Genomic DNA, 119,421 nt, shown 5'->3' with positions numbered 1-119,421 from the left:
TATGGGAAAATTCAGTGTAGGGGTAAAATAATAATTTTAAAACTTTTTTAAAATTATGATTTTACAGTGAAAAAATATTAATTAATCTAATTAATTAACATGAATTTATCCTACACTAGGATCTAAATATGATATATAGCATGTATTCATTTAAATTTGAATTTCAAATTCAAACAGTAAACACTTTACTGTAATGTGTTCAGAACACAAAACCTTTGTGTGGGTAGTAGATCGCTGCAATCTGATCACCGTCGGGAGAGTCTGATCATCACGACGCAGTCACATAGTATGTCTGACCTCTGCGGATCATCCACATGAAGCTTCCAATCTGATCGACTCTTCACGAGTGCTAGCTCGTTGTAGAGCTCTTTTGACGGCCGATGCTGATCGAACTCCTTCGATCGATGTCTGTCGATTTTTCGGATGCTCTGGATCATCAACAGACATGCTTGAGAGGATGTTGAAGATCTTTCTTAGATTTTGTGGGCTCACGACACTCGTAGCTCACTTTCTCTCTTCCCGAACCCCAGGCTAAAACTCTAGGGAATTTACCAAAAACCTTGCACCCACTTTTTTTTCTTTTCTTTCTTTTTCTCTTGGAAGGATATGGACTTCCTTCTCATGCACAAGACTTCTCACATCCCAAAATTTTTCTCCAAAAATCTTCTTCTTGCACGCCCCACTCTTCTCCTCCTTTTATAACAACGTCAAACGTCTTATCCAAAAGAAAGGATAAAGATGAGTAATTGCACATTTGAATTCAAATCAAATTTTGAATTCAAATGGACACCAACTCATCCCTTATCCACTAAAGGCATGAGGGGTGGCTTAAATTGTGCATGGAGTGATTTCATGAGAAATCTTTTCTCATGTAATAAATGGAGCGTAAAAAAAGGGATAAGGTGCAAAGATTGATTGCCCATTCAAATTCAAACTTTATTTTAAATTTGAATGGCCAACCAATCATCCTTATCCATTCATATGGCACATTAAAGTGGGACATGGAGAGGGCTTGACGTGAGAAAAAAATTCATGAGAAATTTCTTCTCATGAATTCAAATGGGTGCAATGGAAGTGAGGTAGTGCATGGAGATTGGGTCAAGGTGGTTTAATTATTTAAACCAACCTAATTGAACCAAATAATTTAGGTCCAATTAGACTAATTTAAATTTAACTAAATTAAGCTTAATTAGGCTCAATAAAATTCTAATCAAACAGTAATTGACTAAACCCAATCCCTGATCAAATCAGGGACCAAACCATCTCGACGATTAGGTCAACTCTTAACCTAATCGGATCAAACCCAACTGAATCCAATTCAATTGGACTTGATCCAAAAATAATTACTCAATCAAATTGAGTTAATTAGTGATCAAATCACTAATTAAACCTCTCATAAATACTGAATCTAAATTCGATGGGCAATCAGACATCAGAATTCATCGATATGTAATCCTGATCGAAAAGTCCCAACCAGTGAGACTCTTGACCCCGGTACCCATAATGTGTGGAACTCATGATCAGAGAATCTAGATTCTCGATCACTGAGTCCCAAATATGTAGGATTCTACATCAGCCATCAGATCAGATAGGAACCTCTAATGTGTGTGACCCCACCATTAAGGGTAAAAATAAATCCCGACACACTTTTGCTGTCATCGTGATCAGACTGAAAACTAGAGTCGGTAAACCCTATAAGTCTCAAGTCTGATTCACCATAAACAAGCCACTGGTCCTTAGTATTTTTTAAATACTTCAGGATGGTTTTAACAACCTTCCAGTGATTCTCCCCTGGATCAGAGTGGTATCTACTCACTACCCCTAGTGAGTATGCCACATCTGGTCGTGTACATGTCATGGCGTATATGATAGATCCCACTGTCGAAGCATATAAAATTCTACCCATACGCTCTATCTCTTGAGGTGTTGTCGGACAATCCCTCTTCGAGAGAGAAATTCCATGGCCTATCGGAAGATAGCCTTTCTTGGAATTCTTCATGCTGAACCTCTTCAGCATAGTATCAATGTACGTGGACTGAGATAAACCAAACAACCTTTTAGATCTATCCCTATAGATCCTCATCCCTAAGATGTAGGAAGCTTCTCCCAGATCCTTCATGGAGAACTGTGACGACAGCCAAATCTTTATTTCCTGTAATGCAGGGACATCATTTTCGATTAAGAGAATGTCATCCACATACAATACAAGAAATACTACTACTGGACCATTATCCCACTTATAAATGCATGGCTCTTCTCTATTCTTAATGAAGCCATACGTCTTGATCGTCTTATCAAAACATATGTTCCAACTCCGTGATGCCTATTTAAGTCCATAAATAGACCTCTGTAGCCTGCACACCTTAGACTCATCTGTGGATGTGAATCCTTCAGGTTGTATCATATACACCTCTTCATCCAGCTCTCCATTTAGGAAAGCTGTCTTCACATCCATCTACCAGATTTCATAGTCCAGATGGGTAGCTATCGCAAGCATAATCCGAATAGATTTGAGCATTGCCACAGGAGAAAATATCTCGTCATAGTCTATACCATAATGTTGACGATATCCCTTAGCAACCAGACGGACTTTATAGGTTTCTATCTTTCCGTCTGCGCCTCTCTTCCTCTTGAAGACCCATTTACACCCTATGGGTTTTACTCCTTCGGATGGGTCAACCAATGTCCACACATCATTGACCTTCATGGACTCCATTTCAGATTTCATGGCCTCCAGCCATTTCTCAGAGTCGGATCTATGCATTGCATCCATGTAGGTGATCGGATCCTCATCATTTTCATCAAGTTCGATAGGATCGCCGTCCCGGACTAAGAAACCATAGTATCTGTCTGGTTGACGTGGTACTCTACCAGATCGCCTTAAGGGTGCTTGAACAATGGACTCCAAATCTGATCTAACCAAATTCGGTTCAGGTTCAGCAACTTGTGTCGATTTTTCTACCTGTCGAACTTTGTCAAGTTCGACCTTAGAGGCAACAGTTCCTTCACCAAGGAACTCCTTTTTCAAAAAGATTGCCTTAAGGCTGACAAACACTTTTTGCTCATCAGCTAGGTAGAAGTAATACCCTTTGGTCTCTTTTGGGTACCCTATAAAATTACACTTGTCAGACCTAGGTCCTAGCTTGTCCGTAATTAAACGTTTAACATAAGTCGGACACCCCCAAACCCTAAGGTGCGAGAGTACTGGCTTACGTCCTATCCATATCTCATATGGCGTTTTGGTTACAGACTTACTCGAAACTCTATTTAGAAGGTGTTGGGTATAAAATACCCCCCAGCCGAAGTTCGTGATGGGAGTGACCCTCCGGGGACCCAACTGACTCTCGACCTCCAGCAACATCTCTTCCAACCTCCTGGGCGGCCGAGCCTCTGCCACACTCCCAAGTTTTGCTGACGGACAGGACCCCGCCAGCATCGATCGGATTCTTCGCGACGTCCGGACTCCTACGGGAGCCGGACCTCACCCATGACTTCACCCGCAGGCTCCTCCCGGGCTCCTACAGGAGCCGGACTCCACCCACGACTCTAGCTGCAGGTAAACTTCGTCCGGACTCCTACGGGAGCCGGACTTTGTCCCTGACTCCAATTGCAGGTAGGCTTCATCCAGACTCCTACGGGAGCCGGACCTCGCCCACGACTTCATCCGCAGGCTCCTCCCAGGCTCCTACGGGAGCCGAACTCCGCCCACGACTCTAGCTGCAGGTAAATTTCATCCGGACTCCTACGGGAGTCAGACTTCATCCCTGACTCCAATTGCAGGTAGGCTTTGTTCGGACTCCTACAGGAGCCGGACCTCGCCCACGACTTCACCCGCAGGCTCCTCCCGGGCTTCTACGGGAGCCGGACTCCGCCCACGACTCCAGCTGTAGGTAAACTTTGTCCGGACTCCTACGGAAGCCGGACTTCGTCCCTGACTCTAATTGCAGGTAAACTTCATTCGGACTCCTACGAAAGCCGGATCTCACCCGCGACTTCACCCGCAGGCTCCTCCCGGGCTCCTACGGGAGCCGGACTCCGCCCACGACTCCAGCTGCAGGTAAATTTTGTCCGGACTCCTACGGGAGCCGGACTTCGTCCTTGACTCCAATTGTAGGTGGGCTTCATCCGGACTCCTACGGGAGCCAGACCTCGCCCACGACTTCACCCGCAGGCTCCTCCCGGGCTCCTACGGGAGCCAGACTCTGCCCACGACTCCAGCTGCAGGTAAACTTCGTCCGGACTCCTACGGGAGCCGGACTTCGTCCCTGACTCTAATTGCAGGTAAACTTCGTCCGGACTTCTACGGGAGCCGGACCTCGCCTGCGACTTCACCCGCAGGCTCCTCCCGGGCTCCTACGGGAGCCAGACTCCGCCCATGACTCCAGCTGCAGGTAAACTTCGTCCGGACTCCTACGGGAGCCGGACTTCGTCCCTGACTCCAATTGCAGGTAGACTTCGTCCGGACTCCTACGGGAGCCGGACTTCACTACCAATTCCAATTGCAGGTAGACTTTGCCCGAACTCCTACGGGAGCCAGACCTCAACTCCAGCCCCAGCTGTGGGAAGACTCTGTCCGGGCTTTTGCGAGAGCCAGACTCCAGGCTCCTCTCAGACGGATAGTTAGCCACCTCTCTCCAGCTACAGACTTCAACCGAACTTCAGCCGACAAGTCTAGACTCCTCGGCAGGCCGTAGTAACGGCCGCGATTCTGCTCCACTCCCTTCGGCGAATCCTACGCGGCTCCATTACTCCCTACGGTGGATCCTATGCGGCTCCATTACTCCCTACGGTGGATCCTACGCGGCTCCATTACTCCCTGGCAGGCCGCAGTAACGGCCACAGCACTGCTCCACTTCCTGCGATGGATACTACGCGATTCTTCCACCCCCTGGCAAGTCGCGACAACGGACGCCGCTCCACTCCCTGCGGCAGACTCCATGTGGCGCGCTTCAGTGATAGCCACGGGTTTACTCCACTACTCTTCGCAACAAACTCCGCCTGACCCTGGACAGCCCATGACCAGATGGTTACAGATGTCGCTATCAGCTTACAGCCCCCTACGCCTATAAAAGGGGACCCCAGATACGTTATTCTATAAGCTCTTATTTTTATCTAGAAACTCTACTAAAATTTTCGTTCGAGCACTCCATTCTTGTTGAGGTAGAGAACTGACTTGAGCGTCGGAGGGTCTTGCCGAAGCAACCCCACCTCCGGTTTAGACTTCTTTTGCAGGTCCCGACGGCGACCGCGACTCCAGCTTCTCCGGCGCAAGCAGATTTTCGCACCAACAGGATTGACGCTAGAGGAAGGGCCTGTGTCTTCGCAGTATCTTTGTTCTTAAAGGAGCGCTCAACGGGACCGCCCCCGGGCATCTTTTCCGACGTCCTCTCCTCCTTCCTCCACTTGATCTTTGCTCGATGCCTCCCCGTAAGGCGTCCACGCGACGATCCACGACCTCCGCGGCCAGATCTCAGGCTCCGGCCTCACCTCCAGTTTTCCAGCCTCCTCCTCCGACGACGACGGCGGTCGGCGTGGAGCAATTTGATCTGCAGGCGCAGCAGGTCAGAGGCCTCATTGAAGCTGTACAGGCCATACAGCAGCAGCAGCAGCCGCAGGCATCAGTGCGCCTGGAAAGGGTGTCACCGGAACGCCAGAATCCGACAGTAGGGCGGGCCACTTGGGCCAGCTGCCCCGTCTTTCCCGGGAAGACGAACCCAAGGGTGGAGAGCCCTTAATCGGATCATGACTCCACCCTTGGAAGATCCCTGCCCCCATTCTGCCAGAGGACCCTCGAGACCCGGAGTCGAGAGAATTTCCTGGACTGGAGACTCCAGGAGATGAACCGGTGGATCGAAGAACTCCACCATGCTCCCCCCACTTACGGTGAGGATATTTGCACTGATCCTCCCTTTTCTCAAATGATCATGCAGGAACCGATCCCGCCAAACTTCAAACTCCCCCAGTTCGAAAGCTACGACGGGACTTCAGACCCAGTTGATCATCTGGAAGCCTTCCGGATGATGATGCTGCTTCATGACGCACCTGACGCCATCCTGTGCCGAGCCTTCCCCTCCACCTTGAAGGGAGCGGCGAGAAATTGGTACTCGGTGCTGAAGCCGGGTACCATCTTTTTCTTCGATCAGATGAGCCACCAATTTGTGGCCCATTTTGTCAGCAGCCGATGCCCCCGGAAGGGGTCGGAGTCCCTCATTAATATCAGGCAGAGGGAGGGGGAGTCCATTCGGGCCTACATCAACCGTTTCAATGTCGCAGCGCTAGAGGTCCGGAATTTGGACTAATCAGTCGCAATGGCCGCTCTGAAGGGCGGCCTTCAGAAGAATGACCTTTTGTTCTCCCTGGAGAAGAAGTACCCCAGGGATTTTGCTGATTTATTGGCTCGAGCTGAAGGGTACGTCCGAGCGGAAGAAGCCTTCAAAATGAAGGATGAGGAGACCGTGAGAGAGCGGCAGGCGGGAGACTCGAGTAAGTCCGCAGTCGAAAAAAGGTCGAGAGAAGCTCGACCGCGTTCTCAATCCCCTCCTGGGCACAAGCGTGCCCATACTCCTCCCCGGGTATGTAGGTAGAGAAGTTTGGATCACGGGGTTCGGCGGGATTCTCCATCGGGAAGATTTCGCATCTACGCCCCCCTCAATGCCTCGAAGACCCAGGTACTGATGGAGGTCAGGGAGTAGCTCCCTAGGCCAGAGAGGATGCGCACACACCCCGAAAAGTGCAACCCCAACAAGTTCTGTCTCTACCACCGCGACCACGGCCACGACACGGAGGAATGCATCCAACTCTGAGACTAGATCGAGGAGCTCATCCGACGAGGTCGACTCAACAGGTTCATCCGACGCCGGTCTGAGGGTAGAGAAGATCGGCCAAGGACCCTGCCGCAACCTGAACCACCAAGGAGGGAGGAGCAGCTCGGGGATCGGCCTCCAATTGGGACCATCGACTCCATCACCGGAGGACCTCAAGGAGGAGCAGACCTTCCACGACCATGGAACTTGGGGAACCTGTAAATGTATCGCTTACGACTTTATCCTGAATCTAAATTCCTTTCGACTTTGCATGTTCTTCCCATTTGGCATGGATTCGTTACGACTGGGGATAACCCCTTCAAACAGTTAAAACAAGGTTATGTTAGGAACAGGAGGAGAACCTCATTCTAACATAAATAAAATGAAGGTCCGGTTCTTTTAGACCGGATGGGGGAGAGGCCTTACAACGCCCGAATGCGCCCCCACAGCCATGTCAGGAACAGGAGGAGAACCTCGTCCTGGCATGAGCAAAGTCAAAGGCCCGGTTCTTTTAGACCGGATGGGGGGAGAGGCCTTACAACGCCCGAATGCGCCCCCACAGTCATGTCAGGAACAGGAGGAGAACCTCATCCTGGCATGAGCAAAGTTGAAGGCTCGGTTCTTTTAGATCGGATGGGGGGAGAGGCCTTACAACACCCTAATGCGCCCCCACAGCCATGTCAGGAACAGGAGGAGAACCTCGTCCTGACATGAGCAAAGTCGAAGGCCCGGTTCTCTTTAGACCGGATGGAGGGAGAGGCCCTGCAACGCCCATATGCGCCCCCACAGCCCTGTTAGGGACAGGAGGAGAACCTCGCTCTAACTTGAGCAAAGTCGAAGGTCCGGTTCCCTTTAGATCGGATGGGGGGAGGGGCCCAGCGACGCCCATGTGTGCCCCTACAGCCGTGTTAGGGATAAGAGGCGAACCTCACCCTAACCAGAGCTGAACCTCGTTACGACAGAAATAGGAAAAGAATCTCGCCCCGACATCAATTAAGGTCTGGTCATTCAAGACCAGATAAGAAAAAGGGAGACCTTCCCCAGCGGCCCCTTCGTGATAAAACTCCGTCCGGACTCCTGCGGGAGCCGGACTTCGCCCTCGACTCTGATCATAAGAAGACTCCATCCGGACTCCTACGAGAATCGAACTCCATCTTCGACCTCAACTGCAGGCAAGCTCCGTCCGGGCTCTTACGGGAGCCGGACTCCGCCCACAACTCCAACTGCCGGTAGACTCCGCCCGGACTCCTACGGGAGCCGGGCTCCGTCACCAACTTCAATTGCTGGTAAGCTTCGTCCGGACTCCTATGGGAGCCGAATTTTGCCCCTGACTTTAATTGCAGGAAGACTCCGCCCGGACTCCTACGGGAGCCGGGCCTCGTCCCCAACTCCGACTGCAGACAGACCTCGGCCGGACTCCTACGGGAGCCGGACTCCGCCCACAAGTCCAACTGCCGGTAGACTCCGCCCGGACTCCTACGGGAGCCGGGCTCCGTCGCCAACTTCAATTGTTGGCAAGCTTCATCCAGACTACTACGGGAGCCGGATTTCGCCCCTGAGTTTAATTGCAGGAAGACTCCGCCCGGACCCCTACGGGAGCCGGGCCTCGTCCCGACTCCGACTGCAGACAGACCTCGCTCGGACTCCTACGGGAGTCGGACTCCGCCCACAACTCCGACCGCAAGCAGACTCCGCCCGGACTCCTACGGGAGCCGGGCTCCATCACCAACTTCAACTGCTGGTAAGCTTCGTCCGGACTCCTACGGGAGCCGGACTTCATCCCTGACTCCAATTGCAAGTGGACTTCGTCCAGACTCCTACGGGAGCCGGACCTCGCCCATGACTTCACCTGCAGGCTCCTCCCGGGCTCCTACGGGAGCCGGACTCCGCCCATGACTCCAGCTGTAGATAAACTTCATCCGGACTCCTACGGAAGCCGGACTTCGTCCTTGACTCCAATTACAGGTAGGCTTCATCCAGACTCCTACAGGAGCCGGACCTCGCCCACGACTTCACCCACAGGCTCCTCCCGGGCTCCTACGGGAGCCGGACTCCGCCCACGACTCCAGCTGTAGGTAAACTTCGTCCGGACTCCTACGGGAGCCAGACTTCGTCCCTGACTCTAATTTCAGGTAGGCTTCGTCCAGACTCCTACGGGAGCCAGACCTCGCCCACGACTTCACCCGCAGGCTCCTCCCGGGCTCCTACAGGAGCCGGACTCTGCCCACGACTCCAGCTGCAGGTAAACTTCGTCCGGACTCCTACGGGAGCCAAACTTCGTCCTTGACTCTAATTGCAGGTAAACTTCGTCCGGACTCCTACGGGAGCCGGACCTCGCCCATGACTTCACCCGCAGGCTCCTCCCGGGCTCCTACGGGAGTCGGACTCCATCATGGATCGAACCATGTCCAACAAGGTCCGATTCCTCCTTTCAGATACACCATTATGTTGTGGTATTCCAGGAGGAGTCCACTGAGAGAGAATCCTATTCTCCCCAAGATATGTCAGAAAATTATTGGAAAGGTATTCACCTCCTCGATCAGATCGAAGAGTTTTAATACACTTTTCAATTTATTTTTCTACCTCATTTCGGAATAGTTTGAACATTTCAAACGACTCTGACTTATGCTTTATTTAATAGACATACCCATACCTTGATAGGTCATCTGTGAAGGTTATGAAGTAGAAATATCTACCTCTTGCACTTGAGCTCATGGGTCCATATACATCAGAATGTACCAGAGCCAAGAGTTCACTGGCTCGCTCAGCTTTTCCAGTGAAAGGTGATTTGATCATTTTACCAAGAAGACAGGACTCACAGGTTGGAAGTGATTCACAATCACCTACTTCAAGAATTCCTTCTTGAACCAACCTATTTATCCTGTTCTTATTGATATGACCTAGCCTACAGTGCCAAAGGTAGACTTCTGACACATTATCTATTCTAGGACGTTTACCGGAGGTTTGAACCACATTAACAGGTTGTGATAGAAAGTAAATTCCATTATTAAGTTGTCCAATAAACATTGTAACACCATTCAAAATGATATTGCAACCGTTTCCTTTTATTAAAAATTGATAACCGTTCATAGCCAAAAGGCCTACAGAAATAATATTTAATAAAAAGCTTAAACAATAGTGACATTCACTCAGAATTATATTTCGAGAATTGATTACAAGGTTCATGATTCCTAATGCTAAAATTGAAACTTTGCTTCCATCTCCAACGTTCAGGAATCTCTCACCTTCACCAAATCTCCTACTGACCTGCAGACCCTGCATCGAATTGCAAATATGATAAGAGCTTCCGGTATCCAATACCTAGGCAGTAGTATCACAAATGAAAAAGTTGCAAGGTGTTATCATATAAATACCTTGCTTCTTCTTCGGCCTATTCGGGTCCAGGGAAGCAACATATAGAGGACAGTTCCTCTTCCAGTACCCCTGCTTCTTACAAAAAAAGCACTCCGCCTGGCTCTGGTCGGGCTTGCGCTTCTTGGTCTGATCCTGTGCAGACGTCCCAGCATGCAGCTGCACCTTCTTATTCTTCTTCTTCTTGTTCTTTTTCTTCCCTTTCTTAAAGGGTCGACGATCAGAAGAAGACCCTCCCACAACATTCACCGACTCCTTATGGAACTGGTGATCCTTCTCAAAGTTCTGCAGCAACTTCAACAAGCCGTGGTAGTTCACTGCAGGCTTTGTCATCCGAAAATAAGTAAGGAAGGGGAGGAAGGACTTGGGCAATGAATTAAGGATCGCATCCTTACCGAGCTGCTCGTGCAAGAGAAAGCCCAGTTTACTTAGGCGCTCAATCATTTCGATCATGTACAGTACATGATCAGTGACTGAGGCTCCATCCCTCATCCGAGCATTAAAAATGGCACAACTAGTTTTGTGCCTTTCAACGTCGTCAGACGTGCCAAAGGAGTCGTTCAACATTTGAAGCATCTCCTGTGGCTGGGTGTTCTCGAACCTGCGGCTGAACTCATCATTCATTGCCGCCAGCATAATGCACTGAATGGTGGTGCGGTCATTGAGCCACTTCTGATAAGTATCTCGAACCATCCCTCTAATGTTCGGGGCTGGCTCCTCAGGTGCCAGATCCGTTACTACATAAAGGATCCGCTCATGCTCAAGGATGATTTTTAATTTTCGATACCAGCTATCGAAATTAGATCCCATGAGCTTGTCATTATCTAATAATGACCGGAGGGACAGGGTAGTGGCCATAGCTGCATAAAAAAAAATTAGACCTCTATTAGTATATAAATTATAAATACTAAAGACTTGGACTTTAGTCTAAAGTTTCTCCCAGTATTTTTACGAACTGGTAGCCTCAACCTCCAATTCAAGGAATTACTTTAATTCCTTAGTGGGTACTAGAATCCACACAGACTACACACAAGCCCAACTTTGGTTGGTCAACCCATGTGCATCTATGTGTAGGTTCATAACCAGTTGTTTCTCTAAACAACTTCTAGTAATTGATTTTGCCCCAGAACCTAATCAGTAGGCTTTGGCCTCCACTGAAAAGATCTGGTTAGGTCCAACCATTAACATGATTTGATTTGGTGAATCAGACCAATAAATGATCAGGCCCGACTTTGGCCGGCCAACCTGATCACCATCAGAAAGACTCAAACCAAAATTTCATATTATGAATGATAATTCCATTAGTCAATAAGCACCAGGCCTTTGGGCCTCTAATGATTATTAAACTAATAGAATCATTATCACTCACTTAATGGGAGGCTATGACTTAGTTATCAATATAACTTAATCATTTTTAGGGATCTAATAATTTTTGAGGATTTTATTAAAGGATAGATGAGAAGAAAATATCCAGCCAATTTCAATCCTCCCACTGACTTCACCAAGTCAGATTAAAAAGGATTTACTTAAAGCTGGCATTAGGAGCACCTAAATCAGTCAAATTGATTTACCTAATGACATGGGTGAGCCCTAATCACCAAGTGATCTAATCAAAGCCTAATTCACCAGGTTGGCCAGGTAAGTGAGATCAGTGGTGGGGATAAGCCATTAACTCATCTGAGATCAAATCACTGCGAGTGGCTCCCACTTAAAAACCATTGGTCAAACTGCCAAACTTACCTTAGACACCAACCGGTTCATTAGTTTTAATTTGATCAACTTAGTAAATTGGGTTCCATCGCGTAGCCATGAATTAAGTCCATCTTGGTCTAGTTAAAGACATGGACCCATTCAACTACAACTATTGGAGTTGAGTCTAGAGTATCCTTGACCTAATCTAATTCAACTTTTGATTAGATTTGACCAACTACTCTAATTTAATCCATTTCTTTAAGCTAACCTTAGGTTTAACCCAATTATGGACCTAATCCATCTAACCCATTGACCCACAAGTTTATGCAATTGTCTTAGGTCTTAATTCACAATTCTAGACCTACTAGACAACACTTAATTCTTTTAATTAAGTATTTGGGCTGATGGGTCAGGGTTTGGCATTTCGAAAATAATTTTCAAATTTGAAATGTTTTATTTTCTGTTCACTAAATATGTTGACTCATTTCACAAATAGATCAGCATATTTCATAAATAGCAATCCTATTGCTAATTACATAACAGAAAATAACTCAATCAAAATAAATCATGAATATTCCTTTAGATCTAATCTAACACATTCATGATAAATTTCACAATTAAACCTTTACAATTAATTTCTTTCGCTGCTTCATCTGCATGGGATATAATTACAGCGGCACCTCTACCGCCATAGGAGACCCCATCGAATGGGAGGAGAGGGCCTTTAAACCCTGCTTTTCTCCTATGACCGGACGACCATGGCAACCAATCCAATTTGATTACTTGCTACTTGGATCAAGTATATCTAAATATACCAATTTCAAAATTTAAATTTCAAATTTTAAATTTTAAATTTTAAAATTTGAATTTCAAATTTCAAGCAAATTTCAAATTTTCAAATTTTTGAATTTCAAACTTTGAATTTTAAATTTTGAATTTTGAATTTTGAATTTTAAATTTGAAATTTCAACCAAATTTTAAATTTCAAATTTTGAATTTCAAATTTTTGAATTTTGAATTTCAAATTTTAAATTTTAAAATTTAAATTTTAAATTTCAAAATTTTGAATTTTGAATTTCGAACAACTTTCAAAATTTAAATTTCAAATTTCAAATTTCAAATTTCAAATTTGAACTTTTAGATTATAACTTAATCTATGCATGCAAATATATATATCATATCTAAGAACCCGCTCTGATACCATTTGTGAGAAAATTCAGTGCGGGGGTAAAATGATAATTTTAAAATTTTTTCAAAATTATGATTTTATAGCTGAAAAATATTAATTAATCTAATTAATTAACATGAATTTATCTTACACTAGGATCTAAATATGATATATAGCATGTATTTATTTAAATTTAAATTTTAAATTCAAACAGTAAACACTTTATTGTAATGTGTTCAGAACACAAAACCTTTGTGCGGGTAGTAGATCACTGCAATCTGATCACCATCGGGAGAGTCTGATCATCACGACGTAGTCACACAGTGTGTCTGACCTCTGTGGATCATCCACATGAAGCTTCCAGTCTGATTGACTCCTCACGAGTGCTAGCTCGTTGTAGAGCTCTTTTGACGGTTGATGCTGATCGAACTCCTTCGATCGATGTCTGTCGATTCTTCGGATGCTTTGGATCATCAACAGACATACTTGAGAGGATGTTGAAGATTTTTTTAAGATTTTGTGGGCTCACGACACTCGTAGCTCACTTTCTCTCTTCCCGAACCCCAGGCTAAAACTCTAGGGAAGTCACCAGAAACCTTGCACCCACTTTTCTTTTTTTTCTTTCTTTTTCTCTTGGAAGGATATGGACTTTCTTCTCATGCACAAAACTTCTCACACCCCAAAATTTTTCTCCAAAAATCTTCTTCTTGCACGCCCCACTCTTCTCCTCCTTTTATAACAACGTCAAACGTCTTATCCAAAAGAAAGGATAAAGATGAGTAATTGCACATTTGAATTCAAATCAAATTTTGAATTCAAATGGACACCAACTCATCCCTTATCCACTAAAGGTATGAGGCATGGCTTAAATTGTGCATGGAGTGATTTCATGAGAAATCTTTTCTCATGTAATAAATGGAACGTAAAAAAGGGGATAAGGTGCAAAGATTAATTGCCCATTCAAATTCAAACTTTATTTTAAATTTGAATGGCCAACCAATCATCCTTATCCATTCATATGGCATATTAAAGTGGGGCGTGGAGAGGGCTTGGCATGAGGAAAAAAATCATGAGAAGTTCCTTCTCATAAATTCAAATGGGTGCAATGGAAGTGAGGTGGTGCATGGAGATTGGGTCAAGGTGGTTTAATTATTTAAACCAACCTAATTGAACCAAATAATTTAGGTCCAATTAGACTAATTTAAACTCAACTAAATTAGGCTTAATTAGGCTCAATAAAATCTTAATCAAATCAAAAATTGACTAAGCCCAACCCCTGATCAAATCAGGGATCAAACCATCTCGACGATTAGGTCAACTCTTAACCTAATCGGGTCAAACCCAACTGAATCCAATTCAATTGGACTTGATCCAAAAATAATTACTCAATCAAATTAAGTTAATTAGTGATCAAATCACTAATTAAACCTCTCATAAATACTGAGTCCAAATTCGATGGGCAATCGGACATCAGAATTCATCGATATGTAACCTTGATCGAAAAGTCCCAACTAGTGGGACTCTTGACCCCGGTATCCATAATGTGTGGAACTCATGATCAGAGAATCCTGATTCTCGATCACTGAGTCTCAAACATGTAGGATTCTGCACCAGCTATCAGATCAGATAGGAACCTCTAATGTGTGTGACCCCACTGGTTTGAACCTAAGCTGGTCGCACAGGAACCAATTTCTGTACTAATCAAAGTGACCATCTAGCAATGGTACCCGATATTTGGATAGGTCAAAGAGTCACAATCGCAACACTCAGAACCTACATGAATATGGTTACTGTATAATTCATCCTTTTTGACCCCTGTGTTTAGGACGACTCAGGGTTAAACTGTCAACCCTGATCAGATCATCCGAATCATGCTCAACTCAAACAGTCTATGACTACTCACAAGGACTATCCTGATCAAGATTTTGCTAAATTGAAATATGACTGTACACAGCTCCTAAACTGGAGTGGTCAATCCCATCTTGACACATGCACCGACAAGTCAAGTACTTGACTACACCCAGCAGCCTTCCGTCACTGAATTAGAAATTCAGGTAGTCCAGTGCCTAAGTGCAGTGAGTTGCTTGCAAGTCACCGTGGCGGTCTCAGATCGGAGGGACATTTATACCCATATTCCATCGGAGTAAATCTTGACAGCAGAAATAGCTCTAGAGTCGGTCACGTTCAGTGTAGATGTACCCTTACATCTTACCTGTATGCCATACCAGTGTCTTCACACTCATTGGTTAAGAGGACAACCAACCTATATGGCACACAACGACCTATGCTTGATAAACGTTATCGTCCTTGGTAACAACGTATCATTTGATCGCGAACAGATTTAAGGACTAAATGACAAACCCTCCTTTGTCGAGTCTAAATAGTCCTAAGGACTTCACCACAACATAGGAGTTCATTAGAAGATGAAACTTTTTGTGATGAAAAATACCAAAATATTTTTTATTAATTCATAATTCATGTACATATACAAAAATGAGCACAACCGTCAACAGGCTGACGATTGGCTTTGGGACACTATTTTCAATAAATATAGCATTGATAACATCAAAAAATTAGAGAATAAATTAGATCTAATTTATATTTTAATCACATTAAAACATAAAACTTCAAGACTATTCATGGTTTAAACTATTCCTAATCCAGTCATACATCTCATACATGTTAGATCTACTTAGATTTAATTTTAAATTTTTTGATTTCAGATCCAATCATATCTGATGTGATATCTAAAATTCATTAATATAAAATAAATAAAAATAAAAATTAGATCTAAATTAGATATGAAATAGAGTCATTAACCTGGCTCTGATACCAGTTGAAGGAAAAATCACCTTTTTCCTTGTAGGATCTTTCAGATCTAATGAGATCTGAGGTGGAATATTCAAAAAAAAATTATCTTATAATATTTTAGATCTAAGATCTGTTAGATCTGATTCTTATTATCTGATATTTAATCTAAAATTAAATCTAAAACTTGAGGATTAGAGAAATACCTCTAGGGTAACTAGATTACCCTGTAGATGATCACAGCAATGCCCGAGGTTCAAAAATAGCCATGCAGTCGTCTGGCCTCTATCGATATTTACTCAAGTAGGATCTAGATCATCTTCTCCTTGTGAATCTCTGCTCCAAAAATCAGATCTGGATCTAATCTAGAAGATCTTCAAAAGATCTTCTTAAGTTGGAGCAGCAGCTTCTCGACAAATCCCTGCAGCCTTCCGATCAGGTAGCCACCACACCTTGGACAAGCACCAGATGGATGCTCAACTCCTTGGACATGAAGAGGGGAGGGAGAGGAGCAAAGGAGATATGGAGAAGTGGAGGGGAATCTCATTTTTGCTGGGTATTGAGCAGAATCACACAACTAGGCGCAGACAGGGTTTAAATAGACCCTGCTGCGCCATGCAGTGCCACATCATTCGACCAATCAAAAAATTTCAATTAATTCTAAAAAAAATTTGATTGATGGAGTGATGTCATCTGATTATATCAGATAAGAATCTCCTCAATTTTCACCACTGTTGGTGCCATCACTGGATAAGCACAATGAGATTGATGCCCCACAGTCCAAGTCGATCAAGGGATCAGAGTCCTCATCTCATGGGACTCTATTCTTATCCACTTGGGGTGCACGCCTAATTTGATCATGGCACTCACTTTGAGGCCCAATTTAGCAGATGGACACTCCATAAAAACTCTCCAATAATCTCTTGCCAAGTGGCCTTCAGTTTAAGATCCATAAGTCAATGTTTGATCGATGTCCTAAAATAGAAATGGCAGGTGACAGAAATTAGCAGGTGTTGTCTTAAATTCATCTCATGAATTAAGACAAGACTTTTCTGAGCTGGACTGACTCCAGTCAGACTGAGAGAAACCTTCTCAAGATTTTTTGAGTGAGTCAAATCTCATTTGGCTCAGTCGAGATGAAAAAGATTGTACGAGGAGAAAGTTAGGCTCAATCGTGTGCTAGCACGATTTCTTTGAACCTAATTGGATCTAATCCAAATCAATCGAACTGGGCTAGCTCAATTGATGACATCTAAATCCTAACTCTTGTTTGTGTGATCCAGTTAGGTTCATTTCTGTATGGTAATGAGACATGTCATGATCTCATCATCGACATCATCGAAACTCCTTTCGATGGACCAGAACTCTTCTGATTCAGACAATTAGAATGATTGATCATCAAGATCATTCTAATTGCTCTCAAAATCTACCAGTGACATCTAGCAGTATATGGTGACAATCCATCAGAAATGAAGACGAACCTCTTGATGCAGCTACCTGTGTGATTGAGTTCTTCTATCATGAGTCCTGACTAAATTAGGGTTAAGGTGAACTCGTCAAACCCAACATCAGTCATATGAATCAATCGATCGATCCAAGTCTGATGTGAAACCTTAATGAAAATTTTTTTTCCATTATTTCACTCTGCCATGGCCATGGACTTAAGGACTCGATCTTTCGATCATCATAGGACTACTCTTCTCATCTACCGAGGTTGATAGATCCCATCTTAATGCGATCTGGTTCCTACAATGAATATGCTACAGCCAACATATACCTCAAGATTTTGAATGGCTAGGAGACCGACTTATGGTGTAGTCAAACTATAGCACACTCAAGGTAAACTGTCGATGCACCTCAGGTCAAAGAACTAGACACACAGCTGCAGCATCGAGCTAGTCATCGACGAGAAGGTAGACTTCCTTATGACTACTTGAGGTGGTCACGCTCAGTACTCTCATTCTCAATGAATACCTGTACTCTCACTCCGATGTCTCAACACTGTAGACTCAAGACTCATCTATCCTAAGATAGCGATCGTACACCAACTTTTCGGATTGATCACCATCCTCGTGATGATCCTATGGTCAGGAGCTGTTTATGAGTTAGTTATGTAAATTCATGCCTTAAATTTTCAACTCTTGAAAATATGAATTAACATTCCTACTAACTCAAAGGATGTATCACAGACATAATGTACACAATGTGATAGTAGAATAATCTTTTTATTCATTTATAGTCAAAATTATAAATTTGTCTTTATATTTGTATAGAAATGTGTCAGCCAATCTGGCATCTAGGGTACACATCTAACACCATCACCAACCCTAACACTAACCTTCAATCAAATCTAACCCCAAACCCAATACCGACCTAACCCAACCTAGAATTATAAAATGGGGCTTATAAGTTTACTAACTCTGTTAACCCACCATCCGAAACCACCAACCCAACAACCCAAAACCCAATAAACCGTATCTATTATCCTACTTACCCATTAATCCACAATCCAGTAAACCACAATCCAAAACCCATACCCGATAAACAACTAACCCAAATCCTTTTAGGATTTGATCTTTAAACCACTAACTTGAATTTGGAACCTATCTTCCTGAATCCATTAATATACTAACCCGAACCAAACCATATTAACTTTTTCTCCTCTTATAATTTGGCAACCTACCGCCGAATTAGCTGACCCCTTGTTTTTTCTCCTTTCGATTTACGACAATATTCTTTTTCTATTTTTTTTCCCTCTTCCATCTACCCTCCATCTCTCCAACCCTCCACCATGCATCCATTACACCAAGCCTTATTTTCTAGAGCAGACAGCTACTACATCCGTATTAGCAACACTCTTAATCTTAACCTTGACCCTCGCCCTTATTTCTTTTTTGGTGATGAACAAAATGGAGATGGAAGGTTGCTGGATCTACAGCAGCAACCCTCCTAACCAATTCCCTCACATGATGCCTCTACTCATCAATAAGAATTTTTTTCTCACATCATATTCTGAAGGATTGAAAGGCTACCGGATATTCGTCAGCAACCTTTTAATATGCTGATGAGGGAACAAAATAACCAAAAAAAAAAAATCCAACCTCTTTAACAGAATGTCCCCAATCTGGTGAGATTGATTTACTTCACCAGTTCCTATATATTGGGTAATGATTAGACTATTCCATTTGGTCCACCCCTTCTCCATTCATTTAGACTTTCTCCATCCTCTGATGTCCTATCAATGTGAAATATCTTGGCTTCAATTAAGGCCAAATCTCTCATCTCTTAAAGAGGTAAGGCAAGGTTTTGTTTAATCTTGTTTTTTCTTAGATAAAACCTTTCCTTTTTCTTCCATCTTGATGTGACAACTAGCTGATGTGGATGATAACTCAGCATAGGAGAGAATAGATGACTGTGATGGTGCATGTCTTCAACTGCCAACTCACCATCCATGTTGATTTAGCAACATCAGCAGAAGCAGTAGTAGTGCAGCAAGGAGAATTGAAAATCTATTCTCTCCCATTAAATAAATGGGCTATGTACTTTTATTCTTTTCCCTTTCGTCTGCATGCACTGGGGCACAAAAGCCCCTCCAATCAAATGTTTTTTCTCCTCCCTCCGTACATTGTGAGATGTCAAAGCAATGATATTTTTTTCTTCTTCCCATCGACTACACCCCTCTTACACGGGATAGTTCAGAGCCCCTCTAAAAGCCCGACACTTGTCAGGGACACATGGCGCTATGAAGAGGCTCTGAACTCCCCTTCTATGTATAACTAGCAAAGGACCTGCGTTATGCAGCGGGTTTCAGTAAAAATCATAGTTTTAGTTGGAGCAGAAATATACAATTCCAGTTGTAAAAGATAGAACATATAATTTTATCCAGAAAGTCATAGAGAAACCAGAGCTCTTTCAATTTTTTTCTTCAGTTGTCCTACAAAAAAAAAGTTCTATCAGTATTCTAAAAAAATCTTCCTATGGTATGGTAAAATGTAGTGGAAAATATAGACAAGACAAATTAGTCAGACAACATTACATTACCCGATGTGAAGTTTTTTCTTGGGTGGCAGTGTTGCCGGTTTTCTGCAGAACAGAAAACAATTTTCATATGAAAAAATTAGTTCTAAATAATTGGCCAGAAAGTTTATTATCTGATTGCAAGGGAAGATGTTTTTTCAGTAGTAGTTTGTCGAAAGATTTCTAAATGCAAAGGTTTTTTAGGAGTAGTATTTACTATTTCTTTCGAAAATTATAGTGAAGAAGATTCGATATCGGAAGCTTCATATAAGTTGTCGATAAAAAGAACGCTATTCTACAAAATCTTTATTACTCAAAAATTATGATTAGCATCTTCAGCGTATTACTGACCAAACATAAATTGAAAGGTATAGAAGCTGCCAAGGATTTTTTCTATGACATTTGGAAGAACAAATTTATTTGATCTTGGGTCCATGGCAAGATTGAATACTGGTATATCAATTAATTACTGAGTCAATTTTCGAATATAATGAAATTGGTATCAGTAGTGTCATCCTCGACCACTGCATTCAATTTGTACCTAAAAAATTAAAAGAATAAAGAAGTATATTCATTCGGAAGAACAATTAATTTTATAATTTCTCATAAATTTTTAATATAATTCAGAAGAAATTTTAGTTTGTTTACCATGGCCTGGAGGTTGATCGTTTTTGTTGCATTGGTTGCACCAAAAGTTATCACCATATATTTTGATCACGGATCTGTAGTTGTAACATGCTTTATACTACCAACTATAGGAGATATCAATCGCTTTTAATTTTGCTCGACACATAAATTTCATGCCCTATAAAGAAAAAGTAAGTTGTTATAGGACAATGTATACAGAATTGCACTGTTAGATCGCTTGCTTATATCGAGCATTGTACTTGAGCGATTTACAGATCCATCTCTAATAATTTTTTAAATATTTTTTATTTGTTGTTGCTTCATATATAGGATCAACAGGTGAAGCTTGTTTTTCTTCAATAAATGTGATCCCAGCTATCGCTCTATTGAGCCTGTATATCATAAAATTGATTTATAAGTTTTAATATATATAAACTCTATTTTCTCAATGTATAAGATAACATGCTATATATCTTAACCTTGTTCGATAATTTTGTATTTCAGGAATCGGTGCATCTATATAATATCTAGATGCCGAAGAATTGAATAGGCAAATTTTATCTGTATATATAAAATATCACCAATATTCTATAATTATTATTTAAAATTTATGAGAATAAATTTCTTGTATAGAAAAGAATGAACCTCTATATGTTCTAACAGTCATGCCTGTCAAAATAATTATCACCGGATCAGTTTGTTCCATTGTCCGAATAAGTTGTCTGTCAAGCTCTTTAGAAATTGTTTTTCAAAGCATGATCGATATCTTCTGTATACTGTATTATTATTGATGGATGGTGTTTTTAACATGTCGAAATATATTAAGGAGAGAAAAAATCTAAATTATCAGTACAGTTTGACTTATTACGAAAGTATAAGTTTAGGTTCATTACTCTAAATCTTCAATTTTCATATTCTTTTTTTTTTGATAGCTTTTTGTCTGATATTTATTTCTTCAATATTTTTGTTGACCCAAGGAATAATTTTGATGATTATATAATATTGAAATATAAAAGGGGACTAATGTCTTTGAAGCTTGGTTAAAAATATTTTTGCAGGAAGCAAACTCATATGATATGCTTTGAAGTCATTTAGAAATATTTAGGAAGCTTTGAAATCAAGAAAAATCAAATTTAGATGAAAATTGAATGAGAAAGGCTGAATGGAAGAATTCGAATCGACTCCAGCATGTTTCGAGTCGACTCTGGTACAAACAAGTTGTGACACATAGGGGTGGCACGCTTTTGAGCTGACTCCAAAATATTTCGAGCAGACTCGATTCACAAGATAGAGTTATTTTTTTGCACATTGAGATTGAGCTGACTTTAAAATATTTCGAATTGACTCATGCTGAATCCCAGCCGACTCATAGACTGCTCGAGTCGAGTCAACTATTTCTGATACTCATAACAGAATGCACAGAATCTATTGGAAAAGCATCCAAAAGTCATTCAAACGGTTGGAATCCATCCCCAATGTTCAAAAATGGCTAGTTTTTGAATTTAAATTATTTTAAATGGAAAGGAGAGTTATTTTAATGAAAGAAAAGCCTAATTGACTATGAAGAATAGTCTATTGAAAGAAAATAGCTTATTTTCAGTCTCTAGTACTTTGAAGAGTATTTTCTACCTCCAAATCTGAGCAGTTTTGAATCTTTGAGAGGCTAATCATCAAGAGAAGAGAGAGCATTTTCGTGCCAAGCATTCAAGCGATCTTCAAGCTGCATTCAAAGTATTTATTTACTCTTTTGAGGAGCTTTGTGTGTTGTAATTTTTGTTCTTATTGAAATATGCTGTAACAAGTTTCAAGGGGTTGAAACTTAGGGAATAGATGTAATCTAAGCTAGAAAATTAGATTGTGAGCCTAGAGAAAGGCTTGTAAAGTTATAGTTGGTGGGCTCAAAAAATTTACTAGATTTGTTTATGATCCTGATTGAAACAAATGCACTATAATCAGTAGACTATAGTAAAAATTTTCATATGGAGCTTGAAAAGTGGACGTGGGTACTAGGAATGCACCGAACCACTATAAAATCTCTTGTTATTGTATGGCTTGCATATCTTTACTTGCTTTACTTATCGTATAGCATTTACTGATTTATTTTTGCTGCTATTCACTGCATTTTTGCACATTTACTGCATCTTCTTAGGTTATTTTGAAAAACGAGCACATACTTGCTTAAATATTTGAAAACCTAATTCACCCTCTCCCTTCTTGGATTGTTTAACTAAGCAATAAGTGATATCAGAGCTTGATTCTCAATTAGTTTTGATTTAAAGATTAATGACAACGTTAGATGTATGCTCTAGAAGTCAATTTTGACTGATGCATATCATGATTTTAGGATATATTTTTGTACTTGACGGATAGTTTTTATAATCATTTATGTTATATGTGTCCATGAATTATCCTAAAAATTAATAAAGATGATTTTGTATATTCTCAAAGTATTAAAAATTTGAGACATACATTATTAGTGGTTAATTTCTAAATGCTCTCGATCGTAAGATCATCATGAAGGACAGTGATCGATCTCGTTAAGATTAGTGCGCAGATCACTTCCTTTTCAGATGATGAATCTCGAGTCTATAGTATGAGAACACTGAGATGAGAGTGCAGATGGTTGTTAGATAATAACTTATACTGAGTGTGACTAACATATGAAATCACTTAAATATCTACTCACTCGTCAGTAATTTTCTCAATGCTGCAGTGGTATGACTGGTCCTTTGACTTGCGGTGTGTTGACTATTCACAGTAAGACTATTTAGTTTGACTGCATATTCTCTTGATTACTATCCATTCGGATCCTTGCTGTGTATGTTAGCTATAGTATATTTAGATTCATTGTTTGGAGTAGGATGCACCTAGATGGAATCTATAGATCTTAGTAGAAAATGTGTAGTTTTATATAATTTGTGAGACTGAGTTCAGAAAATCTTTGACTAAATTAAGTGTGAATATTGAAATTTTTTTTTTATGAGATTCACAAATGATCTCTGTCTATGATGATGGCGTTTGACGAGTTTTTCATGACCTCCATCTAGTCGGAACTCACGATAGAAGGATTGTATCATATGATAACTTCACCTAGGAATTCATTCTTCTATTCTATTAGATTGCCACTACATACTGTTAGACGTCACTGATGGATTGTAAAAACTTATTAGGATCATTTTCGAACCAATGATCCTTGTTGAGGTGAGTTGGAATCGTTCCAGCACATCGAAAGGAGTTTCGATGATAACATGATGGAGATCATGATATTTCTTACTATCAGACAGAATAAAATCTGAAGGATCACACACAAAAAGAGTATGACCTAATCAACGGCTTAGATCATGTTCAAATTATCAATTGGCTTGATAGTTTGAATCTGAAAATTGCTAATTTGTAAGTGTTACAGATGTGACAACTGCTAATTGTTAGTAAAGAAACTTAACTGTAAGTGTTGCAATTTAATTAGACCTGATTAAATTATGAATCAAGTTTTAATTAATTTAAATCAAATTTAATTAGTTTTAATTAAATTTAAGGTTAATTGGATTTAATTATCCAAGTTAGACTTAGATTTCAATCATGATTGGATCAGGGTTGACAGCTTTTCGAATTTGATTAGAACCAGGCTTAAATTGGACTCAATTTGAACCCAGATTGAACCCAATTGGACCTAACCACCTAGCCCACTTGTACCTAGGCTTCTCTCTCTACTTTGGCTGAACAAGAAGGATAGGGCATTGAAAAACTCATGCATATTTCTTTTTGTGTGTGTGAGTGGATATGGAGGCATGTTTGGCGCCCACCTTCTTAGTTGGCTAGGAGTCTTCTTGATAGGTTTTAATCCTAACTAAATCCTAATTTAAATTTGAAGTTAGTTGTTGATTAATCCTTGTCATGAGTTGGAGTAGGAGGGGTTTGTTTTGTGTGATAAAATATGAGAAAAAGAAAAGGTGGGCGTGCGATATGTTTTTCTACGGGTGTTTACTTTGCCACAGGTCATATGTTCATGCCCCTCCTCTCCTTCATCCATCACCACACCACATCATCAGATTACATCTGATCCTTATCTAGTTGAGGTGTGGAATTGGTTGGGAGTTAGATTTTGTGCGGCAAAATAAAAGGAGGGGAATTGGGGCGTGCGGTGTTAAGAAGGTTCCTCTTCCTTCTTGCCAGAAGCCAATGTTCCACACCCTCTACTCCTTTTTCCTTCCATCTCCACACCCCTGTTCCACCTCCAGATAGAGATCTGAGAGAGAGGCTTTAGAGAGAAAAAGAAAATCAAGAAGAGATTCTTAATTTTTCTTGGTGATTAGAATCAATCCCTAGATCCTATAACAGGGCTGCTTCAAGTAATATAAGGAAAAAGGCCCTGATCTAAGCTGAGGAACGAAGCCTGCAAGGATGCTAGCACATCGATGGCTTTGGAGTTCTAATCAGGATTATCTTTATGTGAATACTAGTAGAGGTTGGACACTTGTGCGGCTCAGATGCGAACCCGGATCATCTGCAGGATCGAAGCAATCAGGTATGAAGATCAGATTTCTTGTTTATCTGTTGATATTTTTTTTTCTATTTCAGATTTCAGATTTATGGTGACATATTCATTCGAAGATCCTCAATATGATTTTTAGATGTGATCTGGTATGATTTAAATTAAAAATAATTTAATTTAATTTTATTTTCATTGTACATAAATCTGTTATGTTTAAAAGTTTTAAAACTATACATACAAAATTATCGCTCATTCTAATAGTGGTATCAGAGCTAGGCTTTGATATGAATATGTATTATTTCAGATCTAAATTTAATTTACAAAAATCAGATTTGAAGATTAATTAATGGTTGACATCGTTCTGACAAATCGATGTCTGAGAATGATGTAGAATATTAAGTAATGGTAGATCTGAAAATTTTTGCATGTTGTAATGTGATTATAAAATTATTTCAAATTTGAAATTATTTTAGATCTGAAATAAATCATGAGTGATTCAGATCTGAATATGTTAATTAGGGTTTGGATTGGATCTAAGTTTTATGGCATAATAGAATTTTGGTTTGAAATTAGTTTGTATAGATTTGGGTTTTATTCATATATATGATATGTGATTGTTTATTTATATCTAAAATTAATTTCTATGATCTAAATTTAATTCATATATGTGATACATTAAGCATGCATAGATCTGAATTATTCTTCAAATGTGAAAGATAATTAGATCTGAAATTTAGTCTTTACATATGTGATATGTTAGATTAAAATATCTTAGTAGCCTAGTACTCGGATTGAATTAATCATCATGGCTGTCCGATCATAATAGGAAGCGGGGATTTAAGTTTCTCTTTTATCCATTCGATGGATTCTCTTATGATGTGTAGGGGTGCCACTATGATCATATCTCATGAAGAAAAATAACGAACAGAAAATTATATAAGATACATATTTTTGATCTGATTATGCATGTGTTTTTATTAGTTTTAGATTAGTAAATGATATATGTGATATATAGTTTTTGATAAATGATCTGAAACTTAGTTTCTATAAAATCCTAGATCCAAAAATCTTAGGATCTATTTGCATGAAACCTTGAAACTATGGCTGGCACGTCTGATGAGTCGACTCGTATTTGTTGGAGTCGACTCAAGACCCCGATGAGTCGGTTCGTTTGTAGATGAGCTGACTCAATTTTGCAGGCGTGGCTTATAGTTTTCTATTCTCACAGGCGAGTCAACTCGATCTCAGAGATAAATCGATCATTGTGATGAGTCAGCTCGAGTTTCAAGATGGGTCGACTCGATTCTAAGACAGCAAAATTGGATAAGATATAATATAAATTGACTTAGATTAAAAATTATTTTGATATCTAAACTAAATCTATTTACATAATGCACTTAATTAAGAATTAAGATTTAAAATTAAAAGATCTAAAATTATGAATTTAAGATCCAAAATTTTATTGCATAATACATGAGATTTTGGATATGGGTTGAACAATTAGATCTAGTGATTGACTATAATTAGGATCATTGATTAGATCAAGTTAGAATCCTTTTTTAATTTTGAGCATTGATCAAATTTAATTAAAAGTTGGTTGGGATTAGGTCAAAGGGGCTTAAAATTGAGTTTAGTTGTAGTTGATCAAATTGATTCACATATGATGTAAATTGAATAAATCAAGATGAATTTGGCTCCGTAGTTTAAGCTTGAGTAACTAGGCTGACCTATTGATTTTGATTGATCGATTGGTATCTAAGGTAAGTTTGACAGCTTGACTGATGTTTTTAATTGGGAGCATACTTATCTGACTATTTTGATAGGTCTAAGGCAAACATCGATATATCCTCCCATCGATCTCATTTATCTGGTCAATTTGGTCGATTATAAATTGAATAAGGTTGCTTGGTAATTCATGTTCACCCATGCCGACTAGGTTAGTCAGACATTAGATTGTGCTGACCTGGACCTCATCAGTCAGACATCAGATGTACTGACTTAGAAGAGATCTGAACCTAAATCTCCTCATTAAATATTAAGTTTAGTGGTCTTCCACCGTTGTAGAGTTGCAGGTGCCTTTTTTGACATTGATCGTTCTCGGTTGGTCACAGTGGTTCGATTGCATTGGAAGGCATAACCACTCTATTGGCATTAGATGCTCAGAGTAAAGATGGAGTTGGGCCCAATAATTATTAGGTGAGGATCCAATGATGGCTTTGCACCCGTTGATGAACGGTGGATTGGACTTAACTAAGAAGTATGGTCAATAACTTTTGGTGAGCCCATATGACTTAGAAATCAAATTACTGTAATATGCTTAGAGAAGCATCTGAATAAAGAGTTTTCATGCATTGGTGTCCATATTACAATAACTGTTAGGTGAGGTGCATGGCATCGTGGGACCGCAGCATCCACTAGAAGCTCAATTATCGCGTTAGGATTTCTATTTTTCACCTGAGGAGTGTGAGAGACTCAAAAATTATGAGACTTTATTTATTTTTAAAATCTCTAGAATAAATATTTACAAGTATAATCATCTAATTAAAATTTTACTCTCTATGGTTTATTGTGTCAACTTTCAATCCTCTAACTCGAATCTAGATATCAACCGCTTAACTGAAACTAATTACATACTCTGGCCCAGAAACCTAAGAATATTCTTAATTTTTGAAAAATTAAGCCATATTTTTGATCAGATTATCCTTATGTTATCATCCTGTCCAATCCATAGTCAACGAGCTATACTTGACAAATGGTTGGACAATGATAATGAAGTTAAGTGCTATAAATTGAAGTCTATATTTGATGAACTCCAATGCATGCATAAGGACATATAGACTGCCAAAGATATACTGATTCATCTGCATTAGTTGTGAGATGATCAGAGTCGCACGATGCATGAGATGCATGATGGGCATTTTATCCATGATCATTGTTTGACAATGATCTAGAATACTGAGGAGCTTGAGAAGCTCGATATGACCATGCATAAGAAATTGCCAGTTGATTTGATCCTGCAATTCTTTTTTATGTTATATAGATAGTTTATGAAACTATTATATGAATAAACATTATAGCACCTTAACTGAATTGGTCAACATGTTGGTAACTAAGGGGCCTTGAAAAGTTCAAGGTACATATCTAGAGAGCTTAAAGAAACAAGGACACACCTTTGAAAGGCATGTCAAAATTGTTCAAAATTGATCTTATAGTTTTTTTTCTTCCAATTGAGTATTAGACTCTAGTATATATTTATGCATTTTTGTATAGGATCTAAGGAAATGTAGAGGGCTGAGGGAAGGTGAAATAATCCTTTGAGTCGGCAATGGAGTAAGAGCTGTACTATTGTCATGGACACTTAACCTCTACAATTATCATTTGAATTTAGTTTTCTATCATTTGCATGGTGATGTATTTGTGAACTTATTTGAGCAAACAGTAAATGCCATTGGGTCTGAGAGATTCAGAAATTAAATAAACATGAAGTATATATGTGTGGTACCTTAGGCTAGATCATATAGAAGAAGAAATGATTTATTGACTGGACAAACATGAACTTTCAGGCTCATTGATTGTTGAGTCATATCCCGTATGTGAATCACCTCTTTGAGGATAAATGACCAAGCTGTCCTTTATGATACAAGGGGAAAGGACCACTAAGATAGTTACTTTGGTATACATTTGATATGTATAGCCCATTTGATGAGTCAGACAAGGGAGGTTATATCTACTTCATTATTTTTACTAATGATCAGTCATGATATGGGTATGTGTATGAGATATAAATCTGAAGCCTTTGAAATATTCAAAATAATCAGATGTGAAGTGGAGAAGTAAACTGAAAAAATTCTAAAGATACTTTGATGAAATCGAGGATGCAATACCAAATTGAAATTTTTTTTAAGAAAAATGATATAGTTTCATGATGGAACCCTCCTTGTACACCTCAGCTTAATGGGATATCTAAAAAGAGGAATGGTACTGTATGAGATATGATCCGATCCATTATGAACTTCACTGATTTAATCTTTATTTTTTTAGAGACAAACTTTAATTTTTAAAATTTAAATTAATTTTTTTTAAATTTATTCCTACCATACCATATGAGATATGATATGGTAGACAAGTTAGAGGCATTGGTCTATAGAACTCATTATTATGGGGTATTCTAAAGAGTTTGGGATGCTACTTTTTCCACCAAATGGATCATAATATGATTGTGAGGTATTATGTTGTCTTCATGGAAAGTAGTTTATCCAGGATAGAGACAGTGGGAGGATAAGCTCGAAGAGAGAGTCTCTGAAGAGCAACGAGTCATAGGATCTGTAGAACTATTCATGATGAACCAGTTCATGTAATATCTCTTCCACCTCGTACATCTAATAGGATCTCCCATCCTTCTGAAAGGTACTTAATATTCTTATAGAGGATCCAGAGAAAGTATTTCTCATAGGAGATGGAGAACATAGAGATGATCCCAAAATTTACAACAAGACGATGTTGGACATCGACTCTGAGAGATGGATGTGCAGATAGCCCTCCTAAATAGATGTCTTAGAAAGATATCTATATGGAGTGGCCTATAGATTTTACTTCCAATGATGGAGATCACACTGCAAAGATCCATTCATGGATTTAAGCAAAAATCTTGGAGTTAGAATAGCTATTTTAATGATATGATTAAATTATTTGATTTCATCAAAAATGAGGAGGAATCATGTGTTTATATAAAAGTCAATGAGAGTGTCCTATGCTGACGTTAATTAAAATATGATTGCATATAGAATTTTCATCAAAGATCAAGGCAAGCATCCTATATTCTAGAAATAAAGGTCTATAAAGATAGATCTTAAAGGATGCTTGAATTTTCACAGAAAAATACATAGAAGAGATACTAAAAGGATTTAGTATAGAAACCTCCTAAAGGAGTCTACTATCCTCTTGGGCATAAGTGTATGCCATGCTGTATACTCGACTTGATTTTTACTGTGAGAGTCACAAGCAGATATCAGTCGAATTCAGGCTACGAGCCTTGGATTACTGTGAAAATATCCTAAGTACTTGAGAAGCCCCAAGGGTTTATTCCCGATCTTTGGAGAAAGGTTAGAGCTAAGAGTAGGAGGATATACTGATACTGATGGTAGAATATCTACATTAGTATGTATTCTTAAGTTATATTATTGGAAGGTTCCAAGCAACTGATCAATGGAAGTTGAGTATACTATAGATGTATAGGATGCATTTTGGTTCTTATGATAGTTGCGAAACTAGATGTCGTACCATCGGATGCAATGATACTTACTGCAAAATGATGGCCCCATAGCCCTCGCTAAGGAGCCAAGATCTCACCAAAAGTTCAAGCAAATAGAGCAGGATATACGCGATTACATCGAGTAGAAATACATAGAAGTGTAGAGAGTAGACTTCTCATGGATGTGGTAGGCCCAAGTCACTTAGCCAGTCAAAGATCGAAGCCTGTCTTCAGAAAATGGGGCTTAGGTATATGGTAGATTAGCTTTAGTATAAGTAAAGATTGTTAGATGTATATCCTAAAAGTCAATCTTGACTGATGCATACCATGATTCTAGGATATATTTTTATACTTGACGGATGTTTTTATAACCATTCATGTTGTATGTGTCCATGAATTATTCTAAAAATTAACAAAGATGATTTTGTATATTTTTAAGGTGTTGAGAATTTGAGACATATATTATTAGTGATTAATTTCTAAATGCTCCCGATCATAAATCATCATGAAGGATAGTGATCGATCTCGTTAAGATCGATGCATGGATCACCTTCTTTTGGAAAGATGAGTCTCGAGTCTATAGTGTGGGGATATTAGAGTGAGAGTGTCGGTGGTTGTTAGAGAACAACTTGCACTGAGCGTGACCAACACAAAAAATCACTTGGATGTCTACTCACTCATCAGTGATTTTCTCGATGCTGCAATGGTGTGATTGATCTTTTGACCTGTGGTGTGTTGACTATTCACAGCGAGGCTATTTTATTTGACTACATATTTTCTTGATCCCTAGCCATTCGGATCCTTACTGTGTATGTTGGCTATAGTAGGTTTAGGTTTGCTGTTTGGAGTCGGATGCACCTAGACAAAATCTATCAATTTTAGTAGAAAAGGAGTAGTCCTATATGATTCACGAGATTGAGTTCAAAAAATCTCTAGCCAGAGTAAGTATGAATATTGAAAAGAAATTTTCATAAGATTTACAAATGAACTTGAGTCGAGCCAATCTGGTATATGACTGACGATGAGATTTAATGAGTTTTCAATGATCTTCATCTAGTCAGAACTCATGATAGAAGGATTGTATTATACGGTAACTCACCTAGAAGTTTATTCTTCTATTTGCTAGATTGCCACTATATGCTGCTAGACGTCACTGATAAATCGTGAGAACTCACTACGATCATTTTTGGATCAACAATCCTTGTTGGGATGAGTTGAAATATTTCAGTCCATCAAAAAATTTTTGATGATATTGTGATGGAGATCATGGTATATCTCACTACCAGATAAAATAGAATTTGAGGGTCACACACAAAAGAGCATGATCTGATCAATGACTTGAATTATATTCAAATTATCAATTGGATTGATGGTTTGAATCTGAAAACTGTTAATTTGTAAGTGTTACAAACATAGCTACTGCTAATTGTTAGCAGAGAGACTTAATTGCAAGTATTATAATTTAATTGGACCTAATTAAATTATGAATCAAGTCTAAATTTAATTGATCTTGATTTAATTTAAGACTAATTGGGTTTAATTATCCAAGTTAGACTTGATTTTAATTTGATTGATCAGGATTGACGGCCTTTCGAATTTGATTTGAATTGGATTCAAATTGGACTCAATTTGAACCTAAATTGAATCCAATTGGATCAACCACCTAGCCCACTAGTACTTGGGCTTCTCTCTCTACTTTGGCCAAACACGAAGAATAGGGCATTGAAAAACTCACGCAATTTCTTTTTGCATGCATGAGTGGATATGGAGGCATGTTGGTGCCCACCTTCTTGATTGGCTAGGAGTCTTCTTGATAGGTTTTAATCCTAACTAAATCTTGATTTAAATTTGAAGTTAGTTGTGGATTAATCCTTATCATGAGTTGGCATAGGAGGGGTTTGTTTTGTGCGACAAAACATGAGAAAAAAAGGTGGATGTGCGATATGTTTTTCTACAGGTGTTTGCTTTGTCGCAAGTCATATGTTCATGCCCCCTCCTCTCCTTCATCCATCACCATGCCACATCATCAGATTAGATCTGATCCTTATCTGGTTGAGGTGTGGAATTGGTTGGGAGTTGGATTTTGTATGATAAAATAAAAGGAGGGGAATTGGGGCATGCGGTGTCAAGAAGGTTCCTCTTCCTTCTATCCACAAGCCAATGTTCCATGCCCTCTACTCCTTTTTCCCTCTATCTCCATGCCCCTGTTCCATCTCCAGATAGAGATCTAAGAGAGAGGCTTTAGAGAGAAAAAAAAAATCAAGAACGGATTCTGGATTTTTCTTGGTGGTTAGGATCAATCTCTAGAATCCTATAACAGGGCTGCTTCGAGTAATATAAGGAAAATGATCCTGATCCAAGCCGAGAAACGAAGCCTGCAAGGATGCTAGCACACCGATGGCTTTGGAGTTCTGATCAAGATCATCTCCGTGTAGATACCAGCAGAGGTCGGACACTTACACGGTTCAGATTCGAACCCTAGACATCCATAGGATTCGACTCAATCAGGTATGGAGATCAGATCTCCTGTTCACCTGTTTACATTTTTTCTTTTCTGTTTCAGATTTCAGATTTGTGGTGACATGTTCATACAAAGATCCTCAGTATGATTTTCAAATGTGATCTGATATGATTTAAAAAAATAATTTAATTTTATTTTTGCTGCATATAAATCTGTTATGTTTAAAAGTTTTAAACCTACACGTATGAAACCACCGCTCATTCTAATAGACAACTCATTTAGGAGTTTCACTTATTGAGGGCCTTCCACTAGTAGACCACCTCTTTTCAATGGTGTAACTATACCTATTAGAAAGCACGCATGTAGATCTTTATCCAAGACTTAATTATATTCTGTGGAGCATCACAATCAATGGCCCTCATACACCCTCGTCATTGTCAATGGTATTGCTTCTCTCAGTCGGAGAGTGATTGGGATGAAGTGGATAAAAGATTGGTCGAATTAAATATCAAGGCAATGAATGTCTTGTATTATGCTTTAGATGCGAATGAGTTTAACCGTATCTCTACTTGCAACTCAGCAAAAGAGATGTGAGATAGACTCGAAATAATATATGAAGGTACAAACCAAGTCAAAGAATCCAAAATTAACATGCTTGTACACAAATATGAGTTATTTATAATGGAATGAATGAATTTATTGCTGATATGTTTACTCATTTTATGGATATTATAAATAGTCTCAAAAGTCTTGAAAAATCATATTCTAACAATGAGCTTGTGAGAAAAATTCTTAGACGTTTGCCAAGATTATGGAAAGCTAAGATGACCGCCATATAAGAAGCAAAAGATCTCAACGTCCTACCCCTAGAAGAGCTACTTGGATCATTGATGACTCATGAGCTTGCAATGAAGCAACACAATGATGATGAAGTCAAAAAGAAGAAGACTATTGCCCTCAAATCTATGGTAAAAAAAGAGGAGGATGATGACTCATCGAAAGAAGATATTGATGATGAGAATATGGCATTAATTACTAAAAAATTCAAAATATTTTTGAGGAGAGAAAGATAAAGCTATAAGAAGAAATCAATGGCAAGGGAGAATCGAGCAAGGATGAGGAAAAGAAAGAGAGAATCAGCCCATTTATTATGAATGTAAGAAAATCAGACATTTTAAAGCCGATTATCCAAACCTTAAGAAGAACCCCACAAAGACAAAGAAAAAGTTATGGTTGCAACATGGAGTGATAGTGATGACTCTAGCACCGACGATGAAAATCAGAATTTTGCTAACTTGTGTCTTATGACACAAGAGGATGAGGTACAATCTGAACATGTGCTGGACTTTACTTTTGATGAACTTCAAGATGCATTCCATGAGTTGCTTGATGAATTTAAGAAAGTTAGTTTGAAAAGTAAATATTTAAAACTGAAAAATCAAGCTTTGTTGAAAGAAAAAGAAGAGATTTTACAAAACAATAAGGCTTTAGTAGAAAAATGAATCACTAAAGAAAAAATTAGAAAATGTTAAACTTTGGGTTGAAAAGTTTACTTGTAGTTCTGAAAAACTTCACATGATTTTAAGTAATCGAAAGGCAATTTTTGATAGAGTCAGTCTTGGTTTTAATCCAAACAACAAACAAAAATTTTTGAAAAATTTCTTTATAAGTTCATCTTCAAATGCTACTACAAATGTTATATGTTTCTACTATGACAGAGTTGGACATAAAGCTTATTCTTGTAATTTTAGAAAATTAAATGGTCGATTTGTTAGAAAAATTGGGTTCCAAAGGAAATCTTGGTTACTAACCCCAAAAGACACATGAAAGCTTGGGTACCTAAATCTGCTATTTGACTATTTTGTAGGAGTGTTTTGCAGTCTATGGATTGAAAAGAAGATGATATCTTAATAGTAATTGTCCAAGACACATAACAGATGATAAAAATCAGTTTATTACTCTTGAAAGAAAAGGAGTAGTAATATTTAGCAATGATGGAAAAGAAAAGATTATTAGTATTGATAAAATACATATTACTCCCTCTATATTTATTAATAATATTTTATTAGTTGATAGATTAAAATATAATTTACTTAGCATAAGTTAATTATGTGACAAAGGATTTAAAGTTACTTTTGAATCCTCTTCATGCATTGTTTCTAGTCTTTTTGATGATGGTGCAAAATTTATTGGACATAGGCATGGCAATATATACAAGGTTGATCTTGATAAGATTGCCATGAAGAGTGGTCAATGCCTTGTAGACCCTTAAAATTAATTCACATAGACTTACTTGGACCTACTAGGACTACAAGCCTAGAATGAAAAAGATATGGATTTATGATTATAGATGATTTTTGATGATTTACATGGATTCTATTTTTAGCACTTAAAGATAAAGCTTGTTTTACATTTTCAAAATTTTATCAAAAATTTTGAATAAAAAAGTTTAACAATTATTTGTATTCGAAGTGATCACGTTAATAAATTTAAAAATTAAAATTTTGAAATTTTTGTAATGAAAATAAAATTAAACATAATTTTTCTATACCAAAAATATCTCAACAAAATGGAGTTATGGAAAAAAAATCAAACTTTGGAAGAAATGGCCAGTACCATGCTGTGTGAAGAATTTTCCAATATGCTTTTGGGCTAAAGCCATTAACACCGCATGCTGCATTTTAAATTGAGTTTTAATTCGATCGATTTAAAAAAAAACCCTTATGAGCTTTGAAAAGATAGTAAACCTAATATTAGTTACTTTCATATTTTTGGTTGTCGATATTTTATCTTAAATAATGATAAAGATAATTTAGATAAATTTAATGTTAAATCAGATGAAGATATTTTTCTAAGATATTCTTATATAGCAAAACTTATAGAGTCTTCAACAAATGCACTTTGATTATTGAAGAATCTATACACATTGTATTTGATGAAACTGATGATTTATCTTTGAAAAAAAAATTTTAATGATGATGATGCAGGAATTATAGAAAAAGAGATGAAGAAACTCAACTTGAGAGAGATAATACAAATCAAAATAGAGAAGATGAAGTCAAAGATGATGATCAAGAGAATAATCTTAAGAAAAATATCAACAAAGAGCATGATGACTTGCCTAAAGAGTAGAAGTTTGTACGTAATCATCCAAAAGATCTTATTATAGATGAACTTCATAAGAGATAAGAACAAGATCTATTTTTAAAGATATTTATGATCATCTTGCTTTTATTTCTCAAATTGAACCTAAATGCATAGAGGAAGCTAAAAATAATGTAAATTGGATGCTTTCTATGTAAGGAGTTGAATCAATTTGAGAGAAACAAAGTTTGGACCTTAGTTAGTAGGCCAATTGGCCATCCAATAATAGAAACAAAATAGATATTTAGAAATAAATTCGATAAAAATGATAATGTAATTAGAAATAAAGCTAGATTAGTTGCAAAAGAATATAATCAAAAAAAAAAAAAGATTTTGATGAAACTTATGCTCCTATAACTAGATTAGAAGCTATAAGATTATTATTGCATTTGCTTGCTATATAATTTTAAATTATTTCAAATGGATGTTAAAAGTATTTTCTTAAATAGCTATATTACTGAAAGATTTTTGTAGAACAACCACCTGTCTTTGAAAATCATACTTTTTCAAATTATATTTTCAAATGTAACAAAGCTTTATATAGTTTGAAACAAGTACTAAGAGCATGATATGATAGATCGAATAAATTTTTGCTGAAAACTAATTTTATTAGAGTAGTATAAGTACTACTATATTCTTAAAAAGAAAAAAATTGATTGCTAATTGTTTAAATATATGTGAATGATATTATTTTCAACCTACTAATAAAACTCTTTCTCAAGAATTTGCTAAGTTAATGTAGGGAGAATTTGAAATAAACATAATGGGAGAGCTGAATTTCTTCCTCGATCTTCAAATCAAACAAATAAATGAAGAAATATTCATCAACCAAGCTTAGTACATCAATGAGATATTCAAAAAGTTTGGGATGGAGAGTGTAAAAGCAATTGAAACATCCATGAGCCCTACATGCAAACTTGACAAAGATGAAAATGGTAAAAGTGTAGATCAAAAGTTTTATAGAGGTATAATTAGATCTTTACTTTGTCTTACCGTAAGTAGGCCAGAAATAATATTTAGTGTATGCATATGTGTTAGATTTCAATCTAATCTTAAAGATCTCATATGCTTGCTGTTAAAAGAATTCTTAAATATTTGATGGATACTTAAAATTTAGGCTTATGATATTCTAAGCATTCTTCTATTGATTTAATTAGTTATTCTGATGTGGATTATGATGAATGTAAAATTGATAGAAAGAGTATAAGTGGTATACGCCAATTTTTTGGGTTGAATTTAATCTCTTGATTTAGCGAAAAGCAAAGTTTGATAGCATTATCCATGATGGAAGTTGAGCATGTTGCAGTCGAAAGTTGCTGTGCTTAAATTTTTTGGATTAAGTAATAACTTAAAGATTATGATATTGAACAAAATAAAATTTCTATAAGATGTGATAATACAAGTGCGATAAACTTAACTAAAAATCTAATTCAATACTAAAAATTAAGTATATTGATATAAGACATCATTTTATTAAAGATCATATGCAAAATAATGATATTGTGCTTGACATTGTTTGCACTGATAATCAATTAACAGATATTTTTACTAAACCTTTAAATGAGAATAGATTTTATATGATTAGAGGAGAATTAGGAATATGTGATCCTTTTTAAATCTTTTGGTATCATTTGCATGCTTACTTATGATTATCCCTATTGCATTTATAATGATATAACTTTGTGATGTCACTTTTATTATTGATGTTTTGTGGTATCCTTGTTTGGTTCTTTTTGTTGATAACAAAAAGGGAGAGAGAAATATTGAGCAAGAAAAATTTGAGCAATGAATTGAGGGGGAGCATCTTGTCTAATTAGAATTTTCAACATTACAAAAAGAGGGAGATTAATTTATTCTAATTTTTTTTTTGAATTTCATATAAAATGGGAGAAAAATTATTAAAAAGATGTTAATTTTCTGGAATGTTATACAATATCTTATATTTGAATCTCAATTTTTTGAATTTTCTATTTTATGATACCTTTTTGATTTGCTAAATTTAAAAGTAGTATATTATATTAGCTTGATCTTTTACTTGTTTACTTTTATGCTCATTATTTTGTCATCATCAAAAAAAGAGAGATTGTTTATCCAAAAAATAATTTTGATGATTATATAACATTAAAACATAAAAAGGATTAATATCTTTGAAGCTTGGTTAAGAATATTTTGTTAGGAAGCAAACCCTTGTGATATACTTTGAAGTCGTTTAGAAATACTTGAGAAGCTTTAGAATCAAGAAAAATCAAGTTTGGATAGAAATTGATTGAAAAAGACTGAATAGAGGAGTTCGAGTCGACTCCAATATATTTTGAGTCGACTCTAGCACAAACAGATTGTGCACACAGGGATGGTACACTTTCGAGCCGACTCTAAAATATTTCAAGTCAACTCGATTCACAAGACAGGAAGCTGTTTTCTGCATACTGAGACGAGCTGACTCTAAAATATTTCAAGTTGATTCATGCTGAATTCAAGCTGACTCGTGGACTGTTCGAGTCGACTCGACTGTTTCTGATAGCCATAATAGAATACACAGAATCTGTTGGAGAAGCATTCAAAAGTCATTCAGATGGCTGAAATCTATCCCCAACATCTAGAAATGATTAGTTTTTGAATTCAAATTACTTTAAATAGAAAGGAGAGTTATTTTAATGAAGAAGAAGGCTAATTGACTATGAAGAATAGCCTATTAAAGAAAAATAACCTATTTTTAGTCTCTAGTGCCTTGAAGAGTGTTTTCCACCTCCAAACCTGAGAGTTTTTGAATCTTTGAGAGGCTAATCATTAAGAGAAGAGAGAGCATTCTCATGCCAGCATTCAAGCAATCTTCAAACTGCATTCAAAGTATTTTATTTGCTCTTTTGAGGAGCTGTGTGTGTTGTAATTTTTATTTTTGCTGAAATCTGCTGTAACAAGTTTCAAAGGCTTGAAATTTGGGGAATAGGTGTAATCCAAGTCTGAAAATTAAATTGTGAGCCTAAGAAAATTATGGTTGGTGAGTTCGAAAAATCAAATTTATTTGTGATCTCGACTAAAATAAATGCACTGTAATCAGTGGATTATATTGAAAATTCTTGAGTGGAGCTTGGGGAGTGGATATAGGTGCTTAGAGTGTACTAAATTACTATAAAATCTCTTGTGTTTATATGGCTTATTTATATTTACTTGCTTTACTTATTGTTTAGCATTTACTGATTTATTTCTACTACTATTCACTATATTTGCTGCACATTCACTGCATCTTCTTAGGTTATTTTGAAAAACTAGTACATACTTGCTTAAATCTTTGAAAACCCAATTCACCCTCCTCCCCTTCTTGGGTTGTCAAACAAGGCAACAGTTTTCAATAGCTATAATATGGCCTATCACATCTGCAAAGAGAAGAGATAGTTAGTTAGTATATATTTTTTTAAATTTCTAAAATCAGGCATTGTTATGCAAATTTATACCTGTCAAATATGTATCGTTATAGTTTTTGGAGGCAATTAATCAAAACTAATAAAATAGAATTTCTAAAATGGTATAGAACCCAAATCATCATCAACTTACTATACATTGGTCCATCTATTGAAATAAATAATATATTAGTGGGGGCAGGTCTGAAATTTCTTTTGTTTAGGCGACTTTGAATTTTTGTATCAAATAAACTTTTCCTTACGTAACCAAATTCTTGAAATGTAAAGCATCCTCCTTTCGAATATATACTTGAATCATAGAGTTCTATATAAAGTAGAAATATCCACAAACTCAAGAATATCATTCGCTATAGAAAAATATAGTCAAAATTAAAAAATTGAAGATACTAACTTCTTCATCAAGCAAGATGCAGTCGACACTTATTAGTTGATTGTTAGCATTCAGATTTGTTGAGTCTCATATATGCGAAACTCTGACTTTGATTCTCCATATGCACCTCTCTAAATTCAATGGTGAAAGTAAGCTATACTCCATTTGCCCTTTTTTTATCCTGTTTGATGATATGATAGTATTTAATATTAGTACTGCTATATAAATTATACAAATGAAACATACAATATGAAAAATAAGTATCTAAAGGTAATCAGAAAAGATTTTTGTATAAACAATATTCTTTGTAAATATTTTCAATAAATCATGCTCATTTTTTATGAGAATTTTCAGACCTTCATGTGAAGTAACATGTGAAAGGATAATATATAGTTGACCATGTGAAAATACGGGTTTGGGCAGATATAACCTAATTTTTTTCAGTGTTTATCCCTGATTTTTGTTAATTGTCATTGCATAGCAAAGCCTTACCAAAAACTATCTTCTTTTAAAAATAAATAGTCATTTTATTTTTGTGACCTGCATTATAATCCGAGGGATGTAAACTTTTTCACTGATATGATTTCTAGTGATTATTACTGCTTCAAGTACTTTTGATGTTAATTTGGTTGTAAGAAGTCTTTCTATTGCAAAGCCCGGCACTTTGGTTAATATTCCTTAATAGTATAATCGGAACACCTTCTTTCAGTCTTAAATCATGATTTGGAATTTCATTGAATTTTAGAGAGTTTAGAAATTCCAGTGGATAAAGAATATCTTCCATAATTATATCAGCTGTTGTTTTGAATACTATATCTATACTTAAGAAAGTTTATTCTTCAGTTGGCACCAATGAAAGCATATGCAAGTTTAGCTCATCAACTACATAATTCGTAGTAATGATAGCCCGCTCTTTCAGATATATGGGATCTTTATAATTTTCTCTAGAATCTTCATAGACTTATGAAGTAATATATTCTATATGATCTCTATCTGCCTTCACAATAAAAGTATATGGAATTCTAATCCAATTTGGTTCTTCTTCTTCATCATGAAATTCGTATGTTGATATTTTTCCATCACCAACATTTAAAACCCATTCACTAAAGCTAGCAAGCATCCTCTAGTATTCTTCACCATTATTGCTATTAAATAGTCTCATATTTTTTTTTAATGTATAGATTTGGAAATATTTTTATAAGTATGATCGGTTTATTGATGCATCAATTATTTCAGCTCTTCCACCTCCAACAATAATTGGAAGAATTTGTCTGAAATCTCTATCAAGTAATACTATTTTGCCTCCAAATGGTTTTTCATCTATGTTTGGATTATCTGATTGTAAAATATCTTTTAGAGATCTATCTAGCGCTTCGAAGCAGTTTTTGTGATTCATTGGAGCTTCGTCCTAAACTATTAAACTTGTAGATTTAATCAATGCTGTAAGTTGTGTTCTCTTTTTTATTTTACATGTTGAGTGCTCATCAACATAAATAGAAATTTTAAATCTCGAATGTGCTGTTCGATCATCTAAAAGTAATAAACATGCAATTCTAGAAGATGCTGCTGTCAGAATAATTTTTTTCCTCCGAGCATATTTTCAAAATGATTGTTCACCAAGGATGCATTTTTTCAATCCCTCCATGACCATATTCAAAAAACAAACAGCCCTTGTCTTTCTCAATAGATTCTAATACAGAATCATAGATAATTCTCTGTTCTTCATTCAAGCCTTCAAATAATTTTGAATGTTCTTCTTGTATTTCATATACATCATAATCCAATTCTTCCATCAATAATTTGTTGGTAATTTTTTGTACCATAACTCTATGAGGCATCGATAGATTATAATCCGAAAGAGAGCAATAATTTCCATTGAAGAAGTTTTTTAGTTCAATCAAAATATAATTTTTCAACTAAAATTCTGGAATATGCAGATTTGATATTTTTGAAGTATTTTGTATCTTGCAAAGCACATCATCTCCAAAGAGTTTCCAATGGGTTTCTAAAAGTTTGTTTGGATTGGCTATCTCACAATAAATGATTAGAGTGATAAAAAGTGACCTTAATTCAAATGATGATGCCCAATAAGAAGCTTCGTTTAATGCTTTATGCTATTCTTTGTCATCATCTAATAATCCGAGAGCATTGCAAATGGATTGGAAAGTTGGATGAAGAATACCATTAATAGTTTTTATTTCATCATAATTTTATGTTCCTTTGATAACATTCAAATGCATTCTTAAATAATATAATTCATCAGAACTTGGGTGTATGTAAACAATTCTTCCGATCTGATTCTTTTGCTTTCTTCGGCTCCATATTTTATCCTTAGTATTCCATACCTATTTTGTTGGAAATTTAGCATATGATAAGTTTCTTGCATCTTTACATATTTTGTTCATTTCCATCCACTTAGTAAACATGGTTTTATCTATATTCTGTTGGCTAAGCATGCTTGTTAGATTCTAATTTTCATGATAGGTTACAGTATGCATCATCGAAAGATATAAAACTAATTGTTCAACTGTTGGTTCTCTAAAATATATATCAAACTGAAATAGCCTCTATATAGATTTATATGTAGATAAATATCTATAGTCCAAATTATGGGAATTTCAGTGTAGGGGTAAAATGGTAATTTTAAAACTTTTTCAAAATTATAATTTTACAGTGAAAATTATTAATTAATCTAATTAATTAATATATATTAACCCTATATAAGGATCTAAATATGATATATATAGCATGCATTTAAATTTAAAATTTTAAATTCTACAGTAAATTACATTTTACTGTTATGTGTTCAGAACACATTATCTTCGTGCAAGTAGTCGATCGCCGCAGTCTGATCATCATCAGGATGGTCTGATCATTGCAATACAGCCACACAGTATGTCTGACCTCTGCAAATCATCCACATGAAGCTTCTGATCTGATCGGCTCCTCACGAATGTTAGTTCGTTGCAGAACTCTTTCGACGGCTGATGTTGATCGAACTTCTTTGATCGATGTCTGTCGATTCTTTGGATACTCTGGATCATCAGCAAAGATAGTAGAGAGGTTGATGAAGCTCTTCCTAAAGTTTGATAGGCTCACGATACTCGTAGCTCACTTTCTCACGATACTCTCAGAAAACCTTACGCCCACTTTCTTTCTTTTCTTTTCTCTCGAAAGTTTTTTTAACTTTGATCTCACGCACAAGGCCTTCTCACGCCACTCTTTCTTTCTCAGATAAGATTTTGCGCACGTCCGACCTTCTCATCTTTTTAAAAATAGTGCAAGATGTATTTTTTCAGCATTTTCACCGCGTGAGAGGATAAAGCTAAGTGGTTGCTCATTTGAATTCAAATCGAATTTGAATTCAAATGCCAACCAACCTATCTTTATCCACTCTACGCATGAGAAGAGAAGGGGTATGGATTCTTTGTGCGTGGAGAGTCTACACGAGAAACTTTTTCTCGTGTAGAGAATGGGGTGCATAAAAGGATAAGGTGGCGCATGGATTAGTTACCCATTCAAATTCAAACTTCATTTGAATTTGAATGGCCAACCAACCATCTTTATCCACCCAAATGGTGCACAAAGGAGGGGTGTGGGAAGGCTTCTGCGTGGGAGAAAATTCACGAGAACTTGTTTCTCGTGAATTCAAATAGGCGCAGGTGAGTGAGGTGACACAGGAAGATAAGTCAAAGGTGGTTTCAAACCTAATTGAACCAACTTTATGAAAATAGGTTAGGCACAATTAGACTAAGTTAAACCCAACACAATTAGGCTTAATTAGGCTCAATAAAATTCTAATCAAATCAAGAATTGACTAAGCCCAATCCCTGATCAGATCAAGGATCAAACCACCTCGGCGATTAGGTTAACTCTTAACCTAATCAGGTCAAACCCAACTGAATCTAATTTAATTGGACTTGATCCAAAAATAATTACTCAATCAAATTGAGTTAATTAGTGGTCAAATCACTAATTAAATCTCTCATAAATACTGAGTCCAAATTCAATGGGCAATCGGGCATCAAAGTCCATCGACATGAAATCTTGATCGAAGAGTCCCAAACCAATGGGACTCTTGACCCCGATACCCAAAATATGTGGAACTCGTGATCAGAAAATTTTGATTCTCAATCACGAGTCCTCGAGCATTAGGACTCTTGGTCGAAGAGTCCTAGTCCAGTGGGACTCTTCACCAGCCATCAGATCAGATAGGAACCTCTAATGTGTGTGACCCCACAGGTTCGAATCTAAGCCGGTAGCACAGGAATCAATTTCTGTACTAATCGAAGTGACCATCTAGTAATGGTACCCGACGTTCGGATAGGTTGAATAGTCGCAATCGCAACATTCAGAATCTATGCGAATATGGTTACTGTATAATTCATCCTTTTTGACCCCTGTGTATAGGACGACTCAAGGTTAAACTGTCAACCCTGCTCAGATCATCCGAATCGTGCTCAACTCAAATAGTCCTGTGACTCCTCACTAGGACTACCCTGGCTAAGATTTTGCTAAATTGAAACACGACTGTATACAGCTCCTGAACTGGAGTGGTCAATCTCATCTTGACACACGCACCGACAAGTCAAGTACTTGACTACATCCAGCAGCCTTCCGTCACTGAATTAGAAATTCAGATAGTCCAGTGCCTAAGTACAGTGAGTTGCTTGCAAGTCACCGTGGCGGTCTCAGGTTGGAGGGATAGTTATACCCATATCCCATCGGAGCAAATCTTGACAGCAGAAAAAGCTCCGGAGTCGGTCATGTTCAGTGCAGATGTACCCTTACATCTCATCTATATGCCATACCAGTGTCTCCACACTCCTTGGTTAAGAGAACAACCAACCCATATGGTATACAACGACCTATGCTTGATAAACGTTGTTGTCCTTGGTAACAACGTATGATTTGATCGTGAACAGGTTTAAGGACTAAATGACAAATCCTCCTTTGTCGAGTTTAAATAGTCCTAAGGACTTCACCACAACACAGGAGTTCATTAGAAGATGAAACAATTTGTGATGAAAAATATCAAAATAATTTTTATTAATCTATAATTCATATACTAATACAAGAAAGAGCACAACCGTTAACAGGCTGACGATTGGCTTTGGGACACTATTCCCAACACAAATATATTTTTGTTTCATCAACTTATTCATACGGTCGTTCTCCAGTGTCTACATTTGTTATCATATTTTTTATAATGATAGCTTTTATTCTATCTATACCTTTATTGATGTATTTGAAAAGATATTTAATTATTTTTGACTTATTGCACTATTCAATACTGATATAAGCTTGATATCTAACTAACAGGCTTAAATTATAAGGAACAACATATCTATTATCAAGCTCCATGTCATTTTTTTATAATATAATATCCATCATCTCTTCTCTTATAAATGGCAAATCCATTTTTGTCAATTGTTGTTTTCGATCAAAACTTTTTTGAAAAATATTTGGAGCAGTGTCCTTTCAACATACATGGCAATTTTGAATTAGCAAATCTACATGGTCCATGCATCATATATTTTCCAACTATCTCATATCCGATTCGATCACTATTTTTATTAAGTATTTCTGCAGATATTATAGAATCCATGTCCGATGCTGTTGGATACTTATTTTCTGAATCCAGTCATAGTAGGATATAAGAATGTGAAAGTCCTCATTTTTTAAACTCTATTATATATAAAACTAAAAAAAAATATTGTTAAAAATTTAATCATAAGTAAGTATCATTTTCTCATCATAATAAATAATAACACACCTACAACTGATTTTTTGAAATAAATTTTTTTGATAATATCTGATATCAATTCCTCCAATTTAATTTTAAAAATTCTGCTAATAATATCAGGTCTATCTTCAAGCTTCTGATTAGGAATAATATTTAGAACTTCTTGGATTTCAGGCCATTGTGCATTACAGGTGAATGTAATAAAAAGATCAGGATGTCCATGATATCTACAAATTGCCATTGCATCTTGATAATATTGGATCATATATCTTGGACTCTTGGTAAAACTTGATAGTAATATTATTCTTTTTCTAATTGCATTTTCATCAACATCTTCTCCTATAACTGCATCTTTAGTACCTTTACAAATTTCTGATATCAAATCTTTCTTATTTCTTCTGATGTAAGATAATTTTTCTTCTTCAATACATGAGAAAGTATCCACTATATATTGCTAAAATAGTCTACCTCCTCTTATTAATGTTGTCCCTTTATTCATTCTTTGCCATAATCGATAAGCATAAAATTCTCTCATTGTTACATATTGTTTTGTAGTTGAACGTTTATGAGGGCAATCTCTATATTTTATATCTATTCTATATCCATCCTCACCCAATGGAAATAAAATCAGATATTGCATAGACATGAAGCTAGGATGTAGATCACTAATCCATTTCAGTCCTTCAGTTTTATGCTCAACAATAATATCATGATGATGTGACTTGTCCAAGATCACCAACTACCAAACCCGCTATTTCAGAACATGCAGGATTGCAGCATTGTGTAGTATCTTCTCTATATTTTCCTATCAATCTTAACTATATTGACGAGAAATTAAATTCTTTAAAATGATCTCTAGCCATTCTGAAAGCTCATATATTCTCATTTTCTTGATCAAATATATTCATTAATCCTTCAACCATTTCACAATCAATCCTACATCCATCTTTATCAGAATTTAGTGCAATAAATTTGTTATCCACTTCATTTTCTGTATCAATATATATAGTTGTGCAAATCTCAGTTTCTGTCCATTAATCGATAACAATGAACCCATTTTATGATGATTTTGACCATTGATCCTAAAAATATAAGGACTAGATTTGGTATTGATCTCATTATCAATCTTTTCCCCTTTTGAGGTAAATGGAAACATTGAGTTAGAAGCTCTAATATTTTTTTGAAACTTTGAAGCTCTCCTCTGTTGTAATCCAATAAACCATCCAAAAAGGCTAGAGTTTTCTTTCAGTAATGAAATATATACTCTTCCCTCTCGACAACATAAATTATATTTAGGAGTCGATGTGTCACGTGATTTATTCATACATTCTCTATACCAAAAAAGTGCTCCACAATATTGACATTTATGCTTTAGTTCTCCAATATTAAATACTTCGTTGTGTATACCTACATAATAATGTCATTATAATTGAAGGATATTTCACATTAAATTGTAGAAGGTGAAAGATTTATTGTCTAACAAATTATTGGAATGTCTAGAAGAAGTTGCAGTACGGCTATATGGTTGAACTATATTTATGTTCATGTTTTTCTAAATATTCAGAATCATAGAGCTATCTACAATCGAAAAATTTTCGTAGGTGATTATATAGACACCACCTTGTTCATTAACAGTTGACGATATATGTAGTTCTTTTTTTAGCAATATCTTGAGAATGATTATTACAGCTGCTTACTTTTCTAGATCTTCTCTCAATAATGATGTTCATTGTCCTCACTCTATTTTGTCTAAATATTTGAGAAGATTCGATTGCACCTTTTAACTAATAGAATATAAAGTACATATGAAGAAAAAATTATAAATCAAAAATCTAGATTATTAAATATTATAGCAGTAATAAATATCTTATAAAGAAACATTGATATATAAAAAGCAATAGAATAAATAAGCAAGCACCACAAACATAAATATACATCTGTATATTTGCTTTGTACCTGAAATAGAGCAACCTGCATGATATCACACCTTAGATCACCACAACAACCCAACAAAAAAAATTCCAACATTTGATATCAACACATATTTTATCATAAAGTCACATGTAAAAATAATAAAAAAGGCCAAAATAAACACTTTTAGAATTTATTACCTTTTATATAATTTAGAAATTTAATAATTTTTCAAAGATTATCCATGTACCAAAAGGAGTTGTATATGATCCATATCAATTATTCGAATCTGTCGTTATATTATAAATACTATATATTCAGCTAAATTTTATAATTTAATCATGTAAATATTTACTAGAAATATTTATTTCTAAGCATTTTTCAAACACGAATGTAAACGGGCTTTTTTTTTCTGGGATTTCATTCCTTGTTACTTTAAAATGCATCCTAATTATAGCTAATATAGCCTGAATGAAAAGAAGAAATCAAAAAGTATGCACAACACAGGTTATCCAATAAACAAAGTGCACTTTATGTTATATTCCATCTTTCATTTTACATCACTTTATAAGTATGTTAGAATATACCACCAACACCACAATACAGGTACTATAGTGTAACAAAAAATTAGGCCAACAAATCTGAAAGATGGACTAATACATTTAAAGTCTAAAACACACAAACTAATGGTAAATACTAAATCGAGTTTTTTTTGATAGATGATTCGACATCCAGACGAAACATCCTCCTATATCTAGTGACCTCCTCCTGCAAAGCATTATAGTCAGATTCAAGCTGCCTATACCTCTCCATCACTAAATTGTAATGATGTTGCAGGTTTCTATACTATACCTGCAATCCATCATGAGCTCTATTGATAGTTTTATATGGATATTTGTAATATTTTTTATCCAGATAATTTACATCTTCAACTTCGAAATGAAAATGATACTTCAGCTCGTTTATAGCAAACTCAGTAGCCACTTGCTTAGACTCAATCTGTGTACAGGTCATTCGTCCCCATATCTTATAGTATTTGAATGGCTCATCTTCTGGCTTCTACCCATACTCAAAAATATTGTAGACATAGGCTCTGAACAAATGATCATTTCATGATTCTAAACCATATATAGGAGGTATAAGGTTTAATTTCATTATGATCCCCCATAGTATTTTTTTGGGACAAAGTTTTACTAAATTTATGTTTGCAATTAAAAAAAATAAAATTAGCAATCCATAAAAAAGCAACAAAACTTTTTTGGGTGTTTTTTTTGGTGGATCGAAAAAATATGTGCATACATTTTTTTTAACATTAGCAAGAAGTAGAAGTTTTGCACGTAAATTCTAAAAATGTTCACTAATCATAAACACCCACCAAAGAGTTAAAAAATATACATATAATTGATGTGTCCTAATCCAGATACGTAGCTGAAACAACAGGAAGTTCAATAATAGATGGAAGATTTATTATTTTAATAGAACAAAGTTAAAACTTACTCAATCTTCGGATAATAGCATGAGTCCGTGCTATGCAATGGCTTATTTTTTTTAAAAGAATAATTATAATAATTTTTGATATATTATTCTTGAAAAAATTCTATATACCACATGGTTTATTCATCTTCACTTGTGTTAACCCTAATCCAAATATATAATCCGAAGAATAAAGGATCTATAATTTCTTCACTTTGAAAATACCATAATTAGGTTATTTCTTTTTTTATCCAAAAAAATTCATAAAAGAAAAGCTTAAAATTTTTTTAGTTCATAATTATTATCATAAATTAATATACAATAGGGAAAAAAATGCAGACAAAAGAAATAGAAATTTAAATTTAATCACTCATGCAAAAAAAATAAAAAAAATGTTTAAGAAAAAAAGGAACAATGTTGGTTGGACAATACACATAGAAGAAATAGGACCATTCATTTTTTTTATTTGGATAAAGATTAAAAATTTATTTAGGAAGAAAAATTATAAATTTTTTACCTATTATAAAGATTAAAATACTAATCTTTTCTCACCCACCTGCCACCATTGTCTATCTTAAAATCCTCATCGTAAAGGAAAATTATTTCTAAAATTTTGTTCCAATCTTGAACAGGAGATTTCACTCTCAAAATCGGAGAGTTTGCAAAAGAACAAATTATGACCTCCAATTTAAAAAAAAAATATAAAAAAAATTTTCTATTACGTCATCTTGGGCTTCTACCCCTAATATCTCCTCTTTAGTTTTCCCCTTAAAATCCAACTAAAAAAATTTTTTTGGGTGAAAAAAAAAATTGCAAACAATGCTTTTGTATAATTATATCTTTTATGGGATGCCGGCATAAAATATTGGTTATGGTTCTTATTATGTGAATGGACCGCATAAAAAAATCATGCGACACTCTTAATAAATAAAATAAATAAAAGAGCTATGGTTCCTTTAAACCTTAAATATCTTAATTTATCACTTTTGTAAATATTTTTTTTGAAAGGAAAACTTCATAAAATAAAAAGTTATTAAATAATTTATTCATAATTATCATCACACATTAATATCCATGAAAAAATCTCTAAGTAAAAGGAATTGAAATGTTATCACTTAAGCGAGGAACCCAATAATTTAAAAAAAAGTAGAAAATTCTGTTTAGACAATAATGAAACAACCATGATTTGGTCATAGAAATGCAAGGAATTAAACTACATTTATTTTTTTCTTAAAATCTAAATAAAGAAAAGAAATTCAAAAAAAAATTTGCTAGTTGACTCATAAAAATATTATGGAAACATCCACATAAAAATAGTTTACACCATCTATATGTGCTGACGTCCCCATAAAAGTTCTATGCACCAGTTCCCTATATAATTTCTATGAGGGCACACTCATATATGAACTCCTTTCTTCTTTCCTATGCGTCGGCAACCTATAAAAAATTGGTGCGGTCATCCTTTTTAAATCTCTCAAACCCTAACCCTTTCTTCCTACCCACCACCGCCGTCGCTCCCACACCCTTCCTCTGCACCTCCGATTTCTCCCACCACAATCGGTGCTCATAATCTTCTCCTCTAATCATCTGGTCCTCTCCCACCGCCGCCTCTCCCATGCCGCCATCCCTTCCCTCATCTCCCTTTTTTGTCTCTATTTCTCCCCAAATCCTAACCTATTTCCACCCTTCACACCGCCAACACCTTACTTACTCCTGACACTGCCGTCGCCTTACCCACTCCTCCTCTATCTCTGTTCCTCCCCAAACCTTAACCCATCTCTACTCCCCACGCCACTGCCGCTTCCCTTATCCTCCTCTCCATCTCTATCCCTCTCTGGCTCAACTTCCTCTTCTCTGTTTTTACTCTTCCCAAAGCATTTGGATTCGGGGGTTTCCTTGCATGAAGGGAATTTTGTGCAATGAGATGTCCTTCTCTCCTTCCGCCATACTTCGATGTCTCCACCCACGACGTTGAGGGCTCGAACCCATGATACTTTCCAGCCTTTTTCGATCTCCCTCAGGTAATTTTCTTCCCACAAATAGCCAAAGGCTGCACAGTCCTTTTTTTTTGTTGCCGCCTTCTCAATCTAATCTAGCATTTTTTTTCTTCTCTATCTTTCCCTTTCTTTACTTGTTCCTTTTTTTTTGTTGTGTTCTCTAATCCTATCTTCTCCGCAAATCTAGTTTTTTTTTGGAGTTTTTGCATGTATACCTTCTTAAACATTCAAATTTGCGTGAATATCCTTTCAAAATTGATATTTGTATGCATACCCTCATAAAATACTTGTTTTGCATATATATCTCCTTTTTTTTATTTTTTACATATGTGCCCACATCATTTAACGTCATTAAAAAATTAATGATTTAAAATTTAAATGACTAAAATATCTTTATGAGTAGATGTGCAAAAAAATATTTATAAGGGTATATATACAAATAATAATTTCATGAGGATATTCATGCAAATTTGAATGTTTAAAAGGATATACATGCAAAAAATTTTAATTTAATTTTTATCTATTTCATCTAGATGGATTCAAATCCTCTTACTCTATAATGTAGTAACATATTACATAATATAACAACATGATGACGATATTATATAATATTTTATATATTAGAATACTATATTATATTTTATTTTTATGTAAGATGGGATGATTATGTCCATCTTATAATAACATGATATACCTTATACACTTCACAAAGATATTTTTGATAAAAAATTTAAAATAAAATAAATAAAATTATAAATTTTTATTATTATATAATGTCCAAATCCACAACTATGTCCATTCTATGTAAATATACAAGCTATTCATCTAATATTAGGTTTAGATACTTTTCTTAGAAGTATATTATTATACATTAGAGAAAACATGAATGGTTACGATTTATTTATTTTTTAGATAAAATAATTTTGATTTATCATTTGATAAAAAGATCATTTTATCTATGTAAATTAATAAATTAAGTAAATTTATTATTTTAGTGGTATATATTAATTTTTCTCTATTAGAATAAGAAAGAATTAATGAACCAAGAGAAGTATATTTATATTAAGAGTTTTTTGTATGTATACCCTTTCAAATATTTCAATTTACATGAATACCCTCATAAAATTGTTATTTGCATATATATCCTTATAATTTTTTTTGCACATCTATCTATAAAGATATTTTAGTCATTTTAATTTTAAACCATTAATTTTTAACAGTGTTGATGATATGGGTACATATGCAAAAAAAAGATATTTTATGAGGGTATACATGTAGATATCAATTTTGAAAGGATATTTATGCAAATTTGAATGTTTGAGAGAGTATACATGTAAAAAATCTTTTTTTCCTCAATTGTCTTCTCCAATCCCACCTTCTCTCTGACCCTCTTCTCTAACCCTAACCCTAACCCAACTCCCTGCCCTAACCCAACCCAAGGCTCTAATGCTAACCTTTTTTTTTTTTTTGCCATCTTCTCAAACTAATCTAGCTTTTTTTTTCCCCTTCTCTATCCATTCCCTTTTTTATTTGCTCTTTTTTTTTTTGGGTTGTGTTATGTAATGCTATCTTTTCCCTAACCCTAGTTTTTTTTCCTTGGTTGTCTTCTCCAATCTCACCTTCTCTCTGATCCTATTTCCTAACCCTAACCCTAACCCAACTCCCTACCCTAACCCAACCCTAGATTCTAATCCTAACCCTAAGTCTAACCAAACCCTAATGCTAACCCTAACACAATCTCCTAAACCTAAATCTAACCAGATCCCTACACCTAACCCAACCAACACACCCAACTAAAACCTAACCAGCACCTGTTAACCCTATACCTAGAACACAATCATTGGAACCGACCCATATTTAGCCATAACAGATCCTCAAACATATTAACCTAATCATTTATAACCCATCTTCCTCCATCCACTAACTCAATATTTTGAGGATGACCCTTACCTTTCTTTCTCCTCATCGATCCATCACCCATATCTCCCTACCCCGATCCACATCTCCTCACCCTCCTGAACCCAATCACTCCATTGGATGGCTACGAGATTTAGCAGCAACTGATTTTTTTTTTTAGGGGTGGCAATATGGATGGGGTGGATGGCTATCAAACCTAGATAGCAACCCTCCATCCTTCCCCTCCCTCATATGATGTTAGTGGAAAAAGCGTATGGCTGCCTAAACCAATGCAGTAACACTTCTTATTTCTAATGGGAAACAGAGTATCTGTTTCTCATATGAGAAAGTAATGGTTTCATACAAACTGATGAGGGGAAAAAAATATGAGAATCAATAAAAAATCCAAAGAAATTTAGAGAAATAAGGAGGAATCACCTGTCCTAACCAATGTTTCTCTACTCTTTCCCTTCGAATATCCAGTAAGATACGTGCAAAAAAAAAAAAAAGCCAATTAGAATACAAACCCCCTAAAAAAACCAAACAACATCAATATTAATCAAGCCTCTCCCTATCAACCTAACCTTTCTCTATCCAGTCCTCCTAACACCGATGTCTTCTCTTTCTGTAGGCCTCCACATATATATAACCGATTCACCGAAAAACATTCCATTTGTATTCTGTTTGCACAAAACTTTTCTCTCCATTTAAAGCAGATGAAATTTTTTTTCCTCAAACCCTTATCCTTTAAGCAGCAGCTAAGATTTGCTGGGTGTTACGTCTCTTCCAGATTCACATGGCCCTTTTTTTTTCTTCGTTTATTTTTCCTCGGACATCATCTTGATGCTGATGTGGTTACTAAAAAATCAACACAGCATGTGTCTGACCAGCCATCAGCACGTGCTCCCTCTCTCTCCAAACATCAATGCTTCTGTATCCAAGATGTCGTTTGCAAGTTTACTCTTTGACTTTCTTTCTCTTTGCTTCAACCCAGCCCTAATCAATAGGTAAGAGTCTATTACGTCCCTTCCAAATCCATGCTCCCCCCCCTTCTTCTTTTTTTTACCATTCTTTTTTCGTTGCAGTGACACAGGTGCTATGTGGATGCTGACATGGCCAGATCAATCTCCATGCAGTGTGTGCAGTTTGGAAGTTCGACCCTCGACACCAACTTTTTTTTTTCCTCCCTATTTTTCCTGCTTTTCCACCTAGGCCATAAAGAATAGTTCAGAACTCCCTAAGTGCGACACAGCTGCTGGGGAGATCTGAACTCTCCTTTTATGTATTGTACAGATATAGACTAAGGATGATGCATGAAAGTGCCAATAATCATATCAGCATGAAACTATTTTGTCCCAATTAGCTTTAAACAATACTTTCTATATTTAACAAAAACAATTAGCATAAATAATTAAAATAATATTTTCTCAACATATACAATTACTAGTTATCAAATCATTTATATGATAACATGGTCCGTAGTATTTTCAGTTTATGACATAAAATATGATTTGATGGATGGCTCTTGGATCCACTTTATATACATGTCCAAGATCACCTTACAAGTCAAAATAAGATCTTGTATGAGCAAGGTTATCTTAGCCTCAGTGGTAGTATTAATGAACATCATCCATTCCTAAGAGGCTGTGTCTATATAATCATTTTCTAAGTAATATATGGGGAATTTTGATATAAAGTAAAATTAGCGCCTTTATTAAATCTTATTCAACATAGGAATCTATAATTAATTTTGGATACATAACGCTTGAATGAGACATTAGGTGTGGCTTTCTGGAATCCATTTAAATTGATTGATCGGATGGCTCATGCACATCTAGTATGAATACATTCAATGGAATCAAAAAACAAAACATGTTTAAATTGAACAACAATGCTAGAGAAAAACATCAATAAGGATGCATTGGAGTGCTTAGCAACTTCAAAATAAAATAAAATAGGTCAACAAGGAAAGCAGATCAATTAGGTCATCACCATTCATTAACATTAAATGAATTCCTGTACATTTTTTCCTTGAGGACTCATTTGATTCATCGAAAAAACATTTCTTCCCACAAATTTACTTACTGAAAAATTATTTTCTAAAAATAAGATTTTAATATGTTTAGTTGTCTATGAAAAGTAAATATTGCAAAGTACCTAATATTTAATTGAACACCCATATTTTTAGAAAAACTGTATAAAATATCTATTATACTTTTAATACATATAAAATACAATAACTTTATATAAATAATAATATTATATTTATATTAATATAAATATAATATTAATATATTATAATATAATATTAAATCATAATAATTTATTATGTTAATATAATACTAATATATATTGATATTATATTAATATGATATTAATATCTTAATATAATAAATTTCTTAATATAGATATAATATAATATTAATATTAATAAAAATATTATATTAGTGTAGATATTAAAATAATATTAAAAATATAATAAATATTATAATATTAATATTAATATTATATTATATAAATATTAGAATAATATTAATATAATATTATATCACGATTCAGTATTTTATGTTAATCATCCATTAATATTTTACAAAACTTAACTATAAATCTCAAAAGAATATTTTTAGAAAAAAAAAAGTATAATCAATTCTCATCCCATAAAACACGTCAAAACCCATCTCTTCCATGAATTACTATCCATGAAATATAGAAAGTATCTTCCCATAAAACATGATTTTTTATTCTCCTCTTTAAAACTTCAACCAAACAAAAATCCTCTCTACTTCTCAAAAATTGTCTCTTTTTCCCTCCACTTCCCATGAGCCATAATCTGAATTAGCTTCCAAGTCACACTATATCAATATCAACATTCGGAAATGAAGGCATTCACAAAGAATGTAGAAAACAGGATGCAATTAGCTCTCATCAATCATGCTTCTTATGCTTTTCCTCTCCACAAGTTGTATTTTTTTTTTTCCTTTTCAGGTACATACTACAAGTTGTAATTTAGATTATCGTTGGGTTCTATCTTAGGACCACTACAATAATCAAGCTTTTATGCATCTTCCTTGATTGGCCTAAATATTATCACATTACAATGTTGAGAGAATACTTGAAGGGCTTGGAATATAGAAACATCAGCAACTTTGCCAACATTTGTGGAGCCGCAATCTGCATTGGAGAAAAAGGAAGATTAGTTTTACGTCAAATAAATTAAAATCTTCTAACATAAGATTATGAGCATTTACCAAGTATTCAGTTTTGTCAGTTTGCCTTTCCAGTATATCTCTTCAGGGAATTTAAAGATCAAGGGAACAAGAAAACCTGAAAACACAACTTGCCTGACATAAAAGGAGAAGATATCGAGGTTAATAAATATAGAATATAATAATAAAGATGTTAAGCATGGAATATCAGAACTGAGGGATTACACCAACCTTACTATCAGCATTTATCAATTTCATTGGTTTACATGCTTGTCCAAAAATGCATTGGCCAGATTGCTGAAAGTCACATTAACACCTTCAGCTGCAGCATATTTTCTTATTACTTCAACAACTTCTGGTTTCAAGATCTCTTTCTTGGTCAAGGATTACAGAGATAGTATAGAGCTCCAAGAGCATAACTCACCTGCAATTTACATTTGAAATTAACAGCCAAGAAAAATCTCAAAATGTACAGATGAAATTAGCCGTACATTTTAATTTAAACTGCAAACAGAATAGGGGTTTAGAAGCCTATAATTGCAATTGCAGGCAGTTTTATATGGCAAAAAAGAGTCTAAATCTTGGAATTGGAATTGCATGAAAAATCAGCCGCAGTTCCAATTACAAGATTTATTTTAGTTGGAAGCAATCCTCAAAAGAGTCCCCTCACTATGTACAACATTGAATTTAATTTATAACATAATTTAAATATAGTGAATATATTAGTTATATTAATAAGTATATTATATAATATAATTTATTATGATAACATATACATAACTATTATAGCAGAAAATAAATGTTATAATATCATATTACTATGATAATTATTGTTATAACATTAGCAATAAAATGACTATAATGATCAAATATACTTAATTATTATTGTTGCACCATAATGATTCTTATTATAATCTGAGAGTAATATTACAATAACCACAAATATAATCATATTATAATTTATATATAAAAAAAATTGTTAGTTATTATAATAAAATATATTATAAACATATATTTATGATTGCACTATGATTGCACTGATGTAATCAAAATATATTATAGTGATATAAATAATCTAATGTTAATTTAATAATATTATTTTTATTAACTATAACAATATTAAAATAATTATTATACTATAACCACAAAAGTAAGCAATTCACCATTTTTAAGAGGGTTTAGCAGGGTTATCTTCCATCATCATCAAATGGATGTAACTGCATTTGCACTTTCTGACTATGGACCCGCAAATAGAAATAGTTTTCGCAACTGCAATTCTAATTGCAGCATTTCCAATTGCATTCTGCATTTGAATGCATGCAATTGAGTTCAAGGAAAACAAACAGAGCCTTATTTCAAGAAAATTATTATTTATTAATCAAAGGGATCTGCTACAAACAACAAAATCAATTATCCACTTAGCATCTAAGAAAGCAAGTTACCATAATGCCAGCCTGTGATGGCTACATGGGTTAGCCATCTGGTATCTGTTTTCTTTTTAATATTTCTTCAAGTCTATTCATTTGGAGGACAAAGTGAAATCTAGCCATCTCTAACATATGTTTCCAAGTACACATACTTACAGTGTTTCTAACGGGCTAGATAAGCATTGTAGGATCAAAGGGATTCCACCACACTCAATAATAACCGCAGCATTTGCTGGATCTGCAGCACAGCAAATAATTCAACTAATTGTGCATACTTATCTCGACAAATAAAAACATGCAAAGTTAATCAATTGTGCAGATATAAAAATCATAGAATTACACCTAATGTAATCAACTACTGTACCAAAACATTAAACTATGCCAAAGTGAATGTCGACATACATCTACAGTAAGCAAAAAAAAAACCACTACTATTTTTACACATCATATATATATATATATATATAAAAAAAATATATATATATAACAATACTCTGTGAAGGAGTATTAGAGTGTTGCCAACTCGACTTCTCAAATGAGTTTTATTGTGCCATTTGGAAAGAATACCTCTTCACATTAAATTATGTTATTAATGTATGGTATTATTATATTCTTACAATTAAAGCCTATTTATATAGGTAGTTAAGAATATGAAGTGATCCTAAGAATTTGAATTAATATTATTTTATTATTTATATATATATTTTTTCAATCTGATCAGATTTAGAAAAAAAAATATTTTCGTACATCTAGCCCCACACAACATGCGGGTCTTCGGCTAGTTTCATATTAAAAACAAAAAGTAATTCTCTGCCATAAACTAACTAATTTTTTAGTTCAAATTGCTCACCAGCACATGAGTTACAAATACCACCAACCCCAAATTCAACAAGTTTTTCATTTGGCTCCGTTATACAGTCGAGGAATAGCTCCAAAACATTAAGCTGCATAAATAACATGTTTTTGAGCATAACAAGAAAGTATCCATATTCAGGTCAATAAATATCCAAGTTCAGTACCTGGCGTAGAAATGTATAATTGTAGGGGTCGTATGCGAAGTTAGCCAAATGGGCAACAATTCTCTCTTTTGATTCTGTCACATGATGAAATGATAGAAAGCCACGAGTCAAAATGGGCCATGGTCCATTATCAAATTCCAGTAAACATAGAATTATACAGAACTCAAGGGATGCAGCACCGAGATATTTCAGCAAACAAAAATCTAAACATGGAATACACATGCTATCACATGTCTTGTGTGCATGCGCCATGTTTGTGTTATCTCCTAAAGACATGCATATCAAGAATTTCTTATACAATCAATCCAAAATCTTGCAACAATTAACAATACACTTTACTAACATATTAGTCACAATAACGCATGTAAGCAATTACTCAGTGCTTTTAGTTCACAGCCCTATTTGTTTAAATTCACTAGTTACCCAGTTTGCTGCCGTAAAGTTAGGTCCTCTAATAAAAGCTAGATTTAAGCAGTTAACCAACAAATCACCACAAAATCTATGCAACTGACTTTCTTGGCAGTATCTTGCATCACCTCCTCAACTAGATTTCATATAAATGCAGGCTAAACTTTGTAGATCTAATGGAACCAGTGACACCGATTTACTGAATACATTATCATATCCAACAGGCAGTATGCTAAACAGAAAACAATAGCTAGATATGTAACATTGTAGAACCCAAACTGATGTGTAAATACTCCCACAAAGCATATAAATTAGCTTATCACAGTCTTCTAATTAGTTTCCCACATAAACATATCTTCTAGCAACTCAGAGAATCTCTAACAAATTAAATTCTGAACTAAGATCACAAATGAAAGAAAATGACAGAATAGGGCGTGATGTCATTTCCCAAGCCTTAGAAGTTGGGAAAGATGAAGCACTCAAGAAGGCAAAAAGAAATGGTAGAGGGAAATTCTCAAGGAGATAAACAGAAAAGAAACTTAAAGAGGAATCTGTTCAGCATGCAAAAAGGAACTCAATGCAAGCGAGAGATAAAGCAAAGGAATATAAGAGCATAATGAAGTCAAAAGGGAAGAAAATAGTTAGAGGGAAGAAGTGAGTAAGCAGGAAGGAGTATTCATTCCTTTTTCTCCCCTACCTTTAGAAATACCTCTCTAAAAGGAGATATCCTTTTGAAGAAGGAGCGGTGTCCTTTGATTGCATTATTTGCTGTTGGATCCGTTATGGGTACCAGAAAATATCAGTTGTTTAATTTGGTCTGATATGGGCCTTACTCCAGATTAAATACTTAGTAGTTGGAGTATTGGACCCACTTTGGTGGTAATATGCTAGTTACATGACAGCCAAAGTTAAGATGTGGATCTACCACCCCGCCACCCAAAGTCATATATAACTAGTAAGGTGAAAGGGTGGTTGGAAATATAGTTTTCAACCTTTACTTAAGTTTTTTTTTTTTTCCAAAAGAGTGAGTACTTGGAGTCCCTCAGAAAAGGGAACAAGGAAAATTTTCAGCTGTCATTTTTTTAAGGAGGTCTTTTGCTCCTGGAGTAATGGAGACCAACAAGGAGTAAATTATAGAAGTTCTACATAGTAGTTCTCTTATCAAACCAGAAACATGCCAAGAATATTGCATTTGCAATGACTTAGCATACATCTGATATATACCACTTAATTATTTAGAAAGAGTGTTTCGTGAAAGCAAAAAATTAAACTGTACATGCAACGAAATCTATATTGAATTACACAATTCATTTCCAGTTTAAACATATAAAAAATTGATAGTTAAATGAAGATATTCTCAATATTATTCTGAATGGAGAAGTTAAAGTGCAAGAATATGGGAGTGAGTTTATATGTTACACATCATTGCATAGAGGGAAGGATGCAGAAAGATCAACAGTAGCATAGTTCACAATGTTTGAGAGATTAACCAATATAAGTATGTTAAGGTGGATATGTGCTAATAACATGGTAAAATTTTGCCAACATTAATGATAGAGCAATGGGACCAAGTTCAAATAGTATGGCTATGCACAATAATGACCAAAACAGCAATTCTAGCCAGGGGACTCAATCTGCGACTGTTTTTTTGAAGAGAAGAATGCAAGACCCAATAAACCATCAAATGAATATACAAGTGAATCAAGAGAGTTCAAACTGGACAGAGCTAATGGTCCTTGATGAGAAAGAAAGATGTTGGATTCATAAATCAAGACCCAACAACTATGGAAAAGCACTTGTAGGTTAATGTGTAGCATAGTTTCGCAAAGAGGATGCATTAAGCTTCAGACTTTATTCCTTGGGCATAATCAGTCTTAAAGCATAAACATAACTGTAGATTGCAATAAAAAGATTCCAATCTCGTAAAGACTGATCCATTTCCAGCTTAACATAAAAACAATAAGAAGGCACTGGCCAGCACATTTACTAGTTCTGATTCTATTATACATCTAAGGACAAAGGATCAATAGTCTGCTGCTTAATCCAGGTAACAGAAAACAAAAGGCTATCTCATACCATTAACTTGATAAGCAAGTTTCTCTAAACATATAGATGCAGTACTCTGCTGATGATAAGTGCTGTCTATCAGCAAGTAATTCTAGAACCATGGATTCTCTGCTACAAGAACTCTAAGAGAAAACAAGCACTCAATTATGTACAACCACAAAAAAAGAAAAAAAAAATAGCACAGCCAGACTAATACTCATATTACCTTCTTTGGATGTGCCCTGAAACTCGGTCACAAGCTCCTGAAACAAAAAGGAATGCATTGGTAAGCAACAAAGTCCAGTTAACTAAAATGACTTAAAATCATAACCATGCATGCAACATAAATATTCAGGACAGTAGAGAGCGTAGATAGCTAATTGTAGGCTAAGAAACTCCAACTGATAAGATTATAGCCTAATTCTATCAATTATTCATCAAAAAAAAAAAAAAATCTTTTCTTTTTGTAGGCATCCAATATTCTAAAATCTCATCAACCAAACATAATTTTAAGAATCTAAATTTCTAAGTGCTAACTGGCTAAGCTACAAACGTCAAGACCCATAAGGACTCCTCTACTAACGTTTAGAGCAGACGATGGGGTAAAGAGTGCCTACCTGGAGGTATTGAGCCCTGGGGGTGCCGTATTTCCCAGTGCGCTCCAACTGTCTCTGGTCATTGGTGAACATTGCGTAAGCACCCGAGAGATTCCTTAATCGCACGGCGACCCCTCTTCTAGTCCTCTCCTCCTCTTCTACGGTCTCCCCGTAAATGGATTGGATGACATATTACATCATCTACCAGCCAGAAAAATTTCTCAAAATCACTTCCTTTGAACTGAAACCATTTCTCAATGTCCAGAAGAGAATAAACAGTTGGACCTAAATTATTAGATGATTAAAAAAGAAAATTATAAAGACAGGAGATGACAACTCGAAATAGGGTCATTAGAAGGTGGAGTTGTCTCAAGTTAATTCCTCTATCTTTGAGAAAAAGACTTCATTCGTTTCCTTTGAGATCTATAGAGAAAGATTACCAAGACTGTTGGAGGAGCACGAGAGAGAAGGAGGATTGGTATGCGAAGGCGGAGTTAGCGACGGTAGCCGGCGGAGAGAGGTGGATGGGGACGCCTCCGGCGGTGGCAGCAGTGAACGTGGCTTGGGGCGAGAGGAAACAAATTTTTCCGAGACGTTCGCCGGAGTGGAAGGAGCGGTCCGGCCACGGTGAGAAGGCAGGTGGACGGGTCGGAAGGCCGGGAGTCGGAAGGAGGAGCGGCGAACGATCGAACCCAGTTCTCATCATGTTTGATTTATTCTGCCCTTGGGTTCAATTTGGTCGGCTTTCTGGGTTCTATCTATTGTTACGACTCTTAAAGATCGAAACCACCATCTGACGGTTGATAGTGCTTCGGAGCGTAAAGTTGTCCGATAACCATCGGGCGTAACCTAAACCCAAAGGCGACTACACGCGGTCCCACGGCATGGAGCCACGTGTTAGAAAAAAAAGAAACAGGTATTTTTTCTGAAAAATAAAATATTAAGACTTATTGTCTTACCAAGAATTCAGAATAATCATGAACAGTTGCACATTGAGGCTATTTATAAGGCCTTTCTCTGCCCACTTACGAAACAAATTATGAGGGACCCTGTTACATTAGAGAATGGGCAGACCTTTGAGAGGGAAGCTATTGAGAAGTGGTTCAAAGACGTAGGGACGGTGGAAGAAAGCCAATTTGCCTACTGACACCGAAAGAGCGGAACCTTACTATTGCTCAAGGAATACTATGAAGAATAGACCCGGAGAAATGAAGCTCTAGCTTGACAATGCTTCTCGATCTCTAACTTCAGGAAGCTAAAAGTGATATTTTACAAGCTCTAAACCTTGTCATATATCTTTGTCAGAAAAAAGGTCCAACAAGCATACGGTAAAAAATGTGGACTTGATACTTGTCGCCACAAACCTTCAAATCAGGGTTGGTGCCTAGTCAAATTGGATATAGTCGGTCGAAATCCGAATAGGAGGGTAGCGCCTTCCTTCAAAGATCATCTAAAATAAAAAAAAAAAATCTATTTGTTGGAGCTTGTTCAATTGAAAATCTTTCGATATTTAAGTCCGAATCTCGAGAACAGTCGAAACAGAGAGGAGAAGAAAATAGAGAGATTATTCATTAGTGAGTGCTTACCTGAGGGCTCTCTTCTTCTCCGTTTATATAAAGGGAAGACCGTAGTCCATTCCCCAAACTCCATAGATTGACCGTGGTATTTGGTAATGGATCTGCATCCATGGTGCCCATATCAAGCGCAGCCATTGTGGGCGACTATTATGCGTACGAGGGCAGAATAATTGACCCACATATGCAAGGGTAGAGAAATCGGCTTGAATCATGCAAAAGTCCAACTGGGCCAAGCCTTTATCAAACAGTCATTCGAAGTCTTCTTGGTCCGATACCGAGGTGGCTCCTCGGACAGCGATCGAGAACGGAAAGTTGGAGCCACCATAACAACACCTATTATTTTGGGCATGATGAATAGTAGCAACAGGAGAGTGTGAAGCAAAACATTAGAAACTCTCCGTACTGTGGCTGGCTGAAGAAGACAACGGCAATAAGGTTGTCCTTGGGCTTGTTGCTGGTTATCTTTTCAAATGCTCCGCATCTTCCTTGAGTGGTATGTTTCTTGATAATATTTTCTCAATTTCCTTGCTGTGTCCGAAGCTATGGCTGCAGGGGATACCCGTGCAATTGTGAAGCTGTCTTTCTTTTATATGTACTTTCAAACTCTGAACCTCAATGTGAAAAGATTCATGGGGTCAATGGAGCAATTCTTATACTAGTTGGCATGGCAAGTAGTAAATCAGAAAACCTTTTGACTATTGAGAGAGCTGATAAAACACCAGAGAATCTGGAAAAGTGTGAAAAAGATGTGAGGCAGATGGCTGAAATGGTAGAATGCAGCTCCTCACCCTGCTCCTTGAAGGTATCTTCGGCTTCTTTTATATACATATATATACACATATATATACATACATATATATATACATACATATACATATACGTACATATATATACATATACAAACATATATATATATATATATATATATATATATATATATATATAGACACAACACAACACACACACACACACATATATATATATATATATATATAACATACATACATACATATGTATGTATGTATGTATGTTATGTATGTTATATATATAATACACACACACACATATGTACACACACACACATGTACATATACACACACACATATGTACATATGTGTGTGTGTGTCTATATATATTGTTGGGGTAAATCGATCGATCTTCGATTTTGATCGTCACGACTCGACTGCGCATTGGCTGACATGCAGTTCCGACTCTTCATCGATCGACTGAGGAACCGCACCGATTTATTGTGGCTGGCCAACTAATGTCGACTGACCGACTAATAATTCGATACTATCGATCGACAGCGAACAACTTAAATCATCGGCATAATAAAATACTGACCGATGGTCGCTCAAAGAATCTACCGACATATAGTCAGTTCTACCGACATATGACCGGCTAATCTGCTCAACATACCATAACCATCACAAACGATTATCAACTATGTGTCACGGCTATTAAGAAAAATTAACGCCTCACTAATTTCATATTTATGGTCCGATAATTTAGTGCCATAAAAAAGGAGCCACGTGTTCGACGGTTACACCAGAATTATCTATAAAAAGGGAGTAAGTGAGCAGGATGGGTAAGCAAGCTTGGGCCAGAACTCTGTTGCTTTCTACATTCAAAAACTACTATTCACCAACTTTCTTCGCTGACTTAAGCATCGGAGGGTTCCGTGGACACAATCCGATCCGTGTGGACACTATCTTGCAGGTACTCATTTCGACGATAGACGATGAGAGTTGGCCGCAACAGATTGATGCCCAAGTAGGAAAAAAATGATATACACCATGACGAAGACCACAGTCCAATGCTCGATGTAACCGGATCAACGAGGCACTCTTCCTGTCGGGAAGAGGTTCCTCCCCTCTCCAGTAGCAGAGCCTAGTTCCTCACGTCCCGTGATCACCACGGACGTTCAGATCGCTGCACTTGTGCAGCAAATGAATTTCTCACGGAGGCAGTCAAAAGCCTCCAACAACAATAAACCCAATGGCAGCCACCGGCGGAGCAACCGATGGCACAGTCGGTGCTGTCCAGGCACACCACTGTCATCCACGGCGATCACCTTCTCCTTCTTCGGAGTGACCGTCTCGGCTCTTCCGTCGAGACAAACAGCGGCATTCTCGGTACTCTCCCGTGCCATCCACCACTCACGACGTTCCTCTCCTTCCCATCTCGACCGCATTAGGAGGAGAAATGACTCGGACACCTTCTGCTTCTCCTTCAAACTCGTCGGGGGATTCTACCCTGGAGTTTCTCACAATGACGGTTCGATGACTACGAACATAAGTTTCAAGAAATCAACCACCGACTCATCCAGCTCAGATGGAAGGTCAGAAGTCCTCCAACGACTACAACTTTCACACCGCCCAGCCTCTCTCTCGGCACATCTTGGACGAGCCGATCCCATCTCGATTCAAGATGTCACAAGTGGAGCCATATGACGGCTCCACCGACCCATCCACCACCTTGAGAGCTACAAGGCTCCCATGATAATTTAGGGGGCAACCGAGCATCGGCTTCCTGATGACTCTTCGAAAAGTTGCTCAAGTCTGGTATTCCGGATTCAGTCGGAAAGCATATACTCCTTCAGACAGTCGAACACTCCTTTGTGGCTCACTTCAGCACCGGTCGAAGGCCGTACGAATCTCCAATAGTCTCTTCTCGATCAAACAAAGAGAGACTGAGACACTTCGAGATTTTGTGGCCATTTTAATGCGGCATTCTTGAGGTCAAGGACCTCAATCAAGATATGCCATATCGACATGAAAAGAGGTCTGAAGGGATCTCGATTTATGTATTCTTTGGACAAGACTCTCCCTCAAACTTATGCTGAACTTCTAGAGCGTGCATACAAGTATATGCGCACAGATGAAAGAGCTTCTGATCAATGTTAGACAGAAGGCAAAGGTCAGAAGAAAAAGAAACAGAAGAAGGAAGGACCTCCAGCGAGTCAAGTCAGCCACCTTCCAATAAGCGAACTTCATCCCGATGACGGAGTCCAAGATCGAGTTACAGTAGGTATGACTCCTACACTCCTCTTTCTGCTTCCTGTGCGTAGATTCTTATAGAGATCAAAGGAGCAGAATACCTATGACACCCTCCATCGAGGAATCACGATCAGAGAAAGTATTGTCGGTTCCATCGTGATCATGTCACAATACCAAACAATGCATTCAACTCAGGGATGAGATAAAAGTCCTGATTCGATGAGGCTATCTCAAAAAATATCGGAGAGATCCGTCAACTCAACCTCTTCGATTAACGACCTCAGCTGACTGAGGAAGCTGTAAATAATCAGTCGATCAAGAGTGATCAACATGATCTCGAATGATTGGACTGGGGGGCAACTTTTGAAGAAGAGTCGGCAAAACGCGATGACTCAACAATGTAATAACTTTTTCGAAAGAGGATGTTCAAGAATTCAGACTCTCCATGATGATACGTTGTTGTCTCGACAATAATAGCAAATTATGATGTAAAAAGAATCTTGTAGATAATAAAATTCAACTGATATTCTATTTTATTTAATTTCTTCCGAATGCGACTACTGACTGATCGACTCAGGAGATTCTCGATGCCATTAGTCAGCTTCACAGGAGATGCTGTCACAGTGGAAGAAAAAATCTTTCTTCCCTTAACCGCTAGATCGAACCACAATAGAGCACCATCTTCATAACGTTCATGGTAGTTCGAGTGCCTTCGCTTATAATGCCATATTCAAACGATCCGGACTCAACGCTTTGAAAGCAGTGGTTTCGATATACTATTTATTAGTTTGACTTTTGATGAGAAATGTAGTCAGAGAGATGCATGGAGATCAGCAACTTGTCTGACGTTGCTTTCTTGTCTCCACCCAAAATAATAAACCTGAAGATTCTCTGCTTGTCGATAAATTAGACCAAAGAGAGAATCAGAAAAGGGGTGAACCAGCTGAACAACTGATTTTCATCCTAATGAAAGAAAAGATCCTGAGAAAATCATCCAAATTAGATCGCAATTGCCCGACCCAAAGTGGCAACAATTAATAAAATTACTCTGAGCCAATGCCGATATTTTTGCTTGGTTGGCCACCGACATATCCGGGATCCTTTCAGAACTAATAACTCACCGATTTAACATCAACCCGAATATTAAGCCAGTGAGACAAAAGAAGTGACTTTTTATCCCTGAAAGATAAAAGATCATTGATGAAGAAGTCAACAAGCTCCTCGCAGTAGACTTCATCAGAGAAGTTACATATCCCGATTGGCTCGTCAATGTGGTAATGGTGAGAAAAACCAATGGAAAGTAGAGAATCTGTATCGACTATATGGATTTGAATGAGGCTTGTCTGAAGGACAGCTTCCATTGTCGAAAATTGATCAACTGGTTGATTCGACTTCTGAGTTTCATGGATGCCTTTATTGGGTATAATCAAATTTGGATGGCACCAGAAGATGAGGAGCATACAGGTTTTGTAACTGACAAAGGCATATAATGCTACAAAGTAATGTCTTTGGTTTGAAAAATGCTGGAGCTACTTATCAACGGCTCGTCAATAAGATTTTCAAGGTCCAGATTAGACAAAATATGGAAGTATATGTGGATGACATACTGGTGAAGAGTCTCCAAACTTCAGATCATATTCGAAACTTGGAGAAAGCCTTTGGCATGCTTCGACGACATCAGATGAAGTTAAATCCGACCAAGTGTACATTTGAGATAACCTCCGAAAATTTTTTGAATTTTTTATTTCACAACGAGAAATCGAGGCTAATCTTGAAAAAATAAAGACCATCATCAACATGAAGCATCCGAGCTTAAAGAAAGAGATACAGCAACTCAATGGAAGGATTGCCGCACTCAGCCAATTCATTTGTAGGTCGATCGAGAGATGCTTGCCATTCTTCAAAACTATACGACAGACAAAGGACTTCTTATGGTCGGATGAATACCGACAGTCTTTCAAAGACTTGAAAAAAATACTTGGCTTCTCCACCTTTGCTTACAAAATCGAAGGTCAGAGAGATATTGTATCTCTACTTGGCGACTTCAACAGAAGTGGTTAGTTTGGTGCTTGTCCAGGAGGATAAAAATTAAATCCATCGATCGATCTACTACATCAGTAAAGTACTTCACAATGTCGAAGTCTGATACTCAAGAGCGGAGAAAATGATCTACGTTCTAATTATATCAGTACAATGACTTCATCTGTACTTTCAAGTACATCCAATTATAGTCTTGACAGATCAGCCATTGAAGACGATCTTACATCGACCCGATATGTCAGGTCAGATGACGAAGTGGCAGTAAAGCTTGGCAAGTTTGACATACAATATTGCCTACGACTGTCCATGAAGGCGCAAGTTCTGACTGACTTCATCGCAGAATGTATGATATCCGACAATAAGCCAGAAGATACAGATGATAATACAATAAAGCAGGTTACGACTTCGAACCCGACCTAAGGTCGACTTGGGTGCTGCACATAGATGGAGCATCTAATGCATAAAGTAGTGGAGCCGGTCTTATACTCACAAATTTGGAAAGGGTAGTCACTGAATATGCCCTTCAGTTCAATTTCAAAGCCTTAAATAATCAAGCCAAATATGAAGCACTCTTAGCCAGCTTGAAGATAGCCAAAGAGCTTGAGATCGACAGTTTGAAGATCTTCATTGACTCACAACTAATTGCTGGATGGTCCAGGATAAATTTGAAGCCCGAGACCCCACTATGATAAAGTACCTTCAGAAGGTGAAAGATATTACAGCGAGCTTGAAATATTTCAAGATCTTTCACACTCTCAGAATTGAAAATGCTCGGACCGACATACTTTCATGATTGGCTACTATCGCTTTAACTCACTGGGTCAGACATTCGTTGAATGCCTCGAACAGCAGAGTATCGACAAAGTCGAAGAAGTATTGCAGTTCACTATCGAATCAAGCTAGATAGATCCGATCGTCTAATACTTGATCGATGAGATTCTTCTTGCGGATCCTTCAAAAGCCAAATGAGTCAGATGGACGGCCTCTCAATATGTAATAATGAATGGTCATCTCTACAAAAGATTGTTCTCACGTCCCTTGCTAAAGTCCTTAGGACCTACAGATGCCGACTATACACTTAGAGAAGTACATGAAGGAATTTATAAAATTACTTGGGAGGCAAATCTCTAGCTTATAAAGTCCTGCGATAAGGATACTATTGGCCCACCATGAAGAAAGATGCAGCTGAACTTGTCCAGAGGTGTGAACCATATCAAAGGTATGTAAATATACAACATCAACCGGCTAGTTAGTTGATATCGATTATAGCACCATGGCCCTTTGTACAATGGAGAATCGACATACTTGATCCTTTTCCTCCGACATCTGGTCAAAGAAAATTCATAGTGATTGCTATTGACTACTTCATCAAATGGATAGAAGCTGAATCTTTGGCCCAAATCATTGGAAATAAAATGAAAGACTTCATTCAGAAATCCATCATTTACAGATTTGGTTTACCGCATGCCATCATCACCGATAATGGTCAACAATTCGACAATCAAAATTTCAAAAAATTCTGTGTGAAGTTTCATATCACACACAAACTCACGTCAGTCGGCCATCTACAGTCAAATGGAGAGGTGGAGGTAACCAACCGAACAATCTTGCATGGGCTCAAGACCTGACTGAATGAAGCCAAAGGCTTTTGGGTAGAAGAATTATATCCGATTTTATGGGCATACCAAACAACTCCACACATACCAACTGGAGAATCCTCCTTTAATTTGGCTTATGGAATAGAAGCAATGATCCGCTCGAGATCGGACTGCCATCAATAAGAGTGGAGCAATATAGTGAGCCGAGTAATTCTGAATGTCGGAGAGCTGACTTAGATCTCCTTCTAGAACTCCGACAGCAAGCTGAAGTTCGGATGGCTGCATATCGGCAAAGAATAACTCGATATTATAATGCAAGAGTCAAGTCGAAGGTCTTCCGATCACGAGATTTGATCTTAAAAAAAGCAAAAACTCAAAATCTTTAGATCAAGAAAAACTATCTTTGAATTGGAAAGGACCTTACAGAATATCCGAAACTTTTAGACTGGGTGCATATCGGCTAGAAACCCTTGAAGGGTCGGCAATACTCTGAACATGAAATGCTGACAATATGAAAATGTATCACTCATAAAATTGTTGATATATACATTATCTGGAATACAATACAAAAATTTTAGAAGCACAAACCTTGGTCAAGTTCTATCAATGATCGACTATATGTCGGCTTTCATCGTAAAAGTTGAATTATCGACTGTACTTCGACATGGAGTTTATTTCAGCTTTCATTGTAAAAGCCAGAGAATCAACTACTTCGGTGTCAACTATATTTTGGTTCTCCTATAAAAATCGACATACCGACTATAATCTCAAACCGACATCAAATATACAGGCTTTCACTGCAAAAGCCGTAGTGCCGATTATATCTTGGTTTTCAATGTCGGCTTTTCACTGTAAAAGCTGACTATAGTCGAAAGACTAATATACCGACTTAATCCTAACTAAGTGAAATGAAATGCCAAAATGATCAAGGTTGGATTGGAAGTATATCGACATGGCTATGGCTGGTCGAAGGGTATTCGGTTTGCCACCGATTATCAAATGATCGGACGTACAAACCCGATCAAGCATTGGGTACAAGATATTCGACTTACCATCATTATCCTAACTTCTATTAAGTACGTCAAAGACTACGCGACTAACAGATATTCTACAAGTTCTACCAAATGATCGGATCACCGATTATTGTTCAGTGGTTACTTTACATTGCAGACATTGCAGACTCAATATTCCAGATAAACAGTTCAAACTTAGAAGAAAATGCTTTCATTCATTGTCAAAAAGAAGTTACAAAATTGGATCGAAGTCCTATTACAGATATCTGATTACACAAAAAGGAAAGCAAAATATGCCAACTAGGCTTCATTGCCATTCCTATTCCTTTGTTTTGGTGTAGTGTCGGTGATTTCAACAACTTTAGGCATGATTGGTGCTTCATCTTGAGTCGGCACGGCTTCTTCTTTAGCAACCCCATCTTTCGATCTTGGAGGGATGATGCTGCTCAAGTCGAGGTTCGAATATAATTCTCTGACCGCATCTCGGTCGTCTTCATATCCGATGGAGTACGAGGTGAAGCCATCTTCGAGGATCTCTTCCTTGAATTCTTTTAAATTTCAAAAATTCTTGATTGCCTGACTCAATGCCTCCCTTGCCGACTCCACTTTTGCTTTTGCCAAATCAGCATCGGCTCGAGGGAAGGATGACTCTTCTTCGGCTAGTGCCAACCTTTCCAGGCTGGCCTTATGACGTCCACGTTCGGCTTCAAGTTCTTCGATGCATCCATCTCGCTCCCATCGAAGTCGGTGGATAGAGTGCTTTTTGCTCTTGACTTGCGACTCAAGAGCCGAAATAGCCTTGAGAGCTGACTTAAGTTCGGCCCCCGAGGAAGCTAAGTCGTTAGTTAGTTGGGAAACCTTCTCCTGAAGCTTGGCTTCCCGCTCCACCGCCGACTTAAGCTGTTCGAGTGCAGTCGCTTTCTCAGCATCGACAGCCGCCACCTTATTCATCCATGACCTACGAAAATCGTTGACCTTCATGTAGCCAATTTTCAGGTCGAACATGTCATGGATCAACTGCAGACAGAAGATGAGTCGGGTTAAAAAAAAAGGAGAGAAGAAAAGAAAAGAAACTTATCCCGATTATCATCGGGTAAGAAGATGAAAATATCTCAGCCACCATCCATTTCTTCCGATGCTCCCGATCAACTAGAAGAAGAGTGGCTTGGTACAGTCACTTGGCCAATGTCGGATTAGCCAGGGCCGATTCATCACGAGGCACTTGAAGGTCGAAGTGAACCATCTGGCCCTCCAACACTGCATCTTCCATCGAAGTCATCGGAGCTTTCCCCCGATCCCTTGTCGGTGGCCCATGTTCGAAAGCGAGGGGAAGCTTGAACTCGACTGTGCCCCAGCTGAAGGAGCAACTGGCATAGCCGTAGATTGTTTGGATTCTCCTGCCTCAACCCGAACCTCCTCAGTTGATGAAACTACCGATGGTGCTTCGATAGTTTCCCTTGCTTTCCTTTCTTTGGACGACGTAGCAGGGAGCACTGTCGGCCCCGACAGTGCCAGGATCGGCTCAGGAACTGATGCAGATGGAGCATCAAGTTTTTTAGTCGGTGTTGAAGCAGCAACTGGGGCTGGTGCCTCTTGAACTTGCACCAAAGTTTGATGCCTCTTCGACAGTCGAGGAGGTCCAGCCTCAGACGCTGCCCTCTTCCTAGCAGCATGCTGACGAATATCGACGTTCGACACTCGCACCCTCGATTGCATGGCTGCAATTACAACAGAAGTCAATACAACTCAACAAGTAAAAAAAGTTGAAATCCGAAATAACCGACCCACTACACTATACCTAGACGGGCAACCAAACTAAGGCCGGTGTCATAAAGGGCCTGTTCGGTCACAAGCTCTTTCTACATCGGGACTGTCATGTCTTTCAGCCGATGAAAGTCCTCCCGATCGCTGACCTCTACTCGATTGTTGTCGTTGGGACCGGTTCGTGGATTACCCCAATGTGAAGGAAAACCCCAAGAAAGGGTAGAGGAAGCGAAGAAGAATTGGTTCTTCCATCCATGAATAGACAATGGAAGATTGGTAATAAAGAAAAAACCTTTTCAGAGGTTGAAGAACCACCACCCTCGGGCCTTCGGATGAGATCGGAGGATGAAGAATGCTCAGAAAAGAGAAGGACGAGGTTCAGTCGGTAGCAACCGATACGACAAGGCAAAACTAATTATTAGTTGGATCGAGTTTGGGGCCAGCTGAGCCAGGCAAAGTTCGTAGTAATCCAAAATATCTCGGATAAATTTTAAAATCAAAAATCAAAGACCCACCTGGCTCGAATGAGAGGTATTCACCCGACCATCGACCCCAGGGGCGAAAAGCTGAAACTACTTCAGGATATAATACTGTTCCTGAAGTCGCTCGATATTTGGCTCCGAAAGTGAAAAAACCTCCATCTCCGGACCTGATTGGGATTCGTTAGTCGAATTCTCTGACCGACCATCCCGAGAAAGAGAAGTCCTAGCCATAAGAGACAAGATTCTAAAGAAGACGGAGATTCTAAAGGAAAAGGGACTCAAGGAGAGACAGAAATTTGACCTGAAAAAGATGAAAATAACAACCTCAGACGCTGAAACGACCGTCCAACAGAGTTTTAGCACCAAGAAAGACAAAATGAGAAGTAGAAGTTTGGTTGAAAGCAACCTATATATATAGGATCCCTCAACGACCGAGATGAAGGCGATCGAATCAAAGATTTACTGGATGATGACACGTGGCAACATCTGGACCAACCATTAATCAGACGGTTCGACGCACCTGCCCCAGATTGAGCCACATCACCCTAATCCATGTGAACAGATCCGACCCAATAACATTCGAACATATGGTACAAATCTACTTGTCAGAATCATATCATCCGATGCCGAATCGACTTTTCGAAATGACGTCTGACACTGACAATTGATACCAAATTATCCGGTCAGTATGATAATTTAAAGATGATCGTACCTGCCAAAACAACAAAGCAGCCGATCGTCCATATCTCGAAGAAAGTAGCATCAAAATCGAGGTTCGATGTGACAGAAATAACTCCCTTCGTCCAATGTGACGAACCACGTGACAATATACACGTCGGTTTACCTTAGACTTGAGAGTGGGGGGCAACTATTGGGGTAAATCGACCGACCTCCAACTTTGATCGTCATGACTCCGACTGTGCATCGGCTGATCATGCGGTTCCAACTTTTCATCGATCGACTGAGCGAACCATACTGATTTACTGTCGGCTGATCGACTAATGTCGACTGACCGACTAATGATTCGACTACTACCGATCGACAGCGAACGACTTAGACTGTCGGTATAATAGAATTACTGACCGACGGTCGCTCATAGAGTCTACCGACATATAGTTAGTTCTACCAACATATGGCCGGCTAATCTGCTCAACATACCATAACCGTCACAATCGGTTATCAACTACGTGTCATGGCTATTAAGGAGAATTAACGCCCTACTAATTTCATATTTATGACCTGATAATTTAGCGCCATAAAAAATGGGACCACGTGTTCAACGGTTATACTAGACTCATCTATAAAAAGGGAGTAAGTGAGCAGAACGGGTAAACAAGCTCGGGGCTAGAACTTTGCTACTTTCTACATTCAAAAACTACTGTTCACCAATTTTTTTCTGACTTAAGCATGGGAGGGTCTCCGTCGAACATTAATCCGGTCTGTGTAGATGCTGTCTTCCAAATGCTCATTTTCGACGACAGACGACGGAGAGTTAGCCGCAATACATACATACATATATATATATATATATATATATATATATATATATATATATATATATATATATATATATATATATTTCTTTTCTGATTTAAGCATGAGAAGGTCCCGTCGAACATTAATCCGGTCCGTGTAGATGCTATCTTCCAAATGTTCGTTTCCGACGACAGACGATGGAGAGTTAGCCGCAATACATACATATATATATATATATATATATATATATATATATATATATATATATATATATATATATATATATATATATATATATATATATATATATATATATATATATATATAATTTCTTCTCTTTATTGTTTGTACATCGGCTGTGGAGACTGACTACAGAAGATATATGAATAATGCATAATATGTAAATGCAAGGGCAGGGATGCCTCCACAAAAGTGTAACAAGTTATTGGACATCCATTCCTTTTAATTCTTATAGTAAAATCAATTGTGGTCTGAATATATCCGTGCATCTTTGCAGTATGGGGGTAATATTTAAGAGCCTCATTAAGTGCAATATATCAGTGATTTTTGCATCTTGTGAATTTTGGACAGATGAAATGTTGCTGCACCAATTCTTGTAAGCTATTCACCTCACTGAGTGCCAAGAAAAATTTTGCAGGTTCACCTGAAACATGGCTTTCTACGGCTGCATACCTCAGGGAGCTTGTTTTGAGCAATGATGTGAAAGTATTTGTTGCCCAAACTACCGGCTCGGCACTGGCTGATATCATGAGAAGTGGGAGCAAGCGAGCAAGAGAAGCTGCTCTCAAGGCATTGAACCGGATCTCATCCTATGAATCAAGCGCCAATATGCTGATCCAAGCAAGCACCCTCCTCTCATGAAGGACCTTGTCACTATTGGCACCAATCAGCTCCCTATGAGGCTGAAGGAAGGCTGTGCAACAGTTCTTGCTAATATTGTGTTTTCAAGTCCGGTAATATGCGAAGCTCCACCCAATTAGGCCTGTTTTGGGCCGAAGTCGGCAAGCCTTGTTGGCTTTAATTCAAAATTCAAAAAAAAAAAAAAATGATCAGAATAGGGGGAATCGCGATCCCTGCTCTGATCTCTCATTGTGGGAGGTAAAGCTACTTAATAGCGGCTGATGCACACATCACAGTGAAATGATGGCCGTTGGGTGCCGCTACAACCAATGAGTTGTCGATATTCGATCGGTCTTATCCCTTCCAAATCCTTTTCTATTTAAACCCCATCTCTCTTTCAGTCGATCCACGACCGAAGCCCCTTCCATCTCTCACTCTCTCCTTCCTCCCCTCCAGTAGCCTCCAAGCCACCATAGCCAAACACCGCCACCCCCTAAATCTCATTTCTCCTCCTCAACAGTCATTGATTTCTTTGTTTTTCTTCCCTCGTTTCGAGATTGATTTGTCTCTTCTCCACCGGAATCAAGCATTGCTGGCTGCAACCCCCATCACCGCCATCTCTGATGAGGCTCCTTCCTTCCCTTGTCTTCTTTTTGGCCAAGATGGTAAGGGGTGATGCTCCTTTCATCCTCTCTCAGCTTCCCTTTGTACAACCAAGCCGCTGCCACCTCGGCTACACCACCTCCATTTGGCCATTCCAGCCGCACCACTACTCCGAACTACTTTGACCATGCCACCTCTCCTCTCGGTTCCTCTATGCCATGGGGAGAATTCTTGTTGTGGCTTGGGAAGAAAAGAGAGAGAGAGAAGAAAAAATGTAAATTGGTTAGGTCTAGATTGAGCACCCTACATCAGTTTAGACCACCTAGATCAGGCCCATAATCAAATCCAAACTAGGGCTAGGTTGAGAGTCTCTCTTCACCCTCATTTTTCTCAAATTGAATGTTAATAAAATTATAAATTGTTTGTGCCAAAGCCTTCAATACTGGAAGAGTACCAGATCTAAAGATCAGGCTACGAATTAAAGATCGTAAAGATCAGGCTACGAATTAAAGATCGTACATTTTAGATCCGATCGATAGTAGGTTCTATTTTTCTCTGAAATTTTTATTAATGCATTTCATGTATTTTCAAATTAAGATTTATAAAAAAATATTAAAATATTTAGAAATTAGAAAGTTTGAAAAAATATGGAGGTTAAAAGGTAATTCAAAAATTACAAATCAAGCATAGTGTCACTTTTTCATAGTCACAAAATTTTGAATAAAATGATTCCTTTGCTCTAATATTGTATGGTATTACACTTGCATAAGTTCTTAAATGGAAATTATTTTCTAGTTTATGAACTATAAAAAAGTTTAATTGATATTGATATATAAATATTTAGTTTATGTGATGAGAAATTAATTTTGAAAAAATTATGAGAAAAACTCTTTAGCTAACTATGATTTAGGTCTAGTAAATAGAACTAATCATTGGCCATATGCCAGAAATTAGTTTCTTTCAGGTCCAGCCGATTGGGGTTGATCATTGATAGAGCTAGCTCTTTCGGATCTAGTTAGTCGGGGCTGATCGTTGGTGTACATTAATACGTCATGTGTTTGTTTTAGAAATAGTCTTTTTGCCCTATTATAGGGTTAATTATGGCCTTGTAAATCAGTGCTAGTTCTCTTTTAGGCATAGCTAGTTGGGGTTAATCACTAGCACATGTTAATAGATCGCGTGTTTTGAGTCATGTTATAGTCACCAAAGACAGAGAGAATTTTATATTTTACTATTATGCATGGCATGCTTTGGAGAGAGAAAATTATGTTGGTATATATATGTGTGTGTATATATATATCTTATTATTGTTAAATTATTATGTTTGAAAAAAAATTTATATTATGTTGAATTCCTCAAAGATATTGGTAGTTTACTAAGCCTATAAAGCTCACTCTCTTTTTCTATTTTTTCATATCTAGAAAGGCAAATGGGGCTTGAGACCAAGTAGTAAGGAGCATAAAACTTTAGATGATATTTGCTTAGTATTATTTTTTTGAAAAAATATTGATTTGGATTTTATGTTAATCATCCTTATTAGTCATTGGTGAACTATGTTTATTGAATAAATATTTTAGAGGTTTGCTTTTATTACCACTGCCTCAGATTGATATGAATATATATGAATATGAAGGTAGGCCTTGCATATCCCATGGGGTTAAACTATAGGGATGTGCGGCCATTTATTGCATTCCCGGCTTGGGCCATGGGGTCAAGGCATGACATATTAGGTGGTATCAAAATTTAAGTTTAAGACCCTATAGTTTAGGCTAGTAAGAGTGAAGTAGAATTTAGGTTGTGATTGGATGATTCTAATCACTAATAATAAAATAATCAATGATTGTATTAGATTTGATTCCTTCTTATGAAATAGGTTATGATGGCTTTAATCCGATCCAGAAGGCTGTCTGACATTACAGAGGATTCTCGTATGGTGAATACACTCCGTATTTATCAAAATAGATGTGCATCCCAAACCTCTAGTGCCTCTTGAACTCATGATGCCTCCCGGATAGGTGGTGCTTCTCAAGCTGATCACACCTCTCAAGCTGTTACTAGTGCATCACGAGCTATCGATGCCTCCTGAGCTGCTAGTGCCTCCAAGATAGCTTGCTCTTTATCACCAGAGTAGGTTGAAAGTCGAGCAATCAAGCCTCTTTTGCTAGTAGAATGCTATCTATAGTACCCCATACATCAATCAAGAGACTGCAAAGCCTTCAAGGACTGAGAGGCAGATGGAAAATCTTATAAAAGCCCTAATCGGACTTGTACAATAGATGGAGTAGCAGGAAAATAAAGGCGGTCAATCTTCAAGGTTAGAACGAGGGATAGGAGAATTTAAGAGATTGGCATCACTTTTTTTGAAGGCTCCACTAATTTCACTGAGTCACTAAAATGGCTCAAGGAGATGAAGAAGACATTTGCCAGTATGAAATGCACCGAGTAGGAAAAGGTCTGCTTTATTGCTTATCAGTTATAAGGAGAAGCATCTGAATGGTGAGAAATCATCAAGCGATAGTGGGGGATTGATGGGCCAATTACTTGGGATGCTTTTTGTTGCTCCTAGATTGATTTTGATGATTACAAAGCAGATTGAAGGGATACAAATATTTTTTATTTGAAAAAGTCTTTATGCTCTCCAGGGGAAAAAATGTAATTTTACCAAAATCCTGATTTGATAGTATCATTTGGTAGAACAAATGATTTGTGATCTATTGGTGAAAATTTTATTATTTTTGGACTTATATTTTTGAAGTTATGAATGTTTGAAGTGCATGAGTCGACTCATGAGTCAACTCATGGCACAATGAGCAGCTTGGCACGCTAAAATTCCTGTTGGCACGCTGGTTTTTTGGCTTGGCACGACCTGTGAGTCGACTCATGAGTCGACCTATAAGGCATGAGTCGACTCATGAGTCGACCTCTACTGGTTTGGGCCAAAAATTCCAGAAACCCAAATTTATGGTTGTTGCAACAGAGGTCGACCCATGAGTCGACCCCTGAGGCATGAGTCGACTCATGAGTCGACCCCTGCGACGGGTTTTGTCCACAACGGCTAGTTTTTAACCCGTTTTAGTTGCTTTTAATGCTCATTTAATGTGCTCTAACGGCTCTTTTTCTGCCTAGAATATTTTTCTCTATTTCTTAAAGCTATAAAAGGTTTCAAAAGGTGGAAAACAAAGAAGATATTGACAAGAGAAAATCAAGACATTAAGAAGAGAAAGAAAGAGACTTGAAGTGCATTCAAGAGAGCATTCAAGAGCATTCAAAAGAGAGGATTTCTCAAGCCAACTTTTGTGCCCTAACCAAGAGCTCATTTAAAGCCTCCAAGAAGCCAACAATCAAAGCTCACCAACTCCTCAAGCTCTCAATCAATTCCCATCCAACTTTGAGAAAATTCAAAAAGGGGCTTCTTCACTTGAGTAAAGTGTATTTAAAGTTATATTCGCTCATTAAAGGAGCTTTTCTTGTACTTATTTGTGCTATAACTGTTTTACTCTTTGTGAGTGATTGTTTTTGTTTTGGAGGGGTTCCAAAACAAGGGAAGGTTGATCCGAACCTGAAATCGGAGTGTATTGGGTTGGCTTGTACCCGAGAAACAAGTGGACTAGCTTGGGATAGCTAGTGTCAGAGTTTCCGACGTTTGTATTCGGGTTGAATACAAGTATAGTGGATTGGAATTCCCAAGTAGGAGCTTGGGGAGTGGATGTAGGTGCAAGGTTGGCACCGAACCACTATAAATCCTTGTGTTTGTGGTGTACATAATTGTCTCTCTTTTACTCTTAATTATTTCCTTGCATTCTTGCTTTAGGTAATTAATCTTGAACTAAAGTTTTTCTCCTCATTCATTTAGCTTTTGACAAACATCTTTCATAAGTAATTAGTTAAGCTTAAAATTTTTAAAACCCAATTCACCCCCCCCTCTTGGGTTGCATAGCTGGGCAACAAGTGGTATCAGAGCCCGGTGCTCTAGCCCTTCTTTGATCTAAACAATCAAAGAGTCAAAGATCTATGGCAACCCATGTCGGTACTTCTCTAGCCGAGGGGCAATCTACCAACCGACCTCCACTTTTCAATGGGTCTAATTACACCTATTGGAAAGCTCGGATGAAGATATTCATACAAGCACTCGACTATGATATGTGGAGTATCATAGTGAACGGTCCTCACACACCCACCAAGATTATAGATGGTGAGGAGTCAACCAAATCCGAGAAAGAATGGGATGAGGTTGATAAGAAATTGGCACAATTAAATGCTAAAGCTATGAATGTTCTTTATTGTGCACTTGATGCAAATGAATTTAATCGCATTTCTACTTGTGCATCTGCTAAAGAAATATGGGATAGGTTAGAAGTAACCCATGAGGGAACAAATCAAGTAAAAGAGTCTAAAATAAACATGCTTGTGCATAAATATGAATTGTTTAAAATGGAGCATGATGAGTCCATAACTGCTATGTTTACTCGTTCTACTGATATAATTAATGGTTTGAAGAGTTTTGGCAAATCTTATATTAACAGTGAGCTTGTAAGAAAGATTCTCAGGTCATTGCCAAGAACTTGGGAAGCCAAGGTGACTGCCATCCAAGAAGCAAAAGACTTGAACACTCTACCTCTAGAAGAGCTTCTTGGATCTTTGATGACTCATGAGCTAAGCATGAAGCAACATCAAGAGGATGAAGTCAAAAAGAAAAGAACCATTGCCCTCAAATCCACAGCTTCTCTTGATGAAGAAACTGATGACACAGAAGATGAAGAACAGGATGAAGAGATGGCACTCATCACCCGGAGATTCAAGAAATTTCTAAGAAAAAAGAAACAGGGGATGAGAAAGAGGCCATTCACAAAAGGAGAACAAAGCAAAGAGAAAGAGAAAGATCAACCCCTTATCTGCTACGAGTGCAAGAAGCCGGGACATTTCAAATCCGAATATCCACAACTGAAGAAAGGTCCCAAAAAGTTCAAGAAGAAGGCAATGATGGCCACATGGAGTGCGAGTGATGACTCAAGCTCCGATGAGGAAACCTCAACCGAACAAGCCAACCTGTGCCTTATGGCACACGAAAATGAGGTAATTTCTGAAACCCCTAATGAATTTACATTTGAAGAATTACATGAAGCATTCTATGATTTAATTGATGAATTAAAGAAACTAGGGATGAAAAACAAAGAACTGAAATTAAAAAATCAGTCTTTAGTGAAACAAGTCCTTAGTGAAACAAGCTGAAAGCCTTTCAATTGAAAAATCCACCTTGCTTCAAGAAAATCAAAGCTTAAAGAATGAAATTAACAAGCTGAAACCTATAGTAGATAAGTTCACCTTAAGTTCAAACCAACTAAATATGATTCTTGATAATCAAAAGGCCGTATATGATAAGGCTGGACTTGGCTATAACCCCTTGAAGAAACAAAAATTTCTGAAAAATATTTATGTAAACTATTCAAGTAACAAGTCTACCAATATTACTTATTTCAAATGTGGTAGAGTAGGACATAAATCATACACTTGCCTCTTTAACAAATCTGCAAACACAACTATAAAGAAAATATGGGTTCCAAAAGGAACCATTTTGACTAACCAAAAAGGACCCAAAAAAGCTTGGGTACCTAAAACAAAAACTTGACTTTTGCTTGCAGGTGTGTCTAGCATCCCAAGGAGGAAACAGGAAATGGTATCTTGACAGTGGATGCTCGAGACACATGACTGGTGATGAATCACAATTCATCACGCTTGATGCTAAGGATGGAGGGATGGTCACCTTTGGAGATAATGGCAAAGGAAAGATCATCGGGATAGGTAACATTGGTATCACTCCCTCCAAATACATTGAAAGTGTTTTGTTAGTTAAAGGTTTAAAGCATAACTTACTTAGCATTAGTCAATTTTGTGATAAAGGGTATAAAGTTGTTTTTGAATCATCTGTTTGCATTGTGACTAGTCCTATTAACGATGGCATTAAATTTATAGGACATAGGCATGGCAATATTTATATGGTAGATTTAAATGATTTAGCCAAATTAGACATGCAATGCCTAGTATCCTTGAATGCTAAAGTTAATGAGACTAGTTGGCTTTGGCATCGTAGACTTGCACACATTAGCATGCATTCTCTTTCAAAATTAATTAAGAAAGAATTAGTTCTTGGTTTGCCAAAACTGAATTTTGAAAAGGATAGAATTTGTGATGCATGCCAATTAGGTAAACAAACTAGAGTTTCATTTAAATCCAAAAATATTGTTTCAACTTCTAGACCTTTAGAGCTTTTGCATATGGACTTATTTGGACCAACTAGAACCACTAGTCTAGGAGGAAAACGATATGGATTTGTAATTATAGATGATTACTCTCGTTTTACTTGGATTTTTTTTTTGGCACACAAAGATGAAACTTTTCATATTTTCACTAAATTTCACCGAAAAGTCACTAATGAAAAAAGATTTTCAATTCAAAATATTAGAAGTGATCATGGAACTGAATTTGAAAATCAAGACTTTGAAAATTTTTGTGACGAAAATAGAATTGGCCATAACTTCTCTGCTCCTAGGACACCCCAACAAAATGGGGTAGTTGAAAGGAAAAACAGAACCTTAGAAGAAATGGCCCGTACCATGCTTTGTGAAAGCAACCTTCCAAGATATTTTTGGGCGGAAGTAATTAACACAGCATATTACATTTTAAATCATGCTTTGATTAGACAATTTTTAAAGAAAACCCCCTATGAACTTTGGAAAGGAAGAAAACCGAATATTGCATATTTTCATATTTTTGGTTGCCGATGTTTTGTATTAAATAATGGCAAAGAAAGACTTGGTAAATTTGATGCAAAATCTGATGAAGCAATCTTTCTAGGTTACTCCTCCACTAGTAAAGCTTTTAGAGTTTTTAACAAAAGAACTTTAGTAGTTGAGGAGTCCATACATGTTGTTTTTGATGAATCTAACGATCTTCCTTCAAGGAAGAATGAGGGTGTTGATGATGCAGATCCACTAATAGAAGGTATGAAGGAGATCACTCTGAAAGATTCAACAACTCCAGAGGACGAGGATCAAGAAGACAAACAAGATGAGAGAGGTGAAGAAATTCAAGAACAACCTCAAGGTACAAATGACCTACCTAAGGAATGGAGGTATGTTCACAACCACCCTAAGGAGTTAATTATTGGTGATCCTATGCATGGGGTAAAAACTCGTTCTTCACTTAGAGATGTATTTAATCATTGTGCTTTTGTATCTCATCTTGAACCTAAAACTATTGAAGAAGCTGAAAATGATCATAATTGGATTAATGCAATGCAAGAGGAACTTAATCAATTTGAAAGAAATAATGTTTGGACTTTAGTATCAAGACCTAAAAACTATTCAATAATTGGCACAAAATGGGTCTTTAGAAACAAATTAGATGAGCATGGTAATGTAATTAGAAATAAAGCAAGACTGGTTGCTAAAGGATATAATCAAGAAGAAGGAATTGATTTTGATGAAACCTTTGCACCTGTTGCTAGATTAGAAGCTATTAGACTTCTACTTGCGTATGCTTGCTTTATGAAATTCAAATTATTTCAAATGGATGTTAAAAGTATATTTTTAAATGGATATATTGCTGAAGAAGTATATATAGAACAACCCCCTGGATTTGAAAATCATGCTTATCCTGATCATGTTTTTAAATTAAATAAAGCTTTATATGGATTAAAACAAGCACCTAGAGCTTGGTATGATAGGCTAAGCAAATTTTTACTAAATAATAGTTTTTCAAGAGGCAATGTAGATACAACCCTCTTTATTAAAAGAAATCAAAATTATATGTTAATTATACAAATTTATGTTGATGACATAATCTTTGGGTCTACTAATGAATCTTTTTGTCAAGACTTTGCTAAGCTCATGCAGGGGGAGTTCGAGATGAGCATGATGGGAGAACTTACCTTCTTCCTCGGACTCCAAATCAAACAAACAAAAGAGGGAATCTCCATCACCCAAAGCAAGTACACCAAGGAACTACTCAAAAGATTTGGAATGGAGAACTTCAAACCAATTGGCACACCAATGAGCCCCTCATGTAAGCTTGACAAGGATGATAAAGGTAAATGTGTAGACTTAAAATACTATAGAGGTATGATTGGATCATTATTATATTTAACTGCAAGTAGGCCTGATATCATGTTTAGTGTTTGTTTATGTGCTAGATATCAATCTAATCCTAAAGAATCTCATTTGAATACTGTTAAAAGAATCCTTAGATACTTGAATGGTACTCAATCTCTGGGGTTATGGTACTCCAAGAACTCACAAATTGATTTGTTAGGATATTCAGATGCTGATTTTGCTGGATGTAAATTAGATAGAAAAAGCACAAGTGGAACTTGCCAATTTCTTGGAGTTAACCTAATCTCATGGTTTAGCAAGAAACAAAATTCGGTAGCACTGTCTACGGCTGAGGCCGAATACATTGCAGCCGGAAGTTGTTGTGCTTAAATCTTGTGGATTAAGCAACAACTCGAAGACTTTGGAATCAAACTTAATGAAACACCAATAAGATGTGACAACACAAGTGCCATAAATCTATCTAAAAATCCTATTCAACACTCAAGATCCAAACATATTGAAATAAGACATCACTTTATAAGAGAACATGTTCAAAATAAAAATATAATTCTTGAATATGTTTGTACTGAAAATCAATTAGCTGATATCTTTACAAAGGCCCTTAGTGAGGACAGATTCTGTGAAATTAGGAGAAATCTTAAAATTCTTGATCCATATGCCTAAATATTTCTCAATTTCCAAAGATTTGATGTCAAAAATTCTTAGAGGTCAATTTCCATCATCTATCTAGGTCCCAAAAGCTCAAGTTTTTCATTCTCAAAACTTGTCTCTGAGCAAAACTCCTTCTCCCAATATTTCAAATTTTTCTGAAATTTATTCATATTTTTTCTGAATTTCTGAACTTCATGAGTCGACCCCTATGAGTCGACTCAATGGCAAACTTGTAATTTCTTCAAACTTCCCACGGGCTCCTTGTTTTTATTTGGGATCCTATTCGTGAGCCGACCCATCCCTTCATCTTCCTCCTTCCAAAAACCGACTTCCCCATCTCCAATTGCTCCAAATCCAAGGATCTAGCTCAAAGGTCTTCACCCTTCTCCTCTCCACCATAAATCGCCACCTGGGGAAAGGGATTTTTGTGCTTTCTCCCTTTGTTTGACACGGTTGGAGCGTGCCCTAGCACTCCACCGTTCTTCTCAAATCCACCTCTTCTCTCCACCAAAATCCCTCTCCACTCTCTTGTAATCCATTTTCCACTCATCCACTTGATCCTCCAAGTCTCTCTGCCTGCTTCTGTGGTGAATATGGCTCCGAAGATGAAGCTTTCCCAAAGAAGAAAGTCAGTCCATGAGCTAGAAGAAAATGTCCGAAAGAAAAGGCAAGCTGCTCAGTCCTCCACTGCTCCCACTCCAGCTTCAGTGTCAGCTCAAGGTCCTTCTCAATCATCTCTAAGCCCCAGTAAGAATCCTCTATCTGATAGGAAAGTTGAAACCGGGAAGAATGTAGATTTTCGGTTCTTTGAAAAAGAGGGTTTTACATTTGGAACTAAGATTAAAAACCAAGGATAGGGTTTCTACTGCTCCCTTAAGGAAGTTACTTATGTTGACCTAGTTAGAGAATTCTATCAGAATTTGCATTATGGGAATGGGTCAGTGACTTCAACAGTCAAGGGTATTGATATTTGTTTGGATCCTAGTATATTGGGAGAAATACTACATTTGCCTAGTGAGGGTTACTCTTATATGGAACTCCCAGTAAAAGAAGAGGGGATCAGTGTTATTCTAGGAAAAACTTACTCAGGGAGTTTAAATAAATTGGAAGCAAAGATTTTGTCTATTGAGATGAGGATCCTACATCAGATGGTAACGAAGCTCTTCTTTCCTAGGAGTGGTAGGCATGATTTACTTTCCAGCAGAGATGTTTGTATTATGTTTCATGTCATCACTCAAACCCCCCTGAACCTCCCTGCACTAATGATAGAGGCCATGAGAGAGACTTTGAACAGATCCAAGGCACACATGCCTTTTGGTATGGCCCTTACTCAAGTTTTTAGGAGGTTTGGAGTTAGCTGTGAGGGGGAGGCATCTATTAAGCTCTCTCATGTGGACACTTTCAACCAACACACCCTGCACCGAATGGGATTTACAAAGACTGATGGTGGTTGGATCAAGGGCTCTGAGGAGAGAGCTGAGGAGAGAGCTGAGGAGAGAGCCGAAGATAGAGCTGATGTCAGAGCTGAAGAAGAAGGTCCATCATCTCCTATCCATGACTTCAGGACAGCATCACCAGATATCCAGTTCATTCCAGATCCAGAGGCTGACCCTTCAGAGTTCACCAGGATGCCCACACCAGTGTATCAGCCAGAGACCAGAGCACCTCCATCAGAGTTCAGACTGGCTGATGATTAGATCGAGCAGATATCACAGCGTGTGGCTTCTTTGCTATCTAGTCAGTGGAGCAGTACTACATTTGCACCAGGGGCCACTACTTCTGATCAGACCATGACCCCCCATATCTCCACTATGGTTCAGATGATATCAGATTAGTCCATCCGGATTCAGCAGCTTGAGGACACCGTCTGGAGACTGACTGGCAGAGTTCTTGACTTGCAGGGACAAGTCCTAGCTTTGGCCCATCCTCAGCCACAGGAGTCCACTATTGAGGTCACAGACCTCACTGCAGAGGCTGGTAGGCTCAGAGGTGCACTGGAGGGTGGATATGAGTTACTGAGGAGAGAGATCCGAGGATCGAGTGAGCATGCATCCACTCAGTTTACTGCTCTACTTCAGTCTATTTTCAGAGCACTGAACGTACTTGATTCCATCAGACTCACTCTTTCTGTTCAGTCCTTAGCCTCTCAGCGTTCTCAGCCTCCCAGTTCATCTCGCTCTCCTGCTCGTGCCAGAGGCAGACGGGGTAGAGGGCGCACTTCTGGTCGAGATCCATCAGCTCCTCATCCCATATCTGATGACTCCGATCCTTCTAGTCATGATCTTTACTAGATCCTAGGTGTTAGTGTCTTGTTCTAGGATCTATATTTTGGGGCCATGTATTGACATTAGCTGGTTGACTTTTATATTATGAACTATGTATTGAAATATTTATGGTTTTATGGTATCATCTTTTACTTATATTTCTACCTTTTGTAATGATGTCAATCATCTTTTGGTTTTATATATTCTCCTTGTTGAAATATTGTCTTCTCTTTGTTAATGATTACTGTTAATAATTGCTGTATTAAGGGGGAGCAAACATCAATGCTAAACTCTAAAGGGGGAGAAATTAAAGAATATTTCAGAAAAAGAGGGGGAGTTAACCATGTTTGATGATGTCAAAAAGGGAGAGAAATTAAACAAAAAGCAACCCATCAAAAGCAAAACTACAAATTATGAGAAATTAATGAATGAATTGGAGAATTTAAAGAACAATATCAAAAGTACAATGCTAAGTACAATGCACATAAATAACTTTTAAATTACTTCTTTACATATGCTCTGATCTGCTTTAAAAAATTTAAATACGCTCTGATATGCTTTAAAATTCCAACTTGCTCTGATACATCTTTTGAAATTTTATTTGCTCTGATACATCTTAAGAAATTTAACTTGCTCTGATACATTGTAAATTTTTTTTTTCTTCTTTCTCTCTTCTTTCTTGCTCTGATACATTATAAAATTTTTTTTCTTTCTCTCTTGCCCTGATACATCTTAAATTTAAAATGCTCTAATACACTTTCCAAATCAACTCTTAAACATGCTTTGGCTCACATAATTATTTTTGCTCTGATACTAAAACTAAAATCAAATGAGAATGAGCAAATTTTTCAAAACACAGCTTGCTCTGATAACAAAAATAAATTTTCTGCTCTAACACCAAAATCACATAATCCAATGAGCATATCTTCAAATCTTTAAGCAAATGGGCAAACTATCTATGCATATGACCATTTGTATCACATGCCAAAAGAATCATACTCTTTTCAAGCATATGCATCTATAATACATTCTTTTGAAATTCATGATTCACATAAATACTTTTGTTCAAGTATTTTGTCATCATCAAAAAGGGGGAGATTGTTGCTCCTAGATTGATTTTGATGATTACAAAGCAGATTGAAGGGATACAAATATTTTTATTTGAAAAAGTCTTTATGCTCTTCAGGGGCAAAAATATAATTTTACCAAAACCCTGATTTGATAGTATCATTTGGTAGAACAAATGATTTGTGATCTATTGATGAAAATTTCATTATTTTTGGATTTATATTTTTAAAGTTATGAATGTTTGAAGTGCATTAGTCGACTCATGAGTCAACTCATGGCACATTGAGCAGCTTGGCACGCTAAAATTCCTGTTGGCATGCTGGTTTTTTGGCTTGGCACGACCTGTGAGTCGACTCATGAGTCGACCCACAAGGCATGAGTCGATTCATGAGTCGACCTCTGCTGGTTTGGGCCAAAAATTCCAGAAATCCAAATTTATGGTTGTTGCAACAGAGGTCGACCCATGAGTCAACCCTTGAGGCATGAGTCGACTCATGAGTCGACCCCTGCGATGGGTTTTGTCCGCAACGGCTAGTTTTTAACCCGTTTTAGTTGCTTTTAATGCTCATTTAATGTGCTCTAACGGCTCTTTTTCTGTCTAGAATGTTTTTCTCTATTTCTTAAAGCTATAAAAGGTTTCAAAAGGTGGAAAACAAAGAAGATATTGACAAGAGAAAATCAAGACATTAAGAAGAGAAAGAAAGAGACTTGAAGTGCATTCAAGAGAGCATTCAAGAGCATTCAAAAGAGAGGGTTTCTCAAGCCAACTTTTGTGCCCTAACCAAGAGCTCATTTAAAGCCTCCAAGAAGCCAACAATCAAAGCTCACCAACTCCTCAAGCTCTCAATCAATTCCCATCCAACTTTGAGAAAATCCAAAAAGGGGCTTCTTCACTTGAGTAAAGTGTATTTAAAGTTATATTCGCTCATTAAAGGAGCTTTTCTTGTACTTATTTGTGCTATAACTGTTTTACTCTTTGTGAGTGATTGTTTTTGTTTTGGAGGGGTTCCAAAACAAGAGAAGGTTGATCCGAACCTGAAATCGGAGTGTATTGGGTTGGCTTGTACCCGAGAAACAAGTAGACTAGCTTGGGATAGCTAGTGTCGGAGTTTCCGACGTTTGTATTCGGGTTGAATACAAGTATAGTGGATTGGAATTCCCAAGTAGGAGCTTGGAGAGTGGATGTAGGTGCAAGGTTGGCACCGAACCACTATAAATCCTTGTGTTTGTGGTGTGCATAATTGTCTCTCTTTTACTCTTAATTATTTCCTTGCATTCTTGCTTTAGGTAATTAATCTTGAACTAAAGTTTTTCTCCTCATTCATTTAGCTTTTGACAAACATCTTTCATAAGTAATTAGTTAAGCTTAAAATTTTTAAAACCCAATTCACTCCCCCTCTTGGGTTGCATAGCTGGGCAACACTTTTCGTCAAGAGTTTATAGATATGTATTTTTTCGAGTCTCAGATTTGAAAAAAAAAAAGTGAATTCACAAGACTGACTCAAGAAAACATGATGGTGGCCTAGTATGAGACCAAATTTTCAGAGTAGTTTTGCTTTGCTCCAGAACTTATGGCTACTGATGGCATCAAGGCCTAGAGATTTGAGAAAGGACTAAGGCTCCATATTCGTGATGGAGTGAGATGATGCAGTTGGTTTCCTATCAGGAGGTAGGTGATATAGCCAAAATAGTGGAGCAGGAGGTTGATAACATGTAGTAGGAAAGGGAGAGGCAATAGAAAAAAGATCCAGATCTAGTGATTTCTTCAGTAATTAGTCAAAGCAGTAAGAAACTCATCAAAAGGATAACAAGGACCAACCCAAGAAGGAACCTTGATGTGGCAGATGTAGATGGTTCCACTTGGAGTAGGACTTGTTAGGAAATGTATCCTAAAGCCAATTATCTATTTATAGATGATTGAGCTCTTTATAATTTGTATATAAATTATTAATAAATAAAAATTATTTCTAGTAAATTTATCATAAAAGTGCATCTTTCTTTGAACTCTTATGTTATAATGAAGTCTTTAGAACTATATATAATATAATCGTTAAAAAAAAATTTATCGAATAGTTTTTAAACATATTTGCGACCGAATAATATGTTATTAATAAGGATAATAATATTTATCGAGTATAGATTATTGTGTACCATATGGGTTGGTTACCATCTTAACCAAGAAGTGTGGAGACACTAATATGGTATATAGGTGAGATGTAGGAGTACATCGTCACCAAATAATGACTCATCTGTGAAGTGCTCTACTGTCAAGAGCAACTCGCGAAGGATATAGGCATAAGTGTCCTCCAATCTGAGATCACCATAGTGACTTATAAGTAACTCATTATGCTTTGGTGCTGAACTACATATATTTCTAATATAATGATGGAAGGCTACTTGGTATAGTCAAGTACTTGTGAAGTTGATATGTGAGTCAAGATGGGATTAACCCTTCAGATTACAGGAGTTAATGCATCACTGTATCTCAATCCAGTAAAATTTGATGGGATAATCTATGTGATCTATCATAGGATTTAAAAAAATTTGAAATACAATGTGGATGACTCATCCAGGGTTGACAATGAAACTCTAGGTCGTCTTGAGCATTAAGGTCAAAAGGATGAATTATGCAGTAACCATATACTGAGATTCTTGAATGTTACTTTATAATTATTTGATCTATCCGAATATTGGGTATTATTGCTAGATGGTCACTTCGATTAGTATAGAAAAGCATTCCTATACTATCGACTTAGTGTTCAAACCTATAGAGTCATGCATGAAGTCAAAAAATGTTGGAAAGAATTGACCCAATATCTGTGCATTCAATTTGAAAGTATGAGACTTGAATGAATATATAAATTTACTTAATTGAGAATTAAGTTATGGGTATATGAAATTACATACTGACTATGTGCAGCTAGCACTGTACATGAGGCATAGATTTGATTCCAGAGATGAATTTGATCAAATCAATAATTCAAAAAATTATGAGAGATTGGATTCAAGTCCTAATCACTTTAAATCAAATCTAATTTAGTTAGACTTGATTTTATTGAGACTAAATTGGATTAATTATCCAATTAGACTTGGACCTAAATCCTAATTAGATTAGGATTAGCAGTCTTTTTGAATTTGGATCGAATTGAATTGAATTCGAATTGAATCTAAATTTGAACCAAATCAGATTTGATACACTAAGCCATATTTTTTTTATATTCTCTCATCTAGTAGCTGACCAAGATGGAGGAGTCTCCTTGGGCATGTGGCATAAGGAGAGAGGCGCAAGTTGGCGCCTCTCCTACTTCTTTTAGAAATTCTCATTGTTTAGGGAGTTTGAATTTGATTCAAACTTAGAGAGTCGTATTCCTAACCCACGAAGGTATTTAATTCGATCAAGGATCTCTTGTCTATTTAAGAAGAGGTTTGGAGAAGAGAGAAAGCAATCAAATAATTGATTAAGGCCGGTCCTCCCCTTGGGCATCCCCCTTCTAGGCATCTTCTCTCTTGGGTGTCCTCCCTCTCCCTTCATGGTGTGGCATGTGGGCTCCTTTCTAGCTTGAAGATCTGATCTCAAGCCTCTCCTCTCCTTCCCTCCTGAAGAGTTCTTCATCCCTTTCTTCTCTGTTGTTTGGCATGTGAGCAAAGTAAAGGTCTAGATATCCAATCTCGTGAAGCAACAATCTTCAGGAATCATCAATCTCAATCAATTTTTCCTGTGCATCGGGTAACTTTCATAAGAGTTATGAAAATTTTAAATTATAATCTATTCTTCTCTCCTGGCATTCGATTTGATTGGATAAATTTTTTCTTCAGGACTGTTGATAGTTTTTTGAAAAATATTTTGATTGTGGTCAGTAGGACTGCAAGGTTTCAGATTGCCCCCACTATCAGCACTTTAGATATTAGCAGCTCTCCTAGAATGCACTGAGACACCACCTACTCAAACTTTTTCAGATGCACCGGCTTCTTATTAGAGCCAACCTTTAGGGTAAGAAAGACAACAAAGGTAAAAGACCTAGGCCTGTGTCTATGCTTTGACTCAGCAGGATGTAGCGGCATTAAATATTGTAATAACAGGTGTTCCAAAAATTTTTAAAAATTTAAGACTACATAATCTTATATGTTGAAAGTTATGATTGATAATGATAGTATAACTTCAATTTATGAAAGTATTACCAAAGTAGCATCTGCATATGCATGTGTTTTGTTTGATCCTAGGGCTATCCATTTTTTTATTTCATCTGGGTTTGCTAGAAAGGCTGGCACTATGCTTGTGCCCTTGAATAATGAGTCATGTGTCAGTATCCTGAATGAAAGTATCATAATGGTTGGCATGGGTTGCCCATCTTGCACTTTGAGTATCAGAGATCATAATCTTATATCTGATTTGATGGTTCTAAAGATAAAAGACTTTGATTTCATCTTAGGAGTGGACAAGTTTGCTTCATATCATGCTACGGTGGACTACTTTAGGAAGATAGTGACTTTCTAAATTTCAGGACAGATACTGTTTAGCTTTTTTAGAATGAAATAAATGTCCCCATTAGAGTTATATCATCCATGCAAGCTTATAGAATATTGAGAAAAGATTGTATGGGGTACTTGGCAAGTGTCTTAGATACTCAGTAGAATGAATTGAAGTTGAAAAGTATTCTAATAGTGAGGGAGTTTTCTAATATATTTTTAGAGGATCTATTGGATTGCCTCCAGATAGAGAGATAGAGTTCTTTATTGACCTGTATCATGTGCCAAATCTATCTCTAAAGCTCCCTATAGAATGGCTCTAGCTAAATTGAAGAGCTTAAGGAGCACCTCTAGGAACTACTTAATAAGGGCTTCATTAGGCCTAGTATCTCTCTATGGATGCTTCAGTGCTTTTTGTCAAGAAGAAGAATGGGAGTCTGAGGTTGTGCATTGACTATAGAGAGTTGAATAAGTTAGTAATATGGAATAAATATCCTCTACCAAGATTGATGATCTTTTTGATTAGTTTTAAGGTGCCCAAGTTTTTTTTTAAAATTGATTTGTGGTCTAGATATCATCAATTAAAAATCAAGACTGATGATATACCCAAAATAGCCTTCCAAGATAGATGTCGATACTATGAATTTTTAGTTATACCTTTTGGGTTAACAAATGCTTTAGTAACCTTTATGGATATGATAAATAGGGTATTCAGTTCTTACTTAGATCAATATGTGATTGTATTCATAGATGATATTTTAATGTATTCCAAGAGTCAGAAGGAATATGAAAGACATTTGAGGATAGTATCGTAAATACTAAGGGAACAGAGAATGTATGCAAAGTTGAAGAAGTGCCAGTTCTGATGTGAAACTATTTCTTTCCTCAGGCACATAATTTCTAAAGAAGGAATATCTATAGACCCAACAAAGACAGATAATTGTAGATTGGAGTTGACCAACTAACACGACAGAGGTATATAGCTTCTTTTGACTAGCTAGATATTATAGAAAATTTATGAAAGGATTCTCTTGCATAGCAATACCTTGGACCTATCTAACCCATAGGAGAACCAAATTTGATTGGATAAAGGAATGTGAGAGGAGCTTCCAGAAATCGAAGAGGTGTTTGGTGTCCTATCCTTACCCTACCATGTCCGAAAGTGGAGGTTTTACTATCTATAGTGATGCATCTAGAAAAGTGTTAGGATGTGTTATTATGCAAAATAAGAATGTGATAGCATATGCCTCCAAACAGCTTAAACTATATGAGTAGAATTATCCTACCCCGATTTGGAGCTGGCTATAGTAGTTTTGGCCCCGAAGATTTGGAGATACTATTTATATAGAGTACCAAGTAAAATTTTTATAGATCATAAAAGTCTCAATTATATATTTATTAAAAGAAGCTAAATTTGAGATAAAGAAGATGGTTAAAGTTAATCAAGGATTATGATCTAACTATTAATTACCATCTTGGAAAAGTGAATATGTTGGCAGATGTTTCAAACAGGAAGTCCATGGGTAGTGTAGCAGCTACAATCACTTCATAGATATACATTCTTCAAGATCTAGAAAGGCTAGATATTGAGGTATGACTGCATAAATCCTAAGCCTTACTACTCTTGGTGTGAAACCTACCTTGATTGATAAAATCAAATCATCCCAAGGAGATGATCTGGAGTTACAAATGATCAGAAATGAGGTACAATATGGTATGGCACTTGAGTTTAGAATTTATGAACATGGATCCTTGAGGTTTGGTAATAGATTATATGTTCCAAATAATGTAGAGTTGAAGAGAAAAATTATATTGGAGGCTCACAACTCTACCTACATCGTACATCTTGGGAGTACGAAAATATATAGCAATTTTAGAGAAAATTTTGATAGAGTGGTATGAAAGGAAAAGTTGCTTAGTATATGACTCAGTGTTGACCTGTCAATAGGTAAAAGCTAAGCATCAGAGACTAGCAGAACCATTGCAATCCCTTGCTATTTCAATATGAAAATGAGAGCATATAACAATGGATTTTATTTTAGGGCTACCAAAGACTCTTTGAGAACATGACACTATCTGGATAATTATGGACTAACCAAGTCAGCATATTTTTTATCCATCAAAGTCAGTTCTCTTTGAAAAGGATAGCCAAGTTATATATAAATAAAATTGTAAGACTTTATGATACCTCAGTATCTATTGTATCTGATGGGGACATGAGATGTCTCTTAGGTTGTATTTGGTGCATCGCCAGGCAATCTTGAAAGATAATTTGGTTTGTCTTAAGATAGATTACCACCATTAAATTCTCAGTAATGTTGATTACTCTATTTGATATATATAGATAATGTTACAGTAAAATAATTAAAAATCTTGATTGACATGTTTGGTTTGACAATCAGATTATTGGTAATATGAAATTAAATTTTTAAAATATTTTTTAATCTTATAATAATAATAAAATATAATATAATATTATTATATATAATGATATTTATATAATTATTATAATATGATATAATTTATTTTAATATAATATATTATAATATTATATTATGATATTATAATAAACTATTATAATATATTATATTATATTATATTATTTTAATAATATAATAATATAATAATATAATATATTATATTATATTATTATATATAATAATATTATATTATATATTATGTTATATTAATAAAAGATATTATTATAATATATTTTAATAATAATATATTAATATATTACAATATATTATAATATCAAAGTAAAATAATATAATTAATATATTATTATATAGAATAATATTTATATAATATATATTATAATATATTAATATAATACATAATATTATATGATAATATAATAATAAATTATTATAATAGACTATATTATTATATATAATATTATTGTATTATATACTATAATATTATATAATATAATAATATATACTATATAATATAATTATATACTATATTATATAATTATATTATATTTAATACAATATTATAATATATATTATAAGATATTAATATAATATAATATATTATTATAATATATTATAATAATAATATAATAATATGTAGTCCTATATAATTAATGATATTTATCAAATTCATATAATATAATATATTATATTATTTTAATAATATAATAATATATTATATTATACTATATTATTATATATAATAATATTATATTATATATTATGGTATATTAATAAAATATATTATTATAATATATTATAATATTCATATATTAATATATTACAATATATTATAATTTAATAATATAACAATATAATTAATATATTATTATATAGAATAATATTTATATAATATATATTATAATATATTATTATAATATATAATATTATATGATAAATATACTAAATTATTATAATATAATATACTATATTATTATATATAATAATATTATATTTTATACTATATTATATTAATATAATATATTAATATAATATATATTATTATATTATATAATAATATTATAATATAATATAGTAATATAATATTATATAATATAATTTATTATTATATAATATATATTATCATATATTATATTATTATAATATAATATAGTTATTATAAAAATATAATAATATAATAATAGTATATTATATTATAATATATTATATCATATTATTATATATAATGAGGGGAGGGTGAGAGCCGTTGGGGGAGGGGGTGGAGGGATGGATTTTATGTGATTTTTTTTGAGAAATAATTTTATCCAATTTTTTTTTGTAATATTACCAAATAAATGGCCGTAATCTAGATAGTCATCTCTCCCTAAGACAATCTAAATTACCTCTTGAGAGATAATCTAGATTGTCAAAGCAATCTTAATTACCATCCAAAATGCATACCAAACACAGTAATTTGATGGGCCCACTTTAAATTGCCAGCAATCTGGATAGATTGCCAGCTACCAAATGCAACCTTAGTTTTGAATGAGTTTTCATCAAGCCACGAAGACTTAGTTGGAGTTCAATATAACCTTTTACCCTTAGACAGATGGTCAATTAGAGAATAATTCAAACCCTAAAAGATATGTTGAGGGTATGTGTATTAGATTTGAAGGGATCTTAAGATGAACATTAATCATTAGTAGAGTTTGTATATAATAATAGCTATCAGGTTAGTATTTACATGGCTCCCTTTGAATATTTATATGGAAAAAGGCGTAGGAGGTTATTGGGACTACGTATTGTTCGACAAAGAGTAGATAAGATTCAGCTCATCCGGAAGCAGCTCCATTTAGTTCAAAATTGATAGAAAAACCATATTAACAATAGAAGAAGAGAATTAGAATTCTAAATGGGAGATTATGTTTTTTTCAAGATATCTCCTACTAAAGGCATGATGAGATTTGGGGTTCAAGGTAAGCTAATCCTTAGACATATGGGTCCCTTTTGGATATTGGAGAAAATTGGAGTGGTCGCTTACCATCTTACTTTATTTCCCTCTCCTACTAGAGTTTATAATATTTTTTATATATCTATGTTAAGAAAATATGTACCTAATCCTAGTCATATGATAGAGTTGGGACTGCTTTAGCTCAGAGAAGATTTATCTTATAAGGAGTGATCGATAAGAGCAACCATATGAACATGAAGCAACTTAAGAACTTGAGAAGAAAATGCGAGCCAAGTACTCTCGGCAATTTTCTTTACTCCGATACATATGTCAAACTCAAGGAAGATTTTTTTTATGGGAGGATGTGAAGCCCAACCCAGTTGGGCCTATTTTGGGTTGAAGTTCGCAAGCCTTGCCGACCTTAGTTTAAAATTCAAAAAAAAAATTAGATCATAATAGGAGAAATTGTGATCCCCTACGTCGGTCATTCATTGTGGGAGATTAGGCCACCTAAGGGTGGTCGGTGTGAGCTTTATGCGTCAAAGAAATAGTTGGTGGCTATTGGAGGATGTTGCAATCAATGAACTGCTAACGTTAAGCTGGTTTTATCCCTTCTAAATCTTTTTCTATTGAAACCCTACTTTTTTTTCAATTGATCCACCATTGAAGCCCCTACCACCTCCCACTCCCTCTTTCCTCACCTCTTACAGATGCCGAGCTGCTATAGCCAAACACTGCCACCCCCTAAATCCCATTTTTCCTTCTTAAAAGTCATTGATTTTTCGATTTTTCTTCCCTTACTCCATAATTGATTGGCCTCTTCTCCATCGGAATCAAGCACCACCTGCCGTGACCCACTACCACCATCTCTAATGAGGCTTCCTCCTTCACTTGTCTTCTTTTTGGCCTTGGATGCCACCACAAGGTGGCAAGGGGCAATGCCCCTTTCCTTCTCTTGGATGCTGCCACCAAGGTGGCAAGGGGCAACGCCCCTTTCCTCTTGTCTCAGCTTCTCTGTATGACCAATCTGTCGGACACCTCAGCCACGTCACCACTGTCCGGCCACCCCAGTGATGCCACGATTGCCCAACCACCCCGATCGTGGCCTTTCCTCTCGATTCCTTTATGCCATGAGGAGAACCCCTACTATGGCTTGGGAAGAAGAAGAAAGAGAGAGAGAAAGAAAGAAAGAAAGAGAGATAAGAAAAAAATATAATTTGGTTAGGTCTATATTGATCTCCTGATGATCGATTCAGAGCATCTAGATCGGGCTTGTAATCAGGCCCAGATCGAAGACAAATTGAAAGTCTCTCTCTTCACCCTAATTTTTCTCAAATTGAAGTCTAATAAAATTATAAATTGCTTGTACTAAAGGCTTCAACATTGGAAGAGCATCAGATCTAGAGATTGGAATGTGAATTGAAGATCATAATATTTGGTCCAGATCGATAGTAAGTTCCATTTCTCTTTGGGATTTTTATTAATGCATTAATGTATTTTCAAATTAAGATTTGTATAAAAAAATTATTAATATATTTAGAAATTAGAAAGTTTGAAAAAATATGTAGCTTAAAAAGTAAATAAAAAATGATGGATCAAGTACAGTGTCACCTTAATTTCATGGTCGCAAAATTTTGAATAAAATGATCTCTATGCTATACTGTTGCATGGTATTATATGTGCATAAGTTTTTAATGGAAATCATTTTCTAGTTTACAAACTATGAAAAAATTTAGTTGATATTGATATAAGAATATTATGTTTATTGATGAGAAATTAATTTTAAAAAAAATCATGAGAAAAACTCTCTAGTTGATTATAATTTGGCCCTAGCTAATAGGATTGATCATTGGGCATACATTAAAAACTAATTTCTTTTGAGCTTAATTAGTTGGGGCTGATCGCTAACAGAACTAGTTCTTTCGAAGTTGGCCAATCAGGGATGATAGCTGCATACACTAATACATCACATGTTTGTTTTAGAACTAGTCTCTTTGCTATATCACATGATCAATTGTAGCCGTGTGAATTAGAGCCAGTTCCTTTTGGGTCTAGCCAATTGCAACTGATTACTGGTATATATTGATGAATCACATATTTTGATTTAGAGCTAGTCTCTTTCAAATCTTGTCATAGGAATATTGATCATGGTCATAATTACCAAAGATTAAGAGAGAATTTTGTATATTATACTATAGTGCATAGCAAATTTTGAAAAAAAAATTATGTTGATATATATATATCTTACTATTATTTAAGCTATTATATTTGAAATTTTTATATTATGTTTGATCTCTCAAAGATATTAATAACTTACTAAGCCCAAAAACTCACTCTTTTTTTCTATTTTTTTAGATTCAGAAGGGCAAATGGAGCTTGGGATCAAGCAATGAGGAGCATAGAACTTTAGATGACATTTGTTTAGTTTTATTTTTTTTGAATAAATGTTGACTAAGATTTTATATCCATTATCCTTATTAGTTATTGGGGAACTATTTTTATTAAATAAATATATTAGAGATTTGCTTTTATTATCACTACCTGAGATTGATATGAATATGTACGAATATAAAGGCATGCTTTATATATTCTATGGGGTTAAACCCTAGGGATGTGCGGCCTTTTGTCGTGTGCTGGCTTGGGCCATGGGGTTAGGGGCATGACATATTGAGTCTCTCTCACTTGGTCATGACTCGCAGACATTGGTCTCTCAAGACATTGTCCATAATTGACTACATCTCATCAGCAACACATGCAGGTCTTGCAATTGAGCCTAAGGTCCTTGAGATCCTTGTTGGACTTATAAGTTCTTCCACAACTATTCTAAACATAGTCACTATTGAATTCTAAACAAAAATGGCTGAATGTATTATATTGTTCTTCTCATTCAAATAGTTTATAGACCTATATATATAAATATGTTCAATGATAACAAAGGAATAATTTTGGAAATAAATATTTGGTTTCCTAATAAAAAAATCTATCCTATAAATTAGCAAGGTAAATGGTTTGGTTTGACCTCATGAATGATGGTTGTGCATTGAGTGTGATTTGCTTCCAATGGCTTGATATTGATCAAGGATTTGTTACTTGATTTTTCTTGATCTATTTCTTGATTTTGGTTATTAAGATTTGGGATCTTTACACCCCCCCCCTCAAGGTTGGCAGTGAGAGAGAATGAACACCAAGCTTGTAACAAAAAGTGGTAAAAGAATCTTTGGGTAATACTTTGGTGAACACATCGGCGATTTGTTTAGTAGTATGCATATAGCTAAGTTGGAGATCACTTGTAGTAACTTTTTCTCGTATATAATGATAAGTAATGGTGATGTATTTGGTGCGAGTATGAAACACCAGATTATGAGACAAGTGAATGGCACTTTTGTTGTCACAAAGAAGAAGAGGACGACATTCAAGTTGGAGATCGAGGTCATGGAATAAATATTGAAGCCATGTAAGTTCGGTAGCAGTGGTTGCTAATAATCGATATTCAACTTTAGTACTTGAACAAGATACAGTGCATTATTTCTTGGAGGCCCAGGACACGCAGTTTGATCCAAGAAAGATGCAATAGCCGGTGGTGCTCCTCTTAGTAGTGGGACGACCTGTCTAATCTGTATCACAAAAAGCATTAAGAGTGAGAGAGCTTTGAGCTAAATAACAAAGATCGTGTGTCCAGGTTACTTTTGTGTAGCACAAAATGCATTTGATAGCATGAAGATTTTTATGGGTTGGATTTTGAAAATGTTGGCACATGAAATTGATAGCATGGATAAGGTCAAGTTGAGTGAAGGTAAGGTATTGGATAGAGCCGCATAATCAATGAAATTTAGTAGGGTCAACTGGGTCATGATTGTCTGGAAGTGGGTTATGTTTTTGGGTGATAGAAGTGTTGATTTTTGAGGCTTCAAGCATGTTGGCTTTGGCTAGGAGGTCACAAGCATATTTAGTTTGGGAAAGGATGAGACCACCAGAAAAATATTTGACTTTAAGGCCAAGAAAATAATGTAGTGTGCCTAAGTCTTTGAGAGAAAACTCTTTGCTAAGTCATTGGATAAGGAGAGAGATAAAGGATGAATGGCTGCCAGTGATAATAATATCATCTACATAAACAAGCAAAAGAGTAAAGTTAGTACCATGATGATAAATGAAGAGTGATGAATTTGCTTTACTACATGTAAATCCAATAGAAATAAGACAAGTGGATAATTTAGAAAACCAAGTATGAGGTGCTTGTTTAAAACCACAAAGGGATTTGTGGAGAAGGCAAACATCATCTAAAAATTGTGGATGCACAAAATCGGAAGGCTGTTCCATAAAAACATGTTCATTGAGTGTACCATGCCAGAATGCATTCTTGACATCTAATTATTTGAGAGGCCACTGAAAATGTACAGCAAGAGAGAAAATGACTCGAATGATTGGTGCCTTGACACTGGGGCTAAATGTTTTACCAAAGTTATGATCAGGAATTTGTGTGTATCCTTTGATGACTAAGCAAGCTTTAAACCTATCTATGCTGCCATCTTCTTTAAATTTGGTTCAAAAGATCCACTTAGATCCTACAACGTTAGCATTAGGTGGGCATGGAATAAGAGTCTAAGTGTGGTTACAATGTAGGGAATCAATTTCATCTTGCATGGCTGCCTTCCAATTCATGTATTTGAGAGCAGTTTTGAGGTTTTGGGCTCTTGAAGAGAGATAACAAGAGCATTATGGAATTGTGAGGGTTTTTGAATATGTGGGCAAATATAGTCTTGGAGGTAGGATGGAGGATGCTTAATTTCCTGAATAGGTCGAGTAGTGGGAGGAGATATGGAAGGGTTAACATGGTCATTAGATAAGGAAAATGTAGTATTAGTTGAGGATGGATCAAGTATTGATGGAGAGGAAGGAGATGATGGAATAAAAGCAAGTTCAGAATTGGAAGGAATGAGATTGAGATTGTTGGAAGATGATGAAGGAGAAACTGAATCGGGTTCAAGCAAATCTAGTGAATCTAAGTACAATGGATTATGAGGGATATTTGCGAAATCTTCACATGTTGCGGTATTCATCATATTTTTTGAAAACTATTCATCTAAATTAGGAAAAGTGGAGATAGAAGAATCATGAGAGGGTGTAGATATAGAATTATTTTAAGATAAGTAAGAAAAATAATTTTCATTAAATACCACATGACGTGAAATATATACATGGTGAGTGTGTGAATCTAGACAGCGATACCTTTTGTGGAGAGGACTATATCCTAAGAAGACACTGGGAATGCTTTTCTTAGAAAATTTATGTAAATCAAAAATTTTTAAATAAGGAAAGCATTGAGAGCCAAATATTCGTAATCCAGAGTAATCAGGATTCTTACTATAAAGTTTAAAGTATGAAGTTTTCTTACCGATAGAGGAGAGAGGCAGTTGATTGATAAGATAAACAACAGTTAAGAATGCATCAATCCAAAATTTTAAAGAAACATTAGCATGGAAAAGTAATGTCAATCCTATTTCGACAATGTGTCTATGTTTTCGCTCAGCAAGCCCATTTTGCTCCGATGTATGAGGACAAGAGAGTTGTTGGAAAATATCACTCTGAGCTAGATGATTTGTAAATTCATTTGAAGTGACTTCACCACTATCGTCACTTTGAAAAATTTTAATCTTCCTTCCAAAGTGATTCTCAACAAAGGCTTGAAATTTAAGAAAACACATATAAAAATTAGATTTATTTTTTGAAGGATATAACCATGTATAGCGAGTAATCAATGAAAATCACATAGTATTGAAATTTTTGAGAAGAAAGTGTGGGAGCAGGCCTCCATAAATTGCTATAAATTTTTTCAGAAGAAAAATTTGAAACTGAATCAGATTTATTGAAGGAAAGTTTCCAACATTTTTCAAGTTGGCCACTAGTACATAAAGTATTTTTTGTTAACCAATTTGAAACATTGATAACTTTCTTATTTTCTAAAGTTTGCAAGAATTTTAAATTTGGATGTCCTAAGCGAGAATGTCATATTTCTGGAGATGCTTCTTTGACCGAGGCAAGAGCTTCAAATTGTCCTTCCTTGAGTGCATATAAGTTCTCTTGTTTATGCCCTTTGGCCAGCACCTGTTGTTTCTGATCTTTTATAACAAAACCATCAGAATTATAAATTCAAAAGTACAAGAGTTATCATTAATAAGCTAACTCATGGATAACAATTTTTTTTGAGTTTGGGCATTATCAATATGTTATTTAAGTGAAGTTTACCTCGTGAGGTTTTGAGCAATGCTTTACCTATGTGGGTGATGGGTAAAGCTTGCCCATTCCCAACAAAAACTATGTCTGTGTCAAAATACGGTTTTAAATTTTGTAAGTTACCTCTTTGGTTTGTCATGTAAGTAGTTGCTTCAAAGTCGACATAAAAGCTTGGATCATTGTCATCATTGAGATTCATTATGACCAATGCTTCTTAAATGCTTTCATCTCTAATATTGTATTCATACCTGTAGTAGCATTGTGGCAATGTGATTTATTCTTCCGCAAATTTGACAAGCTTCCATTTTTTGTTGTTTTGATGATCCTTTCCAACTATTAAACTTTGGTGGGAATGTGGAGTTTGAGGCTTGATAATTGTTGCTATTGTTGTTTGGACAATTTTGTACAAAAGCAGTTGGACCATGTCCTCTGAAATTTCCTCTTCCTCCATGCATGTTTCTTCCTCTTCCTCATTGGCCAAAAAAGCCATGATTGTGATCAATGGAGGACTTTTCTTCAGCAAGAAAAACCTATTCAAAGTTTTGCAAAGACATAACAAATTGATTAAAAGAAGGGTATGGAGGTTTCGACAAGATCACAATTCGAAATTCTTTGTATTTGCTTCCAAGTCCTTTTGAGACTTTAAAAACTTTGTCAACATTGAAAAGTGATTTTCTGATGGCAGCGAGTTTGTCTCAAATTTTCTTGAATTTTTTGATATATTCCTCCAATGATAGAGTCCCTTTTGATAAACCATAAAGGCTGTTTTTGAGTTGAGTCTCATTATCTTCGGTGTTGGGCAACAGCCAGTCATGGAGTGCTTTCCAGATTGAATAGGTTGTATCCCATCTGTAGATAATACTAAGAGTTTCTTCTTCATATTTCCAAGGAGCCATGAGGTAAGAAGCCCATCATTCAATATCCATTGCTCTCTATTTGGATTGTTTTTTTTGGTTCCAACTGAATCGATGACTTCATCAGTTGTTTTTTGAGAGCTTGTGACATGATGTTCAAGGCCAAGGCTTCGAATCAGTGGTAGAATTTGGGATTTCCAAAGAAGAAAATTTGTGGTTGATAGTTTGATTGTGATCAAGCTAGAATATTGGTGCAAGGATTGAATGGAGAGTTTGGATTCTTCAAAAGACAGAGCCTTTTAAGAAGAAGAATGCTCTAATACCATACTGAATTCTAAACAAAAATGGTTGAATGTATTATATTGTTCTTCTCATTCAAATAGTTTACAGAACTATATATACAAATATGTTTAACAGTAACAAAAGAATAATTTTGAAAATAAATATTTAATTTTCTAATAAAAAAAATCTATCCTATAAACTAGCAAGATAAATAATTTGATTTGATTTCAAATATTAGCAATTAAAATTTCATCGCTAATATGTATTAGCGACGAAAATCAGTTATTAGCGACGAAAAGTTTTCGTCGCTAATAACCAGTTTTGTTGTAGTGCAACGACTTGTCAATAAGATCTTCAAAGCACAAATCGGGCGAAACATGGAGATATATATGGACAATATGCTAGTGAAAAGCTCCCAAGCTTTAGAGTATGTTCGGTATTTAGAAGAAGCTTTTAGCACACTTCGACAACATCCGATGAAGTTGAATCCGACTAAGTGTGCATTTGGGGTGACTTCTGAAAAATTTCTTGAATTTCTTGTGTCACAACGAGGAATTGAGGCTAATCTTGAGAAGATAAAAGCTATCACAAATATGAAGCATCCGAGCTCCAAAAAGAAGATACAGCAACTCCATGAATGATAACTGTATATTGAGTGTGATTTACTTTCAATGGCTTGATATTGACTAAGGATGCATTGCTTGATTTGCTTTTCTTATTATTCTATTTCTTGATTCTGGTTATTGAAATTTGGGATCTTTGCGGTCACTGCCATCAAAAGCTCTGGCGCTACCATCAGCTTGCTTCACATTGCGGAAGCTCGACAGAGGGACGTCTTATGGCTTCTATTAAACTCCTACGCCATGTTTCACCTTACATGGGTCAAGAGTTGGCAGATGCCCTTTGTGGTGCTGCTGGCCGGGCCAGCAACTTGATCAAGGTCATCGCAGAGAATAATGGGATCTCTGAAGAGCAAGCAGCTGCTATTGGGCTTCTAGCTGATCTTCCTGGGAGGGACTCAGGCCTCACTAGGCATCTTCTGGACGAGAGGGCCTTCGACATAATCATTTCCAAAGTTGTCAGGATCCGACAAGGGGAGACTCGTGGCAGTCGTTTCGTCTTCTGAAGCATGTAGATAAGTTGCCAAACTTTTCTGGAATATTTCCTAAGATTGCCAAACTCCAGGGTGATGGGTGGAAGAGGATGGAAATGTTATTTCTGTCGTGTGTATTTATGTTCTCACCCTTTTTATCTGCTTAGCTTTTCAAATTGGCATAGAGACAACAGATTGTTTATATGTTCGTGAAATTCTGTTCGAAATTTTGTTTGGTAGGATTTTGTTTCTGTTGGTGCAAAAATCCACTTACATCGGAGAAGCTGGAGTCGCGGTCGCCGTCGAGACCTGCAAAAGAAGTCTAAATCGGAGGTGGGGTTGCTCCGGCAAGACCCTCCGACGCTCAAGTCAGTTCTCTGCCTCAACAAGAATGGAGTGCTCGAACGAAAATTTTAGCAGAGTTTTAGGTAAAAATGAGAGCTTATAGAATAACGTATCTGGGGTTCCCCTTTTATAGACGGAGGGGGCAACAAATTGATAGCGACGCCTGTAACCGTCTGGTAGTGGGCCGCTCAGAGTCAGGAGGAATTTATTGCGGAGGGTAGTGGAGTGGGATCATGGCTATCGCCGTGGCTCGCCACGTGGAATCAGTTACGGGGAGTGGAGCGGCGTCTGCTGTCGTGACTCGTCAGGGAGTGGTGGAATCGCACAGGATCCGCCGCAGGGAGTGGAGCAGAATCGTGGCCGTTAATACGGCCTGCCAGGGAGTAATGGAGCAGCGTAGGGTTCGCCGCAGGGAGTGGAGCAGTGTTGTCCGTTACTGTGGCCTGCCAGAGGGTCCAGACTTGTCGGCCGAAGTTCGGTTGGAGTCGGTAGCGGGGTCCGGTACCCGTAGGAGTTTGGGCGAGGTCTTCCTGCAGTCAGAATAGAAGATGGAGTCTGGCTTCCGTAGGAGTCCGGACGAAGTCTACTTGCAGTTGGGGTCGTGGGCGGAGTCCGGCTCCCGTAGGAGTCCGGACGAAGTCTGTCTGCAGCCGTTGGAGTCGAGGATGGAGCCCGACTCCCTAGGAATCCGAGCGGAGTCTTCCTGCAATTAAAATCAAAGGTGAAGTCCGGCCCCCGTAGGAGTCCGGACAAGGCTTACCAATAGTTGAAGTTGAGGACGGAGCCCGGCTCCCGTAGGAGTCCAGGCGGAGTCTACTTGCAGTTGAAGTTGTGGGCGGAGTCCGACTCCCGTAGGAGTCCAGACGAAGTCTGTCTGCAGCCGTTGGAGTCGAGGACGGAGCCCGGCTCCCGTAGGAATCTGGGCGGAGTCTTCCTGCAATTAAAATCAAAGGTGAAGTCCGGCCCCCGTAGGAGTCCGGACAAGGCTTACCAACAGTTGAAGTTGAGGACAGAGCCCGGCTCCCGTAGGAGTCCGGGCGGAGTCTACTTGCGGTTGACGTCGTGGGCGGAGTCCGGCTCCCGTAGGAGTCCGGACGAAGTCTGTCTGCAGCCGTTGGAGTCGAGGATGGAGCCCGGCTCCCGTAGGAATCCGGGTGGAGTCTTCCTGCAATTAAAATCAAAGGTGAAGTCCGACCCCCGTAGGAGTCCGAACAAGGCTTACCAACAGTTGAAGTTGAGGATGGAGCCCGGCTCCCGTAGGAGTCCGAGCGGAGTCTACTTGCGGTTGACGTCGTGGGCGAAGTCCGGACGAAGTCTGTCTGCAGCCGTTGGAGTCGAGGACGGAGCCCGGCTCCCGTAGGAATCCGGGCAGAGTCTTCCTGCAATTAAAATCAAAGGTGAAGTCCGGCCCCCGTAGGAGTTCGGACAAGGCTTACCAACAGTTGAAGTTGAGGACGGAGCCCGGCTCCCGTAGGAGTCCGGGTGGAGTCTACTTGCGGTTGAAGTCGTGGGTGGAGTCCGACTCCCGTAGGAGTCCGGACGAAGTCTGTCTGCAGCCGTTGGAGTCGAGGACGGAGCCCGGCTCCCGTAGGAATCCAGACAGAGTCTTCCTACAATTAAAATCAAAGGTGAAGTCCGACCCCCGTAGGAGTCCGGACAAGGCTTACCAACAGTTGAAGTTGAGGACGGAGCCCGGCTCCCGTAGGAGTCCGGGCGGAGTCCACTTGCGGTTGACGTCATGGGCAGAGTCTGGCTTCCGTAGGAGTCCGGACGAAGTCTGTCTGCAGCCGTTGGAGTCGAGGACGGAGCCCGGCTCCCGTAGGAATCCGGGCGGAGTCTTCCTGCAATTAAAATCAAAGGTGAAGTCCGGCCCCGTAGGAGTCCGGACAAGGCTTACCAGCAGTTGAAGTTGAGGATGGAGCCTGGCTCCCGTAGGAGTTCGAGCGGAGCGATGGGAGTTCACCAACAGCAGTCGAAAGTCGGAAGAGACTTGCGAGGGTCAATCCTGCCAAGAACTTCGACCGAGGGTATTTTATACCCAACACCAGTCTCCCTACTTTCGAGTTTGAATTTCGAATGAAGGAAGTACAGAGAGGTCGTCGCAGCCAAAGTTCTCCCCCTGACGCCTGCGCGCAACCATCCTCAGATATGTTGGCATTTAATGCGCACATGCCGGAGCCCTTTTTCCGATTAGGGCGACCTGAAGAGTCTTTTCGGAACTCCCATCGGGACGTGATCCCAAGCGTCGTGCCAAAAAAGTTTGCGAACAGTCAACCCCAGGTAGCGGCGAATGGGACATGTGGGACACGTGGTGAGCACCGGTTGGCCTAGGGACACTCGCCACCATAATGGCGCTAGGCTCCGTTGCCTATTTAAACCCCCCGCCCTTCCTCGGGGGGCTTCACTTCGCCAGAGGGACGACATCTTCCTTTCGCCAGAGAGCTTAGCCACTCAGCCACTCCATCGGTGCCCCTTCCAACTTCGAGCATCCTTTGCGCCGATTTTTGCCATCTTCACCGGCTCTCCGTCATTTCCAGTCCCCCGATTCTCTTTAAGGGGTTCCCCCGTCAGGACCTCCGCCCTGGAGGCCAATCTCAAGAGGATGCCATGGTCTTGGAAGGGTGCAAGGAGGAGAACAGCAGTCTGCGAGCTCTCCGATCGTGCCGCTGTGGGTTCCCGTCGCTTTAAAGGGGGCTCGAGGGAGAATCCCTTCAACAACAGGGGTTTAATAACGGGGACAACCGGTGAAGACATTCCGCCTGAGAATTTTGGAGTAGCTGATCGGGGCGACACCGGTCAAGGGGGCAGAGTCATCGTCACAAGCTGTGGCGGGATCCTTAATGTCGTCGGAGCCGAGAGACCAGAAGCGGTCGGCGCCGATGGTGGGGCAGTAAAACTTATTGCGGGGATGGTGGAAGTAGCGCATGCCGACCTTGCTGGAACACCTAGGATGGCGGTTGTCATGGGGCATTCGGTGATGGCGCATATCTCCGACGCCATTGCTATCCTCGGGGTAACCCCGATTCTTCTTGAAACAGGTCGTCGTCGCCGCTGCCGTTGCCTTTGCTGTCTCCTGAACTCTATCCCATTCTTTTCCCCCTAGGGTTGGGATTCCGAAGATGGAGCGGGAGAAAGCCGAGCATGTTTATCACACGCACCGAAAAATATGGTTGGACAGAACCGAGAAGAGAAGTTTACAGCCTGAAGTGGCCTCCGGTGTATCTCTTCCAAGTCGTGTATCCGAGCCTTGTAATAGTGTATTCTTTTCCAACCCTCTGGGTCTTGTAACGTACATCTTGTTGATTGAAAAATGAGAAGGAGACTTTATTACCTCATTCGCACTTTGCATCAAATTGTTGTCTGCCGAACTTTTTTCCTTTGCCATTATCGTTGTTGTATTCCCTTTTTTCTTTTCTCTTTTCTTTTTCTTCTCTTTTTTTTTTTTGACGTCGTCCTTAGGTTACCGGTGGTTGCCACGCCGGCTCGCCTTTTAGTTATCCCTTTCCTTCAACCTCAATGGCTCTATAATGCATACGAGAAGGTAATTTTCCACTATCTTTTTACTCATGTGTTGAATTATCGTTTGCCGAGCTTCTTTTCGGCCTTTGTGTCGTTCGGAGGTACTCGGTTGCTATCGTATCGACCCATCTTTTTCGTCCGTGGCCGCAGAGTCGTCAGGGGCCATTCGGGTTTGGTGCCTCCATCAGGGCTCGAGCTCGGAGGTCTGAGCTTCTGTCACCCTGAGGAAGTTATCTTACCTTGGGCTTGTGTTGAAAGCTTCCTTGAAATCTGGGGTTCTTGATGAGAGCCCCAGTCCTTGCCGAGACAGGGTTCTCTACATCTTGGACACTGTTTGTTTTCCATTCATCGCTGACGTGACCCATCGCCTTCCTTTTTCTTTTTCGCTTGGAATTTTTCCTCCACTCTTGGTGAGGCTACGGGAGTTCGGCTCCCGTAAGCGAAGTCGGGGCGAAGTTTTGGCTCCCGTGGGAGTCCGGACGGAGTCTTCCTGCAGTTGGGGTAGGAGGCAGAGTCCGGCCCCCGTGGGAGTCCGGACGAGGCTTACCAGCAGTTGAGGTTGGGAACAGAGCTCGACTCCCGTAGGAGTTCGGGCGGAGTCTACCTGCAGTCAAGGTCAGGGACGAAGTCCGGCTCCCGTAGGAGTCCGGACGAAATTTTATTGCGAGGGGGCCGTTGGGGAAAGTCCCCCCCTTTTTCTCTTCTGGTCTTTGAATGACCATACTTTTAATTGATGCCGGGACGAGGTTCTTCTCCCATTTTTGTCGTAACAAGTTTCAGCTCTGGTTAGGACGAGGTCCTCCTCTTGTCTCTAGCGCGACCGTGGGCATACATACGGGCGTTGCTGGGCCCTTCCCACCTTCCGGCCTAAAGAGAGCCGGGCCTTCGACTTTGCTCGAGTTAGGGCGAGGTTCTCCTTCTGTCCCTAACAGGACTGTGGGGGCGCGTATGAATGTTGCAGGGCCTCTCCCCCCATCCGATCTAAAGGGAACCGGGCCTTCGACTTTGCTCAAGTTAGGGCGAGGTTCTCCTTCTGTCCCTAACAGGGCTGTGGGGGCGCGTATGGGCGTTGCAGGGCCTCTCCCCCCATCCGGTCTAAAGGAACCGAGCCTTCGACTTTGCTCAAGTTAGGGCGAGATTCTCCTCCTGTCCTTAATAGGGCTGTGGGAGCGCATATGGGCGTTGCAGGGCCTCTCCCCCCATCCGGTCTAAAGGGAACCAGGCCTTCGACTTTGCTCAAGTTAGGACGAGGTTCTCCTCCTGTCCCTAACAGGGCTGTGGGGGCGCATATGGGCGTTGCAGGGCCTCTCCCCCCATCCGGTCTAAAGGGAACCGGGCCTTCGACTTTGCTCAAGTTAGGGCGAGGTTCTCCTCCTGTCCCTAACAGGGCTGTGGGGGCGCATATGGGCATTGCAGGGCCTCTCCCCCCATCCGATCTAAAGGGAATCGGGCCTTCGATTTTGTCGAGACGAGGTTCCCTTCTCGCTTCTGATACAATTTGTTTGGATTGTCCTATAGATGTAGGATAGTGCCAAAGACATGCAGATATACAACTTTTAATTAAAATGAAGTTATTGGTAGTACATCCGTAGGTTTTTCGAGCTCCATGGTCATGGAAGGTCTGCTCCTCCTTGAGGCCCTCCGGTGATGGCGTCGATGGTCCTAATTGGAAGCTGATCTCGGGCTGCTCCTCCCTCCTTGGCGGTTCAGGTTGCGGCAGGGCCCTTGGCCGATCTTCTCTACCCTCAGGCCGTGTCGGATGAACCTGTCGAGTCGATCTCGTCGGATGAGCTCCTCGATCTCGTCTCGGAGCTGGATGCATTCCTCCATGTCGTGGCCGTGGTCGCGGTGGTAGAGACAGAACTTGTTGGGGTTGCGCTTCCCGGGGTGTGTGCGAATCCTCTCTGGCCTAGGGAGCTGCTCCCTGACCTCCATCAGTACCTGGGTCCTCGAGGCATTGAGGGGGACGTAGTTGCGGAATCTTCCCGATGGAGAACCCCGCCGAACCCCGCGATCCGGACTTCTCTGCCTACGTACCCGGGGTGGAGTATGGGCACGCTTGTGCCAGAGGGGATCGAGAACGCGGCCGAGCTTCTCTCGACCTTTTTTCGACTGCGAGCTTACTCGAGTCTCCCGCCTGCCGCTCTCTCGTGGTCTCCTCATTCTTCATTTTGAAGGCTTCTTCCGCTCGGGCATACCCTTCAGCCCGAGCCAACAAATCAGCAAAGTCTCTGGGGTACTTCTTCTCCAGGGAGAACAAAGGTCATTCTTCTGAAGATCGCCCTTCAGAGCGGCCATTGCTACCGATTGGTCCAAATTCGGACCTCCAGCGCTGCGACATTGAAGAGGTTGATGTAGGCCCGAATGGACTCCCCTCCCTCTGCCTGATATTCATGAGGGACTCCGAGCCCTTCCGGGGGTGCCGGCTGCCGACAAAATGGGCCACGAATTGGTGGCTCATTTGATCAAAGGAAAAGATGGTACCCGATTCAGAACTGAGTACCAGTTTCTCGCCGCTCCCTTCAAGGTGGATGGGAAGGCTCAGCATAGAATGGTGTCGGGAGTGTCATGAAGCAGCATCATCATTCGGAAGGCTTCCAGATGATCAACCGGGTCCGAAGTCCCGTTGTAGCTTTCGAACTGGGGGAGCTTGAAGTTTGACGAGATCGGTTCCTGCATGATCATTTGAGAAAAGGGGGGTCAGTGCAAATATCCTCACCATAAGCGGGGGGAGCGTGGCGGAGTTCTTCGATCCGCCGGTTCATCTCTTGGAGTCTCCGGTCCAGGAAATCCTCTCGACTTCGGGTCTCGAGGGTCCTCTGGCAGAACGGAGGCAGGGATCTTCCAGGGGTGGAGTCGTGATCCGATTGAGGGCTCTCCACCCTCGGGTTCGTTTCTCAGAAAAGACAGGATGGCTGGCCCAAGTGGCCTGCCCCACCGCTAGATTCTGGTGTTCCGATGACACCCTTTCTAGGCGCGCTGATGCTTGCGGCTGCTGCTGCTGCTGCATGGCCTGTACGGCCTCAGTGAGGCCTCTGACCTGCTGCGCCAGCAGATCAAATTGCTCCGCACCGACTGCCGTTGCCGGAGGAGAAGGAGGAGGCTAGGAAACTGGAGGTGAGGCCGGAGCCTGAGATCTAGCCGCGGAGGCCGTGGATCGTCGTGTGGACGCCTTGCGGGGAGGCATCGGGCAAAGACCAAGTAGAGGAGGGAGGAGAGGATGCCAGAAAAGATGCCCGGAGGCGGTCCCGTTAAGCGCTCCTTTAAGAACAAGGGTACCGCGAAGGTTGCGCCCTTCCTTTAGCGCCAATCCTGTTGGTGCAAAAATCTGCTTACGCCGGAGAAGCTGGAGTCGCGGTCGCCGCCGGGACCTGCAAAAGAAGTCTAAACCGGAGGTGGGGTTGCTCCGGCAAGACCCTCCGACGCTCAAGTCAGTTCTCTGCCTCAACAAGAATGGAGTGCTCGAACGAAAATTTTAGCAGAGTTTTTAGGTAAAAACGAGAGCTTATAGAATAACGTATCTGGGGTTCCCCTTTTATAGACGGAGAGGGCAACAAATTGATAGCGACGCCTGTAACCGTTTGGTAGTGGGCCGCTCAGAGTCAGGAGAAATTTATTGTGGAGGGTAGTGGAGTGGAGCGGTGGCTCACCACATGGAATCAGTTACGGGGAGTGGAGTGGCGTCCGCTGTCGTGACTCGTCAGGGAGTGGTGGAATCGCACAGGATCCACCGTAGGGAGTGGAGCAGAATCGTGGCCGTTAATACGGCCTGCCAGGGAGTAATGGAGCTGCATAGGGTCCGCCGCAGGGAGTAGAGCAGTGTTGTCCGTTACTGTGGCCTGCCAGGGGGTCCAGACTTGTCGGCCGAAGTTCGGTTGGAGTCGGTAGCGGGGTCCGGTACCTGTAGGAGTTTGGGCGAGGTCTTCCGCAGTTGGAATAGAAGACGGAGTCTGGCTTCCGTAGGAGTCCGGACGAAGTCTACTTGCAGTTGGGGTCGTGGGCGGAGTCCGGCTCCCGTAGGAGTCCGGACGAAGTCTGTCTGCAGTCGTTGGAGTCGAGGACGGAGCCCGGCTCCCGTAGGAATCCGGACGGAGTCTTTCTGCAATTAAAATCAAAGGTGAAGTTCGGCCCCCGTAGGAGTCCGGACAAGGCTTATCAACAGTTGAAGTTGAGGACGGAGCCAAGCTCCCGTAGGAGTGCGGGCGGAGTCTACTTGCGGTTGAAGTCATGGGCGGAGTCCGACTCCCGTAGGAGTCCGGACGAAGTCTGTCTGCAGCCGTTGGAGTCGAGGATGGAGCCCGGCTCCCGTAGGAATCCGGACGGAGTCTTCCTGCAATTAAAATCAAAGATGAAGTCGGCCCCCGTAGGAGTCCGGACAAGGCTTACCAACAGTTGAAGTTGAGGACGGAGCCCGGCTCCCGTAGGAGTCCGGGCGGAGTCTACTTGTGGTTGATGTCGTGGGCGGAGTCCGGCTCCCGTAGGAGTCCGGACGAAGTCTGTCTGCAGCCGTTGGAGTCGAGGACGGAGCCCGGCTCCCGTAGAAATTCGGGTGGAATCTTCCTGCAATTAAAATCAAAGGTGAAGTCCGGCCCCCGTAGGAGTCCGGACAAGGCTTACCAACAGTTGAAGTTGAGGACGGAGCCCGGCTCCCGTAGGAGTCCGGGCGGAGTCTACTTGCGGTTGACGTCGTGGGCGGAGTCCGGCTCCCGTAGAAGTCCGGACGAAGTCTGTCTGCAGCCGTTGGAGTCGAGGACAGAGCCCGGCTCCCGTAGGAATCCGGGCAAAGTCTTCCTGCAATTAAAATCAAAGGTGAAGTCCGGCCCCCGTAGGAGTCCGGACAAGGCTTACCAACAGTTGAAGTTGAGGACGGAGCCCGGCTCCCGTAGGAGTCCGGGCGGAGTCTACTTGCGGTTGAAGTCATGGACGGAGTCCGGCTCCCGTAGGAGTCCGGTTCCCGTAGGAGTCCGGACGAAGTCTGTCTGCAGTCGTTGGAGTCGAGGACGGAGCCCGGCTCCCGTAGGAATCCGGACAGAGTCTTCCTGCAATTAAAATCAAAGGTGAAGTCCGGCCCCCGTAGGAGTCCGGACAAGGCTTACCAACAGTTGAAGTTGAGGACGTAGCCCGACTCTCGTAGGAGTCCGGACGGAGTCTGCTTGCGGTTGACGTCGTGGGCAGAGTCCGGCTCCCGTAGGAGTCCAGACGAAGTCTGTCTGCAGCCGTTGGAGTCGAGGACGGAGCCCGGCTCCTATAGGAATCCGGACGGAGTCTTCCTGCAATTAAAATCAAAGGTGAAGTCCGGCCCCCGTAGGAGTCCGGACAAGGCTTACCAGCAGTTGAAGTTGAGGACGGAGCCTGGCTCCCGTAGGAGTCTGGGCGGAGTGATGGGAGTTCACCAATAGCAGTCGAAAGTCGGAAGAGACTTGCGAGGGTCAATCCTGCCAAAAACTTCGGCCGAGGGTATTTTATACCCAACAGTTTCTTTTTTCTCATTCTTATCAAAGATGAAGGGTAATTATTGGCATTGATTATACAATCAATCCATATTAGTAGGCGTTTATATGTGGATTTTTTTAAAAAAAAAATAAGTGGACTTTACTCATGCACAAAGTTATGTATCTCTGTTCTCTTTAGTAAGGTATATGACTTTTTCCTTTTTTTTTTTTCTGTTTGCTTTTTCTGGCCATGTATATCGCCATAATCAAATATTTATTTATGAATGTTCTTGTTACTTGATCTCCATTCTGATCAGGAGTGTGGACATTACTTAAATTTGAAATTAAACACCAATACATTCAAGGATGGAAGAAAAAGAAAAAAGAACTCGGGCTAATAATAATATATAGTCCATAAAATAGTAAATACTACAAAACTGGGAAGGCGGGGTATACCCTGGACTTCAACCCTCTGTTACATCATTCTAGCGCATGATAGTCTACAAAACTGTGAAGGTGGGCATAACCCTTCGCTCATCACCTGCATCCAACTAGTATCTAGTTTACAAAACCGTGAAGGTGAGCTTAGCCCTATGCTCTACCCATCACTTGCTTGTGACAAGCATATAAATAGTCTTACAAAACTGTGAAGGTGGGCTTAACTCTTCACTCATCACACCTGCATCCAACTAGTATCTAGTTTACAAAACTGTGAAGGTGAGCTTAGCCCTGTGCTCTAGCCATCACTTGCTCTTGACAAGCATATATATAGTCTACAAAATTGTGAAGGTGGGCTTAACCCTTCACTCATCACCGACATCTCATAGTATCTAGTTTACAAAACTGTGAAGGTGAGCTTAGCCCTGAGCTCCACCCATCATTTGCTTCTAACAAGCATATAGTCTACAAAATTGTGTAGGGAAGGGTAATGCTTCACTGCACCGGAGGCCCGAAAGCTGATGGCAATGGCTCCTCTATTGTCAGAGTACCCCCGAAAGTGTTGGCCCCAACTATATCATCACCTCCCATCAGAAACTCGCAGCTTTCGAAAAAATCACCAAAACTGCTCTCTGGTGGGCAGAAGGGATGGTCATTGCCAAAGGCTCTGTTATTACTGGTGGATGGTGGTGGCATGAGAGGTGATGATGGCACGGAGGAGAATGCCTGAGAAGAAGAATTGATAGCATGACTGAAGTCGGTTGGCACAGAAGAAGACGAAGAATCCGGCAACCAAGCACTGGTAGCAACTCCCATGGAAGCATCATAATTTATGGGATACAGATCGAAGGCAATTGAAGTATGAGGAGGATAAATAAATCTTCCACTCTCATCCAGGCCATGAAAGAGTTCCGCATAGGCGTTCCTTTTATTTATAGGGAAGGGATCAAAGACCACCGGATTACTGCAAGGAGGCAAGCTTTGTTCAGTGCTGGTGTTGTTATTACCTTCGTTGCTACCCCTAGAATCATCACCTCGTCCACTGCTGGTGTTATTATTACCTTGGTTGCTGCTCTTGGAATCATCACGCTGTTCACTGCCGGTGTTATTGTTATCCTGGTCGTTGCACTTGGAATTAACACCTTGTTCTCTGCTGGAATTATTGTTGTCTTGGTTGCTGCACTTGGAATTTTCCTCGAGCAGCTGTTGGATTCTCTCGTCGATAGCCTTCACCTTGGAGTCGAGTGAGTTGGTGAGGTTTCGAAGGGACTCCGTGGGCATGGCGTCGAGGCGAGGATCCCACAGGAGGTTTTGGCTGCCTTCTTGGGCTTCGAGGAGGGTCGGTAGGTCGAGGTCGTGCTTCCGCCGCTTCTCGGGGTCGAAGCTTCGATAGGTGAGGAGGAGGTCGTGGATGGCTCCTTGGTCGTCCGGCCATGTGTCGAGCCGGCCGTTGGGACCGAAAGAGATGACGGCGATGGGGACGCCGCAGAGGGAGGAGAGCTGGCTGGCCTTCTTCCTGAGGCCTCCTCTCCTCTTCCTGTAGGTGGCCAAACGTTGTCTCTGGTTTTCTATGAACTGCCATCGACGCCGACGACGGGCCATCGTTCGGTTTCCTCGAAGCTTCTGTCAGAGGGTACCTGCTTTAATAGGATGCGGAATCCTTCATCGACAAGGAGTTGGAGAGAGCTTGCGGTGCAACCGCGCAAGGGAATCCTACTTGATTACTACATTCGCCAGGATTTGGAAAGTTTGGGTGTGAAGGCAGTTCTACTTTGACTTCTTTTCCTTTTTTTTTTTTTTGGTTTAATGAATTCCAGAGCGGTAGATCCATGGAAGGGAATTAGGGTTGAAATAAGGTCGGATATGAATTAAATATTAATATATTTATATTTATTTTTTAATAAATATAAATATGAATATGAATATTATTCAGATATAAAAATTTATATGTATATATTTATTTTAAATAGATATGGATATGATTTAGGTATCAAAAATATAGATATAATTATGGATATAAATTAAATAATTAAATTTTATGATTATAAAATTAAAAATATTATTAAATAAATGATAAATTAAGTCAATAGTATATTTATATAATTTTATATTTCTCTTAAAAATTGATCAATACTATATAAAATTATATAGGGTTATACATAGATTCAGATATTCGGATACGGATTGGATAGTTATCTATCCATATCCATTTTCATTTTTCTTTGATAAATATTGTTAGGTATAAAATATCCTCCAGCCGAAGTTCGTGACGGGAGTGACCCTCCGGGAATCCAACTGACTTTCGACCTCCGACAACGTCTCTTCAAACCTCCCAGGCGGCCGAGCCTTCGCCACACTCCCAAGTTTTGCCGACGGACAGGACCCCGCCAGCATCGACAGGATTATTCGCGGCGTCCGGGCTCCTACGGGAGCCGGACCTCGTCCCCGACTCCAATTGCAGACAAACCTCATCCGGACTCCTACGGGAGCCGGACTTCGCCCCTGACTTTAATTGCAGGTGGACTTCATCCGGACTCCTACGAGAGCCGGACTTCGCCCCCGACTTCAACCGCAAGAAGGCTCCGCCCGGACTCCTATGGGAGCTAGGCTTCATCCCCGACCTCGACTGATGGTAAACTTCATCCGGACTCCTACGGGAGCCGGACTTCGCCTCTGACTTTAATTGCAGGTGGACTTCATCCGGACTCCTACGGGAGCCGGACTTCGCCCCCGACTTCAACCGCAAGAAGGCTCCGCTCGGACTCCTACGGGAGCTGGGCTTCATCCCCGACCTCGACTGACGGTAAACCTCATCCGGACTCCTACGGGAGCCAGACTTCGCCCCTGACTTTAATTGCAGGTGGACTTCATCCGGACTCCTACGGGAGCCGGACTTCGCCCTCGACTTCAACCGCAAGAAGGCTCCGCCCGGACTCCTATGGGAGCTGGGCTTCATCCCCGACCTCGACTGATGGTAAACTTCATCCGGACTCCTACGGGAGCCGGACTTCGCCCCTGACTTTAATTGCAGGTGGGCTTCATCCGGACTCCTACGGGAGCCGGATTTCGCCCCCGACTTCAACTGCAAGAAGGCTCCGCCCGGACTCCTACGGGAGCTGGGCTTCATCCCCGACCTCGACTGACGGTAAACCTCATCCGGACTCCTACGGGAGCCGGACTTCGCCCCTGACTTTAATTGCAGGTGGACTTCATCCGGACTCCTACGGGAGCCGGACTTCGCCTCCGACTTCAACCGCAAGAAGGCTCCGCCCAGACTCCTACAGGAGTTGGGCTTCATCCCCTACCTTGACTGATGCTAAACTTCATCCGGACTCCTACGGGAGCCAGACTTCGCCCCTGATTTTAATTGCAGGTGGACTTCATCCGGACTCCTATGGGAGCCAGACTTCGCCCCCGACTTCAACCGCAAGAAGGCTCCGCCCGGACTCCTACGGGAGCTGGGCTTCATCCCCGACCTCGACTGACGGTAAACTTCATCCAGACTCCTACGGGAGCCGGACTTCGCCCCTGACTTTAATTGCAGGTGGACTTCATCCGGACTCCTACGGGAGCCGGACTTCGCCCCCGACTTCAACCGCAAGAAGGCTCCGCCCGGACTCCTACGGGAGTCGGGCTTCGTCCCCGACTTCGACCGCTGGTAAACTTCATCCGGACTCCTACAGGAGCCAGATTTCATCCCCGACCTCAATTGCAGGTAGACTCTGTTCGGACTCCTACAGGAGCCGGACCTCGTCCCTCACTTCGGCTACAGGTAAACCTCGTCCGGACTCCTACGGGAGCCGGACTTCGCCCACAACTCCAATTGCAGGCAGACTCTGCCCGAACTCCTACGGGAGCCGGACCTCGTCTCCGACTCCAGCTGCGGGAAGACTCCGTCCGGACTCCCACGGGAGCCGGACCTCGCCCCCGACTTTGACTGAAGGAAGACTCCATTCAGACTCCTACGAGAGCCAGACACCGAGCTCCTCTCAGACGGGTGGCTAGCCACCTCTCTCTGCCAGACACTCCAGCCAAACTCCGGCCGACAGGCCTGGACCCCCTGGCAGGCCGCAGCAACAGCCACGACTCTGCTCCACCTCCTGCAAAAGATTCCGTGCGGCTCCGTCACTCCCTGGCAGGCCGCAGTAACGGCCACAGCACTGCTCCACTTCCTGCGACAGATTCTACGCGGCTCCATCGCTCCCTGGCAGGCCGCAGTAACGGCCACAGCACTGCTCCACTTCCTGCAACGGATTCCACACGGCTCCATCGCTCCCTGACAGGCCACAATAATTACCACGATCCTGCTCCACTTTCTGCGATGGATACCGCGTGATTCTTCCATCCTCTGGCAAGTCGCGACAACGGACGCCGCTCCACTCCCCACGGCAGACTCCACGTGGCACGCCCCGGTGATAGCCACGGGTCCACTCCACTACTCTTCGCAACAAACTCCTCCTGACCATGGGCAGCCCACTGCCAGACGGTTACAAATATCACTATCAGTCTGTTGCTCCCTCCGCCTATAAAAGGAGGATC

The 119,421-nt window shown here is 38.5% G+C and overlaps 2 protein-coding genes and 1 pseudogene across 2 annotated transcripts; 1 reads left to right on the top strand and 2 right to left on the bottom strand.

Moving 5' to 3' along the window:
• Positions 1 to 55,554: 55,554 nt before the first annotated feature.
• LOC105061518 (uncharacterized) lies at positions 55,555 to 62,059 on the bottom strand. The gene is given in 10 exon segments (XM_073256612.1): positions 55,555 to 55,818; positions 55,896 to 55,988; positions 56,085 to 56,235; positions 56,238 to 56,277; positions 57,433 to 57,518; positions 58,131 to 58,224; positions 58,300 to 58,373; positions 60,980 to 61,016; positions 61,371 to 61,550; positions 61,790 to 62,059. Coding segments are annotated over 7 exon segments (531 nt in total). The 5' UTR covers positions 61,443 to 61,550; positions 61,790 to 62,059; the 3' UTR covers positions 55,555 to 55,818; positions 55,896 to 55,988; positions 56,085 to 56,107.
• Positions 61,874 to 105,181, top strand: LOC105061532 (U-box domain-containing protein 44-like; annotated as a pseudogene).
• A 9,825-nt stretch (positions 105,182 to 115,006) lies between these two features.
• LOC105061531 (uncharacterized) lies at positions 115,007 to 116,532 on the bottom strand. Its single transcript, XM_010945609.3, has one exon. It carries the CDS (start codon positions 116,482 to 116,484, stop codon positions 115,378 to 115,380), a length of 1,107 nt encoding a protein of 368 aa, XP_010943911.2. The 5' UTR covers positions 116,485 to 116,532; the 3' UTR covers positions 115,007 to 115,377.
• Between the last annotated feature and the right edge of the window lie 2,889 nt (positions 116,533 to 119,421).

The sequence above is a fragment of the Elaeis guineensis genome, chromosome 4 (assembly GCF_000442705.2).
Source record: "Elaeis guineensis isolate ETL-2024a chromosome 4, EG11, whole genome shotgun sequence".
In the NCBI taxonomy this organism is placed as follows: Eukaryota; Viridiplantae; Streptophyta; class Magnoliopsida; order Arecales; family Arecaceae; genus Elaeis; species Elaeis guineensis.
The sequence above is the reverse complement of the archived record's forward strand: the minus strand, read 5'-3'. Positions and strand labels throughout refer to the sequence as shown.

Coding starts and splice junctions, on each gene's coding strand:
- LOC105061531 (XM_010945609.3), bottom strand. CDS start 116,484: ATGGCCCGTCGTCGGCGTCGATGGCAGTTCATAGAAAACCAGAGACAA.